The 144,179-nt window shown below is 41.8% G+C and overlaps 6 protein-coding genes across 7 annotated transcripts in view; 4 read left to right on the forward strand and 2 right to left on the reverse strand.

Annotated features, from left to right (window-relative positions):
- The first annotated feature begins 5,761 nt into the window (after positions 1 to 5,761).
- mxd4 (MAX dimerization protein 4) lies at positions 5,762 to 44,115 on the forward strand. The gene is made up of 6 exons (XM_084073449.1): positions 5,762 to 5,985; positions 6,956 to 7,058; positions 12,171 to 12,200; positions 33,128 to 33,242; positions 35,401 to 35,563; positions 37,437 to 44,115. Exons 1-6 carry the CDS (start codon positions 5,922 to 5,924, stop codon positions 37,637 to 37,639), a joined length of 678 nt encoding a protein of 225 aa, XP_083929575.1. The 5' UTR covers positions 5,762 to 5,921; the 3' UTR covers positions 37,640 to 44,115.
- A 1,786-nt stretch (positions 44,116 to 45,901) lies between these two features.
- Positions 45,902 to 61,690, reverse strand: LOC311064301 (PRELI domain-containing protein 1, mitochondrial-like). Of its 2 annotated transcripts, XM_084084136.1 has the most exons (7): positions 61,598 to 61,690; positions 60,505 to 60,713; positions 59,736 to 59,961; positions 53,987 to 54,100; positions 50,719 to 50,797; positions 48,792 to 48,874; positions 45,902 to 46,720 (listed from the first exon to the last, which is right to left on the reverse strand). In XM_084084136.1, the coding sequence occupies exons 2-7, from the start codon at positions 60,594 to 60,596 to the stop codon at positions 46,685 to 46,687; spliced, it is 630 nt and encodes a 209-aa protein (XP_083940262.1). In that variant the 5' UTR covers positions 60,597 to 60,713; positions 61,598 to 61,690; the 3' UTR covers positions 45,902 to 46,684. The 2 variants fall into 2 exon arrangements, with proteins under 2 accessions (XP_083940262.1, XP_083940261.1); XM_084084135.1 differs by lacking the exon at positions 48,792 to 48,874.
- A 564-nt stretch (positions 61,691 to 62,254) lies between these two features.
- ndufb6 (NADH:ubiquinone oxidoreductase subunit B) lies at positions 62,255 to 73,536 on the forward strand. Its single transcript, XM_084075307.1, has 4 exons — positions 62,255 to 62,532; positions 65,037 to 65,129; positions 72,098 to 72,142; positions 73,397 to 73,536. The coding sequence occupies exons 1-4, from the start codon at positions 62,353 to 62,355 to the stop codon at positions 73,460 to 73,462; spliced, it is 384 nt and encodes a 127-aa protein (XP_083931433.1). The 5' UTR covers positions 62,255 to 62,352; the 3' UTR covers positions 73,463 to 73,536.
- Positions 73,537 to 74,620: 1,084 nt separating this feature from the next.
- On the forward strand, positions 74,621 to 103,147 carry LOC311055158 (uncharacterized protein). The gene is made up of 10 exons (XM_084071256.1): positions 74,621 to 74,799; positions 77,329 to 79,944; positions 81,988 to 82,059; positions 84,801 to 84,887; positions 85,224 to 85,282; positions 85,497 to 85,664; positions 97,079 to 97,181; positions 97,557 to 97,796; positions 100,577 to 100,699; positions 101,738 to 103,147. The coding sequence occupies exons 2-10, from the start codon at positions 77,332 to 77,334 to the stop codon at positions 101,774 to 101,776; spliced, it is 3,504 nt and encodes a 1,167-aa protein (XP_083927382.1). The 5' UTR covers positions 74,621 to 74,799; positions 77,329 to 77,331; the 3' UTR covers positions 101,777 to 103,147.
- A 2,304-nt stretch (positions 103,148 to 105,451) lies between these two features.
- cdkn2a/b (cyclin-dependent kinase inhibitor 2A/B (p15, inhibits CDK4)) lies at positions 105,452 to 109,091 on the reverse strand. The gene is made up of 2 exons (XM_084082138.1): positions 108,759 to 109,091; positions 105,452 to 106,726 (listed from the first exon to the last, which is right to left on the reverse strand). The coding sequence occupies exons 1-2, from the start codon at positions 108,888 to 108,890 to the stop codon at positions 106,475 to 106,477; spliced, it is 384 nt and encodes a 127-aa protein (XP_083938264.1). The 5' UTR covers positions 108,891 to 109,091; the 3' UTR covers positions 105,452 to 106,474.
- A 21,285-nt stretch (positions 109,092 to 130,376) lies between these two features.
- npnta (nephronectin a) overlaps positions 130,377 to 144,179 on the forward strand; it is a 491,735-nt gene continuing 477,932 nt past the window's right edge. Inside the window, exon 1 of the mRNA XM_084078173.1 lies at positions 130,377 to 130,391. The gene's annotated coding sequence lies outside the window, so the exon portion shown is untranslated. The remainder of the gene's footprint in view (positions 130,392 to 144,179) is intronic.

A 144,179-nucleotide genomic window follows, 5' to 3' on the forward strand; every position in this document is an offset into this window, starting at 1 on the left:
TGCTGGACACTCTAGATGAGTGTCAGCTTGATGCATATACAGGAGTATACATCTTACCGTACATTGTGGTGACATACTGACATATCATCATCATTCCAATGATTAATGTTGAATAGTGACTCTGTTGAACATCTGGGTATTGTAGGTGACAGATACACAGAATGGGACCTGGCAGTCTACATGTGAATGTGACGCTCATGCTTTTACTTTACAATCTTCTGATAGGCTTAAGATCCCCAAATCTTTACTTTATAGGCCTACAGTATGTCCTATTCAAGTAAATAGTTTTGACTGTTTTCATTTAAGTAACAACACAAATTTACTAACTTAAAGTTTACACCAAATGGTTATATTTCCTTGAAATGCCATCGAGTTAAAGGTGTGAAAAAACAGTAAAAGAAAGTGACACCATATGCACACTGCTATCAGTTGATTTGCACAGAAGCATATTCTTGTGTGGGAGTTGATGAAACCTTGCAGGCATTCTGTTTGTTGCATACATTTTGAGCAAGCCTAAATAATACTTTCCTGCTTTTATGCTGCTCACTGTTCACTGCTGTTGTTTTTAGTTTTATGTTAATCACAGCATTTTCATTATTTAGGATAGTATGTTTGAAAGATAAGGTTCCTGCAAAAGAGGACTTGAAGACAGGCAATCATCCAGCTGTGTCAGACCCCATAAAAGCGTCCACTCTAATCTCTATTGCTGATAAGACAAACACGGTTCTGAGAGTGATGTCATTGCATAATATGTACAGTATGTCAATGGTGATAAGAAAATAAAAAATGTGTATTACTGTTATTACCCCAGGGCGGTGAAGTCAAGAGGTAGGTCCCAAACAGAATAAAGTACTGTATTTTCTCAGGTCTGACCAACAAAAAAAAAGAAGAAAAAATAAAGAAACAGTAGCACAGTAGTTGTGTTTTTGTGACTGCAATATTCTCAATATGACTGTACACTGGTCCATCTGCTTAAATCAAGGATGTGGGTAGGCTGGAGTGCTGTTTGCATACTGCAATCTCACACACTGGAGGCTCTGATATGTTATTATTGTGTCTTGTGGTGTTTGATTGCTTATTGAATGAGGTCTGTTTTTAATTCTATAAATTTCAATAGTGAAAGCAAAAAAATCTCAAAAACAGCAGAATTTCTAATAATAATAATAATATCTCAAATTTATATATTTCTAAGTACCCAAAGATACATTTATGGGGGGAGGAAAACACAACTGTAAAAAAGCCTATGACTATAGAGTAAAATCGATGAAAAACTGTGGAACTGTAAAGCAGGGGGGGTGCAGTTAGTTGGGGAAAGCCATATTGAAGAGTGGTTTTGAAGAATTGGAAGTCGGGGGCTTCTTTGATAATATCGGGGAGTGCATTCCAAAGGGATGGGGCAGCAACAGAAAAAGCCCTATCGCCCCAGGTACGGTACTTGGCCTTGGGGTCGACCTCCAGGAGGTTGCCGTTACCAGACTCGAGGGAGCGGGAGGGGACATGACGTTGTTATTTCTATTATACATTTTCACTATGATAATGCATGACTACTGTATGCTGTTTTTTTAAGGATACAAACAGGCTGGGGTCTACTGCACCACCTCTGTACCTCCCCATTTCACCATAGTTAGAGTCAGTTAAGACAACACTGTTATTAGAAATAGGCCACAGAATTCCATTCAACCATCAGTAGTCAATTCCCTACAGGCAACAGCCTATGTTGTGTATTGTAAATTCAATCTCCATAGGATGAAGTAGTGATTCTGAATCATTGTAATTTCATGGACCCCCAGTTTGATATACAATAGGCTACGGACCCCCATGTGATACCATTTTGATCACCGGGACCCCAATCTACACTGTAGTATCATTTGTGTTAATTTAACTCCGAGAGTGTACAAAACGTGTACACTCTCAGAGTTACAGACACTATTTGGTTCCTAACTATCATTTGGCTGGGGACCCCCTGGATCCCCCTCAAGGACCCCTGGGGGTTCCTGGAGCCTGGACCACTTTGAGAACCACTGATCTACATCGCCATGGCCATTGCAACATGCAGAGACCTCAGACTGTAACTGAACGATTGATCGCAGGGTTGTATCTAAAAGTGGACTTCACTGCATATACGTCTTCATCTAATCATCCTGAAAGTGTAAAAAACAGTAAATTATAGTAACACTCATAGATTTTAAAGTGTGACTTTACGTTGCCCGGGATAAGAGCATGGACTTTGTCTAAAATGTTAAATGTATGATTAATTATGAAAAAGGAAACCAGGAATAACGACTGTGTGGTCATGCATGCGCGACTTAAGACAGAATGAGCACAGGAGATGAAGACTCCTGATACTACAGTAAAGTTGCCTGGTTTCATTTGTAGCTGAATTTGGTTTGAGTCATAGCTTTGATCTACTGGGTACACAAACTTTGCTTACAATTTTCATAACTGTTTAGACTATTTACATATTGTATGTACCATGTACTGTATATCTATTGTCACACATGCACCCAAGTGTGTACTTGAGTGTGCACACGCACGCACTGCTGTGCTGTGCTGTGCTGTGCTGTGCTGTGCTGTGCTGTGTTGAGTTGTTGTACTGTGCTGTGCAGTGTTGTACTCTGTTTTGAAGTGTGATGCCATACTGTACTGTACTGTATTGTGTTGTGTTGTTGTGCCATGTAGTACTTTATTGTGATGTTTTGAAAACTCTCATTGTTTGGTTACATGATTTGCATGGTTAACATACCAATATTTTCTTTGAAAAAATTGTTTACTGGCATTTACCACGTATTTTAGATCACTTGTACTTTTTGAGGTTTTGCCATGTTTGTGCTACGCTTGAATACACTTGATGTTTCTGCAATTAACAGTGATTTGTGGCTGCCCTGAGATTGGGAGGCCTGGGTTCAATCCCAAGCGGAGTTGTGCCAAAGACTATAAAATGGTACCCAATGCCTTCCTGCTTGGCACTCAGCATCAAGGGCTGGATTATGGGTAAGTCCCTGTGATGTGCTAGCGTCATGTGTCCAGGGGGTGTCCTTGTACATCATGGCTGGGGGATGTATTTGTACATCAAGCTGCCTCACACTACAGAAACAGGAGACACTGATAGGCTTCTGACCTATGGGCCACATGGCTCTGAAATGCTACCTGTGGTACCTCCCGTGGGTGTAAGTGAAATCTGTTGAGGCCCCTCAAAGTGACATTAAAATTGGGGCAGATCAGCGTTAGTGCTTTTCTTTTAAACTTACAAAATAGGCCCCTCCCACAAACATTGGAAGCCAGTCAAAGCCAACCTAGAGACTCCAGAGATTAGGTAAGGTAGGTTTGAATCAAATATGCAGGCGTAGTAGGAAAACGTGTTTTGAAGCAAATGCAATGGCCGGAAATCTACTCACAAACGGCCATTTCTAGAGAGAACCGGCCAAACGGGCATGGCCTATATAGAGAATTGTGTCATGATCCAAGGAATCCAGGAAAAACTTTTGATGATTGTACAATTTATGGTTCAAGAGGTATAGGCCAAAAGGTAAAGTGCCCTGTCATAGCGCCACCAGGAGGCCGATTTGAAAAAATGGGAGAAGGCGTGTGTCTTCCTTAGCATGCATGCAATGTTTTACACCAATTGAGCTAGTGGTGTCTGAGATTAGCCACGCACAGACAGATGGATGCACAGACACACGGATGGGGTGAAAACTTGAACTCTAATCTCCGCCTCTCGGACTGTTGGCCTGGTGGAGATAATGAAAGTTGTAACTCCTTATCTCAATGAGTTTCTGTGAGGCTCTTTGCTTCAGAATTGGACTTCGGAAGTTGGATTCCAGCTAATGGTACACCCACCTTAAACAATTAGGCCTACTATGACTTTAAAAAATGATTTTAATTCAACTAGTAAATTCAAAGTCAACAACCTAACGATAGCTGTTTGGCAAAAGGTTACAGCTAATAAATGCAACACCTTTGTTTCAGCTGATAAAACATCTTTAAAAAGTAAAATAACAGTTCACACTTGTGTCTGCCATGTTGCTGTGATGTTAACAACTGCATGTCATCATGATGTCAGAGATGTCAGGGTTGAGTTATTAATGGGTCATGCCGCAGTAGCTGATGTTATAGTAGTGCATATGGACCACCACATGATGCTACAGTAATCCCCAGTTCTATTCCAGCCCATCTCCACCCCCACCTTCTTGTCTGTACACTCTGCATTTAAAAAACAAAAAAAAGTAAAGTTGGAATTCTGACTTAAACAGCCATTCCATTGCATTATTTATTTTGGGAAGTTGAAAATGATGACATGACTGGAACACAGCATCAGCCTTAGGCCAACAGAAATAGCCTTCTGTAGCCTAATCAGCTTCACGTTAATTGTGCCTATGCCGCAGCACAGCCACGCCAATAACGACGATAAAGCACCCCCTCTTCTTGCGTGCTACTGTCTGATTGCTTAAATGTCACACAGAATTCTTGATTTGGCTAGGCCTACATTATATCCAACTGTTTTGACATACTTGCATTCCTAAACTTAAAGAGTAGATCAATGTTAAGTTATACATGTGCAATAATAATTCAGCAACAACTAACATTTCCGAATGGAATATGACTCCGGATTCTTTGCTTGTGCGAAAACATTTCCTGAAGCCAAACGCAAGTTTTGCATGACATCGAGTCCACAGGAAATGAACACAAAATGCAACCACTGATAGTTGCCCTGCCAGGCTGCCATTGCTTGCTTAAAATGTTTTAAATATACACTATGTGTGTGTGCACGCACGCACGCGCGCACACACACACACACACACACACACACACACACACACACACACACACACACACACACACACACACACACACACACACACACACACACACACACACACACACACACACACACACACACAAACAACAAACAACAAACAAACAAACAAACAAACAAACAAACAACAACAACAACACCACACTACTCGTGAATATGCAGAGGAACCCTTTGCTTTGACTCATCACACGCTCTCAACGTGACTTCCTCCACGATCCAAAACACTTTTTTTGCAACCCAAACAACAGCCAAGTTCAATATTGAGACACGCCTTAGATGCCTCTCTACCAATCACATTGTAGTTGTCTTTGTGTCGAACCAATGAGCTCTGAGGGGGCGGGGTCACACGCTCAGTTGCTAGGGTATGGCAGTGAAGCTTCTACTCAGGATTGCCATGTCCGCTTATTATAAGCGACTTTGCGATTCTTTTTCTGTATAGTAGCTTGTAAATATTGGTGGTTAAAGTATAGTTGCTTATTTGAGCTTGCTTCCAAATTTTGTAATTATCATTTAAACCAGTGTTTCTCAAATATTTTCATGTCATGCATCCCCAAATTAATATGTAGATTATTTGTGTCAGTCACTGTCAGAATGTTTCAAAAAAATATTCCACATTTTATTTCAAGATCTAATAAATAGCAGATCTACAAGCTAGAAATGCATAGAGGTTTACAAAGTGCTCATGTGGCCTCTATAGTTACTTATTTTGGGCTTGGTTGCATAGACCAGGGTTACTTACTTCTCTCGCAAAATCTGGCAACACTACTTCCATACCTCATTACTCTGGTGTCCTGGCCAATGAGGAGAGACCTCAATGTCACTCGGCCCAACCATAGGCTGAAAGCAGCACTGACAGCCCCGCCCATGGGCGTCTGTCATTGGTCAGCAGAGCCATCACTCGCTCCCTGAGTTTTAGTTATGCGCTGTTGATATGACTTCTAGTTTTGGTGGAGTGAGTCCTCAAGACTCACAACTGATTATAGACGCTCATATCAACCTATACCGGTTCTAGTTTTCAATTCCATCACTGCAATAATCCTTTTTTTTTTATGTCACTTTCTGTAAATAGATTGCTTTTTCTACTCTTTTTGTAACCAGACGAGAAGATATGGAACTTAACTCTCTTTTAATTCTGCTGGAGGCTGCAGAATACTTGGAAAGAAGAGACAGAGGTATTTTTCATGCCAAACTGTCAAGTTGACAGGACATGCTGTTGGATATTTTTTAATATCGATTATCAATTTAGTAAGGGGTAAACATCTTCTATACAATGTGAAGTTAGAACGTGCTCTGCCATAGTGCAGCTATGATGTCACTTTAAAAAGCGATGGAGTGATGCAAAACTGGACCCTGCAGCCTAGATGTGTTGCAGAAACTTGCAATATTAAATTATCACCCATTATTTTAAGTATTTTATTAATGACATGTGTATAATTCGTGTAACAAGCCTTGGTGTTGCAGACATGATGCACTGAATGGAATGTTTTATTCTGGGCTACTTGTCCAGTGGAAAGACCGATCACTGCTGTTTACGAGTGTGATCATAACAATGTTATCCTCTCGTACGGTAGATGCTGTTAATAAACAGTCATGTGTCATTAATAATCTAAAGTACAGGCGTATACGTAACGTTGGATATTTTATCTTTACCGAAAAAGATTTTTCAGTAGCGATCACTGACTGACTGATGACTGAGACGTCACGTTTTTTGGGCTTGTTTCTAAAGTGTAGTTGCTTATTTGGACTTGTTTCCTAATGTTGTTTAAACCAGTGGTTCTCAAACATTTTCATGGCAAGGACCCCCAGATTGATATTTATTTGTCCCGAGAACCCCCATCTGAAAATATATTGTGCCATGGACCCTCCCCCCAAAACAATACTTTTGTTGTAAAAATGTTTACAAATTGATCCAAGATTACCTCTTTCTATCAATATTATCAAATGTAACAATTTGAAAATAGCAGATCTACAAGCTCACAAGGCGTCGACGCCTTGTGAGCTTGTAGATCTGCTGTTTTCAAATAACCCCATTATACATTTGACAGTTCTTTTGACATTCCCAAAAATCACTGAGTAAATATAAATTTCCACTGCAACACTGCAATAAATGAACACTTAATTCTGTTTACTTTGTCAATATAGAGGCAGAACATGGTTACGCGTCCGTTTTACCATACAATAGCGACTTTTCCAGAAAGAAAACGAAAGCTCATCCGCCAATTTCAAGAAAAGCTCAGAACAATAGGTAAATATCTTTTGTTATTTTTGTCGTTGTTGTTGTTGTTGTTGTTGTTGTTGTCAGTAGGCTATAGATACAGTTTGAACACGCTCTGTTGTTGTTGTTGTTGTTGTTGTTGTTATTCACCACCATCCATCCATTCCCAACGCCATCTTATTCTGCTGGGGCTTGGCTCTGTGTTGTGATCCCTTATAAACACTGCCACGCGTACACTGTCAACTTCTGTCTGTCTGTCTGTCTGTCTGTCTGTCTGTCTGTCTGTCTCACCCGACCTGCTTTTCCTTCTGGCAAACCTTCAGTGGTGGAAAAAAAGTAGCCTTCTCAAATGTTTTACTTAAGTAAAAGTATTGCATAAAAGTATGCAATGTAAAAAATATACTGTTACAAGACAAGTGCAAGTCCGGTTCAAAATGAGTGCAAAAGTGGTATCAAAATGTACTTAAAGTACCAAAAGTAGAAAGCCATCATTATGCAGAATGTCACATTTCACAAGTTCAAAATGTATAAAATCTTTTGAAAATAGCCGAGCTTGCCTAATGCATCGCAATAAAAGTAAAAAAGTACTATATTTCCCTCTGAGATGTAGTAGAGTAGAAAATACTACAGTAAGGTAAAAACACCTACACATTTTACTTGATTACAGTACTTGAGTAAATGTACTTAGTTACTTTACACCACTGATTCCCCGCTACGCTATAATATCCTGCACACACTGACTGACTCACATATTACATTCAATAGGTCGCTCACAAGATCATTTCGTAAACTAATATTTTACCCCCCTGACAACAAGTGACAACACTTGTGGTTTTGAGTCACCCACAAGACAAAACTGCTTGTCGGACGAGACAGCATATTTGAAAGTCTCAACTTGTCTTCCCGTTTGGCCCGCGTCCAGTTTTAAAGGGAAACAAGGTGAAGCACTGCAGTCTAGTGGCTCTAGTCTATCGCCAGAGTTCAGTGTTGAAGTGAGTGTTTATAACTTTTTATGTTCTTTCACATGACATCTCTGCTCAGTCACTTCCTTATGCCTTGTAGGTTCATCATCATAACAACACAGTAGAAGCGACGGCAACCGCGATCGCAACTTAACTTGCAGCAGTGGTGGAAAAAGTACTCACATGTTTTACTTAAGTATCAATTACTGCAACGTAGAAATACGCTGTTACAAGTGCAAGTCCTGAATTCACAATTTACTTGAGTAATGGGACAAAAGTAAAGTATTGGTATCAAAATGTACTTAAAGTACCAAAAGTAGTAGCCTACTCATTCTGCAGTGTCCCATTTCACACGTTTTCAAATGTATAGAAATCTTTTGAAAATAGCAGATCTACAAGCTCACAATGCTTAAGTATAATGTTTGCCTCTGAGATGTAGAGTAGAGTTAAAGGAAAATTGGAAATACTCCAGTGAGATAAAAATACCTCAAAATTGTACTTAAGTAGGCTACAGTATTTGAGTAAATTTATTTATAGTTACTACTGAGTTGCAGCCTAGTCATAATAATAATCCCTTCATAAACTTTGCGAAATCCTGTTGTTAAGGAGTGTTTTTGTGTGAGGTGTGCGTGTGTGTGAGTGTGTAGTCACACTACTAGCCAGTGGATATGAGTGGTGGGGGTGGGGGGTTTGGCAGGTGGGTGTGGTGGCTATGTAACAGCATGCACTCCTGGCTGACAGGCTGAGCCAGGCCAAGTCCCTGAGTCCATACTCAACTGTAGTAGCGTGAGCTGCCTTTTCCCCAGGCTGTAAGATATTTCATTGCTCTGCAGTTCAGCAGGCAATGTATTGGATGAACTTACTTGTCCAAATTCCAACACTTTATTTCTACACTTATGTAAGTTCAGGGTGTATCAATAAAACACAGTTCTTTTGAGTTAGAAGAGAGCATAACAACATCTAAACTGCAATTGCATTGTCTTGTTTATTCAACTTAAATATGATTAAAATAAATGGCAAACAACCAGACATTTGCACTGTAGTATAATAATAATAATAATAAAACTAATAATAAATCATTATTCCAAATGTGACCATATTTGTATATACACAAACATTTAGCACAGTCATTGAAGGGCATGTGACAGAGAGCAGTGGTGAGTCTGTTGTTATAAAGTGCAGCAGCAGCAGGTACTCATAAAATTAAATGTTAGAAACAACTAAAAAGGTCAAACTCCGCAGCACACAAAAATGAGAAAGAAGTACTATAGAAACCCAAACTTTAGAGAAGTTTCTATCAAAAACCCTTTAATGATTTGAGAGTTGTATGCCTTTTGGAGCATTTAGTGGTTACAGCTGAACAAATAATGCATAATTGTGACTTTAGTGGTCATTACTGATAATTGAGAATATACAGGATGTTCAACTAAGACTCAGAGAGTATACCCAATAAGGTTATTAATGGTGTAATAGGATCCATCTATTTATTAAATGTGTTATGAAAGTTGATGTAAGGTTAGTTCCCAGGCTGCTCCTGCTTCTGACTCAGCTATAGGCTTTATGCCCTGTGGTTATCAGCTCTGAGTTTATGATGTCAGGCCATTAAATCATTTGCATGGCAGACAGGGACTTTTACATGACATGACATGCTGTGTGCATTATCTTGTTGACAGGTACTGCATGCAGTCCCTTCCTCTGCAACCCTGCAGTATGATTTCCCAGTATAGCTTTGCCTGTCATGTTTCTTTGCCTGTTACAGTTTATATATTTGAATAGAATGGGGCCACTTCCCTCACAAAGGAGATGCACTTCCTGTATGCTTTGTTGAGACTTTGGGAAAGTAAAGGAGCATTCCCATCAATGGTTAAGTGGTTGAGTCTTCTACCTGAGGACCAATCATTGTGTACCCCAAGATCAATCATATAATTGAATATCACGTGTACCCCAGGCCAAGATCAACCATAGAATTGAATACGAATACCTTCCTCATGTACCTCCCTCTAACCTGCAGTCACTCATTCTGTCTGTCTCTCTGTCTCTCTCTAAGAGCCTAATTAGAGTCAAATTGCTCCTTCTCCTGAAAAGAAAAAGGAAAACCCCTTGTGGGTGCAGGATGTGGTGATGCAAGGCCTCATCCCATGGTGCTTACGGTGCAGTGTAAATTTAAAGTAGGGTGCTGTGTCATCTCTAGAGTAGACAATGTTCCAGAAGGGACAGCAAACTTCATATTCAATGCTTTTTTTCTTTTCCTTTGTTTTAACTTTATTCGTCAGTTGACAGAGAGAGGACACATTCTGTTTGACAGCGGCAAAGGCACTGCCTTCTTAAATGTTCAGGTCACCGTCACATCCTTCTGCCAGCCTGAGCTTGGGCTCGACATCCCAGCTGTGGGAACCACTGCTTCGCATGCATATGGGCTATTAAAGATCCAGAACAAAATGTGAAAAGGCTTGTTGTCTGTTGTCAGTCTGGCCCTTTGTTGCCCCTGTTTTGGTTTTTATTGCCTCGGTATCCATGACAGTCGTGTGTGCGTGCGTGTGTGTGTGTGTGTGTGTGTGTGTGTGTGTGTGTGTGTGTGTGTGTGTGTGTGTGTGTGTGTGTGTGTGTGTGTGTGTGTGTGTGTGCGTGTGCGTGTGCGTGAGATGAACAGAGGTTTTTGTTCTGAATCAGATGGGCTGCAGTGCCCTGGGCTGACTCTGGTGTCCACATCATAATATGCACGTCCTCTCCCTGTTATAAGCCCACGTTCTCTGGAACACTACAGAGTGTATCTAGGCCTCCTACAGATGACCAGACTGACCCATGGGTTTGTACCCATGTCAGCGCCACTAGTGCTGTCTGCTCAGCACAACCCACAACAACAGCAGTGTGTGTGGGTGCTTGTGTGTGCACGTGAGTGTGGGTGTGTTTGTCTGCATTATAGGGCGTATTTGTGGTATGTGTGCATGCATATACGTGTGGGTGTGTGGACGTCACAGTCTCGCACATAGCATATGCACTTGTTTTTTTGAGTGGACACACACAAGACGGGCAGAGATGTTTTGGTTGAACAAGCATTCAAATGGCAGTGCCCGGTCAAGGTTGCATTGAGCAAGGCCCTAACCCCTACCTGCTCACTCCTCAGTTGTCACTCAAGATGTGCTTAAAATATTTGTATATAATAAAAAATCCATGACATATCTGTGTCATTGTTACATAACATTATTATGTTGATACATACAGTAGCCCTGAATGCCTATCCTGACAGGGGTTTCTCTTAAGCACCATCAATAATTAGATTTCTGGCAAATAAGTCCTGCACCATATTTGGTACACTGGCCTTGTTAAGATTATGGACTCTCTCCTTCTATTTCTCTATGTCTTTCTGTTTGTTTGTCCTCTATGCTCTTTCTGTCTCTTTGTCTGCCTCTTCTGTACTCTGACTCTGTCTCTCTCCCTCTCTTTCTTACCCTCTCCTCTAAGCTCACTTTGTCTCTCTCTGCTCTGTTTTCTCTATCCCTGTTTCTATTTCCTCTGCCCGTCTGTCTGCCTGCCTGTCTGTCTGCATCTCTTTGTCTGCCTCTGTCCTCTCTTTCTTTCATTCCATCATATCCAAGCCTCTCTCTCTGCAAATATACACTGCAGTCTTTGACCCTCTGCCAGGCAACTGAATCCTTGTTGCGGTCACCAATGCACCATAACTTTGTCATGGATTCCGCTGGCAAGCAGTGTTTCAGCCCATAATCAGCCCAGAAAGATTCTATCATGCTAGGCCCTTGAACATCAGTTGTTTTCGGAATGCGAAAATTAGAGAAATAAATTAGGCTTAAGACTACACTGTTGAAATTAGCCTCACTAGTCAAAGCTTTAGCCGCGTAAAGCTAAGGGGGAAGGAATAACCCTTTTCATCTCTTGTCAAATAAATCATTTATGCAAACCTTCTACTAAACTGCTGGCATAGCTTTCATCTGTTCTGCTTTCTTAAAACATCCACTAACTGAGACATTCCCGTGCTGTGGCGAGGGGAGGGGTTTCCTGCTGCATTCAAGGTTCAAGTCTCATCTCATCTCATCCCTAACTTTCATCTTTGTATTTGTCTGCAGTTATTCATGTCAAGAGATATTAGAGATATTATGATTACTGTGTTAATTTGATGGGAGTTGGGCAGTGCACTCACCCTTGTTTATTTTGACCCTTTCAGATCATCGCACAACGAGCTGGAGAAGCACAGGTAAGATGATAACCCTACTTTCCTTTACTTTTATGCTTGTTTTGTTTGTTCACCCCTACCTCCCACCATGTCTCACACATTAGTCAGTACATCTCTGTTTGTATTCATGTCTCATATTTGTGCTATGGCCATGAGACTCAAAAGGAATTAGTGCAAGATGCATTCTACACAGCAAAATCTCTTAATTTAACTTTAAGAGTGTAAGAATAGATTTTTAGAGTTACATTTACACAGAGGATGGTCCATAGCTTAGTAGATGCAGGATATGGGCCATCTAAGTTTGATGTTAGATCCTGGACGTATGAAAGAGAAACGTCAAACCGATTAAAGAACAGAGCCCATCTGGCCTGTCTTGGACACTCTGGTTGAACAGATGTATTCAAGGTCCTTGTAGTCAGCCCAAACCAAGTGAACGGTCGCCCTGCTCCCTCGAACCAGTGCCTCCATTCATCTTGACTGCTAACAGTTCCTAGGTCCCAAAGTAATAGTTGCGCTCTGCAGGGGGAAACTTTTAAGAGAGGCGCAAGGGTGAAGTTTGTGATCGACAGACATCCCCCAACCAAAATCTGAGGGATCCACCTCCACCACAAACTGACACGAGGTAGAGGTTGAGTTTGATTAATTGATTGAATACTTAATTAACACATTTGAAAGTAACTAAGTATGGCAGTACAGTTAAAAAAAGCTATGCTAAAAGGATAAGAAAAAAATCACCTGGAGGCTTGTTTCCATTGTGGTCGATGAGTATGAGTGAGGAGATGAAAACAGTGTCTTTAACTCATCAAAGGCCATGTCCACTGAGGATGACTAGAGGAAGGGTGAACTTGCAGAGGTCAGTCAGTGCAGTGTGGGGCCACCACCATGCTACAGTTCTGGATGAATCTTACAGTATTGACTCCATTGTAAAGTGGAACCTGTTCCGACTTTCCGATTTTCCCCAGGGGGAATCTAAGATCACTATTTGTTGGGGGGGGAATTCATCGTTCATAGTTCAATGGAAGTTGACCATGGAGAGCTCTGCCGTGGATGGGATCCGACAGAGGCTCCTGGGGAATGCCTTGCTCAGCCAGGGAGGATTTAAAAAAAAAGAGCATTTCCAGAGTCAATGAGGACGGGAACTGTGTTCTATAATGATGTGTGTGTGTGTGTGTGTGTGTGTGTGTGTGTGTGTGTGTGTGTGTGTGTGTGTGTGTGTGTGTGTGTCTGTGTGTGTGTGTGTGTGTGTGTGTGTGTGTGTGTGTGTGTGTGTGTGTGTGTGTGTGTGTGTGTGTGTGTGTGTGTGTGTGTGTGTGTGTGTGTGTGTGTGTGTGTGTGTGTGTGTGTACTATCCTATATTTATCTTACGGTCACTAAATCTTTAGCAGCCTTGGCTGTTAGTACTGTGTGGCCTGGCAGTTGATACCCTGCCCCATCAGTGACCATGGCGTCTTGAGAAAGATACTGAACCTCCTCCTCCCTCCCTGCTCTCATTGTGTTGTTAATCTTTGTTATCAGTTTCAATGCCTACTGAATTTTGAATTTGGCTAGTTCATCACTTGAAGCGTTTCTACAATTTACTCGAGATGACAATGATGAGACCCAGGGCTCAGAATATGTGTGAATTCCTTGTGTCTGAACAGAAGAGGGGCCGTAATCTGATTCTGTAATCTCATTTCAAAGAGTTGCTTTCATGTTTTATTAGATCTGTCTGTTGGGTGAAAACTCAATGCCTTGTATGGTCAGGGAGAGGGAATCCTGTCAGTTACAATGTTCTAATCTTGCACATTAGGCTTGTCTGTGTGTGTGTGTGTGTGTGTGTGTGTGTGTGTGTGTGTGTGTGCGTGTGCGTGTGCGTGTGCGTGTGCGTGTGCGTGTGCGTGTGCGTGTGTGCGTGTGCGTGTGTATTGGAGGGCGTTTTGGAGGCTTGTCTGTCTCTTCTTGTCAATCAAAACAAGCCCAGTACAGTGCCCATGCCACGTGCACACCCAAATATAAGAAACACATTCTTGAAAGTCTCTCTCTCTCTCTCTCTCTCTCTCTCTCTCTCTCTCTCTCTCTCTCTCTCTCTCTCTCTCTCTCTCTCTCTCTCTCTCTCTCTCTCTCTCTCTCTCTCTCTCTCTCTCTCTCTCTCTCTCTCTCTCTCAATAAACATGCAGTGATTATGTCGCTCATGTTTGTTCCAGAACTACTCAAAAGAAACGGTTCTCTCTCTCTTGGCAAAAAGCTGGGTAAATTAAAGACACACAGGTTGCGTGTTTTTTTTTACTCCACCCTGTTTTGAGTCAACGTTGAGACAAAGTGACATCACACATTAAAGGAGGTGTGTGTGTGTGTGTGTGTGTGTGTGCGTGTGTGTATGTGTGTGCGTGCGTGTGTATGTGCGTGTATGTGCGTGTGTATGTACGTGCACGTGCGTGTGTGTGTGAATGGGACGGGGGTCTCTCGACAGGAAGCAGAGAGAGCTCTGCTTTGATTCTGGTTCCACCCAACAGCCTCTGGACAACAGAAATCCTTGTGTCTGGCCTTTTCAAGACGTGGATTAGTTTCCCCGCAGACAAAGAACCGGTTTGAGAATCACGTTGTCGCCTGTGTACAAATAGAGTGGTTTCGTTTGGGACTATACAGCTGATGTTATTCCTTATCTGCCTGTCTGTCTGTCTGCCTGTCTGTCTGAACTGGACTAGACGAGACTGGAGTGGGTGTGTTACAGTAGGCATGTGTTACGTGACACTGTGTCACTCTTGTGGTGGGGAGCGGAGTGGCTTGCCAGCCAGTCGCATATCTGCCTGCTGAGAGTAGTGAGTAATTGACGTGTGTACGGAGAGTTGAGAAAACATGCATGGACATATCCCTTCTGTGTGACCTGGCAGAGAGAGGCTGGCTTGAATACCGTAGCTGTTGTGTAGTCGAAACAACACAGCCGTTATTGGCTCACTTTGCGTCAGGCGTGGTCACCAACACAGTGACACGGTTGAGAAAAAAAGGGTTTCCAGAATCACCTTACTCATCCTCCGTTCTCTGGAAGGCAGCAACCGCACAGTGCTTGTCAGTGTTGTATAATATACAGTAGTGTGATGTTAACATAGAAACAAAACTTCCTCTTTACTGAGTGCTTTGTGGCCGCAATGTGAAAGTTATGATATATCGAAACAAAAGTGTCTGTGGGATTGATGAGCTTTGAGAACAAAGATATACATTGATGACAGTAATTTAGCAGATCAAGTGTACAACCCTCGTACTGTAGCGCAAAGTGAAGGGGAGTGACTGCACTTCTGTCCAAAGAAGGGATAGTGTCTTAATGCCATTTTTTAGCGGCGCTAGCCGCTCTATACCTTTAGGTATAGAGCGGTAGCCCTCTATACCTGGCTTTTGCGTCAACGTTCTGATTGGTCAGACACGTCAACAAAGTGATTGGTCAAGCTTCACGTGACACGTGGCTATAAACACATTATAAACACTTTTTGATGACAAAATGTATCAAAGGCGCCGCTACCTTCACACAGGTGTGATTTTTAACATTACCGTCACAAAGCGGATAAAATCGCCAAATTTAGCATGAGGCTTCTTTAGGACCTACTGATGGAACTAGCCTAGGGGCCCCCAACAAAAATACATTAAAAACATACATAAAACTCCATACAGTGCACAAAAATCTCTTTATCAATATTAAATCCATTCTTTATCCATTAAAAAAACAGTGTTGTTGCGTACCGAATATATATTTGTTTATAGCAAATATAGATCTACAAGCTCACAACACGTCCCGATGCGATGCATTGTGAGCTTGTAGATTTCGCTATTCATAAGGGCTTAACAGCATCACATCATAGAATCAAAACTGGATTTGTGTTTCAAAAAGTAGAGTGCTGCCATTTCACAGTGCAGGGTCATTTGGACATTATGCAACATTCATTCATTTACTGTGCACACAGTGACAAAAGCCTCCGGAACAAATTGAAGCTTCATTTTATACCTAAAAAGCACTTCAGACCTGTCCTTATTGTTCCTTGTTTTTTTGTTAGTTTCTGTGTGTGTGTGTGTGTGTGTGTGTGTGTGTGTGTGTGTGTGTGTGTGTGTGTGTGTGTGTGTGTGTGTGTGTGTGTGTGTGTGTGTTTTTGGTGACTGTGTCATCTTTTCCCCTGTAAGGAGGAAATAGGCCCTACCTGTATATGTAATGATAGCTCTGGCAGTGTGTGTGCGTGCGCGTGTGTACTGTGTACGCGTGTGCGTGTGTTTGTGTGTGTGAGACAGAGCCTTTGTGACACAATGCATTGCACATTGATCGAATCCCTGCCTGAACCCATGAGCTCAGATGACATGGTCATTATTGTAAGACAGAGGTGTTAAAGGGTTAGAGACGGTAAGGTTTCAAGGTTTTGACACAAATAGCCAACTCTTATCCCCTAGCGGTGTGGGGGTGGAGAGGGTTACTGTACCCTGCTGCAGTGCACAGTAGGTGTTTGTTCCGTTTTTTAAATGGTTGATGATGATGAACTGAAGATAGAACGTCCAGTAGTAACACACACATGTCTCTCCTGTGGTGCAGGGAATCAAAGATCGAAGATTGCTAGGTATTTTTACATGTTCTTCCCTGGTTATCGGGCTGCAGGTAGACAGACAGAATTGGAGTATTGCTAGGTATTTTTACTTTGCCAAACAGAGACTGCTCCTTTCTCTCTTTCTTCTAATATCATATTGTAATATCAAATTTAAAAGATAGTAAAAAATAAATAGTCGAAATAGTAGGTCTACAAGCTCACAACATATCATATCACAATATCAATATAATATTGATATATTGCTCAGCCCTAGTGCCGCTGAGTGCAGTTTTGGCTGTGGGACAACAGTGGCCATGTTGGTGACTTGTTGAGGGACTGAGCCTCTTGGCAGAGTGACAGCAGCAGTACACCACTGGGCCCTGTGTGTCCTCACACAAACCTACCCCATGCACAGTCATACTGTAGCACCTCTTACAGCGGTGTCCAGTGACTCTCCGCCTGCCCAGAGGAACACTGCTGTTGGAATTTTGCTTCGCGTTATACTTATAATATCATCAAGAGGACGCTCGTTCCATGTAGTAACACATGCATCTCTACGATGTTATGCGTAAAGCCTCAGTGCAGCCCATGTAGGTTACAAATTAGGAATTCAAGTCGGAAAAGCGTGCAAGCAAAGATCGAGTGCAAAGAGTTAGTGTACATTTGTCTTTGATAATCAACCACGCCGAAGGCTGGGACAAAATGCAGATCAATAAAGATTATGGATGACATGCCCCGTTAGTGTGAAACTGCCAGCATGGAATGATGTCCCTGCCCCCACACCATATGTATAAGATATATTTACTTATCTCTATATATATTGTAACAGCAAAAGCACAATTCTTCTGTTTGTATTTTTAAGTTAGTTCTTAAGTTTGAGGGAGGGAGAGAGAGGCGGGCACACGCACGCACGCACGCACGCACGCACGCACGCACGCACGCACGCACGCACGCACGCACGCGCGCGCACGCACGCACACACACACACACACACACACACACACACACACACACACACACACACACACACACACACACACACACACAGACAGAGACAGACAGACAGACAGACAGACAGACAGACATTTAAGATATTGGAAATATTTTTGGCTCTACTGTTTGTCCCATGTCTGGGAGAGTGTGTTTGTTTTCTGTCATCAACGGTGCTGCCACACCCACAGAGAGTGCCGTTTGTTTTGTGTGTACATTGAGACACACACAGACACCCAGTCCCCTGTAAGCACATGCACACGCAAAGTACTGTAGACTTCCTGCCTGACTGACTGGCTGACTAGGGACGGGCAGAGAGCTTTCAACTGACTTTGGTCTCTCTCACGCGAGCTCTGCAGCCAACAGAAACTTGGATCCCTCTGACGATGCCTTGCTTCAGAAAAAGAAAGAGAAATTGGAAAAGAGAAAAGCAGAAAGCGCAGTGGCAGCCTACAAGTGGTTCCTCAACAACAGGAAGCTGCTACAGTATATGAAGTGTTTGTGTTGTTCTCTCATTGGTAGTATTTCCACAAAGCACAAAGTGGAAATCTCCATTTGGAGCCATGCTTCTTGGGAATGCCTTGTAATTAGATTTATTAGATTTCTTCCATCTTTTTTCTTTTCCTTCCATGCTCCCTGAAACCAAAACAATGCCCAAGAAAAGAAAAGAAAAGATGGTTGGTACAGAAGAAAGCTCATTTCCCTACAGTACTTAGCCCGACTACATCTGTGTTTGCTGGAAAACAGATGCTTGAGTGCAATAAAGAAAGAGAAGAATGTGTGAGCAAATAGAAAGGATAACAAAAGAATGAGCTCCTTGGTGGGAGTTGGACTGACACGTTCATGTGTGCATCTCTCTCTCTCTCTGATTTTCATGAACAGATACAGCTAGCTGTGGCGGTTGTGGGGTCGGGAGGGGGTCAGTGCCATGTCCAAGAACACTTTGCTAGGACACATGACTAGCGATGCAAACATTCACTGTTGCCGGGATTGAACCTATATGTCCTTCTGGAACAGTCACTCTAAACTCTATACGGCACTTTGTTATAGCTCAGTAAAGGGCTGCATTTTCAATATGCCAAATTAAAACCATACCGAAGCCCAAAATACTGATGCACATGTGCAGAGATAAAGCTGCCAAAACTGGGCTCAGCTCAAACGAGCACATTCTCCTTGTTGACGTGAGGAGACAGCTCTGCTTACATGCTGACTCCTTTGTCAATGATTAACACGCATTAACCTGGTGGCCTGACAGGAGCCTACTGTTTCAGCAGATCACTGTCAGCGAGGGTAGGCTATGTGTTCCCGGAAAACAGGTCCCGGTCGATACAACTGACAGTGTTGCTTTGCATAGCGGCAGACTGTACGCCACTTCTCTCTTAAGCCCAATTGATTCATACTTCATAGCATCTCTGGCGTGTTGTGATCTTGCAGATCTGCTATTTTTGTCCTCTTTCTAGAGCACCAATATTGCAGTGAGCCAAACAAATGAATGTCACGTCAGATATTTGACTGCAAACAGCAACAAATGTTGCTGTGTGTGCAATGTGCTCTAGTTATACATGGCCTACTGCTTTAGTGACATACACCCCTCCACCCCACCCCCGGGCTCCCTCTGTTACTTAACTCAACATTCCAGTGTGTGTGTGTGTGTGTGTGTGTGTGTGTGTGTGTGTGTGTGTGTGTGTGTGTGTGTGTGTGCGCGCGCGCGCGCGTGCGTGTGTGTGCGCGCTGTGCTGACCTGAATTTCAGCACTGCTTGGTCGACACACAAACCATGAAACCAGTCACGTAACTCACAGTCTCCTCTCCTCTCCTTTTGGGAGAGGAAAGTTATATTTTAATTGTATTTTTTTCATTTTCTTCAATATCAGGGCTATGTTGAACTACAATGGCCACAAATAGTTACGCCCTAGATCTGAGCAAACTCTGTGCTGAAAATCATGCTGTTTCTACTGTTCTCGCTGCCCTCTTCCTTCATTTTTCATTTTTCACCGTTGCACACCTCTGAAGGCATCTTGCTAGTATGCTGGTGTTTCATAACTTGTTTAAATGCGGTCTGAAATGCACAAGGTGTGGTATCGGCTGCAGGAGAGAAAATGATTTACTGACAGAGCAAATTGTCCTGGGCCATGGCCTGCAGGCCTGTTACCCCAGACAGAGGAGAGAATGTTCTTACTGAGATGTGGGTCTGCAGCCTGCACCCACATACCTCCTTAAATCTCTCCACACGCATGTTCATGCGTGTGCATTAGGCTGTTTACATCATACATGGCCTTGATTCAGTCTCAATTCAGCTCAATTTGATTTGTTTCACTTCAGTTCCATTCAACTTGAAACTTCTGATGCACTGTGACTGTGATCACGTCAACACCCCAATATGAAGGGCTGCCTTAAAGACTTAAAAAAAAATGTTTCCATGCAGTTTTAACTATGAAAACTGTGAGATTGTCCTCAGTCTCTAGTTGTGCAAAGTGTTTAGAGACTGACTTGTGAGTCTACACAAGTCCGAGCAGTCAAGCTCCAGCCAAGGCCAGGCCTGATCTGTCTGGAGCCAATGTGTTCTCAGCACATAGTGACCTCCAAGTGGAGAAATTCCAGAAGTTGACCTCTTTTGGGAGATCCTTTCTGGAGTCCAGCTGGAGACAGTTTCTTGACTTTGTATGCTCTCCACACTGTATGTCACTCCAGGCTGACCCTAAAGGCTGTCTCCGCTTGCTTTAGTTAGCCATCTTTACTGTGAGGAAAACCCTCAGAGCCTAACCACTAATCGTCATTTTTACCGTTCCACGTGTGTCTATTCATAGCGTAAAAACGAAATATAACGTGACGAAAAATGAATACTACATGGCCTCTTGCATGTGAGATGGGCAACTCAGATCCATAGGATTATATGCATGTAGATTGTGATCTACACAAAACATGCTACAGACAGACATCCATCTACTGTATCCTCACTATACTTGCCTCAAGAACTACTCAAGTCCATCTACTAACTATAGATTTTTATGTGAACAGTCTGTGCTGTCCCGAATTTCGGCTTTGCGGCTATATATATTAATAGTAGTTGTGGGGATTTTAGTGTTAGATGGGGATATTATTTGACCTTAGCCTTTAACGCATCAGTAATCGTATCGTTTACAATCACTTATTTGCAGATAGATAGCGCCATTGCAATTGGACCAGATGGTGCATAATCCTGGTACAAAGTCTAAGAGTTGACACTCAACACTTGTACAATGTACAACAAGTAGGGAGTGGGAGGAGCATAAAATAAACAGACCCATCATATCTGTCTCAGATAAGTCTGTCTCCTTCATTTCGCCAAGGAACTCCATATAGTCAGACAAACAACTCCCACATACCTCAACGGTAGGGCAGAGGAGAAATGGAGTCGGCAGAGGAGAAAGGGAGTCAGGCTTCAGAGAAAAGAGAGTTTTGGCAGAACGGCGAGTGAGGGGTGGAAAAAAGGCCCTTCTGTGTGTGAGAGAGAGAGAGAAGAGTCTGCTGCTCCCTCTGTTTCCTCAGGTTTCTGCTGACTCAGGCACTTTTAAGGAGGGACGAGAGGGAGAGAGCAAAAATCTGAAGGGAGAGAGAGTGAAAAAAAGATGGCAGAGAAAAAAAAACATATGTGGTCTCTGGAGAATTAAAGAAAGAAAGAAAGTGTGGAGGTGGTGAAGAACTGGGGCCCATGACGCCCCCTCCCCCAGTTGCTGCACCATAACTCACGGAGATCGAGATGCTGGCTCCTGGCTGTGTGTACACACACACACACACACACACACACACACACACACACACACACACACACACACACACACACACACACACACACACACACACACACACACACACACACACACACACACACACACACACACAGGATGAGCTGCGCTCTAGGGGGAAGAGTTTTCTCAAAGCCAAACAAGTCATTCATCACAGTTGGGGAGTGCAGTATAGTAAATTTAATTAGAGAGGAGCTCAGGCCTTGTGTCCAATGAAGCACTCGTGAATGTTAAAGGGTCATTTCACCCATGGTGCTTTTGAAGAATATATTGTCCCAGCCCGAAGCATAATTGATTCTTCAAGAGAGATTTCTCCCTTGTCAGTTGGTTATTGTCAATATTAAAAATTGACAGTAACCAACTGACAAGTAAGCATAGCAGCTATTCAAATTCAATTTCAACCAAATTTTGGTTGCAATTGAATTTGAATAGCTGCTATGCTTATACCTATTCGGTATGTGTATTATTATTAAGACTTGTTAGTTGGTGCATGGCATGTCATGCTTTTGCGTGGCATCTACTTTTTAGATGTAAAATAATTATTTGATCATTCTAAAACGTTGATAAATGGTTGCCATTTTTGGTTAAAAAGTGTGTCCCTGTCTCTGTAAAAATTATTCACACACTCAGTAGAACTAACACACTAACAACATTTTACTGTGTATAATTGCTCTATTTCTTTACCTTACTTCCTTTTACATTTCTGATCTGTGATATTTTGAGAGCTGTTTGTTTTTTCCAGTTCTGTCAAAACGCTATTTTCATTTCTGTCTTGCCAGAGCGTTGTAACTGGGTGAAGGTACCAATATGACTCATTGCCAAGCTCCCTCAGAAATATACATCTTTCTCACTTCAAAACAAACACATTTCTCCACTTCCATCTTTGGGTCTCTTGCTAACCAGCTCTAACCTACTGAACCGGACTTCAAAGGCTGTATTGTGACAATCAGACAGACTATGCAGGCGCCGTGAGCAATAACTGGCAATTTCTACGAAACCGAGACCAGTTTGTTTTGGTGCAGCCCAACCACTGTAAACTCTCCTGGTGACAAACACGGCCTTCTCCTCCCTCTGTGATCTTGAAATTAAACTGAGATGAAACAACGGCAACTGGCGCGGCTTGGCAGAGCTGGCGTCAGGTGTCTCCAGTGGTAAAAATAGCCTTTGTAAATCCTTTCTCAATTGCGGAGGCGAACCGGCAGAAGCAAGAGACTCCTCCCTATCAGTGTGAGAATGGTATACAGCCATTGTCCTCCTGTGAGCAATGTGTCCTCTCTCGTCTCTGTTGTCCCCTGTCCTCTATTGGATATCCCTCCTCTGTAATATGGATTTGTTTTACATGTATCTTGCATTGGTAATGCTGCAGGCAATTATATCTTCAGAGCTGTACAGCAGCACCCATTTAGCAAACTGTAACACAGACTTTTAATGTCTCTCAATCAATTGACAATAATATTCATATGGTGGCCAGTTTGCTTTTATGTCGTATACTCAGGGGAGTAGGAATCCCTGTCCTGGTATAGCTATCAGATATTTCTTTGTTTTCTTAGTTTTTTTAAATACAGCAAAGTAAAGCAAAATTAGATTCCCCTCTAAAATAGAATAAAATAATGGGGAATTATGCCAAAGTGCAACATTCTCTGTGCGTAAATAAATTGTTAGGGGACTTCTACAGCATGTACGTGCCACCGAGCACGGTCGCACAAGCTGCTAGAGGGAGGTGAAAAACTTGAGGCGTTACTTCATAAAGGAAACCATCAGTACGGACAGAGCTGTCAGTCATACTGCAGGCATGATGGAGAAACGGGTCCAAGTTTGAAAAAAGGGGAAGGAAGTGATGGCAGCGAAGGCTGACCACATGTCAGCGTGTGGTTTTCACAGAGCTGTCGCACAGGCCTGGTTCTCAGCAGTGCCAGGGAGTCGTGCAGTTACTGTAAGATTGGGCAGGGGAGGGGGAGGCATCATTGTCAATTTGTCACACTAATGACTAATGACAATGATGATTACCAGCTTATTAGCCGTGTCGCATGTGTTGCATGTACTGTATCTCCAGTGTTGCGAAAGCAACTTTGAACTACAGTGTAGGCCTACTAACCCTAACTATTTGCTTAACTAAGCTAGACCTATACTTCGAAAGAATTGTTCAAACGACTTTTCAAAATGAAAATATAAATCAAATTCATGTACAAATATAACACAAAAAAGTCACAAAAACTTCAATTGAGTTTATTGAAAAAAGTGCTTGCTTGTTGCACTTCGCAGGTCATAGACCCCCCCAAAAATACAATGTTCATCAGTCAGGCACCTGCTTTCCAGAAACGGCCACATGCCACATGTGATGGCCACACCAGCTGACACACAAAGTTGGTAAAACATGGTGGACACTTGTCTTTTTGGTTTATTAATTTAGTTTATATTTATTTTCAGCAAACTACAGTACATACTACATGCATAAAGGACTACACACAACCGGTTAAAGGACATACTGTTTATTGCAAGTTTGATGATAAAGTTACTGACTGGAGGGTACATCCATTAAGTTCTTTTGTTTGGGTCAAGTTGTTTTATCAGGAGTAATTTAATTGGTATTTAAGTTTATTTTGTTTTGTTGAGTTATCAGTTCTGAGGAGTGTTGAAGTTTAGATTGCTGGCCATGGAAAGGCCAAGCTGCTTCACAGGTGCTTGTAAGGAGCTGATTAGTAATTGGACTGCACCATGTCCCCTGTGCATAAGGGGAGGGGCAGGGATTTATTATAAATGTGAATGTATTACTACACGTATGAAAATGTATTGGCATTTCAGTTGTATGTAATTTCTTTATTTAATATGAGTTAGTGCTGTAGTGGATTATGTTGTAGCTATTTGTAGTCTGTTTACATGTTGTTCTTTGTCTTCCCCTTTGTGTCAAGAGTGGTCTGATCACCCACTATATAGTATGTTCCCCTCATGTCTCATTTGGTTAGTTCAGTCTTGATGTCAAGTTCAGTGTATTGTCTGCATTTGTTTGGGCCAGAATTAATGTCTTGTCTTGTTTTTATGGGAAAAAGAAAAGATAAAAAAAATACATTTTAAAGAAACTACGCACTTGTCCTGGTGTCTCTCTTGCCGACCAACTCTGGTCGGCAAGAGAATTATTTGTAGTTTCAGTTGCAAAGTAGTTGCAAAAAAAAAGAAAAAAAGCTATTTCAGAATGTAGTTAAACTACTAGTTTTTGTATCTCTCATCTGTCTCTACCTTCTCTACATTTCTGTCTCCACAGAACATAATTGCATCATTGTTCTTTAAACAAACAGCTACAGGACTGATCTGTACAGAAAGATCTGTAGTAGTCCATGTGCAGTACAATTCACCAGGTTACATGAGGACAAACTGCCCATACTTTGCAGTGTAGTTTTGTGGACACGTGAGATTATGTGTTGAGTAAATGAAGTGTTTTTTCCCCCAGCAAGTTGTCCCTTTAAGATGGATCGGCACCCTCTTATTTCTCTCTCTCTCTGTTTTTCAAGATGGCACGACAGAGTTGAGCTTTGGTCTTAAACGTAAACACATGCAGGGCAGGGATGGAGAGTGACAGTGATGAAGGAACACAACGGCGAGAGCTCTGTGTGTGTGTGTGTGTGTGTGTGTGTGTGTGTGTGTGTGTGTGTGTGTGTGTGTGTGTGTGTGTGTGTGTGTGTGTGTGTGTGTGTGTGTGTGTGTGTGTGTGTGTGTGTGTGTGAGAAATGTAAAAAGACCAAATTATCAACATGTATTACTCATTACCCATCATCCATCTCTCCACATCTGGGCCTGAGGCTCCTCAGCAACCTGCAGGCCAGATGTGGAGCGAACCCCAAATTTCAACCACCACGCGATGCACACGCAATGCTGCCCCAACACACTCAGACACACACACACACACACACACACACACACACACACACACACACACACACACACACACACACACACACACACACACACACACTTCATTCACTTTAACCAAATTGGAGTTGTAAACAGGACGTTGTCCACACGCAAGATATTATTTTTATACTTGGCTGACAGCACATAGTTAAGATGTTGTGGTGATTTTGTATCACTGCTCAGTGTCCCACAAGTTAGCATTGACTGGTTGAGTTAATACTGCTGCGGTGAGACTTCAAATATCACTACCCCTGGGGATTCACTGCTTTCATCATTTGCTTTTATAAAGCGGCACAGGCCGAGCTGACATTACTTTTTAAATGTCAGAATAGTTGTTTGCATCGACTTACAATACGTTACTTTCATGCATGACCACAATTAGAGGCATTTAGCTTCTTATTTTGGAGGGCTGTCTGATGGGACATGCATTGGCTATTGCGGGGATCAAGCCTGTGAGCTTTTGCTTACAGAACAGGTTCTTTAACCAAGTAGGCCTCAATGCTCACTTCTATATTTCGTGGGTCTGAAGTCAAAACAGGACTGAAGGCACGGCATGGTGTGTTTTCTTCTTCTTGTTTTTCTTTTGCTCTTTTAGCCAAAGCTGACAAACTGAGTTAGCACCGCGACTGTGAGGAGAAACATCACAGCGGTGTTTCTTTTGACCTACGACCCCAGAGTTGAGCGGGGTGGGCTCAGCGCCAAGTGGAGCCCAGCCAGCCTGGTCGCTCATCCACATATGGGCTGCAGTGAACTCACAAGGGTATAAATGAGTTGTAATACAATGAGTTGATTCCCTGCTCTTCTTATTTAAAAAAGAAAAGAAAAAAAAAAATAACAAGAAAAGAGTGCAGTGAAAGACTGAGGGGCCCATTGTTTGCTTGTCCTCGTGTTCTTTGGCCCTGCTTGTCTTGGCATGTTCACACACAGCCCTGGATGCTAGTGTCGTCCAGGGTAACACACTGTCAGTCAGTCCTGTGTCAACCAGCCTGTTGACATGCTGTGTATCTGTACGGTCAAATCCACAGTGTTAGAACACTTTTATTTTACACTTGAAATAAACAGTAAATTAACTCTCAATTTTACTGTGTAGTCAGGCTCAGATCAAATTTGTAGCTTGCTTTTGTTTTTTTTTAAAGGTCATTCACACTCGAGAACATATACCCTCCCCCACTTGTGTCTCCCCATCAATTTTATATTTGTATAGTTTTCTTGAATTCATACAGAAATACACAGTATTCTCGTATATTTTGTATGCATTTGTGTATGTATATTTCCCGCGAAAGGAATGCGCTGCACTTTCAATTAAATTTAATTAATTCGACTCAAATTGCCCTTGTGGAGGGGTTGAGAGTATGCTCATGCTGCAGATCTGAGAAGCTCCAGGTCATGTGTTTATCCTATGAATCTCCGTGGAGCTACCGGTCAGGTCAGCAGAGCTGCATCATGGGTTTTTTATTTAACCCCTGCATCCATATTCTGGGGGGGAACATTAGTCAAAAATAGCCGATCTACAAGCTCACAACGCATCACGCATTGTGAGCTTGTAGATCGGCTATTTTTGGCAATGAGATTTGGTGTACAGTGAAAAAGTGTACCAAGCGCAGTTGCAGCTCAGGTCTGTTTTGACTAAGAATAGAGGGTTTACGTGGTTAAGCAGAGCTTAAAGGAAAACGATGGCTGCCGGCCTTCCTGAGCCAGTCACCCGCTTTGATCTCTGATCCCCCCCCAAGTAAAGAGAGAGAGAGAGATGGGGGGGGGGGGGGGGGGGGGGGGGGGGGTACAGTAGAGAGAGGCAGTGCATCTCGTGGTGTTTTGGCACGTGAGGTCAGTCAGGTGATGACTTCCTGGTCACAGTCATGACCACAAAGCAAACCCAGAGTGAAAAAAGGCAACAATAAGGGCATTTATTCTGTTGCTGAGTTGTATTATTGCCATTATTGTAAAAAAAAATCAATAACCTTTTTTTTTCAAAATAAGGCACATTTGCGTGAAGGCTGTTGTTTTGTCAAATTTGTGCTGCGAGCATGAAGGCAAATGTATTGATAGGATTTTTTTAAGAGTCACGGTTAGGTTGTAATCTTGCCACTTACGTTAACTTTGTTCGTAAAAAGTGTCCTGATGCTGAAAGGACGTCGAGAGACTGTTTGCTCATTATAAGACAAAAATATAAAAGCTTGTCCTATTTTCAAGCCAGTGGAAAAAATGCACGGTGATTCAGCAACGTGTGGAGCTGGGAACAATGTGAACTGTCTCAGACCTCCTTTTCAAATCATGTACACAGACAGGAATCATGTTGGTGTGGAGAGGTGTTTTCACATGGCTGTTTCAGGCAATCTGATAAACATTGCGTGACCACGGGCCCAAGCTTAGGAATAACAAACGTGAGTGAATGAGAGAGAGAGAGAGAGAGAGAGAGAGAGAGAGAGAGAGAGAGAGAGAGAGAGAGAGAGAGAGAGAGAGAGAGAGAGAGAGAGAGAGAGAGAGAGAGAGAGAGCCTGCTCTGCCTCCAAGAACTCAGGTACTGTCTCTCTCTCTCCAAAGGAAGCTATGTGTGTGTGTGTGTGTGTGTGTGTGTGTGTGTGTGTGTGTGTGTGTGTGTGTGTGTGTGTGTGTGTGTGTGTGTGTGTGTGTGTGTGTGTGTGTGTGTGTGTGTGTGTGCGCGCGCGCGCGTGCGCGTGCATGTTCAGCCCAGAGAACACGTGCAGTCTGGGACACTGTGCCAGGTCTGTAGAGCCAGTCATTTAAAGTGACAGAACAACAGGTCCAGCCCCACTGACACACATTATTGGGCTGTACTATTACTTCCAAAAGAAAACATTCGTCCAGATTATTTTCGTCATGAACCTGGTCATTAGGCTAATTGTGATGATCAGTCTCAATTTTTGATGGATTAACAAAGCCTGAGCCATACAATCTCTTATCTGGAGACGTCTCGTCTTTTTTGTCTCACATGTTGTCCCTGTAATCTATAATCTCTGTGTGCACAATGCTAAAAAATAAGGCATGCTTTGCCTGTTCATGAATCTTTCTTCCACTCTGTCTGTGTCTCAGACGTGTATTGGTAGAGGGAACAGCACTACAGACTTGGACTAATAAATAGAAGTAAATAATTATAATAAATGACATTTTTAAAAAGGAAATCCAGAGGAAGCATTTAGAGAAACGCCTTTATTTAGTTTTTCACAGAGAGAGAGGTGCTCAAGATGATCAGTGATTGGCTCAAGTTCCCCCTTTGGTGTGTGTGTGTGTGTGTGTGTGTGTGTGTGTGTGTGTGTGTGTGTGTGTGTGTGTGTGTGTGTGTGTGTGTGTGTGTGTGTGTGTGTGTGTGTGTGTGTGTCGTGTGCGTGCGCTTGTGGAGCGCTGCCCCTCTTAGCACAGCTGAGCACACTGCACCTCTCAAAGGGCCCTTTTTTCCAACCAGGGAGAAATCCATCAGACCCTGTTGCCCTCCCCAAAATCAAAACAACAGCGGTCCCTCTCCTTGCACGGACCACCATCTCCTTCCTGTCCACTTCCTGGTTGGCCTGTGTCCAACCCCCTTCGTGAGGCTGTGGCTGGGGACCAATGGCGGACAAAGTACTGAACCCCAGTACTTGAGTCAAAGTATAGAAACTCCTTGTCAAATATTACTCAACTCTAAGTGAAAGTTGCTCTATGAAATTTAAAGTGCTGTAGTATTTGCTTTAAAAACAGCAACACGTAAGTGTTCAAAAGAAAATGGTTTGGTTGGGTTGAAGGTTTGGTCCCACAACCCCTCCTTGTCCGCGTCATCATCCTCTAAAGACATTTGTTTTCCATTGGCGGGGTGTTAGTGTTGGCGAAGTAGGAATAGTGTGTGTGTGTGTGTGTGTGTGTGCGTGTGTGTGTGTGTGTGTGTGTGTGTGTGTGTGTGTGTGTGTGTGTGTGTGTGTGTGTGTGTGTGTGTGTGTAGAGGGGGTGGAGGGTTGCATCCCTCGGGACAAGTGGGAATGAAAAGAGACAGAGCACTTTCACACGGCCCTCTTGCTGGGGGGAAATGCCTGTCCCTTCCCCTGCACCTGCGAGAGGTAGAAAAGTTTGCTTTCTGCTTCTCTCAACCTTTTTATAGAAATATGCATTTGTGCAATTTGTGCACTTTTCCCCCTCCCCATAGCCGCAATTAAAAATAGGCTAAAAATAAACAGCAGAAAGACTAACATACTTTCTTCACTTTGGTCATGTGAAAACGGGTTGTGTGTGTGAGGTAGTGAAACCGAGAACCTCCACCGTCAACACTGTATAGTATTGCCGTATTGCATACCGTCGCTGTCAGGCGGAAATCTTGTATGTCCTTTCATTTACGAAAAAACAAATAGTTGCAATATGGAGGTACAAGGTTTCTGCTTGACAGCAACAACATAATGTATTGTGTTATAATAGTTTCTGATAATATGATCTATCTAGAAATCCTAATGACCTTTAACCTTTAATCAACAGTAAAGTAGTTGTTGACCCACAGCAGTTGACCCACTGCTGTGGGTCTTTGTGAGACCATACTATAAATGAAGACAGGCGCTGGGACAGTAATGTTTAGCCACTTGAACCCTAGCATCCCTATTCTGGGGGGAACATACACCAAAAATAGCTGATGCACAAGGTCAGCGTCGCGATGCGTTTTGAGCTTGTAGATCAGCTATTTTCAGCGAAGATATTTGGTGCAAAGGGAAAAAAGATTGGACCAAGTTCAGAGTCGACTGCGGTCAACCAAGTATTAGTTTACTAAGTATACACAGGGCTTAAGTGGTTAGCGAGAAGACGAGTCTCGTCCTCTTATGGTCTCTCCCTGGCTGCCCACAGGCTGTCTGGGCTTGGGCTGATCTCTGTGTGGAACAAAGGAAGAGGGGATGGGGGAGAGGGTCTTACTTTCACTGCAAAACACAGCCAACGCCCCAGAAAAAGACAACCAAAGAGGAAAAGGCCTATGTGGGTGTGTGTATGACTGCATGTGTGTTTGTGCATACGTTTGTTTAATGTGTGTACTCTCTGTTAGGCTATGTGTCCTGCTAGTTTCAGTCACATGTGTCTTGTGAACCTTCATTCCAGTTATTAGGTTTATGAGAGCGCCAGGCCAGGGGAGGCCTTGCATTGTTTGAGCTTGTTTACTGTTCAGCTGGAGCCTGCCAAGAGAATAGCAGGGCTAGTCACAATGAAAAACTCAATATATGAAGATCAATGATTGTAATGTGTAGTGAAACTAAGAAACAGGACGTAAGTGTATCTTCTGTCCTGCAAAAAAAGAAATGAGGTTGCAGAAGGGGATATTTCGCACACAAAAAAATAACTATGAGAGCATACAGTACAAATGTAACCAAATGGACACTCTCAAGAGAAATGGATAAATGAACACTGAGGATTTTACTGTGTATATAATTTAGTTCCACTTGAGGGTATATATTTAGTTGCTTTGACATTTAAAACACATAATGTGCCTGTCTGTCCTATAATGGAAGTTGCTTGCCATTGTAGGGCCAATAAGCATATACGATTGAAAGACATTTATGTCAAAATGATAGCCAGAGAAAGGCAAAGGTAAATCTCCAAAAGAAGCCGATCTACAAGGTGCTGTTGTGAGCTTGTAGATCTGCTATTGTGGGCTAACCCCAGGAATATGGTTCTAGGGTTCAAGAGGTCATCTCTTTTCTTTTCACTTCATCTCTGTAGATTGTTGAGGCACCCGTGGACTGAACCCTAGAGATAAATCTGCATGAAAAGGAATAGTGGACTGTTTGTTGATTCTTCTGGGCTCTAGTGGAGCAGTCTTTTGGACTCTGAGCACTTCTATGTGTAATGCAGAAATATTGTCTGGACCCCATGGCTCTTGTACTCTTTACTATTGGTTCCTCGTAACATTGCTGATCTCGTAATTCAAGCTTTTCCGTGCTATTCTGTAAATTGCTCTGGAAGATTGCCAGTGTCTAAATATGATCTAAGATCTGTATCCACATGCTCAAAAAATGTCTAACCCGAACCCTAACCACAAGCCTAAAATCTAAATAAATAGCATATATCCAGGAAGAGATAAAAACATAAAGCTCCATCATTGCTATCATTTGGCAGACATCTGTAATTGTACCTTCAAGCGGTGCAACTTGCTCGCTTAGTTGTTGACAGTACTTGTGGAATATGGGTGCCGTCCTTTTGGGTGTTGCTGCGGAAGACGGTTTTCCTGGGTGAGCGGTTTCTGTCTAAATGCCAGGCAAACCAGTGACAGCAGCCAACGGTATAACTTTGGCACGCGATGAGTGTGGCTTTAAGGATTCTCCCATCGGCTTTGTGGGCAGCGTGTTGGTGGCCGTTGTTTTGCTGAGAAGCACGGATGAGGCCTGGAGTAAATAAACCAAACGGGCAGAGAGACAGGGTGGTGCGCCAACATTATCCGGGTCAGTATGTCACTCATACTTTGGTGAATGAGCCTTTTGACAGTGTCACTTGACAAAAAAACATTTTTTTCAACAAAAACGTGGGGGAATGAAGGAGTATCGTGTTCCCTCCTTCAATGCCTACTGATGAGGTTTTATATGCCTTGCTGATGAGCAAGGCATATAAAACTCATTAGCTGCTACAGTGGAGTTCCACTACAACTACAGGACAGTGGTTGTACATGGGTTAAATTAACACTGATCATTTTACTGTGTGGGTTGTGAGCTTGGAGATGTGCTGTTTTCGGTGCTTGACACCCCCACACAACTAAGTATGATTCATGAATCACCCTTTTAGGAGTCATTGTGTCATTGTATGAATATATTTTTTCTCTTGAGATAGCTCAAAAAGCTGTGCCACAGGGACAAACTGCACTGGCCGGATTCATTGTAGCATAACAACTACAATATCCACAGGCACATCAAAGGCTACTCATATAACCACGGCTTTGTCTTTGTTCCATGGCTGCTTCTAAATACTTGGCCTGTGTTCATGGCTGTACATCATATTTCATTGTGATGGTGGGGTTTGATGTCTCACAAGCCTTTTCACTCGCCCCTTTCAAATTAATTAAGGAGGTTCGTTAGCACAAGCGCTGGCTTCATGAGCCAGTACCTCGGCTGTCCTGTTGTCACATGCAGGGAAGGGAACGCCTTTCAGGAAGCTTATGTAATATGATAGAAAGGACATGACATCAATGCTCTTGCTCGTGCAAACTTGCATGGCTGTTTGAAAGGCTTATTAAACTGTTGTTGAAATGTGTGTATGTTAAATGTGTGTGTGTACTGTAGGTGTCTGTTTTGTGTTGTGCACACAGAATGTGTATGCTTGCGTGAGACCTTTTAAAGCGTGTGTGGGTAAAGGCTTTATGTGGGAGTTCAAACGCGATACGAGGGGTCTTTGTTGATGAATCCAGATGTAAATGTCCCTGCTCTGATATAACAAGCCGCCTCTGCCTTTTGTTCTGCATGAGGAGGGGTATTGGACTTGCAAATGGACAAGGATGTGACTCCTTACAGGGATGTGAATGTGGGTTTTGCAGTGCAGCTAACAGCTCCGAAGTGAATCATCCCTGCACCCCTCGCATCACTCTGACCCCACATTCACCAAATTGAAAGCTGGTCTCTCGCTGTCGATGCCCCAAAACCAGCACCTCAAATGAAGTCAATGAAGGAAAGGGGGGGAAAGGAATATGGGACTGAAACTTAACTTTAAAAAAAAGGGCTCTTCCCTCTCTCCTGTGGAGTTTGCTGACTCACACTGTGCCTCGCTGTACTTTTTGTTTTCTGCAGACGTGCCAAACTGCGGCTGTACTTGGAGCAACTGAAGAAGCTGGTACCGCTGGGTCCAGACAGCAATAGACACACCACACTGAGCCTGCTCAAACGCGCCAAGATGCACATCAAGGTACCATCAACACATGAAATGCACTGTCACTCTTCACACACACACACACACACACACACACACACACACACACACACACACACACACACACACACACACACACACACACACACACACACACACACACACACACACACACACACACACACACACACACACACACACACACATTCATCCAATCTGTCCACTGCCTAGCACATACAGTACTTGTTCAGTCTCATGCTTTCTCTCTCTCTCTCTCTCTCTCTATATATATATATATATATATATTTTTTTTCTTGCTGTCTTTCAAAGGAATAGGAAAAACATTCTCTAATCTTTCGATCAGAGCTGTTCAGGGACTGGCTGGCGTGAGAGAAAGGAGAGTTTTGAAAAAATGAAAAGAACATCACCCGCACTGCTCTCACAAGTGATAAGTCCGTTCACTGAGATATGGAAGGGTAGGGGTTTGCTGCTGTACGTTTGGCTGATGCTCAGATAAGTGGTGGGGGATAATTGGGATTGAGGTTTACTTTGGCCTAACTCCCTCTCCGCGGTTCATTAACCGCTGCAGCTCATATAGACTCAGTGACACGCAAGAGGACAATGTGGGCAGAAGAATGTACTGTACACAGCAGGAGAGTTCAAAGCAAATTAGTTGGTTAGCAACTTCAAGTTTAAGATGTACAGTTCTGATTGTACAGTACGTGAACTGTGTTTTTGTTCTTCATCCACCAACTACAACTATTGTTTGTACACAGTTAAATCTAGAGTGTTCATTTGAGGTTCGATTTCATAGTTGTGTTTTGATATGGATTCCTAGAAGGCTGAAGTCATTGTCTATGTTACTAACAATGTCTGCCAGTGAGGCAATGCCTTTTCTTGTTTTTTCTTTCTGTAATTTCAATGAGTTTTCTCATTATGGGGTGAACAAATTCAAAGCATTCACTCTCATTAACTCTCTAGACTAACGAGAAAGTTTATCTTTTTGGCGGCTACAGTACAGTATATTACATGCAGAATCACTGAACTACTTCGATTTTATGGTGAAATTCCCCTTTAAGAACTTAAAAGAACCACACTGGTATGACATCAGTCATGAGGTCATCTGACTTAAGTCTTACACAAGATCATTTTAGTGTGTGTGTATGTGTCTCTCACACTGAAGCTTCAGGCCATTTTATTTCATGGCTCAACTGTCTTACATGGAACAACTGCGTGTGTAGAATAAATTAACTGTCTACTAGCGACAGGCCTGTTTAAAAAAAATGAAATCCTCAAGAGGTTAGAGCCACAATCATGGTACAGCATCATTTATTTACAAACGTTTGCATACAGCTTGTGTGTGTGTGTGTGTGTGTGTGTGTGTGTGTGTGTGTGTGTGTGTGTGTGTGTGTGTGTGTGTGTGTGTGTGTGTGTGTGTGTGTGTGTGTGTGTGTGTGTGTGTGTGTGTGTGTGTGTGTGTGTGTGTGTGTGTGTGTGTGTGTGTGTGTTTGTGTGTGTGTGTGTGTGTGTGAGAGAGAGAGAGTGGGTGTGTTGCCGTGTGGTGGATGGAAAAAAAATACAACAGTCATTTTGTTTTAACCCTTAATTTCCTGTTTACAACACATCCTCTGCGTGGACTCTGTAGACTTAACTCCTCCTGTCTTACAGTAATATCATCACGTCACTACCAGATCCCAAGAAATTGTTGCAGTTTCTTTTACTGTAAACTGAAATTACCTAAATCCGCATCCTGTGTTGGAAAGGTATTTGTTGTAACACACACTCAAGACGTAAAACTCTCGTTGTCATGACATTTCTCAATTCATCTTGCCTGTCTCAAGCATATTATGTTTCCGCCACTGTAAACAAAAATTACCCCAAATCTCATTTTCCCATCCCTCTTTGCTGCAATACAGTGTTTTTCTGAATAAAAAGTATGTAGGTGAGAGAGGGAGAGTTGAGGTGTGTGAGTGAGGGAGACAAAAAGAGAAATAATAGTGTTTATTTGGATCCTGCCAAGATTCTCATTGACACTCACCCCTGTGTGTGTGTGTGTGTGTGTGTGTGTGTGTGTGTGTGTGTGTGTGTGTGTGTGTGTGTGTGTGTGTGTGTGTGTGTGTGTGTGTGTGGAGCATGGATCTGGGTAGTGAGACTTTAAGCATTCTCACGCGCCTGTCTCTCCGTCTCTGTTTAGAAACTTGAGGAGCAGGACAGGAAGGCTGTAAATGTGAAGGAGCAACTGCAGCGAGAGCACCGTTACCTCAAGCGTCGCCTGGAGCAGCTCTCCGTGTCCGGGGGAGTGGAGCGCACCCGTACCGACAGCATGGGATCTGTCATTTCCACAGACTCTGAACAAGGTACTTTAACTATGCACCAATGCAATGTGCCACTGGATAAGGCACAATACTGTAGAATTGAGATTAAATTGCACTTCAATGACCATATTCACACAGCAGCCAGAATGACGAAATAGCAAAATGGTCCCCATGTGAATATGGCCAATTACATCTACCTCTTATCACTATTTATGTACAGAGTCATCAAACAGCGTTTGTCTACGTGTCACGTACGGAGGGAGTCTGTAATCAGTGATATATAATCAAAACACTTTACCACACATTGATACCAAGGATTTTTTTCTTAAGGGGATTGGACAGTGCAGTCTTATTTAGCTTGCCTTTAATTAGATAGGCAGATAGTACAACATTTACAAGGATATTCATAGGGTCTTAGTTATTATGAGAGAGATCTGCTGAGCCCTGTGGAACACCACACTCTCCTGCTCAGCCTCGGCCTTTATCGGCAGGTCATAACCCAGAGCTCAAAGGTCAAGTGTGTATTGATTCCAGCCACAGCCACCTGACCCTCGTTGGGGCAGCAGTTCTCTAGAGGTGAGAAAAGCAGGGACGTCCTGTCCTGCAGAAAAGTAGGGAGAGCAAATAACTGCTCGGGGTGCCTCCAAGCAATGCATGAAAGTACAAACCACCACTCCACCCCTGACGCACGCACTCTCTCTCTCTCTCTCTCTCTCTCTCTCTCTCTCTCTCTCTCTCTCTCTCTCTCTCTCTCTCTCTCTCTCTCTCTCTCTCTTCTCTCTCACTGACTCACTCACTGACACGCACACACACGCACGCACGCACGCACGCACGCACGCACGCACGCACGCACGCACGCACGCACGCACGCACGCACGCACGCACGCACGCACGCACGCACGCACGCACACACACACACACACACACACACACACACACACACACACACACACACACACACACACACACACACACTGAACCCCTGGCCTAGGACAGCTAACAATACTGTAGGTGGTAAGTAAATACATAGTTGTTTGTCAATGGAGGGGGGTTAGTAGAGGTAACAGAAAGATCAGTGTGTTTACACAGAGTTTAACAGTTGCCTGAAGCCTACTTTCACTCTCATGCTTTCAGCCTTAGGCATATACACCATGTTTTCTCATGTGCTGGACATGCACGCACGTGCGTGCGTGCGTGTGTGTGTGTGCGTGAACTTCAGAGGTGTGGAGTTCAACCTGGGGTTACATAGTTGGATTTATAAAACTGATTGCTGAAATATCATGCATCTTATTGGCTGATGACCGTGGTATAGTAAAGTATACCATGGCTGTGAAGTCTCACGCCTTTGTAAAGTTCTTTATCACACCACAGCTAAGAAAACAAACGTTAGGCTCCTAGCTGTACAGACTTCACAAGGTTTAAAATCGCGAAGCGATGCAGTGTGAGCTTGTAAATTGGCGACTTTTGCTTTCTGTCATGTGACGAAGTATGTAGGACATAACCACTTAAACCCTATACTTAGTTGACCGGATATCCAAAGGGCGGTACGAGGCCCCCTCCTGTTTTTCGCTTTACACTTAATATCTGTGCTGAAAATAGCCGATCTACAAGCTCACAACAGAATACACACAGAAACACACACACAAAATGCTGAAATTATAAAATTAAGAGATCTAAACCAACTAGGCTTTAGGATTGAGGCGATTTAAACCAGGAAAAGGCAACACTCATGTCATATCACGATACCACGATAATTATCCAAACTCCCAGACGGCATCTAGTATCATATCACTATATCGATATAATATTGATGTATTGCTCAACCCTAAGTTCACAGCTAAGGGTGATGTTGTCAACTTGTGCGCCCGAGGTGGAGTGGCACTGCCATGACATACTGTATTTTGTGTGTGTACAGATCTGGTGGATATCGAGGGCATGGAGGGCATGGAGTTCAACCCCGGGGAGGCAGACAGCCTGGACGGCAGCATCAGCGACGTCGACGGCGAGGAGGAAGAGGAAGAGGAGGAAGACCACTACAGTCTGCAGAGCAGCTCCAGCGACGGCAGTGGCTACACCACCGCCACGCATTCCCACAGACTGCAGCCGCACCACTGCTAAGGACGCCGGGGGCTCCACCCAAACCCCACCACCACTCAAACCCATGCTTTCCTCTCCTCCTCCTCCACCACCAACACCCCAAAGCCATTCCTTTGACTCATCGTGCCCTAACTTCCACACCGGCTTGTTGGATGGTTCATTAAAGCCTAAGCCCCTACTGTACCTCCCCCTACAGTACCTGACCTCTGACCCACCCCCGTCCCCGTCCCGCCCCCTCGTCCATCCCTGCTCCCATCTGCCCTTCTGGGAAGCAGATGGGATTTCCATTCTGTGGCATCCTTCCTGTCTGACCCCCCCCATCCTCGACCCTCCTAGACCACTGTTGACCCTACCTCACTCCCCCCAAACCCATCCCGACCCCCCCCCCCCCCCCCCCACACGTACCTAACGCTGTTGCCGCAGGCTTTGAAAGTAGAGTAGAAGTTGTTGCTTTTTTGTTTTGGATCTGGGGAACGATGTTTGTGTTGTGATGGACAGCTTTGGCTTGTTATTGGGGACCGGTTGCTTCTTGTGTGGGAGAGAGACGTGGCTAACTAACCACAACTAATAAGCTCATTGTTTATCTCCCTGTATACTGTATTTGAATGCAACACACACACAAATTTGTGATAGAGAGGGCAAAGCACCTCTGCAGGCTTTGGAATGTGTTCAGTGGGCCTGCAGAACGCTATCTCCATCCGTCTACATTTACTGTACTGTTTACACACATTGACATTCTTAACACTCTAAAACCAGAGCAGTGAGCAGGCTGGGGCGTCGACATCTTGCTGGAAGACACTGGCTGTTGGGAGTTGTGTTGAACTCTCTAACTATTAGGCCACTAGGGGTTAGCTTGAACCAACCTGAACCTTACAATTAGGGCTGGGCAAATGTCAATATTATATCGATACTATGATGAGACTAGCTGGATATCATAATGTTGTGATATGGCATAAGTGATTTTATCACTCAAACCCTATTTTGTACTTTAAAAAATGTAAATAATGTTTCAGAAATAGTAGAAATAGAAGATGTATAAGCTCACAACTCATCGCGATGCCTATAGATCTGCTATTTTTGCCATTTTTGAAAAGTTTTAAAAGAAAATAATAATTATTGTCACAAATTCACAATATGATATCATCACAATATCGATATTGAGGTATTTGGTCAAAAATACTGTGATATTTGATTATGTTCAAATCGGCCACCACATTAATACCAATATACTACATGACAGTTTATGACCAAAATAAAAATGATACCAATGGCTTTTTAGCCAGATCACCAAAAACATCACAGAGCAGGTGAAAATACAGATGAAAGAAAGGACATAAATGGGACAGTGATGTCTCTCTCCGGTTAGGGTTCTCTAACCACTGCTCTGCACTACTGCACAGTAAAATCCTCACTGTTAATTTAACAAGATAAATGAACACAGAGGATTTTATTATGTGACCACTACACTATACTACCCTACTGTGTGACTGAGGGATCGCCTCAATCCTAAAGCCTAGTTGAAAAGCTCTATTACTGTACCGTGGAAATGGATTGCCCAGAATCTTTAAATATGGTTTTGTTTTTTGTTCTGTTTTAACTTTTCTTTTTCCTTTTTTTCAGTAGCGAATTGATGTAGCATTAATCATGGGAAGCTAAAGGCTTTCTCAAAGCTTTTTTTTATATGATTCTGGCATTTCGGTTGAAGACCACAATGTAAACAATGTAGACGTCTTCCCCATAATGGCTGCATTGCCTTCTATCTCTTCCACGAGGTATAGCTAGAGCATTATGGCACTAGAAGGAGGGAGAGATTGATGAAAAAGGGTAAATTCCTCTTTCTACTTAACAAGCAGGTCTGTCTCTTCTGCCTCAGTGCCATCACACCCAGATTATCTCTCCCAATATTTGTTACTTTTTACAACTAGTGTGTGTGTTCTTTGTGTGTCTGCATTCAACTTCCACGTCCTCATGAACAAGTCAAAGCTGTAGAAGTGGGGTAAAAACAACAAATTGATGATGAAAAAAAAAGAAAGGCCAGCTCTAATGGTTTGCCCTCTGTGTAGAGACTGTTTTCATTAGCTGTCAAGGAAACTAATCAACTTGCAGTAGTTCTTTCATTTCTTTTAACTTCACTGCTGTTTTATCCTCTCCTCTCTGCTGTTCTGTTACTCGCTTCTGGAGCTCCCCAAGGCATTGACTGATGCAATATATTCATCGTATGTGTCAACTAACAGAGTAATGTTGTTAGCGATGCCGTGCACATAGATGTTCTATCGACGGAGGAGGCATGTCTTTTGCTCTCTGAACATGTGATTATCGTTAGGGTAGGTCTCAAACCTCTTTAAAGCACTCCTTAGAGCTTGGCAATCCAACCTGACTCTGCAGAAAAATGTATAAATATATAAAGGGGCCAAGGTCCGTTGAAGGGCGAAGGTCTGACCCCCCAAAAAAAGACAAAAGGCTTAAAAAAGACGTTACAAAAAGTAAGTATCACTTAAAGTGATTTTAGCCAGCGTAGTCTATATTTCTTCTATTAAAATGTTTTGTATTATATTTTTCCTAAATGAAAAGACAAAAAAGAAGAGTATATCTATAAATATATAAATATATATGTATATGAGAGACAGACAAGACGGAGAGGAGGCCAAGCTTGTCGAGAGTGGGAGAACAGGGGTGGGGGGGTTAGGCCAAGAGGGGGCGTTGTAGTCAGAGGGCACCGGACCTCGGAACACTGCCCACTCCCCCTTCCCTTACACCCCCTGACTGTTCTCCCCCTCTCCATTTGTGCCTTGGGTGTAGGCCTTGGCGACCGACTGTTGTCGTGCGCCCCCTCGACCCTCCCTCCATGCTGATCCCCCCAACCCTCCCTCCCCTCCCCTCCTCCTCCTCCCAGCATCCCTCTCTCTGTATCCCTCCATACGTGATCAGGTCGCCAAACTCCACCCCTCAGAGGCGACCAGCAACACACACCCCTTGGCGATACCCCCAAACCCCCAGTGGGCCCCCCCCCCCCTCGTCCACCTCCTCCTCTGGCTCTCTAGGCAGAGAGCCGACGAGCACGCTTTGACTCTCAACCCCCCTCCATCCGCCATGGCAAAGGAAAGATGGAGGACAGTGTAATGTACATTGTACATGGGGGCACGTGAAGAACTAATAAAAGCCCCCCTCCCCAAGGTCTCTGGCACTTCCCCAGCCCCCCTCCCCCACTGCCCTAACTGCGTACCTGCCAGCCAGTCTGATGTTCAGCTATGACTTACAAACAAGAACAAAACCTCCTTCCCTCCAAACATGGCAGCTTCCATTTGCTTCCCAAAACGGTCACCAAATGGAGGGCAGGGGTTCAAACTTCAATCAGACTGGCTCAAAGCTCTTTTATTCTCCTTCTGTTCTGTTCTCATCGTGGCGGCGCTATCCCTTGTTCTTCTTTGACAATTATGCGGTTGTAAAACATTTAGATTTTTGTTTTTTTGGGGTGGGGGGGGGAAGAAGAGATGGAGGGATGGTCACCTAGAGAGAAGTGATGTTAAAAGAAGAATCCCAATTTTGATGGCAGCTCAAGGTGTTCTCTCATCACTAACTCTCGGTGACACCTCCCTAAAAATAGACAAAAAAAGATAGTGTTCAAAAAATAAACATGTCCTCCCTCGGTTTGATCAGGGGGGGGGGTGTGTTGAGACAATAGCAATACAACCGTCTTGTGCTTTCTAAGAGGGTGTGGGATTTTCTACCCAAGCAGGTGTTTTGCTTTATTTTACTGTTTTTTTTCTGCTTTTGACTCCGTGGTGCATTTCTTTTTTTTTCGGTGACCAATTCGTTTTCTACATTTTTTTCCTCACGTTTCTCTCTGGATGAATTTTACCTCTCCTGATCTGCACTCTCTCCATACACTGAAGGAGGAGCGATGAGAAACAAAAAAAGAATAACGTTCTTGAAAAAAAAAAAGCTGTTTTTTCTTTTTGTGCTCATTGACAGTTTACATTCATGTCAAGGTTTTGTACATGAGTGTTGTAGTAGCAAAGAAAATGTTCTCTTTTATTTTATTGGTTAAACGGACAACTGAGTAAAACAGGTAAATGAAAAAATGACTAAATTCTCTTGCACAGAACCTCCCATCAGGAAAACAAAACGTAAGGCCTCTTTTACACTTGGCATTAATAGGCATCTTGTATCCAGATCACGTTTAAGTATGATTTGGGCTATGAAAAGAAAAAAGAAAAAAAAAGTGTTAAGAAAAAGTATTATGTAGCCGGATTACATTTACTTTTACACCTGGATACAAATTCAATCTGATCACAGAGGGCACGTGTTAATGCCAAATGTAAAGGTGGTGTGCAAAGGACCTAATGAATGGAGATTAAAAGCAGGGCCACATATGAGATTCTAATTTGTTTTTTTTCATTGTGACATTACTGAAAACTGCACATACTGTACCTATAAGCACACATACAGGATTAAGTGGCATTTTCTGAGGGGGTTGGCTGCAGATGGGTGGTGTTGTTTGTCTGCTGGACATTGTGGTTATAGCATTTCTTTCTATTTTAATGATGTGCCTTGAAAACAACAAAAATCATCTTTATTTTGCTTCATACCAGAGATTGTACCATAATGAGTGGCTGCGATTGTGGATGTAAGACATTTTTATCTAAAGCGCCTTACATTACCACGGCTGCATAATAATAATAATATTTATAATATTTATAATTATTATTATTATTATTATTTTTGCATGGTTTGCCTCAGTAGCAATGCCATCCTGGCAGCTAGTGCCATGTACTCCCTATTGAGCATACTGGGAAACTTACCCAGTGCTCTACCCATTGAGCTAGAGAGAATTGAACCTGTTGCTATGCCCGTTTCAGTCAAATACACAGGACGACTTATGGGAGAAAAGAAACATCCCAACGCAATTTAAACCTTAAAATGTGTCCAAAAGACTGGGAAGGGTTCAGCGGACTATGGATTCTCACTGTGTGAGGGCAGAGAAGGGCCGATCTCTTTGCTTTTATTTTTCAGTCACACATGAGATTTACTGGATAGTGTGAGTTCTCTAAAGAGCACAAAACCTCAGCATGTTGCGAGGTGAAAACAGCAGGCATACAGGGTCTCTTGGGTTTTAGGTGAAGTAAGATTGAAGCACAAACTGAGACAAAAGAAGACTGGATGTATTGTAGGAAAGAGACGTCACAGCTCAAACAGAAACCCCACTCAAAATACAGAAGAATAAGAGTAGAACATAGTAGAAACTGGATTAAAATGTACTGGTCATGTCCCAAGTCCTCCCTCCGCTATTCCCATAAAATGTGACAACGTTCCAATTCATTGTTGTTCCTGCCAAATAACAAGTCATTTAGATTTTCTGTGACTTACATTGTTAAGGAGGGGGGAATATTTTTTTATCAGTACATGAAATGTAGATATTCACCAAGTATTCCTAAAACCCCAGTCCTCCCTATTCTTTGTCTTTCTTTATTTTTCTTTCATTCTTCCTTCCTTCCTGCCTTTCTGCCAGCATGAAGAGTGATTGTAGTTGTAGAAGAGGGCCTCTGTCTCCTCTACATTGGAGATACTCAACTTCTCTTGTTGCCATTTTGTGTTGGCATGAGAAGAGCCCATTGGATCTATCATACTGGTGTGTGTTTTAGCACACACTCAAAGCCACAATGGTTCATGGACATCTGATAAACAGAGACATAGGGACCAGATTGAGATTAAAGGGGCATTTCACTTAAAACTCTGCAAGAAAATCATGCACAATTATCCCACAAAAGCCACAAACCATCTTGCACTAACTAAACTTGGTCCTGAGAGTTGATTCAAAGTTTTTCATTTGAATATATCCTCTCAGTGGTGTCATCAGGAGGACACACAGCTCAAACCCAAATCAAAACTGGCAGTCCGAGGCCAATGCCTCTCTTGGAGAATTAATTACCCTGAAGGCAGAGACAAAACAGCTCATGTGTTACGGGTGAAATGCCCCTTTTTGGTGGGAGGGTGGTAGCAGCAGGAATTGCAGTGGTGATCGGGTACTTGTAATAGCAGTTAAGCTAGCATACAGTGCTGTGTTGTAGAATGGAAAGCCAAATGGGTTACATTTAGTCACACAATGACCTGTGGCATAGTAAACATGATGTTAATGTCACCACTTGACCTAGACACCCTGCAACATATGGTGCTCATATACAGTGATGTAACACCTTGTATTACTATTGGCATTTTTACTGTTAATGCACCACAGGATGTGCGATGAAATACGATCCATTTGGCCTGCCGAATCATAGGGGAGAGTTCTGTGCCAGAGACCTGTGAATATATGTTCCTTTTTTTTTTTTTTGCGGATGTGTAATATGCATTCAGAAGATGTGTTATATTATATAAGTTCTTGTTTTGTTCTGTTTCGTGTGTGTGAGCGTGTGTATACACTTAAGTACCTGGTGCTGCAAACACTTGAAGGTATTGTGTATTCTTTCATTGTATTATAATTAAAAATGTTTTATACATACAGTTGTTGTGGCCTCGTTATTAAGTTTATGTCAGTGGAAATTACAGCTTTTTCCAACTGGGCATATTCAGAGGATCAACACTGCCCCACCCATCACGTCATACTGATTCTTGCACTAACCCAATGTTGTCCAGAGTTTAGCCTAAAATATACTTTGTTGTACAATAATAACTGATTTAGTTCTATGAAATATACATTGAGATTTTTTTAATTTGTCCTCCCAGCAATGCCAAGAGGAAAGCAACTATGTACTGCTAAATACATACAATATGAAATTATGACAACTAGTGGAAATCTCGCTTGGAAAACCATTAACAGGAACACTTCAGATGCTTTATGGGTTTTATGGCCTCTTAAACGTACGATTCAAGTGAGCATATTACAATATATTATTAAACATGAGCTCGTCATAGAGAAAGCTGTTTGAGCCCATTATGACCATGGTTAAGCTGCTGTCTGTCAAAGTGTATCCTGATGTTGGATTTTTTCTGTAATTATGAAACAATGATACCTGAAACACCATCAGTTATGTCATGGAATTACAAAGTCACAAGAAGCAGAAGCCCAGTCCATATGAATCATATTCTTTTATCAAAGAGCATAAATTAACAGCGCACCATATTTCATAGTATACAAGTCTCAAAACTATTCATCCTAGAAGGGAATGCAATATTTAAAATAAAATCTATGAATAAGAAATCTACATACAAGAACAGAACAGTAAACTTCATTAATCCGTGTATCGTTTGTTTAAAAAAAACAAAAACAATTCACATTAAAAATCCCTGAATAATTGATAATTACTCATTTTCCAATTTTCTAACTTTGTTCACTGAATCAAAAATGGAGAATAATTGAAAAAAAGAAAAGAAAGACAAGTTAATGTTAATGAGCAGTCATATTCCCTTTAGATTTTTTTCATCTAACACGACTGGCGTGACCCAGAAGTAGGGAGAGGTTGCTAGTTATGCAACAGCTGTATTGTTTTTTTTCTTTTCTTTTTCTGGTGTTGTGGTCATATTGTGTAGTTTTACTTATATACGCTGTATTTACAGAATCACTGCAAGAATATAAAGATATGTTTAGGATTGGTTATTTTGAAAGGGGCGTTGTGCTTTCAATCACAGTACACAAGACGAACAAGCTGCCATAATTGTATGAAATTAGACATAATAGGTCCTCATTAATCAATGCGTGTCTCGTCAAACACAAGAAGACAGCGCTGTGTGCGTATTTGCGCATTGCGCTCCTGCTCTGTGGTTTGCCAGTGGGGAAACCATAGCCCCATCTATGACCTCCCCCTTCGCTGCAGCTCCAGTTCCAAAGATACAGCAAAGGGTGATGGTGATGGGGCTAGGGATAGCACCAGGTATGCCATTAGTCCTACGTGAGGGGGTAACCTTTGTCACCAAGTAGGCTTCATGAATCACACCAAAATGTTCTTCACTGAACATCACCAAATGACTCGACGCTCGTTTGATAAATTAGCATTGTTAGCCTATGTTCATAAGTGTCTACTGTAGGTCGTAGACACCATTTGCTTCTTTGTGGGTGCTTTGAGGATTAAATCCACCTTTATATTCGCGCAGTGATTCTGTAAATGTAACCTACAGTTTTAGTTTACCCAACTAAAACCAAGCATAAGACCGCAACACCAAAAATAAAGTAGTTGGCAGAAAACAAACAATGCAACTGTCGCATAGCAACAATTAAGCGTTTCTTTCCCCCTTTTGTTGTACAGAGAACATTTTAAATTGGAAAACTAGTTATACATCTGGTTCATGTTAGTTTTGGAAACATATTTTATTTTGAAAAACAAATTAACAAACGATACATGGATTTTCATTCAGTGATATGCTGAAACGATGGTTATGCCATAATGCCGTTAAGGCAATTGCATTGGACAGGAAAGTCTGAACGCAGAAGGTTGGATGATATTCTGTGGGAATTCCTTTCTTTTGTGCGCTCACTGTTTTGTTTTAGTGTTGATGCTCTGAAATAGGCATTGCTAGTCTAGCACTAATAAATAATTCATTTGAATATTTAGATTATTACACATTAGGACAATATGAGGTAAACTACACCGCTCCTTCTCACACTGCAGGCCTAAGAGTATTAGGATGCACATTCGCATAATAAATTAACCACGTATAAAAGTGTCAAAGTGTTGTGCTGGTGAAAGGCCTGAAAGCTTATAGCAAGAGGCAGCAGGTGGCACAAAACGGTTTAGTACCTGAGACTTAATGACAGCTTACAGAGAGTACAGCAAGACAGAGAGAGAGAATGGGAAGTAAGACCCAAACTCAAGAGGCTGGTTGAGAAGACCTGCAATGCAGATGAGACAGATGTGAGGAGTCCCCATCCTGCCTGATTCCAGCACAGCTCCAGTTTACTGTAATAGGTTATACCTATGTGTATAAACATGGCCTACAGTCCTTTGGTGCAAGAGGCAGGGCCCTGTCAGACATACTGCTGGGGTTTCTGTGGGGCGGTGGCTGCTGTAGCTAGTGTCTTGGCCTTCTCTGTTGCAGCCAGTGCCGCTTCCTTGGCCTTCTCCGATGCGTCCTTCACTGTGTCCCTGCGCAACCGCTGGGGCGCCTCTCCTAGTTCCACAGAGCATGGTGGGGAGTGGGGGTGAACAGAGATGAGGAGAGGAGGAGGAGACTAAATTAGTGACATGTCTGGTTAGAGATGGACTATAAAAGAACACCACCTAATTCCTTGGGCTAAACAAGGAAATGCCCAACAAGGAAATGCAACAGAGAGCGTTGTAAAAAAAAAAAGTATGGTACCATGCAAAACTTCAGGCCTACAATTCAAGATGTATGTTGTTGTCGTTGTATGACCGTGGGGGCGAAATTATGTAAGTTAGGTTGTTAGTTAATGAGCCAAGGTATTGAGTATTTTGTCTCATTTCTGCGTGGCTGGGTGGAGATATCACAGTATCGTGGTACAAACAAGCACAAATAGCAAATACGTTGAAGGCCTCCGCGCAGTTGCGTGGCCATTCCGCATTATGCATAACAACGCAGACTTGTGTGCCTAACAGCTTGCACAGTCAGGCACCATTGCAGTTTGTCCATGTGTGTCCCGAATTTGACATTGTATACCCACAGCTGCCTCGCCGGCGTCGTGGGAAAAAAGCCACAGGTATGGTTGTTGACAAGATCACTGTGGAACTTGTGATTATGAAATGCCATGTCTCAATGATCTCAGTTCAGTGTAAGGACACAGGCACATGCACATGCACGCACACACACACACACACACACACACACACACACACACACACACACACACACACACACACACACACACACACACACACACACACACACACACACACACACACACACACACACACACACACACACACACACACACACACACACACACACAGAGTGCTGGATCCAGAGTGTCTAGCAGTTTTGTAATCGCACACTGATGTGCGTGTGTGTGTGTGTGTGTTCGTGTGTGAGACCACACAATGAACCATCCACCCTGAGTGTGTGAGAACAATACTTTAACCACTGTCTCCACACAACAACAACAACAACAACAAAGAGCTGCATTCCGCTGTAGTATGAGAGACACACAGAGAGAGAGATGGTGGGGGGCAGACAGAAGGGTCTAGACTCTAGAGAGAGAGCATGATGGAGAGACATGGGTGGAGAAAAAAGACAGGAGGCATAAAGAGTGACAAAAGGTAGAGAGAGACAGGCAAGACAACAGAACTAGGGGTGCAAGTGTTAATCAAACTACTCTATTACTACTACATATAAAAATGATCGATAATCAATTTAAACAAACATTTAAACAGAAAGTACATCCGACTCAGACATAATGATAAACGAAAAAATTATAATAACTACCTTACTGTATGTATTGGGTAGTTATTAGATTAGCCACACTTGATCTACTGTTATGGCCATGTAAACCTCTACTAAAAGTAAAATATTCGAAAGAAAAAAAGAACCAAATAACAACTGTCCCAAAAAATGGGCTAGGAAACATGTTTCTCCACCAGTTAGAAGATTTAAAGCTTGATTCCTAAGACTTAAGTCCAAAGGAATTATCTTCATGGTTTGGTTATGTTTTCTACAGCAGTTGATTTGGACTTCCCTCAAACCTTGTGTGCTGTAGTGTGCTAAGGCAATGGTTGGGTTCTGGGAAACAGGCAGAGGTAGTGTCCTAGGACATATTTATCTTGGTTCAAATCAGGATATTAGAAACCAAGATTCCACTTTACAATCATTTTTCATATCCTGTCTTCTTTCTGTGTCTAATCTCTCTTTCTCTCTCTCTTTCTCTAGCTCTCTATCTCTTCCGTGCTCTCCTTCTAACCACTTTACAACTCTGCCTTGGCGCGAACCCTGATTGACACAGAAAGACAGACAGAATGGTAGACATGCAAAGACATACACAGAGAGAGGCATAAGCAGAGAAACAGAAAGAGATAGAAAGAGCGATAGACAGACAGACAGTGAGAAAGATCTGAACCCTCGAACCGTCAGACTGCACAGGGCTCTGAAGTATTCCCAGGCTCCCTGAAGCGCGCACACGCACACGCACACACACACACACACACACACACACACACACACACACACAGTGTGGCCCCTGGAACAGGGAGAAGAGAGGGGAGTCTGGACACAAAACAACACAACTCCTCACTATAGCCTCTTTGAGCTCCTCATGACCTCCCTCTCCCCTCCTATGGGGTACGTTCTCCTTCCTCCTCCTCCGTCTCTGACTCTCTGCTGGAGATGCAGACGGGAAGGAGATCAGAGAGAGTGCGAGCATCTACAAGCGTGAACAAACGAACGGCTTTGCGATTGCACACGCAAGCACATGGGGCGTATACGCATCTGGCATGGAGGCAAACAAACACACACAGATTAACCCGAATGTACACCTTTCTCCGTCTCCTGCCCCCATGTGAGGCTGTGTTGAATGTGCATGACCCGTGTGCAAGGCAACACAACAAAACCATTTTGAATCAAAGCCTTTAGATGTGGATTACAACAGCGGCAGTGGTCTACTCACTATCACCTGCCAGCTGTCTAGTACTGTTGAATATGTGTAGGAGGTGATTTCATTGTTTTGCATCAGCCTTGCTCCAACACCTTTCTACCAGATGACAGCAAACTCCCTGAAGTAGTGGTACGGACAATCAGCTGACAAATCAATTCTCAGCTGATGTGTGGAAGGGTGGTGTGCTGCAAGATTAATCGTAGGTATTTCGTATCTGTGTGTCCGTGTGTGTCTGTCCCGGGCATAACTCAGGCATCGTCCAAGGGATCGACTTCAAATATGGATGGTTATAACTCTCATCCTCACTTCTAGTGGTGCTGTTTTGTGTTTTTGGTATAAGCTTTAAATTGCCTTTGTTCTGGATGAATAAAAATGAGATACAAATGCTTAATTTCAATTTCGTATAGAGTGGTGAATATAGCCTCTGTTGCAAATAAAAGTTAATGATACTCACACATTCTGTTTTGCAAAAGTCATCACAAATCAATACCCGTTTCATGATTTTCAAAGCTTAAAATGCAATCGCCAGTCAGAGCCACGGAGAACTAAGCACTAAATTAGCACTAAACTGGGGAGGGTTCTACAGAGTTGAGAGCACTACCGTTGCTACATGGGGTACTGTACCAGGCATGCATGCCATCATATAGCTAGACACTGTGGTAAAGATGGCATACTGTATGTGCTTACTAAGATACTCACCACCAGTGTGAGTCTCACAGGCGCAGTCCTGCCATCGCAGCAACAGACAGGTTGCGGGGCAGAATCATAATATGGAAGAATGAATTGTGGTTGACTGCTGAATGTATACAGTATGCAGAGTGATATGCAGGCCTATTGTGATATTCTTAACTTAATTCAGGTGAAATGAACGGTAAGCAAGCCAGCCATCTATTAACCAAGTCAGCTCATCACTTTTGTCTAGACTAGACAAGGACCTTCTGAACAACATGACGTGGGAAGCATAACGGCTCTTCACATGATTAAAACCCACCAGGTTCTTGTCTGAAGTAAGTGGAACGTTGTTACACAAGGCCGTCTCTTAAAAACAAAACAGTCTAACTCAAGCCTTCTTGAATCACTGCTGCTGCATGCTACACCGAGACAGAAGAGATACAGGCAGAGAGCGATGCAATCATAGCCTGATTAATATCCATGCATTATGGAGGAGACATTTTGTTTGTATAGCAACTTGAAGGAGGGGGGGGGCTTGATGTTGAGTGGTGATTGGCCTGTGTATGCCATTTCACATGTTCTACTCTGATTCCACCCCGTTCTTCACAATCAGTCCTGAAGAGCGTTGAGAGGCTTCAACTCACCCCACGGGCACCAAGCCTGGTGAAACTTTTGATTATTAATTCAAAAAACAACTAAATGAGGAAAATAAACGGATGGAAAATATGACGCAAAGCTATGTCCTGGGCCTAAAAAAGCAACCTCTCTTTCCGTGAGTTTTTATCGTTCCCCTACTCGGCCACGGTTAAAAATAACCTGTGACCGTTTCCCCTTTTCTCTCCCAACAGTACTTTCCCTCTCTCTTGTCCTCCTGATGGTGGTGTAGTCTACATACCGTGTAAGTTGGACAGTGCGTACTCCAGCCCTTTCATGGACTTTGCCTGGTTGCTCTTGAAGCGTGCCAGTCCAAACTCCTGGAGGGACAGGAAAAGAAAACCTTAAAAATCACATTCATCTATAATACACCCATTAAAACCGGGAAAGAACCTTTGTCATTTTAGATTTTAACCACTGTGAAAAAAAATTATAATCTTTGAAAATATATATTTTTTAAAGCGAACATTGCTAACTCAAATCTTTGCTTCTGGGGGGACCCTGGAACAACATGTTTTGAGATGGGGTCTGCGGCCAAAAACATATCATTTTGGGGGTCCTTGACATGAAAAAGTTTGAGAACTACTGATATAGCAACAGAAGTTTTTTCAGAAAACTGTGTCTCAGGTCTTAATGGGTTAATTGTATTTTAGTGTAACTAATTCTCCATGGCCTACAGCCTGAAGTTTAGGTATTTACTAGTAGAAATGCCTTCAGATTGAATTTCTAAAAAGCCTAAAGTCACTGTGTTAAGCACATAAAACCATAATATGTTTCAGAAGGCGGTCCAGCAGTGACCCCTCAGTAAGGCCTAGGCTGCCGTATGGAATAAGTGTCTTCCTGGTGACATCACTGAGGATAAATTCAAAAATGTAACCTTTAATTAACTTTCAAGATCCTTTTTATTTTCTTGGTGAAATTCCCCTTCAAAGTGGCTCCCCATCAAGAAGAAGAAAAAAACACTATGCTTTGCTTACATGGTTCTTTCTTCCTTCTCCCTAGAGGCATTCAGTCTGAAACCCTGGCATGTTCCACAACAACTAATAATAATAGACTTGACATATAATAGGCCTGTCTCCATTTCCTCTTTCCCCTCAAATCTTCCCGTTCTTTATTTTGGCGTTTGTGCATGCAGGCATCCAATCTCCCTCCAGTGCATGCTAGTGCTTGACCAACCAATCACACTGGAGGCTTGGAAATACTTTTTAGCATGCAAGGCCTCCTATAAAAGCTTCTTGTTATGTAGGTCACAAGGAGTGTGTGCATACGTGTGTGTGTGGAGGTGCTATACTTTTAAACTCTGGCACAAGTAAAAACCTGCTGTGTTTTTTTTTTATCACTTGATCTGCGTTTGCCAGAGAGCATTCTGTCCACCACCCACTACTACATTCTTGGAATAGATTTTCCAGGCAACAACTCAAAAGTGTGCTTTGCGAGATGCCGACCACTCACTCGACCAACCTGCCTCTATTTAGAACGACCTGATTTTGGGGAAAAACAAATATACAAATCCTCAGTTGAACTTTGGAAACACTGGAGAGCAGAGAGGATGCATTTCCGTCTAAAGCTCTATTCATTCATACATGTTGCTAGGTCCACCAGAAATAAGTCCATGTCATACAACTATAAATAAGCAGAGCATCTGAATGAGCTCAGATTAATCTTTTTCGGTGTATTATAAAGAAAATAAGCTTATTAGGATGTTGTATGTTTAAGGTCATTATAGTTATTTGGACAACATTCAGTGTGTTTGCATAATATGCTCAAGTATGTCAGTTATTCTAAACGCTGATTTCAGGAACGTAATGTAAACGAGAACGCTGGTTTCCTTTTCCAGGAAAAAGGATTATGAGAAATTGGGATAACATCTAAAATTCTGCTGGAGAAATCAGGATACATGACCATGTATGTCCTAATCCCAGATTCTTAAAGGGTTCTTAAGTGTGCTCCTGTGTTTGGAATACACCCTGTTTAAAGAAAGCACCAAAAAATGACTCTCTCCCACCTGTCTTTACTTCACATATGCATCCATAGGTGCTGTAGAATGAGACAGACACACAGATACATGTCCTTGTAGCAGGGCCAGCGCCACAAGAGGGCGTGAGGGGGCGACACCCCTTCAGTCAAGATGGAAGAGAAATTTTATTTTTTCAAATTAAAATAATATCAATAATAAAATATACAACTCCTGTGTGTGATGGATTGGTTTTAGGTACAGTGTCAGTAGCAAGGTTTTTAGTCAAGGACAGTCTGTTGCACAAATACGTAAGCTACTATTGGTTGTCTGCTGAGCTCCCTCCTCCCATTCATTATTATGTTGTTGCGCCACATAGGTTCATAAACTCCCCCCCGCAGGTGATGACTGGAGCAAGCATCGCATGTTATTGTTGCTCGTGTGTTGATAATGTAGACTAGGAGAGCAGTTTCAAAATGCATATTCGGAAATGGATGAAAACACAGACAGAATCTGCAGCAATTGCAACCAGCTGGGCTCGCAACTAGCGCTGTGAGTGTGGACGATAACAACAACACAAGCACGGTCCAGTCGCTCTCTGCCACGGACCCCATTTCCCAGTTCCTCTGTTGTCACTGTCAGCAATGAATCTGTGTGATCCACCACCAGCACAGAACGTACCAGACGACCTAGGCAAAGACAAGCCAGTCCAGGTTTGTCTGTATTAGCATATTGCACTAACAAAGATCTATGCGGTGTGCGCACTCTTTTTGACATGACAGTCTGAGCTATTTGTTAATGTATTGTATTGTTGTTAAAAAATAAATATATTTTTTTAACAGCCAGTTAATAAAAAAAAGTTTTACTTAATAAGGCACTGCCAGCACGGGATACACGGATGCGTTTCGGTGTTCCTCAGCTTGTATCAGAAAAAGGAAGCGGTCAGTATGGCATTGTTTTTTGCCGGGGGGGGGGGGGGGGGGGGGGGGGGTTCAGTTTGTCAGTTTCTCCCTCCTCTGCTCTCGGCTGCTGCCAGGCCTACCTTGCAGGCTCTGGTCAAATGCTTGTTGGAGGATCACATTATGTCTCCTATAGGCAATAATCACCTTCACCTCATTTCCCCAGTGTTAAATAAAGTAATGCTTAAATAAATCCCATCAGACCCTAATGGGATTTGGATCTCTGTACTTAAAGCTGTAGTATGTAACTTTAAGTGAATAAATGTGTATTTTGTCCAATTTGTATGGTAGACTATATTAACATAATATAACTTATATAATATATAATAAATACAATTGGGTGGTTGTATTTGTTCTCCCTGCTCTTCTATTGAGACAGTTAGATCCTGTGACTGTATTGACAGGACCTTTGACACAAATTTGTATTTCTTCCCTGAGCAAGCAGGCAGACTCTATTAGCTCAGTAGTAAAACATTCACACTTGTGCAGGAGACCCGGATTCAAATCCAGGGTAGAATGATCCAAAGATGAGGAAGTGTTATGTAAAACAAGGGTTCTTTTTCATCCTTATTATTAGAGCTATTGTTTCATTGTACCTGGATGGGTCTGGAGAAGCCGTAGACACTGGAGGAGATCCAGGCTTCTCGTCTGAGACGGGTGGAGGAGGGCTGCTCCTCTGACTGCTGGAATACACAGCGTTCTTCCACTGACTGGAGGAATGAGAGATATAGAGAGGAAGAGAAGAGCAGCGAGAGAGACAGACAGACAGACAGACAGACAGACAAATAGAGGAGAGGTGGGAGAAAGGCAGGGGGTGTTACTGTGGAGTGCTACATCACTCAACTAGTGATACGTCACTATCTTATAATGGCCTTTTTTGTGTAACCTATTAGCCTATGAAAAAGTATTGAAGGTACACAATATTATTGTGTTCTAGTCTCTCTCTCTCTCTCTTATTTGATGCTTTTATTTCATTCAGAGTATAAATAAAATGGTAATAATTGAGCAAGTCATGTGAGAGATTTTTTGCCAGTTATGTGGTCCATTACATGGAGCCCTTTGAGCGGGGTCATGCCTATGTTCCCTCAGCCCTATGTTCCCTCAGCCCTATGTTCCCTCAATCCCTAACAAATTTATTTTATCCAAATTAGTCCCTATGTTCCCTCAGCCCTATGTTCCCTCAACCCTATGTTCCCTCATCCCAAATTAGACCCTATGTTCCCTCAGCCCTATGTTCCCTCATCCCAAATCATACCCTATGTTCCCTCAGCCCTATGTTCCCTCATCCCAAATTAGACCCTATCTTCCCTCATCCCTATGTTCCTTCAGCGTCACATATGGCCCTTCCATAATGTGCTGTTGGGGTCACCTGTTGGGTTCCCCCGGGCTCCCCAAGGTATCCCCCAAAGGTATAAGACTATATATAGATATATTATTAGTAAGTTATAAGTTATAAGACTTCATAAAGTTTTCTTTACACCGATGATGATGGTGACCACAACATTAAATTGTGGCTACGTGGTGCAGCTCCGACGGCCCGCTGCTCCGAAAGCCCACCAGTCCGACAGCCGTCCCTGGGCGCGGAGGTGGACCGGGGACCCCCGGGGGTCCCTGGCTCCGGAGGCTTAACCCGACCGGTCTGTCGGTCGGGTCAGGCCTCTACAGCCAGGGACCCCTGGGGACCCCCGGGGAGGCCTCGACGGACACCCGGCTCTCCAGGCGGTCCCGTGGACCCACTCTTAAGCACCCCTCAGCGGGCGTTAAGTGAAGTTACAGACCGTGGCCCAAGCACCGCGGGGACCTGGTGGTACAAACCAGAATAGTCGCCCCTGGGACTATTCTGAACTTAGCGCGTTGGGCCCGGCTCACCGGCCGGTCCCGCGTACCCACGATTAAGCACCCCTCGGCGGGCGATAAGTCGGGGGGGGTCCCGCGGCCTACAGACCGCAGGTACCTGGTGGTACAAGGGGTGCCGCAATAGTTATCACGCCCATTAGCAGGGTCTTGTTTCCTCGCTGAAGATTGTCTTCTTTCCTCTATGGTCTGAGCTGATTTCATTTCTCTTGGCTATGGTTTCGCTAGGTAGCTGGTAGGGACAGTGGGAATCTCGTTCGATTAACTCGGGTGCAGCCACTGCTGAGTTGCGGGACAACCGCGGCGCCGGGCACAACCCACATAGATACGTAGCTGCTCGCAGGTTCATGTCAAGTTCCCCCGCCCCCAACCCCATCAAGGTAACTTGCCTTGTGGGTCCACAATCGGGAACTTTGGTTTACTCAACTCCTGCGTGCGCCACCTATGTTGTCTACACCCATATCAGTTACTGTCCCGGCGTGGTCACTTGGCAGTGACTGCACGCCCAACTCAGACGAGTCTGCAGCGCCCTTTAAGACAAGCATATGCTACAGGATCAACCAGGTAGGCCTCCTGTTCCACCACAGAGACAGCGCGCCCGGGTGAGGCGCGCACCGTGGGGTTGCCGGTCCGTGGAGACTGCCAAGGCCCCCCGTGAGAGGGGCAGCGGGAGCTCCCGGCGGCCAAGCTCCCCACGGCCAAGCTCCACAGGTACGTTCTAGAGCGAGTGGGCGTCCCGACCGGGAGACTTTTTCACAGGAGGGAGGCAGGGACGAGCGGGACGCCTCCTGGGCCACGGGGAGGGGACAGGGAGGTACGACGCGGAGATCCACAGACGGAGCCTCACGTCGGGCGAGGCTCCGTCGCCCTAGCTATCCTATGGCACCAGTCGGCCCTTGTCCGTAGCTTCCCCCTCCCAGGATCCATGGCCCTGCGAGGCACGGGGACGCCCCCGAATATGGTGCACCATGTCCGGCCATGGTCTCTAGCTACCCTATGGCACAAGTGGCCACTTTCCCCAATGCGAAATTTCACGCATGGGAGAGGCAGCGAGCCCTAAAGCTCCTGAGCCTTCCGGAGCTTTCTTCGGGTTTTTCGGCCACCGTTTGCCCGGGCAGCCACCCAGGGGCCCGGTGGGGGGGGGGGGGGTACCGACACGTGCGCACCCCCGGCCCGGATCCAACGAGCCCTCCGCCGGCCCCGAGTGACCCACGGACCGGGAGGTACGGGCCGTTTTAGCCCGAAAAAGCGCAGATCGACAAGCCGAAAAAAGTTGGAATTTTAGGCCGGGGGTCCTCCAGGGGGTCCCCGGGGACCTCTGGAGCCCATGCGGACACTTAGAAAAAAAAATTGAAATTTTTCAAAGAACCATGATTTTGGGGGTCTTCGCCGCCCCGTCGCTACCCCAGGAACTGGAAGGTGCCTCTTCCTGGGCATGATCCCTAGCTATCTTATGGCACGAGTCGGCCCTTCTCCCTGGCTTCCCCCTTCCAGCAGGGGAGAGGCCAGGAGCCCTGGGCCTCCCGGCAGACTGCCGGGTTCACACTCGGTTGCTCTACCCGCTCCGGGAGCCACCGTCCCTGGGCGCGGAGGGGGGCCGGGGACTAGTGATGAGCGGGTCGGGTTTTTTCATGACCCGCCCCGCCCCGCCCCGCGACGGAACCCAACCCGCCTCAACCCGCCCCGCGAACCCATATATAAATCTATGGCTCAACCCGCCCCGCGACCCGCAATGTTTTTTTAATTCTGTAAAATCATGGTTAGAAAATAATCCCCAAGTGTATTCAAACTGTTTTATTGTTATTATTCTTATTCTTATTAGGAATAAAGACAAAACAAGACCATGTGATCATTTTATTTTTTTTTGCGTGTGAGAGCGGCTGACCCGCTCACCCACAGCCCGCATAATTGCCTCTGAAATTCTGACTCGACCCACCCGCGCCGCGGGTTGACCCGCGGGTCCCGCAGGTTACGGGTCGACCCGCTCATCACTACCGGCGACCATGGACTGGGGAGGGCGCCGCCTTGTGGACACGGCCGGTATTGCGCCCCGCGGCCACCACAGGCCTATCCAGGCTTGTGGATCTGCTCTTTTTCCACGGCAGGACTTTGTCCCTTTTCCAGACCCACGACCGGGGACCCCCAGGGGTCCGCGCCGGCCGCCCTTACCCGCCTCGGGAGCCACCGTCTCTGGGCATGGAGGTGGACCGGGGACCCCCGGGGGTCCCTGGCTCCATGTGGACACTTAGCCCCATCGCTTCCCCCAGGAAGGTGCCTCTTTCTGGGCATGGTCCCTACCTATCCGATGGCACCAGTCGGCCCTTCTCCCTGGCTTCCCCCTTCACACAGGGGAAGGGCCAGGGAGCCCAGTGCCTCCCGGCATAGTGCCGGGTTCACACTCGCCCGCTCTACCCGCCCCGGGAGACACCGTCCCGGGCACTGAGGTGGTCCATGGACCCCTGGGGGACCATGGACCAGGGACGGCGCCACCTGTGGCCGCCGGTGGTATTGCGCCCCACGACAACAGGCTTTTACAGGCTTTTACAAGCTTGTGGATCTGCTCTTTTTCCACCCTTTTTGAGCCCAGATTTCGGCTTTCGGACCCGCGGGGCGTCGGAGCCGCGCCACGTAACCTTAAATTGTACGTGTTGAAAGCATGTTCTGGGGGTACGTATACGTGTACATTATGTCACAAGGAAAACTTGACCATGATGACCATGACCATGACTGACCATGATGCTGACCATGCTACTGACCATGATACTGACCATGATGCTGACCATGATGCTTGGGCAACATGATTGGTCAAACTTAATTGCTTTGACCTGGTCAGCTAAGACACATTAAACTATATGTATAGTTTCTCTCATCAATTCAAATTCAGACAGCTGTGAAACTGACTGATGTTAAATTATATTGATAATTTCTCATCAATTCAAATTCAAACAGCTTTGAAACCTATAGGTACCTATAACAACAGCTGCAAAGAATTACTGATCATTGCAGTGAACTATTGAACTTTTATCACAGCTAATAAAGTAAAATATTAATAATAATAATGATACATGTCTATACTAATATCGAGCTTTTGTAGATATCCAAAACAACTATATTACAAAAAAATGTATAATAAGCTATGTAAAACTTAGCTTATTATAAAAAATAAAAAAAATAGAGGGGGATTTAAATGAGTACAAACAAAGTTCTGATATACAGACATGAACATTATACAGTCAAATGAATACGGGTTGGACATATATGGCTGGGGGTCCTCCCCCAGAAACGTTTTAACACAGTAGATACTGTATTAAAAAGGGAGTTTAATACTTTTATCAGTCATAGGAAAATTACGGGTAAATTATTTTATTTTATCATCCATTACAACCCTAAACTTATAGAAATCGTTTTGATGACTGAAGCAAATAACCACTCCTGATATTGACATAATTCTGACATGATACTGACCACCATGATACTGACCATGATACTGACATAATACTGACATAATACTGACCATGATACTGACATGATACTGACCATGATACTGACCATGATACTGACATGATACTGACATGATACTGACCATGATACTGACATGATACTGACATGATACTGACCATGATACTGACATGATACTGACATGATACTGACCTTGATACTGACATGATACTGACAGACAGACAGACAGACAAGACAAAACATTAGAATATTACATGGGCTGATGGAACATAAGGCTGAAGGAACATAGGGCTGAGGGAACATAGGGCTGAGGGAACATAGGGTCTATTTTGGGATGAGGGAACATAGGGCTGAGGGAACATAGGGTCTAATTTGGGATGAGGGAACATAGGGCTGAGGGAACATAGGGATGAGGGAACATAGGGCTGAGGGAACATAGGGCTGAGGGAACATAGGGTTGAGGGAACTTGAGTACGCTCCCCTTTGAGCCACCAATATTCACAAGTAGATGCAACCAACTCAACCTGAATAAACTGGCACATTTCAAAATATATTTCATTCCGTTTGAAAGGGGTGGTATAAAAACCTCCTTCTGATTACTTTCTAGCTATATCTACATATATCTTTACCTATATATGCCTTTTTATGCATGTTTACCTAGGTTTATTCTTTCACAAGGTTATCAATTTGCAAATCTACATCGTTATATACAGTATCTTGTAGCATATTGTAAGTCTCTTACAATAGCTGGGTTTTAAGTGTTAGTATTTTATACTTCTTAAAGATAGTGACACTCAATGCAGTACTGCAATGACAGCTAACTGATAATTCATTCATTGACTAATAGTACAAAAATTATGTTTAGGAAGTGTATCAGGATAAATGTATGTACGCTCCCGTCACGAGAGCCATTCAAGAGTGACAAAAATGTTAGTTAATTAAAAAATTAACAAATATAAAATCCATTGCATTTAAATACCAAGTGTAAAAGGGCCCTGTGAGGATTCTTTTGACTGAAAGCCGAGCGCTCACCATGAGTGTGGTGTGGTTGAGGTTCCAGGTGTAAGTGGTCATGCTCCTGTTGATTGGATCCACGATGGAGTCCTCCACGATGTAGACACAGCGAGCCATGTTGGATGGGAACACGGCCTCAGCCCAGCGGGGCAGCCGGTTGGTCTTTGTCAGGAGGCGTCTGGAGAGGAGACGCTGGTCGGCGGTCACCTCCCGATACACAACGTCCTCCGTCAGAACATGAGTGCTAACACACACACACACACACACACACACACACACACACACACACACACACACACACACACACATAAAAACTATATAATAATACAGGTGTGCATGTATATTTTTTTTATTCAGAGAGAACCTTTCCACATTGATCTATTGCTTTTAATTCACTGATATAGATACATCATTGCTGTCAGGCAGAAAACCTTGTATTGCTTGATTTTAAACCTTTAACAATTTTTAAATTAATGCCCTATTCCATCATACAAGAGTGTCATGCAAAAGTAGCAAAAATATCTGATCTACAAGCTCGCGTCACAATGTGATGTGAGCTTGTAGAGAGTGGTTCATTCTGTCAAAGGGTTTTATGAATATTGAACCAATTAAAGGTATAGTGGTGACTAAATAATAACCACACTGGATGGATTAATTGGAGCACAGGTTCTTTTTTCTTCCATACCTGAAAAGTAACGGTGTTGGACATACAAGGTTTCTGCCTGACAGCGACAATATTATACGTGTGATTCGTTATGAAAACACATGAAAACAGTTCTGACTGTACCTGAAGGGGTTGGGGTATCTCTGCCAGAAAGCAGAGACAACATGGTCCCATGTGTTCCTGATGTCTGCGCTGTTAGTGAAATACTTGACCATTTTCCTCTCACCGATGTGTAGAGTGGTCTGATTGCTGAGTGGTGATGGATCTTTCTGTCTCTAAGCAACACAATGTACTGTCCAGTGCTGACTCCATCCAAACCTCTGGCACATACCCTACAACAGACACATCATCAAGGGGTTCAGGGGTGCAACAGTTAATCAAACATATAATATTAGAAGAATATCAATAATTTAATAAAATAATCAATTAGTAATTGATCTCTGTTTCGGCTCATAAATGAGCTTGTAGATCTGCCATTTTCAAAAGATTTGCCCGTGTAAAATACAGCTTTTAAGTGGTTAATTAATTTGTTTATAAAGAACATATCAAAAATATATTTAAAAGAACATGCTTCTCGACTATTTGATTAATTGAAAAAGTAATCGATAGAATAATTGCTAAATAAAATAATCGACAGTTTCAGTCCTGAAGTGCTTCATCAAATTCATCAACCATTATCTGCTTGTGTGATGGTCTGTGACTCCAAGTAAACCCTCCTTTGGAGTTTGGAATGATGATATGGCATTGAATTATGCGGCTACAGTTGTACACAGACAGACTGTACTACATCAGTCCATGGAGGCAGCTTTAGAGTATGTGAGGTAGTGAAGTGTAGGCAAATATGACCAACAACTCAACCAACTTTGAATACATCCAGTGACACTATGATATAATACAGTATGGTCACCTTGACCCACAGCTTATTGTTCCTCTGGTGTCCTCGCATCATGTCGTCTTAATTGCTTAGGTTAGATATCTAGATAACTTCTACATCGTCCGTTTATAAACACTGCAGGTTGAATAGTTATTCGCTATCGATCCAACGACACTTAATTTCATTAGTGATCTTGTGATCGTGTTATTTAATGCCCACTAAACTTCCTCGATCGGTCTTCTTACTGTACAAAAAGCTGTGCTAAAGGCTGTCACAGTGACAACGCACTGAATCCAACTGATCTGAAGAACACAGAGTTGTAGTATAGGAAGAATATCTTACCTGGATTTCTACGGAAACATTTAAGAAGTAGCATTAAACATTTAGCTAATTGTATCCGTTACGTTAGTTACATGTGACACTGGCGTGACACTGACAGGACGTCACAGGAGACGGAAATTTCGTCATGAATATAAACCACGCCTATCTATTAAAGTTATATAATAATAATAGTAATGATAATAATAATAGTGTGTTTTGGGGCGAGCCTTCCGGTTACCTTATATTGATATTGATAATAATTTGCCATTCCAGCCATAATCTTCTGGATGCTGCTTTAAAGCTATTTTTACAGAAAATGTACCATTATTCTGCGTCCGGTTTATTCCATAGAGTTAAGGTTTATTCCTCCATCTAGTGGATTCAAGTTGGCATAAATGTATTAAAGATGAAAACTCGGTGAAACCATTCCTAAATGAATGCACATTATGACTAAATCCTTTATTGCAAAAAACTATTTATATATTTTTGTGGTTGTGAATAAATGAATAGTCCAAAAATGGACCTAATGTGTTGGACCTGATGTTTTGTTTGAGAACCACTGTAATAATGAACCACAACGGTGTCTGTGTGATTGAGTACCATTCAGTCCAGTAGATGTCGCTCTATTATTCTTAACACATCTCTCTGTCACACTCACACTTCCGCTAAGCTCTTCTTCGTGGTTGTATTTGTGGAAGTGTGTCCTCCATGGTGTCATTGTAGGTGTTGAGGTTGAAGAATACGCAGCGAGAGATAAACAACAATAATATACCATCATGACGGGGTACACGGCAGACGAGAAGCTCCGCATGGAGCAGCTCACCAAGCTGAGGAGACAGTGGCTGAAGGACCAGGAGCTCAGTGCTCGGGAGCCCGTCCTCCCTGTTAAGACTGGAGGAGCCGTGGAGAGGTTCTGGGCTAACTTTCTGACACCCAAGTCTATGTGGAGGCTTTATGTGAGTATATGTAGTTTACATCATAATAATATGCGACTATACGTACATAATGATAATAAACTATGTATAATACTGTATGTCTAGCTACATTGTAATACACTCTATTAGCAATGCGACTGAGTGATGTTTGGAAACAACATTACGATTCTCCTGCCCCAGCACTCACTGGTCTAAACATTGTGGGCATCTGATCTCAATGATGGGCAGCTCAAAGAATAAATGTAAGCTTTGGAAAATGGTCAGAAATAATAATATATACATGATTTGAACAGGCATAGTACATCATTATCAGACTTAAATTGTACCCTTTAACTTCTTGCTTGTTTATGCCATAGGTTTATGCCCAAAATGACAGGCTAAGCCTTGAATCAAGACGGTCATCGGTCATAATCATATGACAGTCTTGTATCAAGACTAAGGCTATACACAGGTTTTGTAGCAATGTAGAAAATGTAGGCGTTCAATTTCATTAAAAGTCCTAGTAGGTATTTGGCTCCCATTTATGGAATTCATGTAAATTAAATATCTGCTATATAGCTTAAATAGCTGCTCGGAGGTCTCAGGGGTCCACTGTACCGGTTACGTACTGTTACTACTACTCATATTTAATGTTGGACAATATTTTGTATGTCTTATGGTTGTTTAACGTGACCATGCACTGATACTACTAACAAGACAATTCTGTAAAATGTCAAGAATTGAGAGGGATTTATTTGTCACTTACTCTCACTTAGGTACAGTGCAGTGAAATGTTGGTGGGACATGTTCCGCAGAGACTGTGTGTTAACACAACAATACAGCTAAGATAATAATTATGATCAGTAATAATACTGCAAGTAATGAAGTAAAAAAATAAAATTAAAATGTGTAAGATAGAAATAAAGGTAACGAACAGGTAGGATAGACCTCTTAAGGCAGGTATAATATCTTAAGCAGCAGTGTCAAATGCGAAGGAACCAGAAGGCACACATATACAGTATATATCAAAATCAGTTGTCTATTCCACGTGTTTATGTACATTGTGCAAGTAACATCTTAGCAGCAGCTCAGGATTATTAGTTCTTACAGTTGTTTTTGTTTTTTTTACCATTTGTAACCCCTGAGAATTAACCTGTTCTCCCATGATGTGGGAATTGGGAAACCTAACATCTACTGCTAAGGCAATAGGGAATCCCCCTTGGCCAGGGGAGATCATCATAATCTTTTGGTCTTCAGGCTGAGCTACTCTGCTATAGTACATTCACCCACCTTTGGCTTCCCCACACCGGGAATAGATAACTCATTTCGATCCTGGCAGGCCACGGCACCAATGTGACAACCGAGATTCAACCCGGGTCTCCTGTGTGGGAAGCCAAACCTCTACCGCTAGGGCAAGAGGGAAACCCTCCTTGACCAGGGCAGATATTAGGCGTTGCACTTCAGCTTAAGCTTATTCTGACTGTTACACACACACTCATTCAGTTGCAGGAAAAAAATACTCTTTGTGAGCTGTGAGACACCATCCATTTCGCATGATCACAAACAGTCTGTTAACTGGGATGCTGTATGTCCTTCATAATTCTTTTTGCCGTACTCCTGCTGCCATATGTGTCCTGCAGGGACAGTGTTTGTAGCAGAGTAGAAAGATTTGCCATTGCCGTTTTTGCCACAGTCTCTGAGGGGCATGTAAGACATCTGCCTCTGCTTACAGAGGTCCGTGCTAATCTCCTTGGTCGTTCAGGAAGAGGCTATTTTCCTGCCACTACTGCCAATGTCTCTTGGGTTGTTTAACATGACCATACTTAACATGTCTTATAGGTTGTTTTAACATGACCATACCATACATGAGTTTGTTTAACCACATGAACCCTATCCTCTCTATTCTGAGCATGTCATAGGTTAACATTTGGCAATAATGAATAAACATTTGGCAAACATTTGGTGAACAACATAGAAAATCTACACGGTAAGCTCACAACGTATTGGGTTGTGTTGTGTTTGAGCTTGTATTGGCTATTTTCTCTATTTGGCTTAAATGGTATATTACCCATGTTAACATCAGGGGCAGGGCAGGGTACATTTTCAGTTTAAGTTATGGCTATTAGGTAGCTGTATGGTTAGAGAGCCCACCTTGGAAGCCAGAGGTCCCAGGTTCAGTTCCAGGCCTCAGTTACTCACCGAGGCATTACCCCTATTACGCCCACTGCTCCTGTTACTTAGGATGGGTTAAATGATTCCTAATTTCGCTGTGTATGCAAATATACAGTCACAAATACCACAAAGGCATGTGGACTATATAAAAGAGAGAAATTAAATTGACATTATTTGACAACTAATGTGTACAAGAATCAAAATAATATGTTGACATATCATGAACATTTAAGAGTTTGCCTGAAATATTCAACTTAATTGTTGAATATGATATCGATATGGATATGATATGAAATTGCTTCCGCATAAATGTTACGTTACTCTCTTATTTGTCTGATTTGTCTACTGATAACATGTTTGGTTTCTCTTTTCAGACCTACAAGGCATACACTGGTGGAGTGTTCGCATTGACACGTCTTTTGATACCTGCATGGGTTGTTCACTACTACGTGAAATACCATGTTGCTGTAAGTGAACATAAACGGTTGACATTCAGAAAATAAGTACAGGAAAACACAACATTTTAGCTACAGCATGATATTACGCTAATCAATATACCAGATGATATCAAGTCTCATGTCTCAATAAGATCCATAAGATATTGATATATCATCAAGCTCCCATTTAGACTGATTCTAAAAACGCCTTCTAAATCCTAACCTAAGATTTCTGAAAAACTTGAGATTTTTATTCAAACATGAGAAAAAGTATCTATGGATATGGTGCATACCAGAGTATTGGACTCGAGTCATAGTGACTGACTCGAGTCTGACTCGCAAGTCATATTTGACGACTTGCGACTCGACTCGGACTTTGTATGTAAAACTTGCGACTCGACTTGGACTTTGATTGTAAAACTTGTGACTTGACTCGGACTTGGAAGGTAAAAGACCAAGAGACTTGAGACTCGACTCGACTTGCTAGCCAATGACTCCCGACTCGACTCGACTTGAGACAAGATGACTCGTGACTTGTTTTGTCATCGGAGTTCCCCCCGCATAATAAACAGAGCAGTTGAGATTTCATTCGGCCAGATCTTTCTCAATTTTACTTGAATTCTTATCATTTTAATGTTTATATGATCTGTAAAGCTTATTTTTTCATTTGGTATCAGTCATGGATTTATTATAATTTATTATAATTTATTTTCTTATTTTCTGGAATATATTTCCACGCGCAATCGCGCATAATAAACAGCGCAGTTGAGATTTCATTCGGCCAGAACTTTCTGAATTTTACTTGAATTCTTATAATTGTAATGTTTATATGATCTGTAAAGTTTATATTTTCATTTGGTATCAGTCATGAATGTATTCATAATTTATTATAATTTATTTTCCTATTTTCTGTAATTTATTTCCACTCGCATCTTCAAGCCATGGTGCCGTAGATACATAACCGGAAAACTCGCCCCAAAACACCATCGCCCCCATTTCTTTTCGCGGACCAGCGGTTCTTGTATTCCTGTATTTGTTTTACTGAGGATAAGGTTAGAAATAAGTTTACGGTTAGCCATGTTATTAGTTTTACTGAGGTTACGTTTAGGAATAAGGTTAGGTTTAGGCATAGTTTAAAGAGGTTACGTTTAGGAATACCAGGTGAATATCACCGGATTTCCCCCGGGGTGACTGTTTTGGGGCGAGGGTTTTGGTGTTCGTCTGCAGTGGGCAACAGTGCATGCGTCCGCAATAATGCTATCAGGATCAGATTATTAGATATTATTATCAGATATTAGAAGTATATTGGGTACCAAATATACTTACCAAAGAAGTTTTACTTTGGGAAGGTTTTCAGACTCATCCATTCATTGCACTGACCCCAGTTTATATATTTGTAATGGTTCAGGTTTCTTTATACCTGCCCAATAATCTCTCTCTCTCTCTGTGTGCGTGCATATGTACAGTATATGTGTATATATATATATACATATATATATATATATATATATACACACACACACACACACACACACACACACACACACACACACACACACACACACACACACACACACACACAGTATATCTAGGTGTGCCCTGGGATCTTTTGGCTATGCCAGGTGTGCCTTGGCACCAAACAGGTTGAGAAACACTACTTTAGTGTAATTTAGCCTTTCCCTAGTTCTAACTAAATGATCAGACATGTAATGTTGTAATGGATAAATGAACAGCTTTATGCTGGTTTAATTATTGACTTTAAGATACGGTTTCTCTCCTCCTGAGTGCTTTGTGGGTGGGCTGGGGAACAATAGTAGTGAGGGACTTGACACAACCTTGTGACTCGACTTGTGACTCGGCTTGACTTGCCCACAACAGAAAGACTTGGGACTCGACTTGGACTTGGGACCAAATGACTTGGGACTCGACTTGGACTCGGACCGGAGGGTTGGATTGACTTGGGACTCGACTTGGACTTGGGACCAAAGACTTGGGACTCGACTTGGGACTCGGACCTGAGGGTTGGATTGACTTGGGACTCGACTTGGACTTGGGACCACATGACTTGGGACTCGACTTGGACTTGGGACCAAACGACTTGGGACTCGACTTGACTCGGACCGGAGCGACTTGAACAATACTCTGGTGCATACTGTCAGTAAATGTAGTGTGTTGCAGAACAGGATGTTGGAGAGATTCTTATGAGCTCAGATTAGTATTATTTTGTATTATTAGTGTGGTTGCCCAACAGGGCAACCAGACTATAGTACTCTATACACTTTATTTCTTTATTTCTTTATTTCTTTATAGATAAACAATACTTTACAGCGCATCTCCTCCCACAGTTTTGATCCCCTAATGTTGTGCCATATATCAAAATGACCGTCTAAATCGGGAATCGTGCGCGTGTATAGGGCTAAGAGATTGGTTAAATAGTTTAATTGATATTGATTTATTAGTGCATTAAATTTCCCCATCCACTTTAATGTAAAAGTGAAACAATTCACATTCAAGTATTTTTTTCTCAGAAACCGTAAGAGCTAGAGCTACCAAATTCGGAGGGAAGGTTCATAATATTATCCGAAATTATTGAAAAAATAATTAAACCATTCGGCCTCATGGTGGCGCTATAACAGCCCACTTTACCTTTTGGCCTCTAACTCTTGAACCGTAGGTCCTAAAATCAAAATTTCTTTTCACCTGGATTCCTTGGGTCACGACGCATCTCCCCATATAGGTCACGTCCATTTGCGTCAGGATAGATTTTTTGATATTGATTTATTAGTGCATTAAATTTCCCCATCCACTTTAATGGGAATTGCAAAAACTCCCATTCAAGTATTTTTTTCTCAGAAACCGTAAGAGCTAGAGTTACCACATTTGGAAGGGAGGTTCATAATTTAGTCCAAAATTATTAGAAAAATAATTACACCAATCGGCCACATGGTGGCGCTATAACAGCCCACTTTACCTTTTGGCCTATAACTCTTGAACCGTAGGTCGTAAAATCAAATCTCCCCATATAGGCCACGCCCATTTGCGTCAGGATAGATTTTCCGCCATTTTGAATTTTCTTCAAAACACACTTTTTGCTCCTTTTCCTACAATTTTTTTCCAAATCTCACACAAATCGGTACACATGATCTCTGAGCCTATGCGGTAAACATATCCAAACGGCATTTTCATAGTCCTTACCGTTCGTCCGTAAATGGCTTCCAAAGTTAGCGGGAGGGGCCCGTTTTACCAAAAATGCCAGAAATCACGAACGAAACGTCCGGTCAATCCCAAATTCAAATCACATGTCGAGGGTGGTTTACTCAACCAATCCCCAAAAGCATTTCCACTTTGACCCATAGGGGGCGCCACAAATGCGCAAAATGTAACCGTTTGATGCAAAAACAAAATGACCGTCTAAATCGGGAATCGTGCGCGTGTATAGGGCTAAGAGATTGGTTAAATAGTTTAATTGATATTGATTTATTAGTGCATTAAATTTCCCCATCCACTTTAATGTAAAAGTGAAACAATTCACATTCAAGTATTTTTTTCTCAGAAACCGTAAGAGCTAGAGCTACCAAATTCGGAGGGAAGGTTCATAATATTATCCGAAATTATTGAAAAAATAATTAAACCATTCGGCCTCATGGTGGCGCTATAACAGCCCACTTTACCTTTTGGCCTATAACTCTTGAACCGTAGGTCCTAAAATCAAAATTTCTTTTCACCTGGATTCCTTGGGTCACGACGCATCTCCCCATATAGGTCACGTCCATTTGCGTCAGGATAGATTTTTTGATATTGATTTATTAGTGCATTAAATTTCCCCATCCACTTTAATGGGAATTGCAAAAACTCCCATTCAAGTATTTTTTTCTCAGAAACCGTAAGAGCTAGAGTTACCACATTTGGAAGGGAGGTTCATAATTTAGTCCAAAATTATTAGAAAAATAATTACACCAATCGGCCACATGGTGGCGCTATAACAGCCCACTTTACCTTTTGGCCTATAACTCTTGAACCGTAGGTCGTAAAATCAAATCTCCCCATATAGGCCACGCCCATTTGCGTCAGGATAGATTTTCCGCCATTTTGAATTTTCTTCAAAACACACTTTTTGCTCCTTTTCCTACAATTTTTTTCCAAATCTCACACAAATCGGTACACATGATCTCTGAGCCTATGCGGTAAACATATCCAAACGGCATTTTCATAGTCCTTACCGTTCGTCCGTAAATGGCTTCCAAAGTTAGCGGGAGGGGCCCGTTTTACCAAAAATGCCAGAAATCACGAACGAAACGTCCGGTCAATCCCAAATTCAAATCACATGTCGAGGGTGGTTTACTCAACCAATCCCCAAAAGCATTTCCACTTTGACCCATAGGGGGCGCCACAAATGCGCAAAATGTAACCGTTTGATGCAAAAACATTATTTCGGGGTGGATCGATCCTTTCAAAATGAAACGCAAGCGATCTCATGAGAGACGTGACAATGTAATTGGCGCAGCCTCCGACATTATTCCTCCCGGCCTATTCCTCGAGTCCCGGCGGCCGCGACCCGCGACCGGCGTCGGCGCAACCACACTCTGCAATTTCCCCGGAATTGCGACGCGTCTAGTTGATATTGATTTATTAGTGCATTAAATTTCCCCATCCACTTTAATGTAAAAGTGAAAAAATTCACATTCAAGTATTTTTTTCTCAAAAACCGTAAGAGCTAGAGCTACCAAATTCGGAGGGAAGGTTCATAATATTATCCGAAATTATTGAAAAAATAATTAAACCATTCGGCCTCATGGTGGCGCTATAACAGCCCACTTTACCTTTTGGCCTATAACTCTTGAACCGTAGGTCCTAAAATCAAAATTTCTTTTCACCTGGATTCCTTGGGTCACGACGCATCTCCCCATATAGGTCACGTCCATTTGCGTCAGGATAGATTTTTTGATATTGATTTATTAGTGCATTAAATTTCCCCATCCACTTTAATGGGAATTGCAAAAACTCCCATTCAAGTATTTTTTTCTCAGAAACCGTAAGAGCTAGAGTTACCACATTTGGAAGGGAGGTTCATAATTTAGTCCAAAATTATTAGAAAAATAATTACACCAATCGGCCACATGGTGGCGCTATAACAGCCCACTTTACCTTTTGGCCTATAACTCTTGAACCGTAGGTCGTAAAATCAAATCTCCCCATATAGGCCACGCCCATTTGCGTCAGGATAGATTTTCCGCCATTTTGAATTTTCTTCAAAACACACTTTTTGCTCCTTTTCCTACAATTTTTTTCCAAATCTCACACAAATCGGTACACATGATCTCTGAGCCTATGCGGTAAACATATCCAAACGGCATTTTCATAGTCCTTACCGTTCGTCCGTAAATGGCTTCCAAAGTTAGCGGGAGGGGCCCGTTTTACCAAAAATGCCAGAAATCACGAACGAAACGTCCGGTCAATCCCAAATTCAAATCACATGTCGAGGGTGGTTTACTCAACCAATCCCCAAAAGCATTTCCACTTTGACCCATAGGGGGCGCCACAAATGCGCAAAATGTAACCGTTTGATGCAAAAACATTATTTCGGGGTGGATCGATCCTTTCAAAATGAAACGCAAGCGATCTCATGAGAGACGTGACAATGTAATTGGCGCAGCCTCCGACATTATTCCTCCCGGCCTATTCCTCGAGTCCCGGCGGCCGCGACCCGCGACCGGCGTCGGCGCAACCACACTCTGCAATTTCCCCGGAATTGCGACGCGTCTAGTTGATATTGATTTATTAGTGCATTAAATTTCCCCATCCACTTTAATGTAAAAGTGAAAAAATTCACATTCAAGTATTTTTTTCTCAAAAACCGTAAGAGCTAGAGCTACCAAATTCGGAGGGAAGGTTCATAATATTATCCGAAATTATTGAAAAAATAATTAAACCATTCGGCCTCATGGTGGCGCTATAACAGCCCACTTTACCTTTTGGCCTATAACTCTTGAACCGTAGGTCCTAAAATCAAAATTTCTTTTCACCTGGATTCCTTGGGTCACGACGCATCTCCCCATATAGATCACGTCCATTTGCGTCAGGATAGATTTTTTGATATTGATTTATTAGTGCATTAAATTTCCCCATCCACTTTAATGGGAATTGCAAAAACTCCCATTCAAGTATTTTTTTCTCAGAAACCGTAAGAGCTACAGTTACCACATTTGGAAGGGAGGTTCATAATTTAGTCCAAAATTATTAGAAAAATAATTACACCAATAGGCCACATGGTGGCGCTATAACAGCCCACTTTACCTTTTGGCCTATAACTCTTGAACCGTAGCTCGTAAAATCAAAATTTATTTTCACCTGGATTCCTTGGGTCCCGACGCATCTCCCCATATAGGCCACGCCCATTTGCGTCAGGATAGATTTTCCGCCATTTTGAATTTCCTTCAAAACACACTTTTTGCTCCTTTTCCTTCAAATTTTGTCCTAATCTCACACAAATCGGTACACATGATCTATGGACCCATGCGGTAAAGATATCCAAACGGCATTTTGATTGTCCTTACCGTTCGTCCGTAAATGGCTTCCAAAGTTAGCGGGAGGGGCCCGTTTGACCAAAAATGCCATAAATCACGAACGAAACGTCCGGTCAATCCCAAATTTGAATCACATGTCGAGGGTGGTATACTAAACCAATCCCCAAAAGCATTTCTACTTTGATCCATAGGGGGCGCCACGAATGCTCAAAATGTAACCGTTTGATGCAAAAACCTCATTTTGGGGGGATCGATCCTCTCAAAATGAAACGCAAGCGATCTCAGGAGTGACGACACAATGTAATTGGCGCAGCCTCCGACGTTATTCCTCCCGGCGTATTCCTCGAGTCCCGGCGGCCGCGACCCGCGACCGGCGTCGGCGCAACCACACTCTGCAATTTCCCCGGAATTGCGACGCGTCTAGTTTATTATGTTTTGTATGTTGCAACTAACAATAACTGTTGTCTCTTACAGAAAAGGCCCTACGGTATTGTGGATCTCAAACCCAAACTTTTCCCTGTAAGTACACCATTTTTGAAAATATGTCCTAAAATCAGGATAGTGCTGCATAATTGATTAGATTTTACTTTATGTTTTGCGAGTTCCATTTGAAATCCACCCATTACATCCAAGTGCAAATTTAGGGCTACAGGTGGCGCTAGATGAAAGGGCACAAGGTTATTCAAATCAATAGGGCTCATTGTCCAGGGAGCATGACTGAGCTCAGCACATTTTAATGGCAGTCTTCCAGGGCAGAGCAAAGACATTTAGAAGGCCAGGGCAATGGGCAAACAGCGGAACCCCATCCAAAATCCAACGGTCTACTCTGCTGCCAGAAAAAAAAAACTATTTCCCCCTTAGTTGCATAAGTTAATTGTCCATGGCCAGTAGGCTACATAGTTGGAAAGTGCTTTTACTCTTAATTTTTGGACAACTCTAGAGGCAGTGAAATAATGTACCTGCTTCTGGGCAACATTTAATACATCAATCAGCTTTGTTACTATCAAAACAATGTGAAATGGAGGAAGTAATATGTATGCATAATCCATCTAACACTTAACATTACTTTTAACTTTTAAGATATGTCCTTGTCATGCTGGTGACATACCGTAGATGCTGGGTAGGTTAGTTACTGTACTTTCTGACAAGGTGAAAAGGTGAGGAGGAAACATTGTATACAATTTCTCAGAGATCTGTCCCAAGCAACAACAACACAGACTTGCTGCACAGCAATGGCTATTTTAGATAACTAACATGACAGTTAGCTAGCTTAATTATTTGTGTGTGTACGATGCTCCTGTCATATATTTGGACAAACTGGCTATATGCAGAGGGGAAGAGGGGATTACTTGCTTTTCTTTTTAATCAGACAGGATGTGATCTATGACCAAGGGTGTTTCTGTGATTAAACTTATTTGACAAAATACAAATTTCCATCCAAAAAGTGTCCTCTGGAAGTATGTAGCATGGCAATCCTCCCAATAGATGTTGAGATATCTGTGTGCAAGTGGAACATTTTCACCTTATGGTGGAGGAAAGGCCACAGGGTCACCAAATTCAGTTGGGTTCACTTCATCCTCTTTTGAACATGAGCAAATGTCATGGCAATCAAGCCTGTCGTTTTTTGTGGTATCTTTATTGGGAGTAAAGTGGTGGACACCTGGACGGATGGGTGGACTGACCGATCAACAGCCATCCAAAAATGAAAACAGAAAAATAAAGGTGAAAGAGGGGAACATGTTTAACCATTCAATTCTTCTTCTTTGTGGTCAGGGTGACACCATTTTGGAGACGGGTGAAGTTGTTCCAGATCTCCCCGAGAGCCATGGCCACCACTGATGACATCAAATATATATTTCATAATGTCTCTCTTGTAAAAACTGTGTATATGTCATTAAAATATGTACAAAATGCACTGTGTCAGCTGTTGCCCTTTTTCATTCTTTCTTTTTTCCCTTTTTTTTAATGATAGTGAATAAGAAGAGACTGTGTAACATGCTATTAACTGTAGTAGTACCAAAGGTAAAGGGAGAGCATGAATGATGCAGATTCTGAGAAAAGTGAGAGTTGAAGAGGTATTTTAAAAAACTGCAGAGGACATCAAAGCCTATAATCTTTTGATTAATAAAAGCTCTGGAGCCCCAGAAATGAAATAGTGTTTATTTTACTCATGGGAATGTCAATGTCATTTAAGTTGTGTCACTGCCAGACACGACTTAGCATGTGGGAATAGAAAGTGATTTATGAGATAATGTGCATATAAGTATTGTTACTAGTGTTGATGTGTATTGTATATTATTGTATGTCTTTAAATGTCTCGATGAACTAAATACACAGGGCCACAATGGAAACATCGTGATATCCTTTTAGCATCCTTTTAGATTGTATAATCGTACCACTCCACTGTACTATTTCCAAACTGTTATATTAATAAAGTATTCAATCAATCAATCAAAATGATTTAAACTGCACAGAGCCAAACAGAAGGTGGCGGTAATGCAACAATTATTGCCTAAGAAGAAAGAAAAGAAGAAGACCACAGAACAGCGTTGCCATGTCCACTTATTATAAGCGACTTTGGGCTTGTTTTTCTGTAAAGTTGCTTTTAAAAAATGATGGTTGCGGTTTTGTGGGCTTGTTTCTAAAGTGTAACTGCTTATTTGGGCTTGTTTCCTAATGTTGTTTAAACCAGTGGTTCTCAAACATTTCCAAGTCAAGGACCCCCAAATTAATATGTATTTGTCTGCGGACCTCCATCTGAAAATATTTATGCCAGGGACCCCCATACAAGATTTGTGTTGTTAAAATGTTTTAAAAATATTCATTTTTTTTTCATTTGTCTTCAAGATTATTTTTGAAAATAGCCAATGTATTATGTTTACAGGTCTATGGTCTAAGTTGGTTGCTTGTTTCTCTCGCAATTCCTGGCAACGCTGCCACAGAAGTGTACAGTTCAGTCACAGCGCCCCCTGTGGTATTGTTGAGTACAACAAACGCTGGACGCCCTCTGTCCCAAACAAATATCACACAACAAGTTAAGTTACACAACTACTATACACAAGGATCATAAAAGTTGGTTCCCAGAAAACGATGTTCGTGTAAAAAATGATGAAGATATCTCAGGAAAGGAAGGATTTAAAAGCTGCCATTCGCAGAGGTGTTTAAGGAATTCAGAGGTAAGGTTGTCGAACTTTATACCCTGAACCTGTTAGCTAACGTCAACCATAGACAGAGGCCTCCGGATCTAAACTCCTGGTTAATGTAACTACTAGAGACTAAATCTAGTTTGAATTGATGAACTCTGTGTTAAATAAAGGCCTTGACGATGGATCCACTGTTCGCTAGTAGCTATGGGAGAGGTAAACGAAAGAACACATGGAATCCCTGCGATCGAACTATTAGCTACATTGGCTAAAGGAAAAATATCGATACTGTCCAAGAGGAAGGGCTCCGTTTAAACTATTTCAAACAAACAAATAATGGCGTTTAAAGTAACGTTGAGTTTCGTTCAGTGATAAATGTAATGAAGAATATTTAAAACGGCAAATATCTGCCTATACCTCTCTGGCTCAGACTAGCTGCTGGCTAGCTTAGCTAGCTTTATGGCTCGGGCTACCTATGTGGTAAACAATAACTGATTGATTGATGTACTTTATTTAGTAAGACATGAGAACAACAGTACATGGAAGTACAAATTCACAACACAGGGTCTACTAAACTGGAAGACTCATAAAGCACTAGCTTGTTTAAAATGAGATCCCCACACACTCAAATCATGATGACATAAGAGACAGACAGACAGATATACACACTACAGAACATCATACTTGATGAGCTTACAGGTTACTGGTACAGTATGAAGAGTGAACACTATGTACAAGAGAAGAGAAAAATCAGGGAGGGGGACTAACTACCATCTTACTCACAATCACATATCGTATGTAGCAAAACTTTTTATGACTCTTATTGACGTTTTTCTTCCACGCTTTGGAACATTAACGTTATCTTGGTATTTTATGCTGCTGACGATTGGCTTGATTTCATGAAAAACGTTCCTAACGTTAGTTACTAAACATAGAATTAAACCCCATAGAGATTGTTCCAGACAGTGCTATTTCACTAAAGTAAGATATAGTATGTTAGTAGTATCATGTTATGCACATAACATTTGCAATACTGTATATGCATGGTAAACCGATTAGAAATCCATACACTTAATACATATAAATATAAATAAATACATATATATATATATATGCTTTGGGGATTTTCTTGTGAAATACTTCTAATATCAAATAATAATATGCAGTAGTACTGTTCAGTAAGTCATCCCACTTTCAGATGCAAATATCAGCATTTAAAAGTTTGTTAAAATAAAAGTCTTGAATATTGATGGTGACATTGGATTCCCAGGCTGTGGAAAGATTTCTTTGATACCATCATTATCTACTATGACCATTGGCATACTATTGGAAATAACAGACAGGTGTGGGACTAATTTTATATGGAAATTACAAAGAGAGAAAAAGACAAGGTTATGAATTAATGTAAAATATAACTACATTATAGGCCTATGTGTTCGATTTTTTGGAATATTAGAGAATATGAAAGACTAGAGGTTCGGGCCACTATGTGGACCTCACACCTACGTCTTACTGCCGATCAACCATTGATTACGCTCTTATGGAGATCCCTGATGTCATCACTATATGCACATATGTGCATGTCCATATGGAGACCTTTGTATCTGTCAGTCCTTGTCCCTTTTAAGCCTATATGGAGATTCCTGATGTCATCTATATATAATATCAGCTCCATATAACCGATATGTATATGTATTCGGGCCGCTATGCGGCCCGAACGTCTAGCGTGACGCGTCGTTCACTTTGCAGTGCCACCTTACAGGCACCTAAAGAGGTGACGTGCATCACCTCTGCAAGGACCCAAACCCACTTTGTGATTCATCGTGATGTCAGATTACGTCACACTGGCGTGATGTCAGATTACGTCACACTGGCTACATACAACGTTACAACGTACATACTGACAACCGACATGGCGCAGGATTCAAATTGTATATATAGATATATATATGTATATGGGCATATTGGTTATTTATGGAGCTGACTGATTTGTTTGGACTTGATGCCATGATGACACATTGAGGTTAGACAACACACACTATATTTGGGCATAGCTGCATTGGGAACTCGGAGGTCAGAGGTCCGCCCACCCGCCAGCCAGGCAGTCCTCCCTTAAGCCATTTTTGAGTGGTGCCAACCACTCCTATACATGACTTTGTCCGTATGTATGTATGTCTGTCCAATAAACAAACATTGATGACAACATCAATATGGGGATCAATACGGGGCTCATCAAAGGCACCACTCTCTTCACACAGGGTGTGATTTTTAGCGGCGCTAGCCGCTCTATACCTGACTTTGTCCGTGTGCGTACGTCAACGTTCTGATTGGTCAGGTGCGTACGTCAACAAAGTGATTGGTCAAGCTTCACGTGACACGTGGCTATAAACACATTATAAACACATATCGATGACAAAATGTATCAAAGGCGCCGCTACCTTCACACAGGGTGTGATTTTTAATATAAGGAAGATATGGTTTTTATGATCTTTCTTTTTCAAACTGCCCAGTGATTTTTGTTTTGTTTAAACCTAATCCATCTTTTTTTCTTTGTCATTTCAGATAATGGCAACGACCAGGCTTTCCGTGCGGCGGTCTCGGAAGAGTGCCCGGAGCAAAACGTCTGAGTCATTGTCCTCAGAACCTTCGCCAGACTCCAAGTGCCCCATCTGTCTAGATGTCTTCCACAACATGTCTTACCTGGACCTCTGTCTGCACAAGTTCTGCTTCCGCTGCATCCACGAGTGGTCCAAGAACAAAGCAGAGTGTCCACTATGCAAACAGCCATTCAACTCCATCTACCATAGCATCAAGTCGGAGAAAGACTTTAAGAAATATGACCTGCGAGCAGCAGAGAATGGCTCCTTTGGGTCTTTTGGGTCTTTTGGCGGTGGTGCACGCTTCAGATACCGGACCACACTGACTGGTGTGCGTCGGCAGCAGGCCCAGAGGAGAACATCCCCCCCTCCAGATAACGGAGTCATGTTTGAGAGTTTATCTGTTGCTCATCCACTGCAGCTTCAGGAGCGCACCCTTCGGCACATGATGGCAAGGCTGGCGGCCAGGAGAAAAGCTGCCAGTGAGGGCAGGGAAGTGCGCCAGCTCAGAGAGCAGGAGATGGTGACATTCAGGAGGGAGTTGTACCGGCGTGGGGTGAGGGTGAGGAGTGTGCGGGATGGGGGCCGCTCCAGAGACACCTCGGCTGAGTTCTACCAAAGGAATCCTGCCTGCCTGCACAGACTTATACCCTGGTTGAAGAGAGAGCTTATGGTTTTGTATGGTGCCCACGGCTCACTGGTGAATATCGTTCAACACATTATCATGTCACGCATCACTCGCCATGACATGGAGGATGGTGCTATCCAGGACGAGCTCAGCCCCTTCCTCCAGGGCCGCACGGAGCACTTCTTGCACGAGTTCATTAGCTTCGCCAAGTCACCCTTCAACATGGAGGCCTACGACCAGCACGCCGCGTACGACCTTCCCGCACCCTCTTCCAATGAAGTCACCAGCTCCAACTCATCAGTGATTGCCATCTCAGAGGACGAGCAAGACTCGCCTGTGGAGCTGGACCCTCCGGGAGACTCCATATACAGCAGCGGTGGAGCTTTGAGCGAGTCAGCCTGGGACGATGAGACTCCTGGGCCATCGTACTCCACCATGGTGTGTCTGGAATCAAGCAGGTCTCAGCCGCTCTCTATCCTGGACTCGGATTCAGACAGCAGCACAGAGGAAGAGGGAGGGCAGGGGGAGACAATGCAGGAGTGCAGGGCTCCTACAAAACAGGAGAGTCACCATCCAATCTATTCATCTCCCCTGGGGAAAGGGCTTAAAAATGGAGGTTTGTCTTCTGATGATGATGACAGTGACTGTGTCATTGTGGGGTTTGTCAAGCCAGTGAGAGAGAGAACGCCAGAGTTGGTTCAACTCTCCTCTGACTCCTCTGAAGAGGTATCGCCATCTCACCGTACGACTGAAGAAGTGCCTATGCTTCCTCAACACATCCGCTTCGTGAGTGTCAGTCCTCCAGCTTCGCAGTGTGGGGAACAACGCTCCAGGCGGTCAGATAGTACAGAACAAGAGCACAATGAAATTGGGTCAAGAGGAAGATGCAGTAACCCCACTGTGATTCGACACAAGTTATCCAATGAACCGTCAGAGAGGAGAAGCAGTAGACCATCAGAGAGGAGAAGCAGAGACCGCCACAGCAGAGACCGCCACAGCAGAGACCGCCTAGACAGGAACAGCAGAGGAACTCGTTACTCTAGATCTAGAGAAAGGCAGAGGACAAGAAGCAGAGACCGGAGGAGGGCGTCTAAGAGTAGAGACTTGAGTCGCAGCAGAGGGAGGAGGCCTTCTCCTTCCAGAAGCAGAGACCGCCTCTCACACTCAAAACGGGATAGTAGGGATAGAAAGATGGATGGTGATCACAATGGTGGGACACTCAACACTGAGAGGAGGTCCTACTATTCCAAGTGCCACAGCAGGAGCTCCAACCGGCGGTCTTATTCTCGTTCCAGAAGCCGCAGTCAGGGTCAGGAATCTTCCTCTCGGGATAAGCATTCCCGACATCCCCGTTCTGGAAGCCAGTCGCCTTCTGCAAAAAGGAAGTCCCGCCATGACAAGCCTGGGGGAAAGAGGAAGTACAAAACAAGACACCTGGAGGAGCCCACCAAAGAATTGCTTCCTGAGCCAGATTCTTCTACCGCCTCATGTACGAAAGAGAAGAAGAGCAAAAGCAGACATCGTAAAAAATCCAAGGAGAAGTCCAGGAAAAAGAGTAGAAGTCTCAGTGTGGAGATCGTCTATGATGGAAGCTCATCTGAAAAAACAATGAGGCACCATAAGAAAAAGAAGAAACACAAGAAGAAGAGCAAAAGACACAAGAGTAAGGAGCGAACAGGGAAACACTCGTCCACTGTCATCACTATTGACAGTGACAGCGATCATCCTGCCAATGACTGTAGTGTCACCCAGGCCAGCAGTGATAACAAGGACAACCGTCTCAACCCTGCAGACTCTACAGTTCTAGAGTCTATGACAGGCGAAATGGAAAGGCAGTCTTTGACAGTGGGGGTGAACACCGTTACAAAACAAGAGTCATCCCAAGCTGTCGGTGCCTCTGAACCTTTCAAACAAAGTTGTGTTCCACATGTTGAGGGTGAAACTGTGGAAGATTGAATTTAACGCTGCCATTCATTTAAATGCATTATTTCTTTACACTCATTTCCATTGAACATATTACAAAGATGTGGCCAAAATAAATTTGCATGGGCTGTTCGGTTTTCTTACACCGTCATGACTATTTTGTATTTTCTACACCCAGTTAACCTCCATGTTAAATGGTGCAGTTTTAACTAGAGAATTGCCACTCGGTTGGAACAAAAGTGAAACTGTCTCTACACCAGATCTTTTTTTTTTGTATCAACAGTAATTTGGGGAAAACATTGAAAAACACTTAAAATATAATATACATATATTTTCCAATGGCACTCTCAGGGATGACAGTATGATGGTTTTCTTTTCTTTCTTTTTTTGTGCCAGCACAGATCAACCTAGATGTGTTGAATGCCATTATTCTATATGTGAGAGAAAGTTCTGTTCGAAGTCTTTAGAGAACTAGTGCTGCTTGATGGACTGCATACATTCTGAAATCATGAGTGAAGCCCAATGATTCTAAGAAGCTCCTAATCTAGGTGTGTGGGGCATGTATGTTTAAGCAAGCAACCTTGACATCAAACTCACACATTTTTCTTTGGAATTTGATATGACGTTCCCTCCCAGAAGAAGAACGACACATCAGGGATACATTAAGCCACATTCTTGAGACCAAACAGGTTCTAGCTGCTGCTCATGGTTATTAATCACTGTTTTATTTACAACTGATTGCATTTGGAGTTGGAAATGCTACTTTTGTGATTACGGTAGCTGTATTTAAGTAATAAATGGTCAACTTCTGCAGTTAACTTCCAGTTCTTTTAATAATTAGTTTTATATTTCTGCTGATTGTATTTGTAGAGGCAGAAGTGGGTACATCCTGGTATTGTCTGTCTTCATATTAATGTTTCTCAGCTCAGGTTTAGATCTGTATCATTTAAATGCAAGTTCAGTTAGATTGAAAATTATTCTTGCTCACATACAGTACAGTAGGTAACTAAATATAGAGCAGTTGGTGCAGAAATATCAACATATCACTGATGGTGCTATGCAGTATACCATGGTAATCTATACTTGAGTCAACAATACATTCATTATAGATCAGTAAGGAGTATTATGTAAACTATGGCTAAAATAAGCTGTTCTCTAAAGTCAGTGAATCAAACCATTGACATTTCTTAAAGCAGCATAACTTTCCTTTTCAACCCCAGATTTGAATCTGGTTTCCTGCGCAAGGACCATCAGGTCAAAATTCTTGTCAGATCCTGTGTCTGATACATAACCCGATCTAGACACGATCTAAATGTCTCAATAGAAGAGCAGGGAGACAAAATACAACCACCCCAATTATATAACTTATACTGTATTAACACAATCTACCATACAGATTTGACAAAATTACATTTTATTCATTAAACAAAAGTTACATCTTGGCTTTCATTGAACAAAATACTTATTTTTGTTAAAACTAAGTGTGCTTAATGATTAACCAATGCAATACATATATTCATATTAGAGTACTGACATTTATTTATGAGTGATACAGCCTAAACTACAGCAACATTTACCGCACCAACTTACCACAATGCTTGTGAGAGCATAGATGGGTGAGAGGGGAAGTGAGGGATACTGTTGTCATGTTTGGTTTGGTTTACACCATAGACTGTAAAATATAGGCAGTGGTGGAAAGTAACTAAGTACATGTACTTAAGTACTGTACTTAAGTACAATTTTGAGGTGCTTTTACTTAACTGGAGTATTTCCAAATTTCTATACTTTAACTTCTACTCCACTACATCTCAGAGGCAAATATTGTACTTTTTACTCCACTGCAATTATTTGAACACTTTGGTTTATTACTTTGTGGATTTTGATTATAAAAAAAGGTGATACACGTGAAGGTCTCAAACAGTACCACAGTGAATTTCCGGACAGGTTTCTAGTGATAAAAGCTTTTCCTAGAAATGCTTTTATTTTGAAAATAAGCTTGACAAATGGAAACTGTAACAGCTGCAGCCTGGAGTTACGTTGACGAACCTAAGCGCTAGTGGTAGCTAGCTTCAGCTTGCTTGCAACTTGATCATTCCTTTATTTATTGGACAAACGAAAGTCATGGCTTCCAACATGCACATTAAGGTAATAACGATCTAGCTGGCTTGAACTACATATGTTTGTATAATTAAATAGAGCAAAAAGGACAGCCTTATGTAGCCCAGATACAATACATTCCTACAGATGTATGTTTGCACCATGATCAGATCCACTGCTTGCAGCCAACTAGCTTCAGATTAGCATTAGCAGTTATACTGTCAACTTCTACTGAACTTTATTATTGTCACATCACAGAATTACAACATTTATAAAATGGCAAATGGGTGAAATGCTTTGTCGTACAACTACAAGCTCCCATCAGTTGCAATTTCCAAGAAAGGGGAGAGGGACGGATGGAGATGGAAAGAAAAACAGGTCCGATTATGTAAACTATTCCTATATGAGTAGAGAGTAAAATATATACAAATAACGTGCATCGTTAAAAGACACTATTGTGTCTACGTGTTTTGATTGTCTTGAATAGATAGAGGGCTGATCATCACATTCCGTCCTGCGCTTCTCTGCGGCACCACGTGTGTGCAACGTCTACACCACCGGTGTTTCGCCCGATTCAGTGATAAGTGTTCCCCATGCCTTCCTTGCGCCTCCGTCCCGCGTACAATGATTTTAGTTATAGCTGGCGCATCCGTCAATGATGATGATGGTCGTCGTGCACAGAGTAGTAATGAATGATGTGCCCTGTCCACTCCCGTGGTATTTCTGCCATATCAAAGTCGTGTAATGTTTTCATCAAATTGGCGGAGAAAGGCGTCTTGCAGACCTGAAGTTGTGCTGCGCACGTCAGTCTTGTGGTAGCCATGGATCACATGACGGTCGTCCGTCGCGACCGTCATGGAGGAACTTCAACATGGTGTTTGCACTTTCTCCATTTAGAGTCCGTAGACTCCGTACATCTACGTAAACGTTCAGATTTCAAATATAAAGTGCTTACCCCATGGCCACGGATGTTACAATTATTTACGGTCCCGCAGAAGTACCCGTATCTTCCGTATTGTTCAGTAAAAAGCATTTTAATCCGATCGGTGTCCATTTTCTCAGTTGTAATGGATCAGAGTGCAATACACCTCCCGACTGATGGGGTCGCGTAGTTGAAAGCATATGGAGAAAATAACCACCGATCGGATTAAAATGTTTTTCTATTGAACAGTACGGAAAATACGGGTACTTCTGAGGGCCCGTACATAATTGTAACATCCGTGGCCATGGGGTACGCACTTTATATGTGAAAAATGAACGTTCATGTAGATGTACGGGCAGTAAATGGAGAACGTGCAAACACCAGGTTAAAGTTCATCCATGACTGTCATGTTTCAGGGCTAGTCTTGTGGGAGCTGTGAATGGGATACGGAAATGCATCTGGAAAAACAAGTGTTCTATGAGTCTATTTTATGCTACTGCATGACATGTTTGGTCGTTAATAGACATTTAGAGTAAATCTGACTGTTATCTGACTGCTTCCATAATTCCATAACAACCTATCATGCTCTGTGGCATCATGGCATGGATGTATACAAATGCTTAGCCATGATTCACATGACAGGGCTAACAAATGCTCAGCACAGCAGGTCCAGTTGACCTCGATTTTGTCTCAAGATGGCAAGACTAAGGTGAAAAGATCTAGTGATGATGAAAAGTGTTTCATTTCTGGTGCATGGGTGGCAGGAGCTGAAGTCACAAAGAGTGCTCAACTGGCTAGTGTTTCAATAGGAACATTCAATAGGAACACAATCGATGACTGATACTCATGCCATTTGTCCTATATGTAAGGAAAAATAGTCTAATAGAAGTGTTTTACTTCTTGTCAATGCAGGGCATGATCAGTCAGTTAATCAGAAGAACTACATTATAGTAAGGGATAAACAGGTTGCAGTGCATAAACCCCTCAACACAAAGACAAATGCACATTTGCGAGTTCAGTGGTGCAAAAAATCATAGGCAGAAAACGGTACAGCTGTGCTGGCCCTGTACGTACATTGGATATGGATACAATGTATCCCACACAGACGGACAGGGGCGAATACATAATATTCGGCTGTCCGGCCTAGCGAAAATATCAAAAACTTGTCTGTAACGTCATGATTGCTGCTGATGGTTTGGTAAAAAAAATCATGTCAGAGGAGAGACACGTGGAGTTTATCTGGGTACAAAGGAAGCAACAAACGAGCAGAAAACATATAGACTTTCGATGGTTCACAGAATGGCTGCATAATGGCAAGGCCGGCGGTGTTGTCAGAAAACTCCCTCTCCACACCCATGGGAAATCCAAGCAGGCCTACTATTTTGTTCGCTGGGCTAGTTCCTAGTTATTCAATTTGGTTCAAATGCATAGTGGCACTAGGGGGAACACAAATCACTGGGGGGGGGGGGGGGGGGGCGAAATTCTGTAGAACACCAGTGTCCGAGCAGAGTGAAAAGCTGAGTAGTTTGGAAATCACACCAGCAAGTCTTAAAAGCATAATTTGAAGTTCTCCAACATGTTTAATTTCCAGTGGTACCTGTCCTGGGCTTGTATTCAAATTTCTAATGAGCAATCAAACTTATGCTACAGCCAGGCTTTTCAGTTACTCAAATAATTCAATGTCTTTGTTATGGTTATTCCTGACAGGGTTATTATGTATTTTGTAAACAGGACAAACAGTTTCTACCCCCCCCCCTCTTCTTTCTATAGAGCTGTTAATCTGATATTACTTCTGATAAAGGAGTTTGATCAAGTGTTTTACATCTTTTAATATTTTCTCCCCACCACATTAAACTGTTTTCTGTAGATTGGAATAATTGGAGGATCCGGCCTTGATGATCCCGATATCTTGGAGGGAAGAACTGAGAAATATGTTGACACGCCATATGGAAAGGTCAGTTTTATATTGTGAATTAGTTGAGTTAGAGTTGTATTAATATTTTTTATAATGCAGTTTATTAGTTAGAATAAGGTAAATGGTAAACTCCCCCTGGTATCTTCACCAGAACCAGTGCAGGGGAGCCACTTGTTATCCTGGGCCCTATGACATCACAGTATTAGACTGAACCCCAATGTGGATTAATCAAGTCATCCTGTCAACCATTCATCTTCAAGGGCCCCTGTAAAGTTGCGGCCCTTGCAGCTCAACCTTTAGTCTAGTGTGTATCAGAAAAGTTAAATCTAACTTGTTCTTTTGTGTATAATGCTGTTTTCTGTTCTTTTCCAACAGCCATCGGATGCTTTGATTGTTGGGAAAATTAAAAACGTTGAATGTGTGCTCCTTGCAAGGTGAGAAAGCACCTCTTACTTTATTGTTATGGCTTTGTTTATGTTATCTGTTAGCACCATCTAGTGACCATGCTTGGCACCATCCAAAGATTAAATGAAAGACCTGTTTATCAGTTTATGGTACAGATACCTCAGGTCCATTTTGAAAACTCTCACACATAGTTAAATCGACTCTCTGGATTCTACTGTGCATCATTTGTTGTCCTTGCTTCAGGCACGGGAGACAGCACACCATAATGCCGTCAAACGTCAACTACCAGGCCAACATCTGGGCGCTGTGGGAGGAAGGCTGCACCCATCTTCTGGTCACCACAGCCTGTGGTTCCCTCAGAGAAGAGATCCAACCTGGAGACATCGTCATGATAGACCAGTTCATTGACAGGTGGGTGGACTACCAGACACTTACCATTCTCCCATCAGAATCAGATCCCCCTCCCTGTATTTTGATCCTCAGCCCATTCGAGTTTACACTTGTCTTTACTACCAAAAACAAGACGGGATCTAATAACGGCATGGCTTCCCTGTGCAATCTGTAGCTATGTATAGCAACGTACTTGTGCATAGGTTGTGAACGACATTTCTGATCAGAGTACTTGCAAGCCAGTCTGGAGCTGTGCGTAACTCTTTAGGATGGGCAAGACTGACTAGCGTCGTCTAGGGACGTGTCGGAGGCATTTATCGATACGTTTATCTATTATTTTTTGCAATTAACTATACCTCCAACATGTTCAGAATTTGCGTCTAAGTCCTGAAGTTTCAAAGCCATGATAATAAAAAAACAAAAGAGACTTTATTTAAAGTAACCATGCGTTTACTTCACAATTCCTAGTCATGTCTGTTCATAGATAATAATCATTTGTTGTTTACTGTGTTGCTGAAACATCAATGAGAGTGGACAGGCATCGTCCTTGAGTGCATAGGGCTACACAACCCCCCAATGCTTTAGTTAATGATGAGTTGATCTGTCTGAACTATCAATCTGGACAAAGATACTGTTTAAAATTTTAAAACATTAACTCATTCACTGCCAGAATTATTTCTGGCGCGTTTGAACACTGCCATATTTTTCATTGAAAAAAAAAAAGTACTCAGGAGCCGAGATACAGAATTTTTAAGTTTTAAGTTAACAAGGAAGTGGATGGGAGTCTATATCTTCGAAAAATCATATCTCCGTGGTCTTTGGGTCAAAAAAAAAAAAAAAAATCTAAAAAAAAAAATTAATAAAAAAAAAATATTTTTTTATTTTTTTATTTTTTAAAAAGTCGTTTTAGTCGTTCTAGGCAGGCATGGCTTATGGACAGAAGTCGTTTTAGTCGTTCTAGGCAGGGAATGAGTTAAATGCTATGGGGAGAAGGAGGTGCTCTTTCCCTCCTACCGACTGTCTTGTGCTGTCATCGGAGTCACTGGGGTGATGTCTGGGTCATGATGGGTCGTCATATCGAAACCGAAGTATTACCATATTGCAGTATTACAGTCAGCGTTTTATCAACCACTTTTTTTCTCCATTATTTGTCATAGGTAATACTGAATGTAAAGGCTGATTTACATGCGTCAGTGTCGCTCACCGCAAATAGCAGGTCAAGCAGCGCATGATTGAACATCACGGACATGGAAGTGTGACATACAAACTTTATGCTAGATATTTTGCACTGCACTGTTTTTTCATCTAGTTTGTTGTAATCATCCCACATCACACTCTCATGTGAAGTTGGCAGCACGCAACATGAGGAAATGAAACTTGAGTAGCACGCACACGACCAGATGTGCACTCACACAACACAGTCTCTCGCACACACTGTTCCCTCCCATTTGGAAAACAATAGCTACTGTAAGTTTTTTTTTACATTTTGAATTGTCTGCACGAGTTGACTCTGTTCTAGAGGCCTTACCCCTTTAGTGCCACGCTGTAAAAACACAACTGTTTATTCAACTGTTGTTAGTCCAACTCCAGATATGGGAGATATGCCATGTCTGGGGGTGGGCTAACTCCCTGACATGGTGGTTATTGTTTATTGGTTAGCAGTCCATCTGTCCTTCATTCTGTCCAAAATGTTTGGATGAGCATATCTCCTATTCCATCATGGCCTATGATGACCAATTGGTGTCAGGATAAATCTAGGTAAGGTGGTGTGTCATGTACCAAATGTAGTTCACTGTGACACTTTGGGGGAGACTATGGATTGCCCTGCAATACTTTACTCTGTTATACTCTTTATTGTTGGTCGCTTGTAACTAGGTGATAAGATTAAGCTTATTCCAGTGTTGCACTCGTAAGTTGTTCTAGATAAGAGCGTCAGTTAAAATCCTAAAATGCAAAAAATGAAGTCCTCTTTAACATACTGTAAGGTCAGCTGCCTATATTATGAGCGGTAGGTGCCGAATGAAGGGGGTTCTGTTTTTGGAAAGGGTTTCCCAAAATGCCCTTGACTGGGACGGCAGCAGGTTTCGTCTCTGAAACCTTTTGTTCCCATTGAAAAGTTACTTGCTGACAGTTCGGGGAGAACTGGTACTCCCATCGGTAGTGTAGATACACTGGGAAGAACTGGTGCTGCCATTGGTAGTTATATACTGTACATCAAGGAGAACTGATACTGCCATTGGTAGTGTCGACACATCAAGGAGAACTGGTACTCCCAGTGGTAGCCAAGATATGTTGCATGAACACACATTTGCATGCTCTTCCTGCGCTCTCTCAGTCTGTGACTTCTTCGTTGTAAGGTATACACACTCGGAGATGTGAGAGAGAGTAATATCAGCCATGTACTTAAACCCTTTTTCAGACTGAATTCACTACTCAAACTCATGCGCTCTTAAATTGCTTGTTCTTTGTCTTTTTTTCTCAAGTTGGACATAACAGATGAGAGTACAATGACAATATGTTAGCTACATTGCTCATATTGTTCTCTGTATAATGCCTCATCACCCTGGTCATGAGATGCATACTCATTCTGTTCAGCTGGAAAGGAATGTAACCATTTTCAATACAGGCACCACTTTAACAAGTCCCTGTGTTGAATGCCTAATCACAGTTTATGCTTAACTATGTAACTTTTCCATGTGTTTACCATAGCCCATAGCAAGCCTCTTACCTATAGCTTGTACTCATGGGATTTACATTGTGTGCATTATGGTCATTGCCTCCAGTTTGTGAATGTTCGCATCATACTGCCCAAGGCAGAGCCACTGGCTTAACGGATATAATATTGTTAACTTAAGTATTATATGACTACTCCCATAAAGTATACATCATTCCAAACTTTAAAGAGCTACTCTGTGAGCAGAAACTTGTTGTAAACTAGTCTGTGTTGCCCACAATTGTTTTTATATCTATTCATTTTAGTGGGGAAAAAAGCAACATATAAAACAATTCTCATTGCTTTTAAAAGGTGGGTAATTGTGTGAGAAATGCCCTCAAAATTGAAACCATTCTGTTTTGTTTTGAATTTTGAGGTTTTAGGAATTCGTTTTTTGTTGAGATGAAATATTTCCCTCAAGGATCAATAGACTTTTATCACCTGTGACAAATATTTGAAACTTCATACTGGACAGTCAACTGGTTAAGGCTTTAATGGAAGGTTTGTGGAAGAAGAAATGTCAAAGTGTGTGAATGATAACGTTTATATTCTGTTCTGTTCTACTACACTCAATGTTGAGGAAAACGCAGTGACCAACCACCTAACATTGTACAGGGCAGTCAATGAATCTCTGAAGTAATTTAGTGAGCTTCCCACACATCTCACTGACGGGGGTAATGTTACAGTATACCTACAGTAGCAAGCCCAGAAAGTTTAGCGATGGCAGGTGAAGTCACTCACAGTCACTGTAAGCTATTTGTCACAGGTGATAAAAGTCTATTGATCCTTGAGGGAAATCTTTCATCTCAACAAAAAACAAATTCCTAAAACCTCAAAATTCAAGCTGATAGTGTGTGCCATGCACTTTGATGCAGTATCAACTGGAATCCAGTATTTATCCACATTTGTTTAACAAATTACGATCAAGAATATGTACAAAAAGCATAATGATGACATGTGATGCATCTCCCTCAACCATGCAGTGGGAAGGGAAGTAAAAAAATGCCTCATCCATTTGATATGTTTCCGAGCAGTGGACTAGGTTTCCTAGTTTGCCTTGGGCGCTGTAGCCATACAGAAGTATTGTCACTGTGACGTTCTCACTACTAGTAGCGTAAGTAAGATGGTTGTGCACTGAAATGTCACTACTGAGATATTTCATTCCTTAAGTTCTCCCCTTACTCTTCACTCATTGTATCAGTTTCTGTGGTTCGTGTGAATTCATAGCCCTCAGTTCACGCATGCATGTTTCTGTTTACATTCAGGTTTCAGTTGCAGCTGGTTGCTATCTTGAGCAATTCCACATAACAGCGGTATTTGTGGCCCCAGTGTTTGCAGCACAGTATATTTTGTACTCCAATATAATTAATGTTTAAAGAAAAATATGAACTAAATCAAGAGAGTTATTAAATATAGTCTTTACATCAAATCTGTTAAGATTGTATGGGAATAATATAATTCACCCAAGTAATTACCTCTGAATGTTCCTTTGTCTTTAACTTGGATCACACTTTATGTTCGTATACTGTAGCTTTTACAACTCAGACTTTATCAGGCAGTGCCATCTTACCTTCGTTTGTTGTTGTTATAACATGACTGCAGAGAGTTACTACTGTATGTGGGGACTGTGAACATCTATTCACTGTGAAAGGGAGTTGTTTTTTTGGCTTTTTCTGCCTTTATTGATAGTATACAGTAGACTGACAGAAAATGAGGACAGAGAGATGGGGAGTGACTCGCAGCAAAGGTTGTTGGGTTCGGGATTTGAGCATGGATTTCTACACAGAGAGCAATTCTTTGAATTCTTTCAACATAAAATGCAGCATTCAAGTTCAGGAGAGTTTGGAAAAGGCAATTCTCTCGAATGCTGCCTTCGGGTATGGCATGGAAAGGGGGCATTTGCATTTCTTTCACCCTAGTAAATGCTGAAGTCTGGAGAGGGCACTTTTTACAGATGGGTAAAAGGGCAGGGGGCAGGGGCTCAAAGCCCCGTCTATTCTATATGTGTGTATGTGCCTGGCCAGCATATATGTAAACAGTGGCAGGGAGTATATAAAGTGAATGAACAAAATGCTGATATAGCCCTTTAATCAGACTTCTTTGAATGACAAATTCAAATATAAATGGTCCTCTTAAAAGTAAATAAACAACTTCATAACATTGAGGTTTTAAACTTTTCTTTGTATTTGGGTTGACTTATTATACTAATATTGATTTTTGTACATGTCTACCACTTTGGAATCATATCACCCAGAATGATTTCAACGTGGCAGTTTGGAACTTCAATTAAGTAACCCTAACTGCCTAATTTATTATTGTGCCAGAACGGCCAGATCACAAGTTGTCTCAAGACACTTTACATATAGAGCAGAGACCCGACATTGTCCCACCCTGGGCAAGCATTCTGTGACAGTGGCAATGAAAAACCCCTTAACTGGAAGTAAGTTCAGGCAGACCCTAAAGTGTGCGGCGGCCATCTGTACATCAAGAGCAAGGAGAGAGACAGAGTGGGGAGACAAATGGAGACAGAGATACAAGTAATAGTTACAATAGCAGCAACAACACTAATACTATCAATGGCTACTATCTATGTTTAATTATTTTATAAAAATGTTTTACAAATACAAATGTTTTCGTCAGTTTCCCAATCTTCTGTGTCTGTGATGCAACATGTGTAATACTATAATTACTGAGTGAGCTACACAATACACATCTCCTTCTGAATTCCTAGTAATTACCACATACGACACCAGTGTATTCACTTGGTGGCTGATTGCATTGTTTTCGTAGGTGAGCACTAAATTGCTCCTTGGTGTTTAACATGGTGCCAGGAAATTGAGAATGTGTTTATGTTGCAGTTGCGTGGAGAAGCCAATGCAGCGCTAGAATATTCTCTCACTGACCTTTGTCTACTTCGAGTGAATTAAGCCTACATGTGACATTCAAGTAACATGAACTTAAGTGCAAATTGTGCACTCTTAGTTAGCTGATAGAACAGATTCCACTGAATAATTGAATAATTATCCCTGTGTAGTGAATAGTCATACAGCTGCATGACCCTAATCCTGTCGGTATGTATTTTTGTCAGTATGTGTTGCTGACTCGCTGCGCCAATGTCAACAAGATAAATACAGCTTTTTGTACTGCCTTTGGCAACTGAATTTCTATGGTCTGTTTATACCTGGTAAAGATCATGATTTTAATCTTTATTTTCAGATACAGTGTATCCCTTAGTGTATCCCTTAGTACATGGCCCATTCTAGAATTGCGGGTACATTTTCAGTATTTGCTAATATTAAACCTGTATGATTTAAGATATTTATTATGAAAATCTATTTACAAACAAACATTTATCAATTATGTTATGTAAAATGTATCCCCAATTCGAGAACAAGTTGTTGCTGTAGTTCCAACTTGCTGTACTAATGTAATTTCTTAGGCTATTGTTTCACTAACTGCTGCCAATATTCTCATCAGCATACAAACTCGCAGGTATACCAATACATTGATGCATGTCCGCATGCATGTATGCCCATGGTCACAAACACTTTTTCCTCAGTCCCCTTTTTAAAGTAGTAAAGGTTTATACTGTATGTATATTTATGTTTATGGGTATTTGGGTTTTATGACTAGGCCTACTAGTTGGCCAGTTTGTTTCTAGACTGATTTCAGTGTTTCACCCAGGTCCCCCCTATTTATAAATGACACAGCTGCTCTGTACTGCCATCACACTGATGAAGGCGTAACGCTGAAATGCGTTTGGTCTGCTGCCCTCAGAAGGACTTATTTGTGAATGATGGCATTTATTCTTTCTTTACATGGAATCCTTATTGAGCAGTGCACCCTGGAAAAAGTATATTGGACTGAGCCTTGTATTGGAGAGTTGCGTCACCTCGGGGGCAGAAAACAGCGCCGCGTGGTTCATGTAAACTCGAAATGGTGACAAACACTCATAGACTCCATTGCATTCCGTAAACTTCCGGTTCAGGGTTTTTTCACTATTCGCCAATAGAAGGCTCTGTAGAAGACTGGCCAGATGAAGTGAACGGAGGTGACGCAACTCTCCATATATGGTTCTGGGACTGAGTTGTGCCCTTTTTGTTTCTCTTTTGATCGCACACACTTTTAACAAACCCACACACAGAAAGACACAGGCAATCTCTTTGTTGACACAAATCCTGATTGACAAACTATTACTCAGTAGTTCTCAACTGGTCTCCTACGCGAACGTGTGTTTCCCCTCGCGTTTCAGTAGCCTCGCCCCCCTAGGCAATGCCATCGCCGAATATTATTTTCCACCACATAGTACTGCATGACGAGGGGCAGGGGGCGTGTCTACTGAAATGCGAGGGGAAACACACGGTCACGTCTCCTACTGGGACCCGCAGTCCCCCACAGGGACCCTCCTACTGGAAGTCAGATTCTTTAATTTACGTCCCAGTATTCCTTCATTTAGTCGACCTTTGTGTGTGACCTTTCCCGAACATTGCTCGGCCCACTGGTTGAGAAACCTTTGGATCGTAGTATTTGGGGGTCCCCAGCAAAATGTGTTAATACATTTTCACCCCTGTATCCATATTTTATACGTTGGCTATTCAAAAATAGCAGATGTACAAGCTCGCAGTGCGTCACTTCGTGCCATGCTGCAAGCTTGTACATCTGCTATTTTTGAACATTTTCGAAACATCTTGAAAGTGTTTGAAGAATTTTGTAGAATTTTGAATTTTTTAACACAAATATTCTCTTCTGGGGGTCCCCGCCACAAAACATTTTCAGATTGGGGTCCGCGCCCAAATAGATATTAATTTAGGGGTCCTTGGTATTAAAAAATTACACAGTATCAGTCAAATACAAGTCCAGACAGCAGCTCGTGATCAGGAAATGAGGACATGGCTTGTTTGAACTTGTTGGGACATGTCTCGCTGCCATGTGATCACATATTCCTGAAGGCATTACTTTTTCAATGCCACATCGATGATGTCATCGCCACTTTGTTTGTTTTCTGCTGCTCCACCTAAGCAGACCATTTGATTTTTTTATAATAGCACCTGCTTACAGTAGTTCTGTTTGGTACTATTGTGTTGATTTGGTTTTAAAAATGTTTTTGTGTTAAACATTACATAACTGGCTGCCATACACAAAACATTTGCTGTGCTTAGGTGTATTGCTTCATATGGTGATTTGCATTGAATGTTACAATTAGGCCTGTCAAAAAAAATCGATTCATGAATAAATCGCGATTCTTAATGCCACGATTTTAAAAATCGAATCAAAATATTAAAATCGATTTTTTTGAAAAAAAAAAAAAAAAAAAAAACTTTTTTTTTTTTTTTTTTAATATTTTTTTTTATAAGTTAGTACCTTTTTCACTGGCAATTTGTCTGAAATCAATGTCAGAAAGACTGCCTGACATGATCTGGCTGCATTGAAGTGTATGATTCAACTTTTCATGGTGAAAATCGCAATAAATCGCAGAATCGAATATCAATTAATCGCAGAATCGCAATTTTAATCGAATCGGCACCCTAGAAAATCGCAATAAATCGCAGAATCTAATCGAATATCAATTAATCGCAATTTTAATCGAATCGGCACCCTAGGAATCTATTTTGAATCGAATCGTGAGGTAAGTGAATCGTGACACCCCTAGTTACAATGCTAACTATAGTAGGTTTCTTTATCTTGGCCTGACAGGAATGTTTTAGACATTTGATAATGAACGCTTTTGGAAGCAATTTTTGGCAGCAGAATGTAATGACAATGTTAACTCCTTGCCAGGGACACAAGATAACACAGCCTCTAATAGTGAAAACAAGTATTGTAGTCAGCCCCTAGTTGGTCACATGCATGCACTCTCGTGATGGCTTCCCTCCAGCGCCACTAGTGTTAAGAGAGGCGGTGAGGTATGTTTTTGCCCTGTGCTTGGCACAGAGCCTGGTGGAACTCCACCGACACAGCGGAGTGTCCGTCTCCATGGAGATGGAATAACCACAGACTCCAGGATGCCATTGTTCTCTGTGTTTGCTCCCCCAGTCCTGGTGGAAGAGGGTCCCTGTCCTCACCAACATGCCACCACCATCACGTGAAAGTTCTTGTCCCGACCTCCAGGACATGGAACATGCCATCATAGGGAGACCTCAGCGAGCCGCGTTGAGCATCGTGGCGGATGAAAATGTACTCTGTCGAGACTACACATGAGACTAAGCGAGGACGTGGTGAGCTGTGGGAACTTGTGAATTATGGACCTTCCTATTTATCGGATTGCCTGTTGAAGTATGTCCGAGGCCGCCCCCTCAGGTCACTCGGTGCTGGATTGCTGACGGTGCCACCGACAAATGGCAAGAGACATGGTGATGCTGCCTTTGGTAGCTATATGTGCTGAGGATTTGGAACATACTCCCCCTGCATATTAGGAGCCTTCCTCAGTTGACGGCTTTTAGAGGCAGCTAAAAACTAAATGACTAATGTAAAAACGCAAAAGTGCTGCGTGATGACATAGATAGACCTGTATGAATATAAATTAATCTTGATTTCATTCACCTGTGTGATTCCCATAGCTGCATTACTCATTTTAAACTTAATCAGCACACTAAAATATGTATCTGAAAACGTTTTAGGTTAGAAATAAGCAACGTAGTAACAAACATGCAGCACATTGGCTGTCCTTAAGGAGCTTGCGCCTGCCAGCTACAAACACTAGCACTCTGCTCCACACAGCTGCTGTGAGTGAGACTCCAATGGGCCATAGCCTGAAGGGATGGAACCTTCTGATTGGTTGCAAGGCCGTTTCAGACTGAAACGTCAAAATAAAATTACAGAAAATGTAATTTCACTACGTCTTTGACTGATCTCCTTTCAACTGATTTTACCCTTTTTAATTTCACTGTATTAATTTCACTCTCGACTAGATTTTCACTTACCGGTATTGTTTTGTTTGACCTGTGTTTTTAATTTTAGTCTCCAATTTCAATGTAAAGCACTTTGTTATTTGTTATTATATGTATAAATTACATTTATGTCTGAAACGTGCTCTACAAATAAAGATTTTGCAAAGCTTTCATGGTCTTATGGATTTGAAATGGTATCCATGTCATGTTTCAGCGAGAGTGATCCAATGCTTCATGTACTCAATGCACCCTATAAGTCCTACAAACAAATCAAACAATCTGTTCTCATCTTATCGTTAGGTATGAGTGCATTTTGGACCTTTATGCAATACATGCATACGAATACATCTTTACAAACTGTCTTTGATGACAATTTTTTAGATCTTAAGATGTTTTTTTAATCCTGCAGTCTGAGCTGAGTTAAGGTGATGTGGTATTTTTAGTTACGGTTATTACTGCTTAGTCACATCTTCTAGACTTTTTTTCTCCCAAAATGATTGCAACAGCAGTGCACTGACAATGCCGAAAACATACTTAACACACTTAACAACAAGACAATGTATACCGTAGTGCAGAAATCATCTGCTCTTCGTGTACTGTCAGACTTGTTCTGCTACTAAGTGAAGGTATTTGCTTATTTAAATACACTGTTCAGTTTGCTATTCATACTCAGGTCCCATGTGTTCGATCAATATCCAAAACAGTCTTGAAGGTTAACGGCTGCATTGGTGTTCATTGATTTCTGCTTGTGAAATGTTCTGTATCAATCATACCACTGTTAATTTGACTTGCAATAATCTCCAGAGATTAGTGTCCGCCATATTCGGGAAGGGAGCCGAGCCTTCTAATGCATTTATGTCTATTTGGAGCAGACGGTCTCTCCACTATTACAATCATGACAACTCCCTGAATTTTCAACAGATTTTCAAGCGGATAAGTTTGTAACAAATGCCAGACATGGAGTTATGGATCCAGTAGGCCTATACTTGGTTACATCTAAAATGCATATTTCCATACCAAAATACTCTTATCTAATCCAATTAACAGTATTAGTCAGAGCATTTCTGTCAGTTCAGTTACTGGAATAGACAATATACATGAAATATGCAGGCCACATTATACAATTGCCTTTTCTGTCTATATCCAACAACATCATCATGCTATTCAGGTCAGAACATAGCTATCTATGGACGTTTTTAGGTCCAAACAATGAATACCACAATTAAATAAACAACAATGAATTAATTATGTATTATAACATTTGTTATCAACTTTGAAAGACTGAAATAATTGACCATCATTGAGGTTTCTTTTTTTGTTTTTACAAAAACAGCAAATACAAATGAAAGCGGTTTCAGACAGTCAGTGTATTTTAATGGCACTGAAAAAGACAGTTGAAAGCAATTATAACATCAAAGTCGCAGAGAATTATTATATATGGTTAGTAAGTAAATAAATAAATAAAGTATAATAATAAATGATACAAATCCCTGGAAGATAACTATTTTGCACAACTTTTGCCGTGTTGCCACTCTGTAATTTATAGTTTGACGACGTGGTGAACCCTCAATTCGTAAGAGTAAGACACAAATAATTATAATAAGATAACATGATGGCTGTTGAACAACACATCTTCGTAAAATCCGATTTATTTCACAGATCCGAGTGTGGAATTTGGCAATTTCCAACTAACTACACTAGTTGTTGCGCGGCCTCTTATGAGCTTGCCTTCCCAAAAATGGCACCCGCAGATACAGATGCCCCAGAGTCGGAGGAGGCATCTACCTTTTTATGTCTATGGTTTTAGCCACAACATTTTCCCTCTGCTCCACCAGGACGACCAAGAGAAGTCAGACACTGCATGATGGACGAACAAGAAGTCCTCCAGGCGTGTGTCACATCCCCATGGCAGAGCCCTTCTGCAATAGGACCAGAGATGTGAGTGGACCACCTCATCAAAGCCCCTTCCTTAATCTCAAACCAGTGGTTCCCAACCCTGGCCCTTTAAAATAAAATACTACTCAATTTGTTTTGAAATGACGAGGCAATGTGTTAAATGCTGCACTAACTAAAATCGACTTAAATGTGGTTAAATGATTTTTAAGGTTGGAACATAACTCTATGTCACTATGCAAATGAACTCCACCCAACTGTGTATCTATATCATAGCTTTTTATTTATGTTTTTTAAATCACACTCACTTGAATTTGTAATCTTATTTCAGTTATCAGTTATTTTAGTCACTCTATTTTATCTCTATGCTTCTATTTGAGCACAGCTGAAGTGAATCCCCTCCTCTCCATCTGAGTTTAGGTCTTAGTGGAGGTGGCACGGGGCCTGGGAGTTAAGTGCCACACACGGGGCACTGTACTGACCATCGAGGGCCCCCGGTTCTCCTCGCGCGCAGAGAGTCTGATGTTCCGGCAGTGGGGCGCTGATGTCATCAACATGACTACCGTACCAGAGGTGGTTCTGGCCAAGGAGGCGGGGCTCTGCTACGCCAGCATCGCCATGGCAACAGACTATGACTGCTGGAAGGAACACGAGGAAGCGGTGAGTGCAGTGAATGAGAGAATCGTCAATCATTTGTTACACACACATACAGGAACAAGCAGTGAAATTATGGTGTGGCATGTCCCGCAAGAGTGTGCTAACAACAGCAATACAATATACAAGATGATAACGGAGAAGACACTGGATTGTAATGAAATAATAAAATAAATAAGATAAGACAAAAATAAGGTTAAACATAAGGTTACAAAGTACAGTTAAGACACACTAACCCTGTTTAAAAACCTCTACATTGAGGAATATGCAGAATTGGGTAGGCAAGTATAATAGAATACACGTTAAGGTAAGGCACATCCATATATACATCAAGTAAACGTATGTACTGTATATTAGTGCAAGTAACTGTGTGAGAAAAAACAAGCATGGTTATTTACGTTGTTCTTGTTGTTTTGTCCTTGTTTGTGAAAGTGACTTGTAATGAGTTCCAATAGCAAAATTCTTTCTTTTCTTTATTATGATTTACTTTATTTTGCCAAGTCCAGAGGGGGGGGGAGCTTACTCGTATTAATGTCTGTTGTCCGGAGGTTTGTCCTGAACTGCATTCTACACAATAATATCAGACTGGTAACCACTGAATTCTATTGAGAAGAGTTCAAGAAAACAGAACGCATTGGGAAGATTCATGGCAGATTTTCATGGAGTTTTCACACAAAGGCTCTGGAAAAACTCCACCAGCCCATTTAAAATACGTAATCAGAAGTGAACAGACACATTTTATACATAGTTGAAACAAGCAGTAAATGGCAATTTAAATAAATGGCAATCCAATCATCTTTAAGGTTTTTTAAAGTCACTTTAAAGTGTATGCCCATGTAAGCACATGGCCATACAAAAGCACATGGAAACCAGTGGAAATGTGCTTGCCAATGGGAAGAACTCGAGACAATTTGTTTTCACTCTATAATATATTTTACACAATTTGGTATTCCTAAACTGAAAAGCAGCTAATAATCAAGCCACCTGAAGCAAAAAGGTGAATGTGCCCTTGGCCGGAACTGTCATTAAGTTTAATGAGGCTGAACAATCTTTCTCAGAGCAAAGACCAATTTGGTGTTGCCACACAACGGGGATACATAATAATGGTATTTTATAAAACAGAAAGAACACTTTGTTTAAAAAATGGTACCTCACACTTGCTCCTTACTGTCAAAATGAGCCCTTGTGAACCTTTCTACACAGGCTCTTATCTGTATACTGTAAGCAGACGCAGTCCAAACGGTTAAGACATTCTTGTACCTTTTTTAAAATGATTTGTCTGTGTCAGTCTGACAGTCTGGGAGCGATCTCAGTGTCCGGCCCAACCCACACACCGCCCACATCAACGGCAATCCTGACTTCCTAGTTCCCGCAGCTGACCTCTTCTACCTCCTGTAGCAGGAGGCTCGCCACATCCTTCCGCCCACCACCAACACATAATCCCTCCCCCCGCCTCCCCCCCAACCGGTCCTACTATCTCCGGCCCTACATCTCCTCTCTCACCCTCCCAGACACTTGCCCCCCTCCATTTTCTCCTCCTCTCCGTCCACCACTTTTCCCTCACTCCCCCCCACCAGTACATATTATGTCCTGCCCTCCCTCCCTCTGTCCCCTATCCCCTCCCATCTCTCGCTCTCGCTCTCTCTCACACACACACACACACACACACACACACACACACACACACACACACACACACACACACACACACACACACACCCTCAGTCATCTCTCTTGCCAGCCTCCGGTGTGAACCGCTGCCAGAGGAGATTGAGTCAGACTTGAGTCATCAGCTTCACACTCTCCTTCCGTCTATGCTCCAAGGGATAACCACAACATCATTATGAAACCAGGTTCTTCAGAAACTGGGATTGGAAAAGGAATTTGACTTGTTGACATTTTCCTCTAATGGAGGCAGGGGTATTTCACAGTTTCACAATGACTTTATTGTCATTTTTAGACATTAGTGCACTGAAACGGTACATTTCACTGGGAATTTAATTTAATTTAATTTAGAATCATCTAATCCTCTAGTGCAGTGATTCTCAACCTGTGGGACAGAAGGATTTTGCAATTGGGCCCCAAATAATTGACAAAACACTAAGAATGTATTGATATAATATAAAATAAATAATGCAAAATAAATGTCTTGCCATTTCTTATTTAAAGTGAGTTTTCATTGTGATAGAACATAAAGTAACAATTATACTACATTAGTTCCTTTGATCCAAGATGGAACACAATCGATGTATTGATCATTAAAAACATTAAACATGCTCTGAAAATACCACTTAAAAAAATACCACTTAAGTGGTCAGATGGGTGGGCCACGATCTCTGTTTTTCCGATTCATTAATTGCATTAAAAAGCACAATTTTATCATTTAAAACTAATATTTGTCATGTAAGGATAAGGATAATTCCTTTTAACAGGTCGTTCATGAAAGTCCTTGCGGTCTTGTTTCCAATGAGAACCTGTGAGCAATTTGGGGTTAAGAGTCTTGCTCAGGGACAAATTTCATTTCATCGACACATATGCTGGCCTGGCCGGGAATCGAACCTGCGGCAACCAGGGCCTCTGGCTCCTTAGGCGGACTCACTAACCACTCAGCTATGGCCGCCCCATGTGGCATATCCTGGCTGAAACACAAGCGCTCCTCCTTCCCTGTTTCTCAAATTGACCGACCGCCCTGTGATTTTGCAAAATCCCTGGTGCAAAACCACTGATTTCTTCAATTCACTGTAACACATCTTCATTTTCGTTCCTTTCCATCCCTGTCTTTGTAGGTCTGTGTTGACAATGTGATGAAGACGATGAAGGAGAATGCTAACAAAGCTAGTAGCATCCTGCTCACCGCTATCCCTCAGATCTGCCAGATGGACTGGACTCACACCATTAAAGCCCTGAAAGTAAGCTGTGTGTGTGTGTGTGTGTGTGTGTGTGTGTGTGTGTGTGTGTGTGTGTGTGTGTGTGTGTGTGTGTGTGTGTGTGTGTGTGTGTGTGTGTGTGTGTGTGTGTGTGTGTGTGTGTGTGTGTGTGTGTGTGTGTGTGTGTGTGTGTGTGTGTGTCCGCTGGACCTATTGTTGGCGTCAAAACCTTTGTGCACGCTGCTAGTAGGCCAGGGGTGTCCAAACCTTTTTCAAAAGGGGCCATATTGAAAATACCGTATGGCATAACACCATACCAAAGTCACATACAAATTCATCTTATTACAATTTATTTATTTAACTATAGTGCAATATAATAGTGTGTGTGTGTGTGTGTGTGTGTATATGTATATATATGTGTATATATAAATACATTAAAAAAATACTATTTACCACCTTTTTTCACATGCATGAACTGCATTGCTATTATATTTATACTCCAATACGTCATTTGTCTTTTGTTCCAATGGCAGTGTACCCAAATGTAACCACCATGTGTTAAAAGGACAAATGGAATTACAATAAAATAAATACAATTTCACATCTTGAGAATGAGACAACAAGGAACAAGCAGTTAGGAATTAGAGATTATTATGCTGAGCCTACCTGCTCAGGTTAATTTCAAAACATTGAGAAACTTCAATGTACGAATTTCACATGACTACACTTGCGGGCCATAAATGCTACATTTTAGAAATAAATATATACAGTATATAAAATATGCCCTCCTGCCATGATCGGCTCCCGGGCTCGTTAAATTGAAGAATCTTACTTTATCTCTTGGATACCTTGAAGGTGAAGGCCTCCCAACATACTGTACACAAACAAGCATGTTTATGGAAGGCACATGGGGGTTAAGATCCCTTTTTCTGTTGTAAAGTTGTTTACTGAACCTTTTATCTGCTTTTGAGTCCAACAGCCCAAGCGTAAGGCAATTTACACATGCATGCGGCCTTATGTAGTATCGTAACTGACCAGTCAACTATTCTAAGCATCTGCCTTTTGCGTTTTGTATTGCAGTCACAAGCTCAGTCTTCAGTAATGCTTCCAAAACACTGAGTGAAGCAGAAACACATTAACAGTAGAGAACGTTTCACCTCCCAGAACCATCACTGTCAACATCACTATCACCAACCTGAAACAATGGATTCTACATCTCTCTACATGGGGGTTTGTCGTCTATCACAATCAAGTGCCTGATTTAACACGGAATGCATGTTTATTATTGTCTCCAAGAACTTAGCTGGAACTTTTACTGTGTCTTTTTCCTCCTTGTGCGAAGACATAATGGGACAACAATTTTGACCTTACCAGTGACCTTGCAGCAACAACCACGCAAGGCATGATATATTTGGGTCAGCAGCATCTTTTCCAAGATAACCAACATTTTGACAAATCAACTTTAGTCTTTGAGGTCTTCTTGAGATTATACAATATAAGATTATACAAGAAAATTATTTTTCCTGAATTTATATTTTTTGTGGTGTAAAAATCTGTATTTTTTATCCATCATTGCACGAGACGTGATGAAAGATAACGCGGTTAAAGAACAAATGATTTAACTGCTCTCAGTGCTACAGCGAATGCTTCAGTGCTCTTAAGTGGCATGTGATGTCTTAAAACTTAGATCGATTTGCATGATTTACATAATGCATTTTGAAACCAGTAAGCAGAGCTCGACCAAGATTGAGGGCATTCCCGTTATTGCTGCTGATGTGTTAAACTTTTCCTCCATTTTAACTTCTGAATATGTGCTTCTTGACATTTGTTTTGATATGCAGTTCTGAAACACTGTATATCAAAACAAACTATTCGACTATTGGGCTCTTTTGGTGTGCAACGTTTCACTACATGTATGGCAGAATTGTTTTATTTTTTTTAATAGATTGACCAAAGTGCTTGCACGAATGCAAAATGAGAATAGGTGGCTTTAATACTATAATTGTAAAATGTTTTCCATTCTGTAAATTGGTGGTTACAATGGTAATTTAATAATAATAAAGGAGATGTTACTGAATACCTCCTTTTGGTACACTGGCCTGCAGTGGCAAATAGCAGTAATCTTATTGTTTTTCAATGTCAAATGTCATGACTAGGACTTAGATTTTATATTAACACATTATATCTATAGATACTGCTATACAATATACTATCTTTATACTACAATATGCTATACCAATTTTAATTTTGTCAGGCCATGCACTAAACTTTGATGTATTATTTTCTCAGTTTGATTAGTCACGGTTATTGGTCACAGTTATTGCTAGTGTGTCACTATATTTCTAGTCGTCTTTTAATTTGAGAACTTATCACATACATGAAATATCACCAGAATACATAACCATATTACAGCCCCTTGCTGTCCATTTATTTTTGCTTGTCCACACAAATTGTGTCAAAGTAAATAAAAACTGCAATTTATTTAACATTTTTTCTGTCCTTTTCTAATGCTTGTTATAGACAATAAATATCTGATGTCCAACAAAAGGTTTCTTATCTATGGCTACATTTGATAAATTACTATTTCACACACACATTAAGCACATCCATTGTGGTGCAGGACAAAATAAGTTAAAATATCAAAAAGAAAACTCTTCTCGGCAGCTTGCTGTGCAAAACACGTACAATGTTACGCCCACAAGTCAGGAAGAACTTGTGAAACTTATTTCAGTTTCGCTAAGTAAATGTGATCTTTATCAAGAATCTGTTCTGTGGACTTTTCCTTTATTTTACATTTGATAAGTTGCAAGCTGTAGCGTGGCAGAAAATGACTTGAGCTTAAACACTTTGCAATCTGAGTCTCTTCAAGTGCAAATGGTAACTTATTTTTAAGGTATTTATGCATTATTAGATGCCATTGATATAGGCACAGAGAGGTGGTGTCATGAACCAGATTCCAACCCATGATGTCCTTCCCGGGTGTTTGCTGGTTCCATGGTCAGGCTGATTTTCTGGAGCTGAGAAAAGAGTAAATAGTTGGGCCCTGGACTCAACTCTTCCCAGAGTATATTCACAGCTGCAGACATTTTGAAAATAAAATAAAATGGATACTTAACTGCATTTGGTCCAGAACTGGCACCTTGATTATTTTAGCAGTCCTAAATGGCATTTGACAGTTGAATACTATAATTATCCCACCAGCTCTTTTAACATTTATTTAAGCTTCATAATCATATATTTTCTAAACTGTAAATGTGTTTGCAGTAGTTGTCCAGATACACCACTAAGTGGAGCTGCTGGGCGGGGTCATAAAAAGGTAGTGCTCTGGCACTATAGACATATAAACTGTTATTTATTCAACTGATTAGTATTAAGCATTAACACATTTATCAACGCTATAATCAAATGATTGTTTTAAGGGTCTGTTGTGGATATGAGGTCATGGTGTGGAGTTATAAATTATACCAATAGAAGAATGTGGCTATACAGTAAAATCCAGTTAATTTTAATGTATTGACCCTTACATGTTTCCTTTTATTATGTTTTTTCTAGTCCTATGCCAAATGGCAAATATTTCCTCAAAAATAAAAAATAGTATCCATTGCAGTCAAAGTGGTTAAACATTTTTTTTTAAAGATTAATTATATGTGCACCCTATAGCATCACTATGTTGTTTTCCACAGTATGCCATTTAGCCTAAAGTAATTTAAACTGTCGTTTAGGTTGCAGTAGCCTATTTACCCTTTTAACCTCTGTAACCATTAGGCTATAATGTAAGCATAGCGCTTTAGGCCTACACATAATTTGGTGGAAATTAATTTGCGATGTTTCGTGTTGCGGTTGGTGGGATGAATTCATCCCAGTTGATTTAACAAGGCTATTTTGTTGGTATCAGGAGGTTGGTTCAGCACAACTCTCACTTTTCCCCCAGTAGCCCAGATGACTACACTGAAACGTGTTTTGCAAGTGGCGCATTAATGTGTCAGAGTGTGTGTGATGTGAAATAGCAGCTTATTGAAGTGTCCAAACATTTCGCACCCATGTTCCAGAGTTATTTGTGGGTTTTATCAATTGTCTGCCACTGGTTGATAAGGAAGACCAGCTAACATTGAACATTGGGCGTTTCTCGTCTATATCGCATACAGGCTATCTTATAGTTAGGCATGGCTAATGCATATCTCGTGTTATTAAGTGTATTATAGTGTTAACTATTTCGATTGTCTGTTCCTATAATATCCTTCTTGTCACTACAAAAAGAGTAGGCTATTCAGCTGCATAAATAGGCCGACCGAGATGGGATCAATAACATTGATGAAGTGTGTTTTAAAAATGAAGGCTAAAGGAGACGCCCATTGTGCTATCTCAGACTAGACACTGTATAGGTCACTGAGGTTCATCTTGTGTTTTAAAAACAATGCAACTATTTTAGTTTTTCACCCCATAATTAACGATTTAACGTTAATTTTGTAAAACCAAGGCAAAGGGTGTGTATACGGGAAATGTGTGTGTGTGTGTGTGTGTGTGTGTGTGTGTGTGTGTGTGTGTGTGTGTGTGTGTGTGTGTGTGTGTGTGTGTGTGTGTGTGTGTGTGTGTGTGTGTGTGTGTGTGTGTTGAAATATAGGCCTATAAATAAATAAGATGATGGCAAAGTGGGTAACTGAGGGGTCACGTCTAATTTTACATCAATTTAGGCACCTGCTCAAAATCGACCGACAGCAACAGCTCATTAGAGGCGACAATTAAGCACAATTTAATTCCTAATCCAAATAAATGACCACCATGGATTTCTTCATGTCAAAATTACAACTTTTTATTTTAATGTTGCATTTTATTAAAGTGCATAAATAAGCTTTGAATATGTTTATATGAAATGTAAGTCAATGATCAGAAGCATTGACCGTCAAATAGACCTAAAATTCATGGATCTGCTAAAAAAAAAAAAAAAAAAGCGTCTTCATAATCATACTTGCAGGACAGAATATTGTTTGATGGTTTTTACTGTTTGGTAAATTATAAAACTGCAAACTACAGGCCTAAGAAAAATTAAAAGTTACATCTGCCCAATAGAAATGGGTCTAATAGCTGAACAGCAACAGACATAGCCTACCGCATCACCTAATGGTAGATATAGTAGGCCAACATTAGGCTAATTAGGTAGCCTACTCATAAATATATAAAGGTAATATTATCAAATAATAACCGTCATTTCTAAAAAGTGCTTGACGTATAGGCGGCCCATGCATTTCCAAATAAGAGGCATTCCGCCGAACAGTCGATGCTTAGGCTGAAGGCCTCAGAAGACACGGGCCCAGTTTCCCAGAAGTTCTTCTTTTTCTTTATTTCTTTCCTTCTTCCGTCCTTACTTTCTTTTCAAGAAAGAAAAAATTGTCCCAAATTGTTCATTATTGTCTTTACAAAACTGGTTCTCAACCTTTTCAGGCCTCGACCCCCCCAAAATAATCATATTTGAACTGGGGACCCCCCCCCCCCACACACACACACACACACACACACACACACACACTCTGATAAGCAATTGGCATTACATTTTGTTTGACTCGGTTCCACAGATAAATATTGTGAAAATAGCAGATCTAAGTTCACAACGCCTGGCAACGCGAGGCGTTATGAGCTTGTAGATCGTCTATTTTCATAATATTTGACAATTTGGCCAATGTTTGACCCGTTTTTTTATGAGGTATTAAAAGGTCCTTAAATTGTCACTTCACTCTCATCTGGGACCCCCCCCTCCCAAAAAAAAAAAAAATCATGTGGGGGTTCCCCGACCCACAGGTTGAGAACCACTGTCTTTCTTTACTAACACTCCAGAAACGTGGCCACCACATCCTTGTGTCCTGACTCCGTGGCCAGGTCCACGGCCAGACAGTGCCACTTGTCTCGGACGGTGGGGTCGGCGTGGTACTGCAGCAGCACCTGCACGGTGTCCACAAAGCCCGTCCTGGCCGCGTCGTGGAGCGGGGTGGCCCCGGTGTGTCTGTCAGTGACGTTGGGATTCGCTCCGCGCTCCAGCAGGAGCTGAGCCACCGCCGTGCTTCCCATCATCATCACCTGTAATAGGAGCAAGAAGTTATCAGTGGTGGTAAAAGTAGGCTACTCACATTTTTTTTTACCTAAGTAAAATACTGCAATGTAGAAATACTCTGTTACAAGTGAAAAAGTCCGGAATACTCCCTAAATAAATTAGTAAAAGTACAAAAGTATTGGCCTACTTAAAGTACCAAAAGTAGAAAGTACTCATTATGCAGAATGTTCCATTTAACAAGTTTTCAAATGTATTACAATCTTTTGAAAATAGCAGATTTACAAGCTTGTAGATCGGCTATTTCAAATGGCCTAAATGTATAGTGTTGAAGTGGTTAATGTATGTTTTTAATAATAATCAAAATCTACAAAGTAACTAACTAAAGTTTTCAAATGATTGTAGTGGAGAAAAAGTATATTTGCCTCGCTCTGAGATGCAGTGCAGTAGAAGTAAAATGACTGAAAATCGGAAAAACTCCAACTCCAGTAAAGTAAAAATATCTCAAAATTGTACTTAAGTAGTACTTGAGTAAATGTACTTAGTTGCTTTACACCACTGCAAGTTAAACAGTATGGTTTTTGGTTTATGTCCATTCATCAACCACTCAAACCCTTAGTAAAGTTTTTGGCTAATGAGAAGAATATGGATGCTGGGGTTCAAGTAGTTAATATTAATCATATTCGGTGAAGGTGTCCCTGACAGAAGCAATGCAAATATCTGTGAAGTTAATTTGCATTGGACCGAGAATAGAATGCAGCCTGTATAGGCTATACTGTACGCACTACGCAGTGTGTTTTTGTTGTAGTTCCATTGTGGAAGACAATCATTTTATAATGGCTACTTATGTTTATCTTACACGGCAGATAAATCCAAATAGAGAAATGAAACCCTCTTGAATGTTGATTCTCTTGAAACAGGCCCATTTTGACCGACTCGGGTGATAATAAAATGCTGGATTAGAGCCACATGGCAATGTCAATTTTATTTAGCAAATTTCATGTAGGCCTATAAGCTCAATGCGCTTTCCATTGAAAGACAAAAGATGATGAACATGAGTAACATAAGCAACATAAATATAAGAATGTAGCCTATAAGCATGCAAAAAACATAATCAATGAAGCACATTTAACATTACTTAAACATAGCCTATACCACAAAGCAAGAAAAAACACAATCAAATAGATATCTATTAATTATGAACTAGCCTACAGTAGGCCTAAGCGAAAAAAATAACAGGTTTTGGGGATTTGGGTGTGACTTGCATCACCATTTAAAGTTCACATGTCCCTTAAATAGCCTATATAGATGTAGTTGTATTAACACGAAAAGGTAACATGAGGGTGAGAGAGTTTTTCTTGTGTTTTTTCCAATTCCGATAACGGAAATAACTGTATTAAATTGTTTAAGCCATGGCACACGTGACATTATAGGCCTACGCATCATTTTGGCACGATATAGCCTATATGGCACGTCTAGCTCTTTATACCACAAGTGGAAAACTTTTGTTTAAGCCACTAATCTTATAATCTGAACGGAATCTTATTGATTACAGGCTATACTCACAGCCAGGCAGCATTTACTGTGTTTGTTTCAGTGAGAATGACTGTTCAGATGACGGATACATGTTTACAACTATGAAGATACATTGTATCAGTATCAAAAACATGCATTATAGTGTTCAAGTTGTGACTGTGTGACCCCCAAATAAATATGTAGCCTATTTGTCCACGGACCCCCCCCCCCCCCCCCCCCCCATCTGAAAATGTTTTGTGCCAGGGACCACCCCATATACAAGATTTGTGTTGTTAAAATGTTTCAAAACATATTCCAAGATCCCAGATCTACAAGCTCACAACATGGTGTATCGGCTATTTTCAAATAGCCCATGTGGGTTTAACCTGTTAACAATCCTGTACAATTTATTAAATATACACAGCATACCCAAAGTAAATTGACAGTGAAGATGACGGATACATGTTTACAACTGAAGATACTTTGTAAATAATGTATCAAACATGGCACATTGTAGTCATGATGTTGCGACTGTGTAACACTGACCTGAAGCGCAGTATAGCCCTGGCGGTTCACCCCGTTGACATCCGCACCGTTCAGCAGCAGATCCTCCACCGCGCTCACGTTCCCTGTCGCTGCGGCCGTTGACAGATCATCCTGGAGTGTCATCTTCACCATGAGAGAACAAACAAGACCCTATAGGTAGATGATCTGAAGGGAAAATATAATATAATAATATGCGACAATGCACGTAGAAATAATAATATTCCCCAGTTGACGCCTCCTCGACAGCTGCCGTTCAGTGCATTATTCGGACGTCCGGACGCTTGCTTTATGGCTAGAATAAAGTTTAAAGGCTGACAGGCTGACGGACGGACGGTGGTGTGTGTCTGGGCTTGCCTGCTTTGAATGGGGCGACGTCATGGTGCTGCTGCAGTGCCGTGCGCATGCGCAGTGCACATACTAGCATGACAGCGTTGTATCGAGATGCAGGCAGCGACCATAGTTATAATATATCGGCAGCGACCGATATGTTGTTGTCCCCCTTCCAAACCAGTGTTGCCATGTCTGCTTCATTATAAGTAAGCTGCCTTCCCAGAAATGTTCACCAGCTCTTGTATACAAACGGGAGGGGCGAGAAAACTTAACAACTTAAAAATTATAAGTGACTTTGGGCTTGTTTTTCTGTAAATTTGCGTCTTGTTGGGCTTGTTTCTAACGTATAGTTGCTTGTTCGGTCTTGTTTCCTTCCTAATGTTGTTTAAACCAGTGGTTCTCAAACATTTTCAACTCAAGGACCTCCAAATAAATATGTATTTGTCCATGGACCCCCCCACCCCATCTAAAAGGGTTAGGGTAAGACCCCTGTATAAGATTTGTGTTGTTAAAATGTTTCAAAAATATGTTTTACATTTTCAAATAGCCTATGTATATAGGTTTAAACTAAGGTCTCAGTTAGTCGCTTATTTTGCTAAATCTGGCAACACTGCTTCCAAGACGGCTGACAGTGCTGACTGCTGACCCGGGTTGAGCTTTAGTCTCCGCAGCTGCTTGTAATGTGACAGCAGACCTCGTCACCTCCACATTAGCCTCGATCTACAGGCTTTTATTTGTTAGTTTTGCTCAAAAATACCTCCACATTGATTCCCAACCGTCGTCACTGTTTTAAGTAGCATACCAATCATGGATAGTCCAAGTTAGGCTACTTATTACTACATTATGTTGCAGAATTGTGAGCTAATATCAACGTTGCTACTTTACTGTGTTGTGCGCTATACCTATGTCATCCAGCAGGTGGTTGTCATGGACTTTTAGTTTGTAGTCAGCAGCCACACATTTAAACCGTCCGTCCACACCAAGCTGCAGTGCAGCACATAACTATAAATACATTGTTTTAAAAATCGTTCTAAAAACTCAAGTGATGGTAGAGTCCATACCACAACTGTGGTGAATGGTATATAGACAGTGCTTCTGGCTGTGGACAGGGCCTTAGAAGAAACAACAGTAAAAATCCTGAATGTTTCAGCCAAATATACGAACATATGAAGCTGTCTTGCCAAGCAGTATAGGCCTAAAGTACAGTAACTTAACATTCATTAATTCATCCATCTGCTGTAGACCACACTGTTGTAGCTTTGGTATGCAAGTTGAGATGGAATTGTTATAGGCTATATAGCCTACAGTGAAATCCAGAGTGTTAATCTAACTCTGAAAGTGTAACTCTTGAGAGTATACACACATGAAATCAAATTGACCCGAAAGGATACATTTAATTCATATGTTATTCAGTTATTGTTAACAACACTGAGGATTTTAGAAGCAGGCTCCTAATAGCTCTGAGGGTGCACGCAAGCCCGCACATGCACGGACATGCACGTGCATAACCACGTGCATCTACCTCTCGGATGATCTGAAACAACCATTCACAGTCAGTGTTTGCACCTCGTTTACAAAAGCTGCCGACGCCGTGAATTAGGCCTAGACCTGGCTGGATGCATATCAATGGTTCATTGTGTGACATGACCTGCTAATAGTCTACTGTAGACGCGTAGGCAGCATACTGTCAGATGTTCTGTCTGAAGCAGTCCAAAGAACGTTTGGATAATGAACTAATTAAATTACAGAGTTGATGTACGTCTGCAAGGTATGTATATGACAACACTAAAGTATCCCCATATGCAAGTAAATAGACAAATATTTGATATATAGTATATTTGTGGATTACAGCCAGGCCTACATTAGGCCTACTTAACATTCACACTATTGTAGCTTTGGTGCACAAGTTGAGATGGAATAGTTATATAATATAAAGTCTAAACAGTGAAATCCAGAGTGTTAATCTAACTCTGTGTACAATTGGACCTGTAGGCCTTGCTAACTCTTGAGAGTATACAAATGAAATCAAATTGACCCAAAAGGATAAACAAAGACAAAATGAGACCACAAGCTGAGACTTAAAGTGTAGGCCTTTCTGCTCAAAAGTTGTCAAGAAATAGAGTTTAGAATGAATGTAAACAACATATCAAAAAGTTAGCATCTAGATAGATAGCTTTGCATGCAGTGTCAGATGAAGTTTTATTTTCATAATGTGACAAAGGTTTTGTGTTTTTTATAATTATTACAGTGGTTGTAAATAATTCTAGCAATTGTATTCAACCAAGACATGTGGTGGCAATAGGTATTTAACTGAAACGTAGTTTTGCTTATTTCAAAGCATGACTGGAAAAACATGGCAAATTTGACTGAAAATGGGCTATAAGTTATACATTATGTATGTTATGTAAATCATTTGGAGAGAGAGAGTGTGTGTGTGTGTGTGTGTGTGTGTGTGTGTGTGTGTGTGTGTGTGTGTGTGTGTGTGTGTGTGTGTGTGTGTGTGTGTGTGTGTGTGTGTTTGATTTTTAAAGGTTCCTCAGGTTTGTGAGATGGTTTGTGACACAAAACTCACGGGTTACTGGTTGAATAGCTGATGTCAACAGTGTCCAATACTTGTGTCCAATGGTGTCCCACAGTGAATAAGTACCATGATATTGTTATGAATATACATCACTGTAGTTAAATGTGTCCTTAATAAAACATTAAAGGGCCATCATACCAAGAATTATAATTATAAAGATGAATATAACTATAGACCGAATCATCATGAGATCACCACAACCAAAACTTTATTTCCGGTATAGATAACGCCGGCAGCGTGGCAGATTGGAGCAATAATATTTCTCCAATCTGCCACGCTGCGAAGGCTGCAAACATTCAAACATTCTGGTCTGGTCTATAACGATAATGATGTGAGCATCCACACTGATGAACGATAACATTCTGTAAAAATGTTGAATGTGAGTGTGCCCTGTGAATTCAAATGGATTTTGATTGGCTGTCAGCAGGGTGAATAACTGGATGGGTCTACTGGGCCTCGGCATAGGGGCCCAAGAACTCAGGGGCCAGATTGTTTATGGGAATTGTCATGGTTATTAAATTTACATTTAATAATAATAACTATACATTTTATTTGTAACGCACTTTATATTTTACACAAATCTCAAAGTGCTTAACACATTGATTGCCTAACTCGTTTTTAGTTTTTCATCACTAGCTTGCCAAGAACGAGTTAACTCGTTTTTAGTAAAAAAAAAAAATAGACCCAAAGACCAAGGAGATATAATTTTTCGAAGATCTAGACTCCTATCCACTTCCTTGTTAACTTAAAACTTTAAAATTCTGTATCTCGGCTCCTGAGTACTTTTTTTTTTTTCATTGAAAAATCTCTGGCATGAATAATAATAGGCAGTGAATGTGTTAATTCAAGAAAAACAAGATTTAGAAAGAATTACATTATTAATTGCATATTTATTTTTATAAAAACAATGAAATGAATAAAATTCTGATCAATGGTCAACTATACACCGATAAGAAAAAGTTCAAGTTTAAAAACACACAAGGCATCAATAAGTCCATCTAGGCAGATGCCTAGTTTTTTAGTCCCCTTTTAAAAGCGTCAACGGACTGTGGTGCTCTCAGATGGTCAGGGGGGGCATTCCACAGCCGAAGAGCAGCTGAGCAGAAGGCCCGGTCTCCATGGTGCGGAGCTTCGTCTTTATTTGTCAAAGGGCTTAGTCATTCGTGGCAATAACAGAACCTGCTTTTGCAGTCAATTGTGTGTATGTAAGTAAATGTAGTTATTGTTCTGTTGGCTGCAAGGGGGGATGGCATGGCTTTTACAAGGCCATGCCATGGGGCCCATTGTCTCATAATCTGCCTATATGGCCAGTTCATCAAATTGCTCTGAAAGTGATCCCAACAATATAATTCGCAACTGTCTTCATGATAGTTGTGGTGTGGACTCCACCTTCCACCCGAGTTAGAATAATTTTTAAAATGACATTTTAAGTTATAGTTATCATTCTTGGTGTGTACAGCCCTTAACCCATTAAGACCTGAGGCCGATTCTACAAATGCTTTCTAAATCAGTAGTTCTCAAACTTTTTCGTGCCAAGGACCCTGAAAATGTATTTGGCCGTGGACCCCCATCTGAAAATGTTTTGTGCCAGAGACCCCCAGAAGAGAAGATTTGTGATAAAACAAATGTACACCCTCAAGATTTTTTAAAAAATGTTCAAAAAAAGCAGATGTACAAACCCGCAGCGCAGCACTAAGTGATGTGCTGTGAGCTTGTATATCTGCTATTTTTTAGAACCACTGATCTAAACCACTTTTCTAAATCCTAAGAGTTTTCTGAAAAACGTATGCTGCTATATATATATAGCTAAAATCTAAAATGACACAGATGCTTTCCCGGTAAGTGGCCAGGATGTTAGAGAAGCAAGGTTGTGACTGCACTGCACTGTTTAAGAAAGTAAGTGTGAGGAAAGTGAATAAATTAAATTCTCTTCCACCTCACCAACTGCTTGGTTTCCAGTTAAATCATGAGTGTTGATTTAACTCTGAGGGTGTAAAAATTGACCCACTCTCAGTACCCATAAAGGGTACATTGTTAAGGGCATGTGGCGAAGCATGACCTTGAGTTGACCTGCTTGTCCTCGATTGCACTGTGGCGGTGGGTCAGCTTCCTGCTGAGAATGTGTGGAACTATTTTAATAGTACGGTAAGAATGTTGCTGTAAAAGTGTATTCATCTTCACTTCATGGTTTGTTTGCACCTGGAAATCAGTATTCAGTCAGCTCTGACCGTTATAAATAAATGTAGATAATTTCCAAGGAGTCATTAGAGCCCTTGACGTAGATGCATTTCATGTGTAGGCCTACTGTATGTTATTGTATTTTTTTAAATATGTATTTTCATTTTGTTCTTTAAAAAATGTTTTGTTCTTTTATTGATAGTCCACAGTGGAGAATGGCGGGAAACGGGGGCGAGAGAGTTGCGGAGTGACATGCAGCAAACGTCCGTCGCTGGGCTGGGGAATCGAACCTGGGACTCGCTGTCAAGCATCAGAGCCTATGTGGTACGTGCCTTAACCAGCAGTATTTTTATTTTGTAAAGCAGTTTTCAACAGTTATTCATTTTGTATATTTAACCCATTTAGACCTGGAACACCTACGTTGTTATACCTTTCAATCCGGGAACACCTTTGTGTAACATTAGCTGTTGCTACTGTATGTATAACAACATTGTTTTTGGGGACATTTTTGAATTAAAATTAAAGTAAAAAAAAAAAACTTACGTCAGGATTTAGAAGGCGTTTTTAGAATCGGCCTCAGGTGTAAATAGGGTAAAGGCATTGCACAACAGAATCACAAGTGTAAATTTTACTCTGAGTAATTTAGCAGTCACCAGCTCAGAACAGGGAGAACCCCATCCTGCACAGCAGTTTTAATTTAGTCTGAATGTAAAAATATACCCTTAGTTAAATGAACACTTTTGTGATTTTGAGGATTAAGCCATTCACCTTCTGTCTATTTGTTTATTTTGTCAGGCTCTCTATAGAGAGGCAGATCTGCTATCCTGATCAGTAATATTCACATTTAAGATTCAACATTCAGTTCCTTAGTCACACTTGAATTTACACTGACTGTCCCCTTATTATTTACCATTATAATATACATACAGAAATCTACATGCCCCTGACATTCATATAATCGTTGTCACTGGTCAGTCCATGTTAAATTATTCAGTACAGTAACATTGTTACAGTAACTGCTTGTTTTATTTTATACATATTTTCTTATATTTTCATATTTCATATCCTAAGCCCCAATGGGCTCCAAGTACCTTTTCATTAATATGTAAATCCTTTTGTCAAATACCGTTCAAGATGAAAAATGATGGGGGGTTTTCAGCTGTTATTCTGGGTGTTACCAACTAATTATAAAGTGCTAAGAACCTCATAGTACTGGAAGTGAAATTTAAATATAATGTTGTCTTGTAAATGTACTTATAGGACGAGAGGGAGATATATTACCAAATGTACAATACTACAGAGTTAATAAGCAATTGTTTGATTAGTTGGTTATAATCGTACAGTTTCTGCCCTAAAAGTGTTTGGTCAGTGCTAAAAACTGTCAACAATTCTCGTTTTGTCTGGGTAAATGTACTGTATCTGTGTGGAGCTCGGTACACACATACAAAGCTCACACAACGTGTTGTGATGGAGGTTAAGAGTGGGCGGAGGTGTGTTGGTTTGGAAGTCCCCTGCCTCGGTAGAGAGAGAGAGAGAGAGAGAGAGAGAGAGAGAGCGAGAGCGAGCACAGTATATGTGCACATGCATAACTGGTATGAGATAAAGGACACTGTTGTCCTATGGCTTGCATCTTTCATGTGCCATTTGAAATACAAGAGAGTAAACACTTTCACTCAGACAAAAAATTCTTTGTAAAGATGATTAAAGCTATCCTTTAATAACCATGGGCCTTCATCAAACATTTATGTCTCGGTGGTTCCTCCCTGTAAGGCTTAAAATTATTACGTCAGTGGACTTGGAACATTCTTTTGGTTAGAAAGAATGCTTAGAACAAACTCCTCCATTCTAAATTAAATCGTTTAGTTTGGAAGGAAGAGGTCAGTGGTGCTGTGACCATCACTGTACACCTCATTGAATTTGCATACTGTACATCAGCGGCTCTCTTCTCAGTTGGATGATTTTGTATTGGCCACGAGAAGAAACAACTTTGAATAAAGACTTGATTTGTCGCAAAGTGAGATTTTAGTTCTCTGCATTATTTCATCGAATGCTGTACAAACACAAAAAAATCACACAAGCATAAGAATCAACATTATTGTAACATCACACGATTACAAATGTAAAAGAGTGGGTGAAAACATATTTTGTGCTAGCGCTCAACATTGCAGTTACAGATAGAGTTAGAATAGGGAAGAGAAAATAGATAGGAAAGGAACACAACAGAACAGAACAGAACAGGTCATATAACAGGAAGACACAGTCAAATCAAATATACAAAGTCCAAACATAAAAGGCACATCAAATTAACAGTGTAAAACGTAGAAATCAACCAAAGAAATGGGGGCATAAAGAGGAGAGTTTGCTACTGAATGTTGCCTATGAGATGGCAATAATACATGAGCTATAACTGTATCCTCTCAGAGTTGTGTCAAACCCCTTCTTAAAATGTACACACTTTAACTGCTTCATACTGGTACTGGTCATTTCTGAATGGCTTGCTTAGCATTTTTATGTAGCATGGGTTGTTAGAATAACTGCATGAATTATGAAATTTCATAACTTAACACTTAACTCATAACACAAACTCACATTCGTGTTACTTTATTTGTCTTCTTCCGTTTATTTATTCAAACTTCCATGAGACAAGCTCCCTGTGCGGCCCATTGTACCATACCAGATAGCTACACACTGCGACCACAGCTGTAGACAACCAAGCAGGGGATTACCTACTGTCTCGTTCCTGGTGAATGAAATCACCATCTCCATTTTGTTTGCCTGAATTCCCCGTTTTTGCAAGTTCGACAGAAATCGCTTATACCCCCCCCCTTAAACATTTTATGATGATGAGTAACATGGCACTTCAAAACAAACATGCGTTATCCTCCATTTTGGACTCATTATGGACAAGAATAGCTTGGAATTCCTAATGGAACTGGACTGTATCAATGCAATATGCATTGATGTTGTTAGTTAAACTGTTAACATAATAACGCCCATAAAAGCTTTGAATTACAGTAGCACAAAGATACACTACACTTGTTTGGTACACACAATCATCGCCCAGAAATAAATAACATTTTCCCACTGGTGATGATGTGGTCTTTAAGAGTGGCCATTTTATAAATATATATAATGATAAAACTGATGATAAACTAAATTTAAATGTAGTAATATTTGGCAAAACATTTGATCAGACACTATAGATGGAGCCCACAATTTGTAAAAAATAATAATAAAATGAAATAAAATCTGTGAGGAAAAGGATCTTGTGACATTTGGTAATAAGAACATTGTCTTACAAAGCCAAGAACAGTAACTATTTTAATGGTGAAAATATGAGAAACATTACTGTCTCAACAGAGTACTGGAAGTGGACAGCATAATTAAATATTAACTCGTATGAAGGTTGTATCCAGCACTCACTAGTTATTCTGGTCATTGCGATGATGGTTTCATTTTCCTCTCGTTTCATATCTGCTTGTCCTGCATTAAAGGTGTAGTATGGAGGCTATAAGAGGACCATTGTGTTTAACACTCTTAGTAGTTTGAATTGAACACCATACTAATTTAATCCTCCTCAACAATGCTGTTGAAGAGACATGTAGCCGACCTACAGTAACCAACACAAAGTGTGTAATATGCGGACAAGTTCCTCGGATCATAGCCAGTCCAGCAACCGAATTACAAGTGGGAGTTGGGTGATGTTGTCAGAGAAGGTAGGCTCTGCCTCCCTCCAGTGGCTTGTACAGACACCATCTATGTGCTGTCCGCATGTGCATGAACATAACCAAACATGAGAATCCAGTGTGTGTGTGTTATTATTTAGCTCTCTAAGGATTTGAATATGATACTGTCCCTTACATAAGCACCATCATTTGTTTTAAAATTGTGCTATTGTTTTGCGTTTGTAAGCGGTGTCACTTTTCTCAGATAGTGGAAAACTCATTTTGGAATGAAACTCTCTTATAACTGTGGTATTCCATATGCATAAGAGATGGGACTCCCTGACTTTACACCCTGGCTTGTCACACAGTTATTATTTCATAATGTTCTTCGTATATTTTAATTATAATCCGTTAACTAATTTCTGACATGAAAATGTGTAATTATTATTTAATGGAAATATATATATACATATTCACATTTACAAAATTCTGGAATATCTCCTACAAATGTGGTTTACAGCTAGAATAAAAATTTCCCACCCCAGCATTGTTAGGATGCACATGAACATGTACACTGGGACAATTTTTTGTTCATAGATAGCAGAATAACATACATGAAGACACTGGCGTAGCGTGGACTCTAATGTTGACCGGGCAGAATCTGTATCCCCCCCCGTGTTGTGGGACACATACGCACAATTTTTTAAAAGTAATTAATAAATGAAACGACCATAAAGCAACATCAACAACACACTCTACCATCCTTCAGTGGTGGAAAACATACTCAAATGTTTTACTTGAGTAGAAAGTATCAATACTGCAATGTAGAAATAGCCTACTCTACTCCAGGATCCATTATCTTTTGGACTCCTTCTTAGGACATGATCTGACAATAGCCTATGCCTCCTACAGACTACGGTACTAACAGGTTACACGTGGACCATTGTTATGCAGGAGACGGCAGCTTTAGCTTTGTAAAAGGTGCGAATGGGGTAGCCAATGTATCACTGCGGTAACGTATCTATTGTTGTCGGAGCAGAATTATTTTTTCTGGGGAATCTTGCCCTGCAGTTTGAGCAGCTAGACAGGGCAGGCCGGGTCTTTACTGACCGGGCCATGGCCTCAGTGGCCTCCATGACGCTACGCCTCTGCATGAAGCTGGTCAAGGAATTGGTATTTGTGGAGATAAAAATATGAGAGTGTATTCTCTAATGTCCATCAATCAGTTAGAATAATGAAGATCAGTTAAGACAAATTCAAATAAATCAAAAGCATTTGGCCAAATCCTATAGAGAAGTTAGATGGGGAACCGTTTGAATGGCTGCTCTGTTAATACATCTAGGTTATATTAGGCAGTGTTTTCTAAAATACCCCAGCTATGGGTAATTACAGGCTAGATTGTTGGTTGGATTTGTGTGTCCTGAGAAGACAGACCTATTGAGCTCCACACTGACCCAGACTCACAGACAACCGTGCCGCAATGCCTCTGCTATTTATATCTCACATCAAAAGCTTACTGTACATCAAAGCTACAAACGCAAATGGTGGCTTGAGGTTAGCCAAACACAAGACAATAAATAGACGCTTAAATGTTGTCTATGATAAAGACTTCTTTTATGATAGCTTTGAAGTTCTCATGTCAGAACAGGCTCCATGGACAGAGGGATAACAGCCAGACAATCCAGTCTGTGAGTCACGGTTGTCTTGGCCAAGCATTCTCCCCATTCTGCTGACAAAGCTGTTAATACTGTACTTATACTGTTGTTATTTAAACAGACCCACACCCAGAAAAGCTTCAATTTAGCACCACAGAAATGTACACCGACACTTGTTTGGTAATCGGCGTGAAGAAATCGCATCTTTGATTCCTCCACTGTGATGTGTTCTATAAATGTGTCAATTTTCTGATGTAAAATGGTTATTTAGATTTTGTAATGTTTGCCAAATATGAGGTGAAACACTATAGAGGAAGTCCACAAAATGCATTCAAATTGCAGAAGGAACAAAATCTTGTGACATTTTGTAATAAGAACTAAGTCAAGGGCAGTATATGAGCAACAACATTGTATTGGAATTGGACAGTATATTTTTAAAGGACATTTATGGGTGCAACATGTTGTTTATAAGAAATTGAAACTCTTATTGATGAATCTAGATCAAAGCACACAACAAACAACAGGAAGACCCATTGAGCAGCTTCCTGGCAAAGCATAAAGAGCAGACAGTGGCCAGCATAAATCTGTCATCTCCCGTTTGATTAGAAGATTAGAAGCTCGGGTGGCACAGGGGAAAAGTGCCTGCCCACCACCGTGGAGTCTAGGGGTTTGAATCCACCGCGGTGCATCCAGATTCACAAGAGTCTATAATATGAACACAATTGGCCGTGTTCGGGGAAGGAAGCCGGGCAGGGAGGGTGATCTTTGTTGCTCCTATGGGCTGGACTTGTGCCTGTTAGCAGTTAGTGTTGAACGGGAGGAGCAGGACGGATGTCCTAACTGTGGGGACTCCTCACTGCCAGATGAGCCAGTAGGGTTCAACAGTAGTGGCAACACAGAAATGTGTTGGGAGGAATTAATAGGAAATCTGGCAGAAAAAGACTCGCTCTCTGCATGAACTAGTAAGGAAGAATCCTTAGACAGAGACTAAGAAAATAGCATTTTTCTTTTAACATGCTCATGAAGTGCCCTGTGCTCAAAGTGAGGGGCTACTCAACAAAATGAATAAAAAAATAGGTGGTCAAAGGTCAAGGTCACTGTGATGTCACAAAACACGTTAATTAAATTAGATTAAAAAGTCTTTATTCACTACATATATGAGTATATGACAGATGCTGATGTAAACAGCAACTGGCGGCGGGCAGAGACATACAACCATGATGGAGTAGTTCTAGTTTTCTACTTATGGCACACAATGCGGTTATTTGTTCTATAACAGCATCACTGAGAGATTGACCTCATATTTTGAGTATTACAGGAGAGTGTGTGTAAACTAACATCTGTACTGTAAGTTATTTTTTCTTTATAGAAAATAGAAGTCTTGCTGATCCCAAAGTGTTTCACTTTTCCATAGGTTCATACATATTTGAATACACTTTAATAAAAGGAATGTTAACATTTTAAATGAGAAATGATTGTTCCAATATTCTTAGATAAGAGTTGTAGAATGGATTGTTCTCATTACGCATTCAAACGAAAGGGCTCTGGTTGCCGCAATCATACCTCTGACTTTCAATTTCATGAAAGTACATTGGGCAATGGATTCATTCAACTCCAGCACCCAATTGTGTGATAACCTGTAATCAGAAAAGTAAATAGAGAATTTAAAAGTACTATTTAAGAGTTTTGCCTGGTGAGCAGGGGTCAATCTGGGTAGTAATGAGTGTAATGTGTGCCACCCTTGATGTCACCCATGATATCATCGAGACCACAATGGGCTATTTGTGAGTCTTGTAGAGGCAGAGCGGCACAGATGTTTCAGGGCTTGGCCACCGTGGAAGAACAGGACGTGGAGAGCGGAAGGGATGAAGGGATGAAGGAGGGAGCATAGATACCCTTTTCCATTTACGTTCATTTTCATTTGACATTACAATTGTCGTTTTAGGCATTTAGCTGACACTCTTCAATTCAGACCAACTTCAGTGAGTGCAGCTGGAGAATACGCTTCAATTCCTAAATAATCAACACTATAAACGGCTCTTAGTAAGTAATATAAATACACACACTCTCTCTCTGTCTCTATCTCTCTCTCTCTCTCTCTCTCTCTCTCTCTCTCTCTCTCTCTCTCTCTCTCTCTCTCTCTCTCTCTCTCTCTCTCTCTCTCTCTATATCTCTCTCTCTATCTCTTCCTCCTCCCTCTATTTCTCAAACCCACTCACTCTATCCGTCTCCTGCTGTGTCAGTCACATGTGCGCACAGAGCAACGGCCACTCACATATGACTGCCTTGGAGCCTTCGGGCCATTGTATTTGGTTGCATGCAGGAGTCGTGCACCGGAAATAGCTGAGCTACAAACTCGCAGCATGGCATGCTGTGACATGTTGTGAGCTTGTAGATCTGCTATTTTCAGTATGCAACATCAGCACACAACTAAGTATAAATCAGGCTTCTGTAAACACAGTGAGTGAGAGGGCAAGAGAAGCAACAGAGGAGAACATACAAAGTCAAAAGTTGCTTTTGTACTGTACCAAATCGATGGTTGGCATACAGTATAATTTCTACAATGGTTACATAGGTACTGTACTTATAAGCTACAGTAGTTGACTCACCATTCGCCAACAAGGACCCCATTGTACGTTGACAAAGACTCAACTGGCCAGAGTAAGAATCACTACTTACTGTAACACTACCATGAAAATCCCTGGATAGCAGAACATTTATTTTCAGTACATAGTACATTGCTTTAGTTTTTCCAGTGTTTTTCTCCATGTTTCAATAAATGTGTGTGTGTGTGTGTGTGTGTGTGTGTGTGTGTGTGTGTGTGTGTGTGTGTGTGTGTGTGTGTGTGTGTGTGTGTGTGTGTGTGTGTGTGTGTGTGTGTGTGTGTGTGTGTGTGTGTGTGTGTGTGTGTGTGTGTGTATATATATATATATACTGTATATGACGAATGATCGCGTAGCCTACATAAGAGAGAAGTGTCCAGCAATAGTGGACAAGAGCTAAGATAAGGGGTAGAAAAATAAAGTAATAATTAACTGAGAGGTGACATCCCGAATCAGGTGCACCATGACGACAATAACAGCAGTAAATTAAGATATGGTTTCACTGGAAACATTTGGCTTACCGTAAGTTATAAACCGATAGGATTACCTCACTAAGCATAAGGGCGTCCACATGATGTCCTTTTACCTTATGAGGAGGCAGACAACCCGAAACTGAGAGGTGAAGTCACATGGCATATTTTGAGCTCCTATTTTATGGCCTTAGGGCAAATGTTGGACTATAAAAACAAATCAATGCAGATAAGAGACATTTCATCCACAACACATGTGACATGTATTTGGTCTCAGCCAGCCAGTCTAGCTATGCAGTCCTGTCAGTCTGTAATTCATTTGACATTTGATTGTAAGGCTGTAGATGTTTTGTTCCAGTTGTATGGTAGTCTAAGTATTGTATGCCCCTTTATGCTCATCTGGGATGGGGTGAAGAAAAGCATGTTGTTTGGCTCAACATAAAAACACAGACACCTGCTGTTTGTTGCATTGAGAACTAGATGGTGTAAATTATGTCGGGTTCACACTGCAAGATTTTAGCTCTGATTATCCTGTCGCCGACCATTGTACACTTTCAGATGGTTGCTCGACTGACAATAAATTGTTTTACTTAATAGTTTTGGACCGCGATGGAGGCCGTCCAAGTTATGTACTGATAGGCACAGACTCGTAAATCATGTTTTGGGTTGAGCGTTTGCCCCAACTTTCATCAACCCACAGAATAACGACAAAACAGTCAGTATCTCACCTACTTCGACCAATCAATAGTCTGATTAAACGTGATAATGTCCCATTCAGTGCATTAACAGCATCCGAAGCTGGTGATTTCGTACTACCTTTTGAAATACTGGCCTAGGTACAATAGAGCGTGCCAACGCGTCGTCACCACGGGGGGGCGCGGCATAGTAGCGCAGACATGTTTGTTTTGGGCAATGTTAAGTCAACCTGGTTTTTACCCCTCAAAAATGTCCGCTGCTACCAAAAGACACTTGTTGACGCCCCCTTCAGGATTTTTGGCACGCTCTATAGAGCTGAAAATGATGTAGTCACAAATTCATCTTGAGGTTAGTTGAGAGATGTAGATTATGATCGGAATTAGAATCTTTTTTTTTCACCATACAGCCAGGATGTGGAAAGCATTGGTCTTTGTGCGGCATGATGGAATAGACCAGCTGTACATACACAGACTCCTAACAAAAAGCAAACAAATCATTATAATGGAGACAGAACTTAACAAACATCATTATTGTCCTGAACATTGCAAGTTGAGCAGATCGTCTAAATAGCATTAATTTATACATATATTAAATATGTAACACAAAAGTGCAAGATCACATGACGTGTAATAAGTTGATCGTTTGTCTGTTTCACTCCATTAGATAGCTGAAGTTCCATTTGATGACTTCTGGCCAAAACCAGTCATGACCACTTTCAGAGCTGTGTGGGTGTTCAAAATGCCTTCCGCCTCAGCCAAGGAACAACATGGTTGAAAAGACAGCATAAAACCACAGGATGCTCAGGCAGAACATTTTATGAGGTCATGTAAAGAGTCAATTATATGAAATCCGGTTTGTCAAAGAATCTATTTTATTGATGGCTTTCATTTGGACCTAAGCTTAGTGTGATAAAGTATAATGCTGGACATGTTTTTTTCTGAATAGTTTCCTTTAGTTTAAATAACCCCAAACTTCCTAGATCAGGCTATGTATTTCAAAAGAAAATTCTTTGAATTACGGGAATATACAGTATTGTAGATCTTCTACTTTTGATGCGTTTGTGTGATGCTCTAGTATGATCATGTAGGGTGTTATTTTACGGGAAAAAAACACAAAAAGTTAAAATATGGAGATGATGTTTTTATGCATTAATCTGGATAAGAGTGTTTGACGTATGACTTTATACAGGAAATGTTTTAGCATACTGCCCTTTGCTAATCAGTGCCTTCAGGCCAGGGGAGTCACCTGAAACAGACCGCCTGCCAGGTCAATGTTTGGTTTCTGTCTGGTCCAGGAGCCAAGTCAACTTTGAGGTTTCCTGTGTCACTTTGGGCGCGGAGTAAGTTAATCTGCTGCTTAGTGAAACCTGCTTCACACACTGTGTGCTACTACAGGCTATGCACACACAATGCCTTCTGTCTATGTATTCCTGTTAAGTGTGTGTGTGTGCGTGTGTGTGTGTGTGTGTGTGTGTGTGTGTGTGTGTGTGTGTGTGTGTGTGTGTGTGTGTGTGTGTGTGTGTGTGTGTGTGTGTGTGTGTGTGTGTGTGTGTGTGTGTGTGTGTGTGTGTGTGTGTGTGTGTGTGCGGGGGCTAATGGACTTGAGACAGCTAGTGACTCAGCGGATGTTCAGTGTGGTCTTATCCTGACAATATGGCCAATCCATTGCAAAATAATGCCGGAACTCTGCAGCCGGAAGAATACAAAACAGGGGAGTTCAAGTTCAAGTAATTTGTCATTCAGCCATATAAATGCAGATGAATGATAAGATGTTTCTCCAGGTTCAGTGTTGTTTACAACACTTGAGCGGGGGAAGTGGTCAGCGTGGGTTCTCCTACAGTCAGTGATGAAAACCTTGGTCTTCTATTGAGCAACAGGTTGTTCTCGGTGAACCAGGTTGTCAGTTGCTGATCCTCCTGCCTGTATGCTGACTCCTCATTGCTGGTGATGCAGCCCACTATACTGGCGTGTCGCGTCAAACTTATAGCTGTAGTTGGAGATGTATCTGGCACTGCAGTCTAGCCGAGCAGTCGTATGTCATGAGGGTGAACAGCAGGAGGATGAGCACACATCCCTGGGGGTCTGGAACTGGAGCTGTCCCCCAATGCAAACCATCTGAGGTCTCTTGGTTAACTTAGGATGTGCAGAATCCAGTTGCAGAGGTGGGGGTGTTCACAGGCACCGGATCAGAATATTTCTGAAGCAGCTGAGGATGAGAGTTAATCAATGAGGGGCTTTCTGTTAAACAGGCTTATCTGTAGTCAGTTTTTAAAAAAAAACACATTTTTATCATTCATTTTAATTGTATTTTTAATATCAGTCACACGCCACGCCATTCAGCAGAGAGGTTGCTGACTGTGTGCAGTGCACTGAGGTGATTCTGGAACAATTCTTTTTCAAAATATTATAAATTATAAATAATTATCATCAAAAACAATTAAATGTTTAGGAAAGGTCTGCAGACAATTTCTTATATAATTGGTTTGAAAGCCATAGTGTTTTTTTCTTCCCAGCAATAATTTAGTCACTTCCTTCAGGACTTATATTCACATGATTTATTTAACCCATTTAAACAAGGAAAGCATCTTTGTCATTTTAGTTAAAACGTAAGCATCACAATCATTTTAACCACTTTAACCATTATTTTATACTTTGGTCATTCAAAAATAGCAGATATACAAGCTCATAGTGTGTCACTTCATGCTGCACTATGTGCTTGTAGATCTGCTATTTTTGAAAAATCTTGAACATTTGTGCAAATCTTTGAATATATGTATTTTTTTAAAGCCTACATTGTTAACTCAACATTTTTGCTTCTCGGGGTCCCTGGAACAAAATATTTTGCGATGGGGGTCGGTGGCCAAATACATATCATTTTGGGGGTCCTTGACATGATATAGTTTTGAGAACCACTGATATAGCAACATAGGTTAGGATTTAAAAGACATTTGTAGAGTCGGCCTCAGGTCTTAATGGGTTAAATTGAATTATTGTTGTAGCAGCAGTAATTAATATATATTTTAAATCATTGATAAGGAACTTGTATCAAGATGTACATAGGTCACACTGGACCATTTACAATAGAACAGCATGCGAGTGACGGTGAGCCATCACGAGTTATCTCAGATGATTGCTTATAAAAGTGTGATACAAAGATATCAAAAAGCACATTTGCTACTTTCGTTTTATTTTTTTTATTGTTTTATAATTTTTTATCTGATTTTGCCCCTGGTATTCTGGGAGGCTTGATAAGAAGACAGCATTTTATTGTTTGATTTGTTTATAGCATCACAGCTGACAGTAATTACGTTTTAAATTATCTTTTTTATCACTAGCATAGCCTACCATAACTGTTTCTCTGTCACTGGACTGTTGGTATGATAAATGGTCAGCATTTCTACAGAGCCAATCATGCAAGGCACCAACCTGCTCACCGGGAGCAGGTGGGGATTCAGTGTCTTGCTCAAAGACACTTCAACACGATGCTATAGGGAATTGAACCGATCTAATTCCTGAGCCACTGTCACCCTGGTATTAGCCTACATATAAAACTGCTGCATTGGTGGTTTGTGGGGCTGACAGCAAAGCCTAGTATTGATTTGACCTTTGCAATGTATTACATCATAACGAAGGCCACGTGTCCTGTGTTTGCAGTTGTGGAAAGTAACTAAGTACATTTACTGAAGTACTGTACTTAAGTAAAACTTTGAGGTAATTGTACTTTACTTGAGTATTTCCAATTTCCAATACTTTTACTTTTACTCCACTACATCTCAGAGGCAAATATTGTACTTTTACTCCACTACAATTATTTGAAAACTTTAGTCACTAGTTACTTTTCAGATATAAATTATGATATTATGAAACATACATTAACCACTTTAGCCCTATTTTATACAGAGGCTATTTGAAAATAGCCGATCTACAAGCTCACAACGCGTCGCATCGCGACGCTTTGTGAGCTTGTAGATCTGCTATTTTCAAACATTTTAGTACTTTTACTTTTGGTACTTTAAGTACATTTTGATGCCAATACTTTTACTCAAGTAAATTTTGAATTCTGGATTTTTACTTGTAACAAAGTATTTCTATATTGCAGAATTGGTACTTTTACTTAAGTAAATAATTTCAGTACTTTTCCCACCACTGTGTGTTTGTAAGTGCACTTTAGCAAGACACTGAACCATTCCAGGATTCACTGAGGTAACTTAGCATACACTGAGATACTTACAGTAAGCACGCCCTTTTAACGCCTAAAGTGGAAATGTAGATGTACTGTAAATATACATTTTATGTCAAATTGGCACTGACACCATATTTTAAGCAAAATCTCAGACATGCCTAGATCAGTGGTTCTCAAACTTTTTCATGTCAAGGACCCCCAAATTGACACTTATTAGCCCGCGGACCCCCATTTCAAAAGGTATGCCAGGGACCCCCATAAGAGAAGATTTTTTACGGCTCTAGCAGTGATTCTCAACCATTTTAATTTCAAGAACCCCCAGTTTGATATGCATTAGGGCAACAGACCCCCATTTAATGGCATTTCTATCACTTGGACCGCAATTTATATCGTAAAATATATGTCAATTTAACTCTGAGAGTGTACAAATGGAACCAAATGGACCCGTTATGGGTCCATTTGGTTCCATTTGTACACTCTCAGAGTTACAGACCCATAAGGGTCCATTTGGTGCCTAATCTATCATTTAGCTGGGGACCCCCTGGAACTCCCTCAAGGACCCCTGGGGGTCCCCGGACCCCACTTTGAGAACCAATGGCCTAGATTATATGTGGCGGCATCAGTGATACAAGGGCACTTTGTGTGTTATGGCACCACCAGGTGGCAGTATTGAACTTAAACTGAGACTGTCTCCGTGATGAGATGTTAATTAGTTTCCATTCTTTACCTGTCCTGCAGGTACTGTACACATGCAGATAACCCTCATGGAATTAGCCCGGTTTATTTTACACACATGTAACAGTTTTTTTAATGCACATAATATCACAAATGTTATGTCTTTCACAATCTCTTAATCTTATACAAGTTTGTACGCACGCACGCACGCACGCACGCACGCACGCACGCACGCACGCACGCACGCACACACACACACACACACACACACACACACACACACACACACACACACACACACACACACACACACACACACACACACAGTTTTTGGAGCTTGGGCTCCAAATGATCAATGATGCAAAACAGAGACAGAATAGCACTGAATAAACTTCTGAAGATTCTATTTGTCATCCTGGTGACATATTTTTATATATTTCCTATTCCATATTATGTACAGCTCAGTGACGCACCAGATGGGATATTGGACCAACGTTGCACCTGTAACTATATTCGATCATGTGGAAGTAATTCTACAAAAGTGTCATGCGATTCACGTCTATCGTTGATGTCGGGTGGAAGTGGATGTCCAAAACCATTACTTTTCAGGAAATTGAAACAAGAACCCGCGTGTTTCAATGGATCCAATGTAGTTATTATTTAGTCACTTGACCTCTTGTAATTTTCATTGGTTCAATATTTATGAAACCCACAATACCCACCAATTTCACTGTCATTGTAAAAGAAAAACTTAAATAGTGAAAATACAAGCTCACAGTGTGACGTGTTGTGAGCTTGTAGACCTGCTTTTGCTACTTTTGCCCGATAGCAACGCTATATGCTTCTGTATCATTTGTCTTACAACAACCCCCACCCAACTGTTGGCCCAAGAGGAATACAAAACAAACAATCAAATACAGTATTTTCAAATACTACACCCAAGTCTGGAGCTGAATATTACAATATTTTTTGATCTGATTAGAATGCTTTTAGAATACTTTCATTGGCAGTTTAAAAAAGTCACAACAATGTCACCATTTAAAAAACGCCAACGTGGATACACAAAAAAAGCCAAAGCTGGTTTCCATTGTAGTCCACTTTGAGACATAGAACAACCCGCAACAAACTGTACAAACACAGCATTTTACATTCTTTGATTTATTTGCGACAGAGAGAGAGAGAGAGAGAACAGGTGGGAGAGAAGGGATGACATGCAGCAAAGAGCCTTGGACTAGATGTAGGGATGACTACAGCATTATTTATGTCAGTGGTTCTCAGACATTTTCAAATTGATTTGGCCCCAGACCCCCATCTGAAAAGAGAACATTTGTGTTTTTAAATATTTGCTAAATTTGGGTTAAGGTTTTCAGATTTTACTTTGAAAAATAGCAGATCTACCAGCTCACGGCATGGCGGTGCGTTGTACTTGTGAGCTTGTAAATCGGCTATCTTCGAATAGCCAATAGTATTAGCTTGGGACCCCTTCAAGGACCACTGGGGGTCCCGAGACCCCACTTTGAGAACCACAAATTTATGTGGTACTGTATGCACTCTCACCAGGTGATACAGTGGCTCTACTTAAGTAGCATTTGAATCCAATCCACAGTTTGCAAATCTGAATCTCACTGTGTCATTGTTTGTTTGTTTGTTTGTTTGTTCATTCATTCATTCATTATGCGGTGGAAGTAGCTCAAGAGCAAGAGTGGTTGTCTTCGAATTGGAAGGTTACTGGCAGTATAGTGGAAAAAATACAAAATACATTTTTTTTACTTAGTAAAAGTATCAATAACGCAATATAGAAATACTCTGTTACAAGTAAAAGTCCTGAATTAAAAATATACTTTTGTAAATGTCAAAATCAAAATGTACTTAAAGTACCAAAAGTAGAAAGTACTCATTATGCAGAAGGTCCCATTTCACATGTTTTCAAATGTATAAAATGCATAAAAAGCCTTAGAAAATAGCAGATCTGCGACGCATTGTGAGAATCGACTATTTTCAAATGGCCGAAATGTATAGGGCTGAAGTGGTTAATGTGTGTTTTGTTATAATAATCAAAATCTACAAAGTAACTAGTTTCCAAATAATTGTAGTGGAGTAAAAGTATAATATTTACCTGTGAGATGTAGTGGTGTAGAAGTAAAAGTAAAACAAATACCTCAAAATTCTACTTAATGTACAGTACTTGAGTAAATGTACTTTACACCACTCCACTGGTTACTGGTTTGATACCCGGCCGGCTCTTTCTGGCTTCATGTCCTGAAGACAGAGTGAATGGGTGAATGTAAAGCACTTTGTAAAGCACTTTGGATATGGCTGCTAAATGCACCATTTACATTTTCATTCGTTCATTCATGACTCTATATCTCACTGTGAAAGATTCACAGGCTCATACCTGTCCACTGAACAACATAACAGAATCTACCCACAAAAGTGGTGGTGTTGGTCTTTACTGAGACATTTAATTGGAGAGATGGTAGAAAGGAGAGAGATTAAAACGGAAGCTTTTCACTGAGAAGACAAGAGAGAGAGAGAGAGAGAGAGAGAGAGAGAGACAGAGAGAGAGAGAGAGAGAGAGAGAGAGAGAGAGAGACTGCTGTGGCGTTGTGGTGGTCTGTGTTGCTCCCAGTCAGATAATGTGTGCAGTCTTCACACACACACACACACACACACACACACACACACACACACACACACACACACACACACACACACACACACACACACACACACACACACACACACACACACACACACACACACACACACACACACACACACACGCACCAGCACACAGACCAACAGCATCCCTGCGGGCAATATGAGCCGTCTGGGGAGGGTGGAGGGGTGAAACCAGAGAGATGGTGCAGTCACTGGCCCATGTAATAGAACGATAGTGGAGAACGTGCAAGCGTGGATGGACGCGCACACATGCACGCATGCATATGTGTGCGCACACGCACACACACACACACACACACACACACACACACACACACACACACACACACACACACACACACACACACACACACACACACACACACACACACACACACACACACACACATACACACACACATATCCATACACAGACACATATTTTATATACATGCATGCCTGGACGGACACACACACACACACACACACACACACACACACACACACACACACACACACACACACACACACACACACACACACACACACACACACACACACACACACACACACACACACACACACACACTCAGTAACGAACACTCAGATACACACAAACACAGATAGGAAGACGCTGTAACACACAAATACACATTCAATACATACACCCGCAACAGTGTTTGACTTTGTTCTTATAAGCGGAATGCTGAGCAGTTGGCAACTCTAATAGTGGAGTTATCTACTATCTTGATTGCTTAATTTTTCTTTTCTTTTGTTTGCTTCTTGAGGTTTTCATTGTTTTGTTGATGAAAACACAAAAAGATTTTAGCTGTGTTAATGCTATAATACAATTCTCCATCACAAACCTTCTGGCAGGATTATAGTAACATTAATAACGAACAACATGAACATATATACCGTGTTATGTATCATAGGTTATGTCACATGCCTGTGTATACACATCACTAATTGTGAACTTTATCTTCACAGCGGTGATATACTTTGAAAAACTAACCTTCCCACATGCACATGATGACGAACACACCATGGCTCTTTGATGAAATAATTACCAGCATGCACACTGACTGCAGTTGATTCCACACAGCACACACAGAGCTGCAGTGCACACACACACAGGATTATGGGGGGACTTGTGAATACATGTAGTGACTATTTACCATGCCCTCAGGATGGTAATTCCTCTGCTGGAATTACCACCAACCGGCCTGTCTTCAGGGAACTTCCTGTCATCATCATGTGACCGGACTGACTGTCTCCAAGAGGTCTGGGCCCGAAACACCTGTTGTCAGCAGTGGTGGAAAGTAACACAGTAAGTAATAAGTCATAACTTACATTTAAGTACTGTACTCGAAGTACAATTATGAGGTATTTTTTACTTTTCTTAAGTAGTACTTTAAACTTTAGTTACAAGTACATTTCAGATTTGAGATTATTATTACAAAACGTACATGAACCAATCAATCCATATTTTAAACTCCATCTATTCAAAAATAGCAGATCTCCAAGCTCACAATGTGTTGTGTTGCTTGTAGATCTGCTATTTTCAAAATATTTTGACAATTGACAATGTTTCCAAAAAGTTGTGAAATAGGACATTCACAATGAGTTTGACTTTGGTACTGTAAGCATATTTTGATGGGAATACTTTTATACTTGTACTCAATGTAAAGGAAGTATTCGCACATCCACTTCATTCGGATGCAGGTGCGTTGCACAATGAAAACTGAAGCAAACATGAAAAAAATATTTTCATGAACAAAAAAATCCAGCTCACTGCTCTTGCAGGATTTTTTGTTCATGAAAGTACTTTTATTCAAGAAATCTTTTTGAATACAGGACTTACTTGACTAACAGAGTACATTGTGATAACGCTACTTTTACTTCTGAGTACTACTTCCACCACGGGTTGTCAGGAAGCAGGTTGAGAGGAGGGGGGGAGAGGAGGGAGGGAGAAATGAAAGGAGGGAGGGCTGAATGTCTCTCATTTTGAACTGGACTCTAGCACATGCATGTATTTTACGTATTGTAGCCAACAGCATTGTATAGATTACAGACCAACAGAGATGGCAGTCTCATTGGAAAGTCCTGTTGTGGGGAACAGGCACAGGGTGTGTTATAATATGAACTGGGTTGAACCGGGAAAGCATATGTGTCACTTTAGATTTTAACCACTCTAACCATTTATACTTTGGCTATTCAAAAACAGCAGATATACAGATCTGCTATTCTCGAGACATTTTGAAAATTGACGCAAAGCTTTGAATATAGTATATATTTTAACATTTTTAACTCAAATCTTTGCTTCTGGGGTCCCTGGAACAAAATAGTGTATATATTATTATATACACCTTGGCATTATTTTGCTCTAAAACTCTTATGTATACTGTATAATAAACGTGTTCTGTCTCTCTCACACACAGACACAAAGTAGACATTTTGTGTATGCATGTCAGCCCCTCTCCTTCATTTGTCAGATCTAAATGTCCTTATCAAATCCACTCTCTGAGTTCATTCACAACACAAGATCCAATTGTCTACACTGAAGCATTCTCGCTGTAACACTGTGCGAAAACCAGAGAAACTTGACACGGTGCATGTGAAAGCCATACTCTGCAAGATCGGTGAAATCCAAACACATCAGTAAATCCACTTTGCAGACAATGCACAAAAACGCTATACAGTCCAGCCATTCCCAACCTTTTCTGGATCAGGACCCACTTGAAAATCTTGAAAGCGTATCGGCTACCACGTTAAGTGGTCTGATGGGTGGGCTGTGTGCTTTGTCAGAGCCCGTTGATTTTAATGGTCAATCAATCGATTGTGTTCTGACTTGGATCGATCGAACCAATCTCTAGTAGGCTGTACTTTAAGTTCCTATTTATCGGTCATGAAAACAAAAGTTTAAAGGTTTTTAAAAAAAACATGTCATTTTCTTAAAATATCAATGTTATATTGTCACTGAAATCTTAGTGTTTACCAATTATTTTGGGGCCCACTTGCAATATCCCTATGGCCCACCAGTGGGAATCACTGCTCTCACCTCTGTCCCTGCCAAGTGGCCTGCTATGCCCATTGACTGTCCACAAACCTGAAGTCTCGGGCCTGGCGGGCTAGCCTCAGCCACTAGATGGCACTGTGCTGACGGCCATCTCCCCAGAGCACACTGACCTTATTCCCTATCTATCTAATTACACATTAGACCTGTAATATGCCATTCCACAGCCATGGGTCTCAGATGAATGGTTTCCACCCTCCCTTCCTCATCTTTCTCTCCTCCTATCCTTCCCACCCTCCTCCCTCCTCCCGCCTCCTCCTTCCCATCTTCGCACTGTTCCGGCCAGCTTCCCTCAATTACTGTCATGGGCAGGCCACACAACACTTGGGAGGTTTCTGCAGGGAGGGAGGGGAGCAGGAGGACATACATACGAATGCGATGAGGGGAGGTGACAGTAGTAGACACACCACCACAGCATATATGTTTACAGGTGTGTGTGTGTGTGTGTGTGTGTGTGTGTGTGTGTGTGTGTGTGTGTGTGTGTGTGTGTGTGTGTGTGTGTGTGTGTGTGTGTGTGTGTGTGTGTGTGTGTGTGTGTGTGTGTGTGTGTGTGTGTGTGTGTGTGTGTGTGTGTGTGTGTGTGTGTGTGTGTGTGTGTGTGTGTGTGCGCGCGTGCGTGTGTGTGTGTGTGTGTTTGCTCTGACGTGTGATATGCCTATGGGGCCGATTGCCTGTCACACTGCCGTGACTGTTGTAGCGTCTGCGTGGCAATGACAGCGGTTTGACATTTGTGAAGGATAAACGTATTTTCGTTTTGGAATGCTGTTATTAAGCCATCTACTAGCCCCGATGCGAACAAAATATATCAACACCGGCAGTAATGATTGTTAGATTTATACATTCGTAGTCATAGATTTTGTAATTATTAGATTTATTTTTATGACATATTAAGTCTTGCTCGATGCACAGCGACGGGACAGGTCGAAGAGACAGAGGAGGTGACATGTAACAGAGGTCATGTGTCGGACTTGAACCCTCAATGTTGCTTACGCACGGTGTGCTCCACAGCTCGCTGATCCACCGGTGCACTCAGTTGCTGCTGTATTTACACAAAGCTGTCATTACAGAGTATGGGCTTATTTTGTTTAACGCAATGTATGTGGGTGATTCACTGTTTTTCCACAATTTTCTTTTTCTTTTTGTTGCAACAGACAGTAGGAGAGCTGATCGAGAGAGACAGCATATGTATGGCATATAGGAGGATATAATACCACGGTGCGATTTGATCCTAGGCCACCTAAGGTAGTACATGTTGCTCCAGAGACAGGACTTATCTTGTGGCATGTTTTTTTGTGTTTTGAAAAAAAAGGAAAGTGGATGCTCGGGTAAAACAGGGGAAAAGTACCTGCCCACCAACGTGGAGACTGGGGTTCGATTCCTCAATGGTGCGTATTAAGGCTTGGCCGGGCGCTGCAACATACACAAATGGCTGTGTTCGCAGGTGGGAAGCCAGTGGGGGAGGGCGCTCTCTGGCGCTGCACTAGTGACTCGGTAAGAGACCTTTGTTAATCCTGCAGGGGAAATAAAGTTTCAGCTTCACCCAGCTGATGGCTGCTCAGGTTGTGATTAGTACTCGGGGGGCTGTTAGGAGTTAAGTGTTTTGCTCAGGGACACTTCAACACATTACTTTCTGCTTACCAGACGGCATCTCTAACCACTAGGTTATGGCCGCCTGTCAGGAAGCCTGTTCAGCTGGCAGTGGAATTAGGAGAGTTAGCGTGTTCCTCCTCATACCTTATGCCCTCCCGGTGAAACTCCTCACTTTCAGGTGAAAACAAGCAGCTGTATCAGAGGAAACATGTTGGTTGTCTTCTACACCCTCCCCAGACCAGCATTAGGGGTTGGCACGGAAGTGACGGGCACAATACACATGGGGGGAATTGGCATAATGACTAAATTGGTGTTAGAGATGGCATTCCATAGGAGTTATAGTGTTTTTATTTATTGAGACAAACAGTAGCTGTTTTTGAAAAAAGGAAAATAGGCAAGCACTTTGCATTTGTTTGAATCGTTACTGTATGTCTTTATCCTGTGCTTCACAATAAAGATGTTTGAAAGAAGAGACAAACAGTAGCAAACCTGAGACGGAGACTGTATAAGTGAACGACACAGGTATAATAGATAGATTCTTTTATATGAAAATTCAGTGCTCGCTCAGGTATTTATTGTGTGATTTCCTGTCCTGTTGGCTGCTTGATGCGGAATGAATTTCCGCAAGGACAAATAAAGAATCTATCTATTATGTGAATGACACAGTAGAAGAAAAGGCTCTGGATAGGGACTTCATCTTAGGCTCAGAGGCGCATCTCCATACTCTTGAGACAGGGGTCAGGGCTAGGTATCATCGTGCATTTTTATGGATAGACGGATAGATGGATAGATGGATGGATTTGTTATGGAAAAAAATGGCATCACTTTTATACGTTTTATGAAAGCATCAAGTGGTTGTCGTTCTTTTTCTAATAAGACACCACATTCAATTGATTTCCCCTTATACGCCAACCAAACTAGCAGAAAACCTGAAAGCCTTAGTCAGTACTGAGGGAAGAAAAGGTTAGGCCTTATCCATGCTTGAATGTGACTTGTGTGCTGTCTACGTATAGTGTGTCTACGTACTGTGTGTGTGTGTGTGTGTGTGTGTGTGTGTGTGTGTGTGTGTGTGTGTGTGTGTGTGTGTGTGTGTGTGTGTGTGTGTGTGTGTGTGTGTGCGTGCGTACACACTTGCGTGCGTGCGTGTGTGCGTGTACTTGTATTACCATACTTACGAGGGCCAAATGTCCCCACAAGTATAATTAAATGTGAGAAATAGACTAAGGACAATCAACCAGATGATTCTTCCCTTCATTGCAACCCTCCTCCAGCGCCTCAGACATGAAATCCCTTATTTCCCGTCCATGAATGGGAGTAATTGAATCATTTGACACAAATGATACACATCATCAGGCTCACTGGCGGAGGTCTTCACACAGATTTGGGGTTGGAAGGGTGTCCTATTAGGTTGGAGGACTGATTTGTTATTGTCAATCCCCTGGTCAAAGTGTCAGCCGAGGTGCCCCTGAGCAATACCCAGAACTGAACTCCTCTCTGCCTTGTTCATTCTTTGGTCTGGTATGCTGTGTGTATTCACATGTGAAATGTAAATATAATGATGTTTGGAATCAAAGCTAGCTAATTTATGAACCTGATGCATCCAGCGCAAATGTCATTCTTGTATTAGTCTGGCGACGTCAGGCTTCATTCTGTGTTGCATTTCTGTTAACAGACATAACAGCAAGACAGAAAATATACTTTATGGAAATACAGCTAAACTCCAATGCTTTGCTTGAGTGGGAGCAAGAGTATAGAATAGGCTGAAATTCCTTGATCATCAGCATTACGTAACGTACAACTTCTGGGGAGTACTCTGGGTCAAAGTCAATGCCCTGATAATTTATAAGTGCCACCAGCCAATGTGTGCCTTCCTATTTGGCTTAACTGGAATCTGAGTTACACAGCCCTCGGATTAGCTGACCTGAAAATTGATTTCAGAAAAGTTTTGACTACAAGCACTATCCACAATGTGCAAATCACTTATAACAAACATGATGATGACTTTATTATAACCTTCCCATCCACTGTTACCAGATGAATAACAGCTTATGGGTTATTCATGCATTACAATTCATATCCGGTCAGGCCAGCTTGTTTGACACTTCAGTGCCCTGGCCTACTTGAATGTGCTGTGCTTTGACTTGAATCTGCTGTGCTCATACTGGAATCTGAATTTGCTGTCTTCGGAACCTTAACCTCTACATTCTGCCGAAACTCAATAGTGATGGCTAGTCTTGATTCCAAATCCGAAAAAGAAAAGGAAAATGTTGGAAAAAAGAAAGGGAAAATGTAGAATTTAATAGTGCATGGACAGATTGATTTGCTCTCACTGCTGGCTTACTGGTAAGCTTGATTTGTGGTAAGAAATTAGCAAACAACCACAAATGTTATATTGACAGACATTTCCAGAATAAGCATACTGTATTTGCTAAAAAAGTATCTGGCCGAGGATGGGAAAACGAGCAATTTCGGAACTGCTGCGGAAAGCAGAGCAGAGCAATGTACTATTAAGAATTGGATTAAATCTCCAAACTCCACTTCAGCTGCTGGTTTTGTGGCAACTCAGGAGATAGTAAGGTGTGAAAAACCATTCACAGACGGTGAGTACATGAAAGAATTGTTGATTAAAATATCAGAGCATGTATTCTCAGACTTAAAAAAGAAAAGCTGAGATAGTTCTGACCTGGTAGTTAATCTAGTATCTTTGAAGCACTATATTGTTCACTTTGTACTCTTCTTAGGGGACTATTTACCCTGTAATTTGTTTCGTTGCGCTCCAAAAATAGCCAATAATAAGCTTATAACGTGTTGTGAGCTTGTAGGGCAGCAATTTTTGACGTGTGCCACTGTCAAATGCCTAAATAGTACATTTTACAATTACTACATACATTAATGAGAGCTCAGTCAGACCTACAGTATTAGTAATGTTGATAGTCTAATTTAGACTCAATAAGCTGTTGTTGTTTTTTGCCAAAAATGTCTCTTTTCGTTCCTTTTTTAGTACAGGTTGCTGACCCTTGGTCTAGTGAAATTGTAACCTATGGTAAATTTTGGTCCATTAGCATGGCTAATGGAAAAGTCGTTCATAACTTGATTATTAGCGGGCAATGAAAACTTAGGTATGTCATTATTTATTTGACAAACATTTTGCCATTGCTGCTCATTGCATCAATACCTCGTTGCCTAAATCCTTTCCACCTCATGGGTGGAAAAACTCATTAGGAGCGTAAAAACTTTTTTCTTTCCACGATGTGAAGGAAAATGTTTTCAAATTTAGCTGTCTTCCTTCAGCCTGTCTAAAATGATACACTGTGACTCACATAGAAGTGCTTGGACGGAAAGCCAGCTATTGGTGCTGCGAAGGGGGATGTTTTTTGGGGCGAATGGAAGGGGTGGGGGCAGGTGGGCGGTTGGGCTATAGGGGGGTGTAGAGGAGGGTGCATTTTAAAATGTGTACATGCACCCTCAGAGTTAAAACAACACTGAGGACTTCACTGTGTGCAAGCTGAGAGTCTCATTGTTGACCAGGTGGCTAATTGAACAGGTTTGGGTTAATTATTAAGGCTGGCTGTGACATGGGCAGCGCTAGGGTGCAGGAGAGCTCTTTGGAGGGATGAGAGGAGGGTGCTGAAGGACAACAGCACCCACCTCTCACTCCTTCTGTTCTGCGTCCTCCTCCAAACGTCTGAGAGTCTATTGTGCATGAGTGTGGGAGAACACACACACACACACACACACACACACACACACACACACACACACACACACACACACACACACACACACACACACACACACACACACACACACACACACACACACACACACACACACACACACACACACAGTCACACAAGTACACCTACACAAACTCGTGCACACACATAAATGGAAAGAGACGAGGTAGGGAGGAGTGAGGGGGTAGAAAGGGGAGAGACGGGGCTCAGGCAGACAGCCTCTTGTCCTCTATTCCTTTCTGTTCTTCCAGCTCATTGACTGATGTCAAAGAGAGAGAGAGAGAGAGAGAGACAGAGAGAGAGAGAGAGCTGCAGTGACGGGGAAAAGGGAATGACGTGTGAGATTGCAACCCACGTCGGAGGAAGAAAATAAACACCTTCCTAAACCCATCAGACTGTGTGTGTGTGTGTGTGTGTGTGTGTGTGTGTGTGTGTGTGTGTGTGTTTGTGTGTGTCTGTGTGTGCGTGCGTGCGCGCGGTGCCTGTGTGTGTGGGATAGAGAGAGGGACTGCACCCACGTGCGTTGCGTTGTATGTGCGTTTGTATATTTCTGAGCACAGCTTGATATTACTCTGTATATGATGTGTTCAGCATTGTAGTATTGGTGTGTAATGTATGGAGCATATTGCAGGTTAATGGGTTGACTTATTAGACGGGTCTCTCCGTGAGCATACCATAACACTCTTGACTGTGTGTTGACTTAATGGTCAGACTCCGTGCCAACTGTAATAATAATTAGGATTTCAATTATCCTACGTCCTTTTTTTCTCCCTCCTACACAGGGCCTTTTCATTGGTTGTTTACACCACTAGGAAGGTGAACATTTTATTGTACTATACTACTCGGGAACGATACAAGTCGGAAACTAAGTTGGAAATGCATGCCCCCCCCCAGTTATACAATACTTATTGTACCCATTGTACCCGACCCGTCTGTTTGTCTATGTCCCTTTTGGTGATTTCTGTATCTGTCAGTCTGTGTCTCTTCTATGCCCATAGAGTTCTGTGTCAGGCATGGCCAAATATGGAGTCCAGGCCAGTCTATAAGTCCAGTAGTATGACATCATATTGAGAACATCAGGGTACTCCGTATATGAGGATTTGTGGTTTTATCAATATTTAGTTGTAGGCCTACCCGTCTGTCTGTCTGTCTGTCTGTCTGTCTGTGTCCCTTTTATGCCCAGATCCCTGATGTCATCAGTATATGGGCATATCGGTCAGATCGTCGGTTCTGGAAAACCGCATATCCGACGGACTCGACGCCGGGCACCACATTCTCTCTGGTCCTTGCCGCTGTGCACGATTTCGCGCATTTATTGTAAGATAAACATTAATACAGACACCATTCAAATATTATTTTAGCTGAGCAGGGATTTCCTTTGAAATATTATCCTACTCAATCAGCTGTTGCCCTGTTATACAACCTACTACAATTTCCAGTGCAGTGCCTCTGGGTTATAGGGCATAAATAGTCAAGGACCTTCCCTCCAGGGTATGGGAAGGAACATGATAATGCGTGGGTGAAAGTACTTCCTGATAAGATTTATTTTTTCTTCTTGTATTGCTTTTCTAAACGCTACATGGATTAAGTTGTGATTGCGTTTTTCGGACCTCAGTGGTCTTACTTTGTAAAGCTGTCCCTGCGTGTCATAGAAACCTAACAGTAATCTGTGAGCTGTGCACTAACAGAAGAATGTCCACTCCGTAGTGACAGAGAACTTTAAGCCCTGGATACATATGGAGAGCTGGATAATGAATACAGTACTGTGAAAAATGATGTGGTGATGCTCAGCTTTGGGTCATTTTATTTGCAGCCATCCCCACATTTCTTAGTTACAATGTTGGTGTAAGTTACTTTTTTTTGCATACATAATACATATATATTTTCACCTACAAGCCAACGTTCATTCTCTTCTTAAGTTTCCCGTCATGCACATAGCAGCATGAGTGGTGCTACGTAATGGTCTAGTTGTGAGGATACATACAAATATAAAGTATCTATCTATCTATCTATCTATCTATATATGTACGTATGTGCGTTTGTGCCTGCGTGCGTGCGTGTGTGTGTGCATACATACATACATACATACATATACATACATACATACATACATACATACATACATACATACATACATACATACATACATACATACATACATACATACATACATACATACATACATACGTGCAAAGGAACCCAAAGTTCTGCTTGTTTCGAGGCAGACTGTAGGTAGGCAAAAAATACTGAGGCACTCCGTCTTCAGGTGAAAAAAAAAAAAAAATCTTTTACAGATAAGGAAGGCAACAGCTGACCGACGCGTTTTGACACTTGGGTCTTCAACAGGGTCTGATACATACACATACATGTACATACTGTACATACATTCATACATACATAGGTACGTACGTACATACATACAGTATACATAGCCTACAGTACATACACATACGGTGTATACATATACATAAAAAAAATTATAAAGAATATCGGCCAATATATTGATTGATATAAGAATGTTGAACTAATATCAGAATCAGCTCAAATGATATGATTCTTTCTGCGCGCCACGGTTGTACGTTGAAATATGAATTAGGCTGTACCGTTTACCGAAACTGTCTCTAGTGTGTATTAGAGGTACTGTTAGATGTGTTGTAGTTGTGTATTAGAGGTACTAGAATTGGTGTAGGTTGTGTATTAGAGCAGTGGTTCCCAAACTGGGGGTCGGGACTCCCAGGGGGTCCCCAAATTATTTCAGGGGTCCCCAGATGATTGGCTTAATGTGCAACATTGTCTTCTCACTCAACAGTAAACAAACCAACATACAGTATAAGTGTATACAGGCCGGGTATCTGCACATTTCTAAAGTAAAGACCTTTTTTATACCAAATTGACCACATTGTCAAATATTCCGTGAGAAGAGGAAAATAGCCAATCTACAAGCCGCGAGTCGTTGATAGCTTGTAGTTCGGCTATTTTCACAATATTTATGTGGAACCGAGTCAAACAAAATGTAATACAATTCCAAGTGCTTGTCAGGGTGGGGGGTCGCCTGTTCAAATATGATTATTTTTGGGGGTCGCTGCCTGACAAGTTTGGGAACCCTTGAATGAGAGTTACTATATGTTAGATTGGTGTAGGTTGTGGAATGATCGTCATAGAAGCAACAAGACCTGACAGGGCCAGTGGGACCAATATGTATGGCTTTAGTTCGGTCAATCAATACTGTCACCAATACTGACTGCTGTCATTTATGTGCACAGCTGTGTGGATGTGAAATAGTAGAAATAGTTTGAGTCTCAAACTGTAAGTGTGTGTGTGTGTGTGTGTGTGTGTGTGTGTGTGTGTGTGTGTGTGTGTGTGTGTGTGTGTGTGTGTGTGTGTGTGTGTGTGTGTGTGTGTGTGTGTGTGTGTGTGTGTGTGTGTGTGCGCGTGTGTGCGTGCCTGTGGGATAGAGAGAGGGACTGCACCCGCGTGTGTTGTATGTGCTTGTGTGTGTGTGTCCTTCACAGAGAGACACAGCTGGGCCCTCCAGGCCAAGGGTGTCCGCAAACAAGGCCTCTGTCCATTCCTCCATTTTCCCTCCAATCCCTCACTCCTTCCAGCAAGTGTCATTATGGGAAGGAGAAAGCTCACGACTGCCTTCCACCCAACCCACCACCCCCCCAGCCCCCACTCCATGGCCCTAGAGAGAGAGAGAGAGAGAGAGAGAGAGAGAGAGAATGGGGAAAAAACACACACAAAAAAACAAGTCAGGTGCTAAATGTGAACGTGGATTAGTTTCTATGCCAACGGCAGGAAGGAGGGTGGACGCGCTGGTGCAGTCAGCTAGGGTCCCTGCAAGACACTTGTTTTTGTCCATGTTGCTCTCTCTCTCCTCCCTTTGCCTCCCCCCCCCCTCCTCCTCTCCTTTTTTCTCCTCCTGCTCTCTCTCTATCAGTGAGGGGAGATAAGGCTGGGCCCTGTTGCCCTGGTATTAAACCTTATCTCTCCTAGCGGGGGCTAAGGCCCTATGGTGGATGGAGGGGGGGGGGGGGGTCTGGCTCTCCAGTTAAGCTCACACATGCCTTGTTTTAATGGCCACCTATTAGCACCACTGTCAGCCAGAGAATTGGCATGGTTATAATTGGATATGTTTGGCTTTTTGTTTTGCTTTTCTTTATGAAATAAAAGCATATGCAACGGACTGTTATGAAATGATGATGCCATGTGCCACTGAACCCCTCTTCTTTTCTCTCCCCGCAGGTTTGTACATCCCTGCGCTTGTGCATTTTGATCGTTTATGGATCAATTTTCTCCCCTTCCACAAAGATGGGAATGAGTCATTTACGCTCCTCGTCTGTCAGAGCCATAGCCAGCGCTCTCCTTTGTGTGGCATTTCCTCCTGAACCTCCTGCTGCTGCTGCTGTCCCTCTGTCTGCAAGCTAAGAAAGAAAGAGAGAGAGAGAGAGAGAGACCCAAAGAAGAGAAGAGAAGGCCGGGTAGGACAGAGCAACAGACAGAGAAGACATGCAGACAGACGGAGAAAAGGAACGTTAGAGCCAGCCAGAAACAGAATGAGAGTGAGACAGAAAGACCTACATAAAAATGGACAGAGAGAGAGAGAGAGAGACAGCGAGAGAGAGAGAGAGAGAAGCAGCACATGCTCACTCTTCCGTGGCAGGCAGGCAGGCAGGCAGGTTGGAGAGGAAGGAAGGGGTTAAGGTGAAAACAATAACAAGGGGAGTCGGGGTGGGGGTAGGGGGTGCAGGCGGGGTTGTGCGGGGCGGCAGGGGAGCGTGCGTCTGCGCGGCTCCCTGGAAGTGTCAGGCTCTCTGTTCATTGACAGTGTCGTGCACCCGCCGCCCCGGGAGCGCCGGCAGCCTCACAAAGACAGACAGCTCGAATTAATCCCACGGGGGGAGTGCGTGACAGTTTGGCAGAGCGGAGAATTGAAAGGGAGGCAGGATGCCGAAAACGGGGAAGGCGCGGGCATTTGTCAAATCATAATTAAATGATGAATCGCTATTCCGTTATTAACGATGCCCACCCGAACCTCCCCTGTTGGAAAAAATATGGTAACGGAGGGAGAAATCATTAGAGTGGCCACCGGCATTGCGGACAGACAAAAATAAAAGCTCTATCACTCCCAAGTATCAGGAAAATGACTGAATACACAGTAGAGGAATCCTGCTCATGGGGGACAAATGCAATAGTCATCAGGCAATATGAATTACTAAAATCCTTTAGAAAGCTGTTCGGGTCTTCATGCCATTGTTTCACCATGACAACATATTTTTATATCCATGATTAGAGATGATGGACATTCCACGATGTTGGAGT

The sequence above is a fragment of the Gymnoscopelus microlampas genome (assembly GCF_963454915.1).
Source record: "Gymnoscopelus microlampas genome assembly, chromosome: 2".
NCBI lineage: Eukaryota > Metazoa > Chordata > Actinopteri > Myctophiformes > Myctophidae > Gymnoscopelus > Gymnoscopelus microlampas.

Excerpts from the sequence above, each read along its gene's own strand:
- mxd4 (XM_084073449.1), top strand. The coding sequence starts at position 5,922 with ATGGAACTTAACTCTCTTTTAATTCTGCTGGAGGCTGCAGAATACTTG. Across the intron at positions 12,201-33,127 it reads AACGAGCTGGAGAAGCACAG|ACGTGCCAAACTGCGGCTGT; the intron begins GTAAGATGATAA and ends TGTTTTCTGCAG. Across the intron at positions 35,564-37,436 it reads TTCCACAGACTCTGAACAAG|ATCTGGTGGATATCGAGGGC; the intron begins GTACTTTAACTA and ends GTGTGTGTACAG.
- LOC311055158 (XM_084071256.1), top strand. The coding sequence starts at position 77,332 with ATGGCAACGACCAGGCTTTCCGTGCGGCGGTCTCGGAAGAGTGCCCGG. Across the intron at positions 85,283-85,496 it reads GAATGTGTGCTCCTTGCAAG|GCACGGGAGACAGCACACCA; the intron begins GTGAGAAAGCAC and ends TCCTTGCTTCAG. Across the intron at positions 97,182-97,556 it reads TCTGCAATAGGACCAGAGAT|GTCTTAGTGGAGGTGGCACG; the intron begins GTGAGTGGACCA and ends ATCTGAGTTTAG.
- LOC311064301 (XM_084084135.1), bottom strand. The coding sequence starts at position 60,596 with ATGGTCAAGTATTTCACTAACAGCGCAGACATCAGGAACACATGGGAC. Across the intron at positions 54,101-59,735 it reads TCAACCACACCACACTCATG|TCAGTGGAAGAACGCTGTGT; the intron begins GTGAGCGCTCGG and ends TCATTCCTCCAG. Across the intron at positions 46,721-50,718 it reads CGCACTGTCCAACTTACACG|GAGAGGCGCCCCAGCGGTTG; the intron begins GTATGTAGACTA and ends CTGTGGAACTAG.
- ndufb6 (XM_084075307.1), top strand. The coding sequence starts at position 62,353 with ATGACGGGGTACACGGCAGACGAGAAGCTCCGCATGGAGCAGCTCACC. Across the intron at positions 62,533-65,036 it reads AGTCTATGTGGAGGCTTTAT|ACCTACAAGGCATACACTGG; the intron begins GTGAGTATATGT and ends TTCTCTTTTCAG. Across the intron at positions 72,143-73,396 it reads TCAAACCCAAACTTTTCCCT|GGTGACACCATTTTGGAGAC; the intron begins GTAAGTACACCA and ends CTTTGTGGTCAG.
- cdkn2a/b (XM_084082138.1), bottom strand. The coding sequence starts at position 108,890 with ATGGTGAAGATGACACTCCAGGATGATCTGTCAACGGCCGCAGCGACA. Across the intron at positions 106,727-108,758 it reads AGGGCTATACTGCGCTTCAG|GTGATGATGATGGGAAGCAC; the intron begins GTCAGTGTTACA and ends CTCCTATTACAG.